We start from the raw sequence: 144,179 nt of genomic DNA, 5'->3' as shown, positions 1-144,179 counted from the left end.
GATTCAGGATATAAAATCAGCCTTGAACAGAATAAGCGAAATAAGATTCAAATCTAAACTTATTAAGGCAAAACTACTCTTACAAGCAACTGGGGGCAGGGCGTAGGGGTGGAATGGATGACCTTCAAGGGATGACAAGACAGACTGCAAACAGCCAAGCTATAAGGACCAAAACCAGAAAAGAATGGGATAACTTTTCAAATAATTGTCAACATAGAATTATTTTTAATTCAATAAAACTATTATTTAAATGTCAGGGAAAAATAAATATGCCTTCATTTTAAAGGACAACAGTAGTAGTAACTACTACCTTCACTGTCATATTTTCCTAGAGATATAATTCAGATAGGGGACATTCATTTCAAAAGGAAAGAACGAGATGCAGGAAGCCACAGTGAACAAACAAACTTAAAAATATGATGTTCAAGAACTGATGTTCAAAACCAAAATTATAACAATTAACTTGGGACTTACAAAAGCAAGATGGTTCCAAAATCCTGAATAGCAGTAACATGTAGGAGTGACTGGCATTCTAAGGCATTATACATATTCAGAAAGGTGACGAAGTTGATAAATTTCAGATATATTAAGTATGCATGTGAGAAATGTAAGGCTTATCATTAAAGGATAGAAGTAATATGTAAAACTTCAAAATCAGCAGATAAAAGGAAAACGAAAACTTAATTGATTCTGTTTTTAGAAGGTAAAAAGGAAGAAATATACAAACATAAATCAAGGTGAATAGAAAGCATTAAATCAGACACATTTTGAAATATGTGGTTACCAGATTAGATTTTTTAAAAATCTATTGATAAATTATTTACAAAAAACACATTCAAAACTAAAAACACCTAAAGACTTAAAGTAAATGGATGCTAAAACATATACACAGCAAAGAAGAGTTGAAACCAAGCCAGGAAAATCATTATTAGGGATAAAATAAACTACAGTTAATAAAAGGACCTATTCCTCAAGAAGGATAACAGTTCTGTACTTCGTATGTGCCTAATATGATTATCTTAATTTACATTCAATCCACATACATAAAAGCTGATTTCTACCCAGCTTACTCAGACACTGAAAAAAATCAAACAACAAAATGATCAACTTGGAGAGAAAAGACTAAACCACTAATCACAAGCTTGGCCCAATAAAGATAAGCAAATACAAATTTTCCCAAAGATACATGGAATGTTTATGAAAGCTGACTCTATTGTAATACGCTAGAAGCAAATTCTCAACGAATATCTAGAAGTCTATATCATATAAATAACAATGCAAATAAATGAGAAATCAATAACATAACTTTCCCAATACATACATGACTTAAAAATCTACTTCCAAATAATTCATGGATCAGCGAAAAAATAACTGAAATTTTAAAATACTTTATACTGGGGGCGCCTGGGTGGCTCAGTGGGTTAAGCCGCTGCCTTTGGCTCAGGTCATGATCTCAGAGTCCTGGGATCGAGTCCCGCATTGGGCTCTCTGCTCAGCAGGGAGCCTGCTTCCCCCCTCTCTCTCTGCCTGCCTCTCTGCCTACTTGTGATTTCTCTCTGTCAAATAAATAAATAAAATCTTTAAAAAAAATACTTTATACTGAACAATTATGGAAATAGTATATCACAAATTTGTGGGATACACCTGCATTGAGAAAGTCATGCACTTAATGCCATAAAAGTAAAGAATAATCACTGAAAAAACACGAGCTAAGAATTCAACTCAAGAACTTAGGAAAAGAAAAAAAAACCAGATAATCCAAAAGAAAACGAAAGAAAGAACTAAAAGCTGAACTGAAGTTTGGAACTAGGGTTTTCTTCCCACTTCTATGTGGAAACAGAAGCTATTCTTCTCCCTAACAAAAACTCTGTCACTTGGGTTAGAAGGACCTGGGTTTCTGGCAAAGTGTTTATTAGAGAACATCTTCTGGGAAACAGAACAAACATTCATCTGTTGAGTTTGGCCAACAATGGCAGCCGGACTCCAGTGTGAGTGAGGGGCTGGGACAGAAAGATCAACACAACAAGCCACAGTTCCTTTACTCAAGCGTTCACAGCCTACCATGCTTCTTGTTTTTTTCTTCCTATTTAAAGCATTCTTGCTTCCCCGCCTTTGCGTTTTGCTCATTTCTGCTCAGAAGGTATCAAGGGGCTACGTAGATAATCCGTCCCATAGTTCATGGAGTAACCTATGTTCCTGCATATTGCTTGGGAATGGGAAAGTAGAGAGGGAGTAATGCCTTCTGGACTACTACGCCAGATCCACATCAAGAGAAATTGTCTGTTTGCTTTACAGAAATAATCCAACTCTAAGTACAAAGTGGAAGGATCAAAGACAACATGCAAAGGGAAATTCAAAACTGAAGGAACCACTGAAATGTGTGCTGACGTGTGCCTATTAGCCAGTCTGCAAAGGCATTCATCACCCAAATAAGATTAAAATGCCTTAAAAATATGTTTGTGGGCCTAAAATCTGAAGTCAATTTCACGTTTACTGTAAAGAATCAAAGAAGGCATCATTTGGGGAAAGTATACATATAATAAAATTCCACTGCTGGGCTGCACTGGTCCCTGAGGCTCTGGGTAAACTTCAGATCTCTGGCAAGCTTTGCAAAGTCTCTTTATTTTACTCTTTTAGTACAGTTTTTTAATCCTTTCTCAACTATATTAACAGTCAAAGAAAACAAATTAATAGGCACAGGCTTTCCATGGGACTCTTAAGCCTGGAGATGGAAAAATAAAACAGGTGGTTGCTTCTCTTCCTGGGGTCTGAAGGCTAACTGTGGATCCAGTGATCATGGCCTCCAGCCAAACCTCTACTGATTCTGTTGTATAGATGGGGGCCAAAAATCACAGCATTGAGACAGTGGCATATTGAACGGCTCATGGACTTTCAGTAGAAAATCCCATGATCGATGCTCATGATGATTTCATATTTGCTGCTTTCCATTCAATGACAGGACACATTCACCCAGCAGCTTTTATTTAGCAAGTCCCAGATGCTTTCAGAAATGATGTCATACCCTTCACAGGGTTTTGAGTACGTTGCCAGCATTAGAACGCTCTGACTGAGCAATCTAAAGACAGGTTTTGGAACGTCTAAAGCCTTGTATAATTTCAGACTGTGGATATGAAATGTGTTGGTTGTTACAGTGCTTCAAACTGATAGGCGGCATTTACATTTTATAGTGACTCAACTCATCTACTGGGCTAATGGCCTCAGACTCAGTTAATGAAACAAATACATTTATTTCAAACATGTGAAGTCTCCATTACATGATTGAACACCCTGGGTAAAAAGCAGTAAGACATGGGTACCTAGTCTATAAAAAGCTGAAACCTAGTAGGAGCATTGAGACACATAGAGCATATATCTAAATATCCAGTGAAATGGGATGGCGGCTATGGTAAAAACACAAAAACCCAACCCTACAGAAGACCAGACATTTATAGACTCATAATCCAAGCACTGTAGAAGGCTCATACAAAGAACTGATGTGTGAATCCTTTCTGGAGCACACCTGGTGTCACACTGTTTGCCACACAAGAGAAACCCATGTGCTTAGGAGGCAACCCTTAGCTCTAATTTCCAGAACATTTTTTCCCCTTAATTCTTAGCTAGAATCTGCCCTGTAGTAGACAGAATAATGGCCTCCTGAAGATGTCCATGTCCTAATCTCCAAAAGCTGTGAGCATGTAATCCTATACAGCAAAAAGGATTTTCTAGATGTTAGTTAGGATGGTAGCCCTCCAGGCACCTGCAAAGACCCCTGGAATGCTGGGATTGTCCCTTCATGAGCACTGGACTTGCCATCAGAGCCCTGGTTCTGTCCCTTTGACAGGCCACCTGTGAACAAGACATTTTTTTTAATCTCTGGAAAATTCAGTTCTCTAATGTATAAGGTAGAAACAAATAGCTACCACACAGAGAGATTTTGAAGGTCAAATAAGCTCATGGTCATGCAAACCCTGAATTTATAAGGCACTCCATTCATCTAAGGTTGTGCATAAAGTACTCCTCTAGATGGGAGGTCGGCAACAAGGAGAGAGGAGGAAGGAAGGACAGAAAATTACAGAACAAAATGCTCTATAGAAGCTAAGAACCTAATTGGTGAGATGAAACTATCTAAGCTGTTCAGTAGTAGAGAGGTCACACAGAATAAGATTAAGGCACAAAGAAGAGTGCTTGAGCACACGTCATATCCATTAGAATGACTACTGTTGAAAAAATCCTGAAAATCACCAGTGTTAGTGAAGATGCGGAGAAACTGGGCCCTCGTGTGCTGCCAGTGGGAATCTAAACTCATGCAGCCACTACGGAAAACAGCATAAAGACTCCTCAAAAAAATTAAAAATGCAATTACCATGTGATCCAGCAACTCCACTTCCAGAATACATATTCAAAAGGATTCAAATCAGGATTTCAAAGAGATATTTGCACACCCATGTTCACAGCAGCACTATACACAATAGCCAAGAGGTGAGAGCAGCTCAGGGGTCCCTTGACAAATGAATGAATGAACAAACCATGGTATATACATAGAATAAAATACTATTTAGCCTTAAAGAGGGAGGGAATCCTGAGACGTGCTCCAAGATGAAAGAACCTTGAGAACATTATGCTCTCGGAAATAACCCAGACACAAAAAGATAAATACCGTATGATTCCACTTACATGCAATACTTAGAGTCGTCAAACTCACACAGAAACAGAGAGAAGAATGGTGGCTGCCAGAGGTGAGGGGAAGTGTAATGGGGATTTGTTGCTTAATATGTACAGAGTTTCAGATTTACAAGATGAAAAAATTATGGAGATTGGTTGCACAATAATCTGAATGTTCTTGATACTGCTAAACTATACATAAAAATAGTCAAATTTGGGTTATGCCCTTTTTTTAACCACAATTAAAAAAAAAAAATAAGTGGTCAAGAGCATCAGAATGCTGTCGGCCTTTGCAGAAGGGGATGGAGGTTAGGATGAGGCATCCAGGAAAGCTGTACAGACGTTCCAAGACAGCTGGTGCTGGGGAATGCAGTCTTTGCCTCTCAGGGAAGAGATGGCCCTCACAGTTAGAACGATAACACAGCAAAGACCTGAAGTCAAGTAGGGGCTGGGACTGGAAAAAGGCCAGACTAAAAAGAATAGAGCTTTGTGCTGGGAACCAGCACACAAACTAATGTGGGAGCCTTGAATGCCATAATGAAGTCCCTGGGCACTTCCAAACATGGAGAGCACATGGCAAGCCAGCATTTTAAAAAACACTGGTCTGGCCCAACCTGCTACATGCAGGATCCAAGGCCAGGCTTCTGATCTACCTAGGGTCACTCAAGATTCACAACCATCCATGAATGACTGATGAAGAAATCTGATGACTGAGAGAGATGAATCAACATACCGAAGTCACACAGCAAATGAGGGGTACCTTTTTTTTAAAATTTATTTATTTATTTATTTATTTATTTATTTATTTATTATTTTTCTAAAATAAAGAAAAAATTGCTCTTTTCCCCCTAAACTAAAAGGCAACCTTCAGAATGGGAGAAGATATTTGCAAATGGCTTATCTGATAAAGAGTTAATATCCAAAATCTATAAAGAATTTATCAAACTCAACACCCCAAAACCAAAAAATCCAGATAAGAAATGGGCAGAAGGCATGAAGAGACATACAGATGGCTAACATACACATGAAAAATGCTCAACATCATTTGGCATCGGGGAAATGCAAATCAAAACTACAATGAGATATCACCTGATGCCTCTCATTACGGCTAAAAGTAACAACAACAGGAAACAAGAGATGTTAACAAGATAGAAAGGGTTGGGAATGCAAGCTGGTACTGCCACTCTGGAAAACAGTATGGATTTTCCTCAAAAAGTTAAAAATAGTGCTACCCTATAACCCAGCAAGGGTGCTAGTGAATCCTAAAGAATCCTCTCTTCCCAAACTCAAATGTTCATCAAGACCCACCCCGAATTAGAAACCGGGCTGGGTACTATGATGATGTGGAGAGCAGAGCCTGCTACCCATGGTGGGAGACAGACTAGGGAACTGAAATTACAGAGCCTCAGATGTCCTCATGGGATGAGCAGGGATACCATGCAGGCGAGCAGGGAGGCACCAAACTAGCTTTGAGATGGAACAAAAATGTCTACAAACGAATGTTTCTTTTTTGGACCTATATTCACACTATTTTTCTTAAGGTTAACTGAGTGTTAACAAAGCTCCAGTTGGCATTGGTCACATCCAAATTGAGATTGGTCTGTTGGCCCATCCCACTTCGCTACAACATAATTGAGAGGGTTTGGCTGTCTGGAAGATATTCAAGGCATGGAAACTTCTACCTCCCATGTCAAGCCAACTCCTAGCTAATCAGCGACCACCCTAGCTGGAGCTCTCTCTTCCTCCACTCTGTTCTCTCCTGCCCAGCATATGGGAGGTCTCTTAGAAAAACTGCCACACTTGCACTTTTCTGCATTATGCTTTGTGTTTATTAGGAATGCACACATCTGGAATCCTTGAGCAACTGCAAATGCACCTGCAAAGTCCAAAAGGGAAGAAAAGCTAAGGCTTTTTTTAGCTTTGTACTGAAAATAAACACTCCCATCAAAACTGAAGTCTTGAAGGCAAAAAGAATCTGGCTTCGACAGTCAGTTTCAAAGCCTATTTTCTGAAACCAACACCAGCGGATAATAAAGTCAAAAATACAATATGACTTTATGGGCTCTACAATGCAGATAACTTTTAAAGAATCCACAAAGAAGAGTTTTTTTCTTTCCTCATCACCTTCAAAATCACTTCTCCATCTATATAAACTATAAATCAGCTCATATCCCCTTCACCACTGGCTTTAAAGTAAGTTGGTTCTTTCCAAGACAGTTACATCTCAAGCTATAGTCTCTTGCAATGGCTTCCACAAACTTGTTTCTTCTCACATTTTCCTTTCTAGTTTGCCCTGAATGCCCAATGTCCCCTATGGAGAGCACTGAAGAAAGATCTTTCCGCAGCTTTTGTGGTGGGGGCCTCCTGACCTTAATAAACTTCAGCAGACCACTCTCCACTAAAGGTGCCAAGTGCTGGGACATACGAAGGAGAGCAGATCCCTTCCCCAGACCCATCACCCACCCCCATACTGGATATGTCCATAAAATTGGAAAGCCATTTCTCTATTTAGAGGGATGGTGTGAAAACCATGCTAGCAGAAATAGCATACTACACAAATTGTCCCCTTGGTTCATCAGCATCTGGCTTTGAACTACAAATTCATGGGGCCCAGAGGAGCCCCCAGTGGCCTGAACCCACAGTCAATCTCAAATAGATATGTAACTGTGTGTTAATAAAACACTCAATGAAGAACCAAAGTATCTGCCAGTCACCATAAAAAGTCTATCGTCCACAGGAAATTAAACATTTTTACTTGTGGTGTACCCAGTGCAAACGCTCACAAATAAGAACTAAGATTCCTTATGCATTTGCTTTGGGTATGGAACCATTTTCATTAGAAAAGTCCAGTTAAAAGAACTTTGTGATGGATACAAGCTCTTGATTCAGGTATGCACACAAGGCAAACTCCAAAATTATAGAACAAAGCACGGCAGCATTTCCATCAAGATGTTAAACATAGCAGGTTTGTTTTAGGGCCTTCCTGAGATATCTTTCCCAAAATTCTCATTTTGGCAATTGTAAATGTCCTGATTTTCCTATCACTCACGTTATGAGCAAGGACAAAGCTGTAATGAAGCTATTAAAAGAGTAGTCACTGGACCTTTTTGTCCCAGAACACCACGATTTTATCCCAAATAAAGAGCAATTCCCTGGCTATGCCATAATCATGTAACTCTGAGCCTTTATTCCTTCAATAGTTTGTAAGTAATTTTTAAAGACACAATTCCCAAATTTGCAGAAACTGGCTCCACACTCACGTTAATGGGGAAAAAAAGCACTCATCACCAACGTCTTCCTCTGAGTGACCCAATGTTCACACTTGCAATTTGCAAAGAGCATTAGCAGTGACCATGAAGCCAAAGCCAGTGATTTTATAACCACCACGCTTGGTATGTAGAATGAAAAAACCAGCAAGGACCACGGAACGTGATAGAATAACTGGCACCAGATCAGCTAATTGAAATGGGTGAACTCACAGGCAAGTTTAATCTATAATAGCAGAAAAGTTCTCCTGCCTCTGAAAGCTGGCATCAGCCATAGTTTCCATGAAACTTGCACCAGAGCAGAACTCTTGGAAACTATAAATGTTTTTGACTCTCAAAGGAAGACAGAAAAAATCAGAGTGACTTCATAATTGGCTTGGTTAATGGTGTCTGTGTGAGTTGGTCATTTTCAGCAGTTCTTAAAATCCTGGACTGGCTTCTATCTGGTCCTCTGCATGTTTCTATGCCCCCTTTGAGTGGTGAGTACCTAAGGCATTCTTGATAGTTATTACTAGTTGGATAATGATTTCCTACATTCACCTGGTGCTTTGGGTCACTACGTAAAGTGGCCCTCATATAAAGAGACACACAAATCACCCATATGATGGATTAAATTGTGTCCCCCCACCCCCACAAAAAAAATATGTGTGTTGAAACATAACCCAGTGTGACTGTATTGGAAAAAGGACCTTTAGGGAGGTAATTTAGGTTGTATGAGGTCATAAGGGTGGGGCCCTACTCCAGTAGGATTGGTGTCCTTGTAAGAAGAGAGAGATATATCCAACATCTCTCCCTCTCTCTAACCAGGTAGAGGAAAAAGCCATTCAAGACATAGTGGGAAGGCGGCAGTCTGCGATCCAGGAAGAGAGACCTTATCAGAAACCAACTTTTTGATCTTCAGCTTTCCAGCCTTCAGAACAATGAGAAAATAAATGTTTGTGGCTTAAGCCTCCTGGTCTATGGCATGCTGTCATAGCAGCCCAAGCTGACCAAGATATCCAGTCTACAAGGTGATTCTTGCACCCCAAGCAGTGTGCAGTGCACAGCATATCCAACCCACTGTACACACTCATGGATTTTATTTCTGCATGATGTTCATCTCACCTCTCTAATCCAGCACTGTGATATGACAGAAAAAAAAATAGACAAAACCATGTTTGAGCCATGGGCCATCACTTCCCAGCTGTGAGATCTTTAGTAAAATCCTAAATTCCTCTGAGTCTCAGTCTCCTTCTATAATAAATGTTTGTCTAGCTGGTTAACTCTAGCCTTTCCAACAAATTTAACAAGACTCAGGATTATGAAGTATTTTTTTATCCACTATAAAAAAGCTCACTTCATGCATGTTTTGCATGTATGATAATCTCTAAATATTCAAAAAGAATATTAAGTGTTGGCTTCTTCAAAAAAGAGTAAAATACTATAAAAATGTCCATCAGTATTGTGCTGAGAGTTTCTCTGCCTCCATGCCTGAAAATTTCACTTCCTTAAGCCTCAGTGGCTTGATCAGCAAGTCATTCAGTGGCAGCATCTCTAAGTCAGTCATCAGGTAGGGCTAAAGCTGACCTCTGGATAGTGGAGACTTCTTGGAAATCTCCTTGGGTCATCCTAACTCTGCCTTTGTCAACAGACTCAGAAAAGTAAATAGAGTCCGTGGGCTAGATCCATCAATATCAAGACTGGAACTCACAATAATAATAGTCAATGAGAACATGAGACATAAACTTGTTAATAATTATAATAATAATAATGATAAATTTCAAAGGTATTGAGAGTTTGTATGGGCAGCCACTAGCTAAGTCTTCATGTGCATTATCCTAATAACCCTATAAGGTTAGATACCTCTATCTGCACTTTAAGGAAAGGAGACTGAGGCACAGGAAGGCTGAATAATTTGCCCAAGGGCCTACAGCAGAAAGTGGCATAGTAGGTTTGAAAGGCTTCACAGGACCAGATCACTGAGCTGTCCTGCGCTGTCTCTACTTTGGGTCCCTAATGCCTTTCATCTGGGCCGAGGGCTTTAGTTCAAGTGAGTCCCCCTCCACTCTGTGGCAACTAACACTGTGGGAGGGAGCTGATGTTAGAGGGATGTTTCCACACACTTCCAAGTGATACACAGGTGTTATTTCCATTAGCACAACTCCTCCCAAAATCCTTCTGTGTATAAAATCAATCCACATGTTCTTAATTTAAAAATAAAGAAAACAAGAAAAATATTGGAGAAGACACATATAAATGGCAAAATAAATGACAAATCCATGTTTTTGGATTGAAAGAATTAATATATATTTTTAATATTGTTGAAATATCCACACTACTCAAAGCAATCTATAGGTTCTGTGCAATACCTATCAAAATTCCAATGGCATACTTCAAAGAAGTAGAACAGTCATTCTAAAATGTGTGTGGAACTACAAAGGACCCCAAATAGCCAAAGCAACATTGAAAAGAACAAAATTGAAGGTACGATGCTCCCTGCTTTCAAGATATACTACAAAGCTACAGTAACCCAAGCAGGATGATACTGATACAAAAACAGACACACAAACCAGATTGGAACAGAATTAAGAGCCCAAAAGTAAATTTACACAGATATAGACAATTAATCTATGACAAAGGAGCCAAGGATATACAATGGAGAAAGGACAGTCTCTTCAATAAACGGTAATGAGAATACTTATCAGCCACAGGCAAAAGAATGAAACTGGACCACTATCTTACACTACACATAAAAATTAACTCAAATTGTATTAAGGACTTGAATATAAGACCTAAAACCATAAAATTCCTAGGGGGAAAAAGAACATAGGCAGTAAATTCCTCAACATCAGTCTTAGGAACATCTTTGCAGATCTGACTCTAAAGGCAATGGAAAGAAAAGCAAAATAAACAAACATGACTACATCAAACTGATGAGATTCTGCAGGGCACAGGAAACCATCACCAGAATGAATCAGCAACCTATTGAATGGGAAAAGATATTTGCAACTGAATATCTGACAAGGGGTTAATATCCAAATACATAAAAAGAACTCCTACAACTCAAAGACATAAAAAATAAACTACTGGTTAAAAAATGTGCAGAACATCTGAACAGACATTTCTTCAAAGAAAACATACAGATGGCCAACAGGCACTTGAAAAGATGCTCAACATCACTAATTACTAGAGAAATGCAAGTCAAAACCACAATGAGACCCCTCCTAACGCCTGTTATAACTGCTGCTATCAAAGAGAAAAGAAAGAACAAGTGTTGGTCAGAGTGTGGAGAAAAGGAACACTTGGGCACTGTGAATGGGATTGTAAATCAGTGCAGACACTATGGAAAACAGTATGGGATTCCTCAAAAAATTAAGAACAGAACTACTGCATGACTTAGCTATTCCACTTCTGCGTATTTATCCAAAAAATATGAAAACACTAATTTGAAAAGATATATGCACCCCTGTGTTTATTGAAACATTATGTACAATAGCCAAGACATGGAAGCAACCTAAATGTCCAGCGATAGATAAAGGGAAAAAGAGGTAAGATAGATAGATAGATAGATAGATAGATACACACACACACAATGGAATATTACTTAGCCATAAATAAAGAATAAATTCTTGCCATTTGCAACAGCATGGATGGACCTTAAGAGTACTATGCTAAGTGACGTCAGTTAGACAGAGGAGGGCAAACACTAAATGATTTCACTCATACGTGAAATCTAAAAGATGAAACAAATGAACAAATAAAATAAAACAAAGACAAAGTCATAGATATGGAGAACAGACTAGTGGTTACCAGAGGAGAAAGGCGTTGAGGCATGGCTGAAATGGGTGAAGGTAATCAACGGTATGCTGATGGATGGCAACTAGACTTGTGGTGGTGATCACTTTGTAGCATATGCAAAAGTCAATTTAACACTAGTAATAATGAAGCCAGGTCAGCATAACCAGCCCCCTGGAAAGACAGATGACTGTGTCCTTAAGTCTAAGTTCTTTGTAATCACTACTTTACAACCAAAGATACTACTTTTTCTCCAAACTAAAAACCAAGCAAAATTCTGAGATGTTGGCCAGGAGGCAAATCATCCAAAGAAACCTCTCCCTTCTGAAAACACGGGCTGTTCTCAGGAGCCCTCAGAACCCATTACTCCTCTGCAGGTGACCAGCAGACTCCAATAGGACGGCTACTTTGGGTTGGGGGTTGAGGGGACCAAATAGCATTTCTCTATTAGAGACAAGAAAGAAGATGAGTAGAAGTGAGATTTTTTTAGGTAGAGAGGAAGATATTTGTGTCTGATGGCCTCTATTTTCTCAGAAGAGGAATGAGCCGGTTGAGGTTTGGATAAAGAAAGCTTGAGAAGGGTGGAAAATGTTGAGGACAAAAAGTCAAGTAGGAAGCATCAGAAGAATGACCAAGTAGAAGGGACAGTGGCATGAAGCTCGAGTGGCATGGTTTATAGGCCATAGCAGAGAGCCCAGTGCATTTGAGCTGGGCTGGGCCCTCGGACAGTGGTCTCCAAGCTGACCCCCAGACTGCGTCCTCACCTGCTGTGACTTATCTAGGGTCATGTCCACGCCTCAGTCATTTCAAGGGTTACCTTTGCCTGCAAGAAAATTCAAGGCCCTCCGCATGACACACAGACCTTTCTTGCCATCAGACCCCACTTACCTGTCCATCATCCTGTTAAAGTTTCTGCCATAATGAACTAATTTTAGTTCCCCCAAAGCCCAAGTCTTTTCATTTCTTCTGGGCCTTAGATCACACAGCTCCCCTGAAGTCATTTTTCCCTTTTATGCCTGTGGGGCAAATATTCATATTTTTTTAAGATTACTTCCTCCAAGAAGCCTACCGAGATCACCTAAGGTAAAGCCGATCACTCAGTCTCTCTTTCTGCCAACCTACATGTGCCCTGTATATGCCCCTAACATCACACAACCCTTCCTATTTCAGCAATTCTAAGATGCACACTATTTCACGTTTCCAAAATCTCTGATGTGATCTTACAACAGATGGTGCATCATAGTTCATTTGGTAGGATTTTTTTATTTCTTCATGGTACAAAAAAAGGTCATTCTACACACAAGCATTAGTGAAATGCAGCTTCATTTTTTAACTTCCTAATGTAAGTGGGGAAGTGCTTCGCATTTGGAGGCAATCTTATTTCCCCTCCCCCCAACACACATTTGGGAATATTGGGTTGTATCAGTTTGTTGGGGGGGGGGGGTAAGGTTTCTGGCATCTCCCCGGGTTGAGGCCAAGGATGTTGCTAAACATCCTATAACACACAGGACAGCCCCACAATTATCCAGCCCAAAATGTCAGTATCAGGTGATTGAGAAGCCATTGTGTTAGAGTAACAATACATATTTGGCTGTATCATATGCTTGATCATATTTAATTTCAGATCAACCTTTTACAGTGACTAGTAACCTAAAAACACAGCAGTTTTTTCCAAACCTTGGCTTAAAGAGCAAGAATAGCAACTCTGAGGAACCCCCCTAAGTTTTCTTCATCCCTCCCACCCATTTCCTTCTGCTGGCCTCCCAAGGGGAAGGAAGGAAGCAAAATTGGAAAGCCAGAAGATCTCAAAGACATTGTGACCTTAAACCAATTTGGTTAGTTAATGACAAGGCAGATACTGGATCCCAAGATCTGCAGATTTCCCCAGTCCCACCTGGCCCGGGAGGCAGCTGTTCTGCTCCCTGGCTAGGCTGAGGAACATACTTTGGTACCACAAGAGGAAACGTGCCCTACAAACACAAGCTGCGGGACTTAGCAGGAGTTTAGTATTAGTATTCACGCTTCAACACCCGGGCCGCACCCGGCTCTCACCCCACTTTTATGACAATTTAAGTTAACTCCGTAAAGGCCTCTGAACTCTGTGGGGAATTGGGTTTCTGCAAAAAAAAAAAGTTTGATTCTTAAGTGTGAAGGAACTTTAAATAAATTTAGGTGATTTTTTCACACAAAAGGCAGAGGGGACTTAATACGTGCATTTAAGGCTCTGGAGTAAGGTTTATTAACTCGGAAGGGGAAAGCAGGGGCAGCTGTCTTCCACCCCTAGAATCTGCACATGTGGAAAGGGCCTTCGGCTGGAGCAGGAGGCTGATTAATGTGAGAGAGAGGGAGAGAGAAAAGGAGTTCCGAAGGAAGGTTTTTGGCAAGGCCTCCTTGCGTTTCAGTTCCACAGTCAGGTGGGCCCCAGGTGGGCCCCTCAGTTCCTAGACTCAAGTCCCAGGGGTGTCACCTCCCCCCTTCCCTCTCACAGAGGCGGAGCCCCTGTGGATGGCCCCGCTTTGCAACGGGTGGCCCCTCCCAGCTTCATCCCTTCATTCCGGCCCCGCAGCCCCGCCCTGTGGCGGGATCCTGCGCTGGAGCGGGGTGCTGGAGGCCAGACTCACCTTCAGATGAATGAGGAAGGACCGCTCCTGCTGGAGGGGGCCCAGCAGCGTCTGCTCCACGCTGACCAGCTCCGAGGTCGAGTCCACCACGCGGGCCAGCGCACTGCGCATCGCCATCTGGGCCAGGGTGCAGGGCCCCCGACCCCTGGGGAAGGGCAGCAGCTCCGCGGCCCCCTCGGCGCCTCGCACCACTTCCACTTCTGGGGAGCTTGGCCGAGCCCCAGACCCGCCATTCCTGACCCCCCGCGCCCCGCCCCCGTCTTGGCGCCCAGGCCCCGGCCCGGCCCGCCGCGGGCCTGTGCGATGCCCTGGGGCAGCGGACACGTGGTCTGGATCGTGCGGGTTCCCCGGGTCGCCCGGACCGTCCCCCCAGCCCCACTCCTGCTGCAGCAGCTGCAGAGTCTGCAGAGCCACCATTTGGTGGCTGATGGAGGCCACTAAGGGCGCCGGGCTAGCCATCGCCTCTGCCGGCGGTTCGGCGCGCCCGGCGGGCAGGTGCAGCAGTGAGTAAGAGAGGCGGGGGCTTTTGGAGTCGCCAAGGTCACATTTCTCGGCATTCTTGCCTCTCGAGGGTGGGGCTGGCCCCGCCCCAGGCCCGCAGGAGATGGCCTGCGCTGGCCCCTGAATTCTTAGTACGAAAGGGCGTGTCGGGACCCAAGGCTGCCTGAGGCTGGGCTCCTTGTGCGCTCGAAAATCCCCCAGATGCCGAGCGCGGGTTCTTTCTCTTCTCCAGGACTTCGATGGGAAAACGTGCGGCTTGGTGCAGATGCATCCGTCCGCAGGGATATCCCGCCCCCACCTGCTTTGAAGGATGCCTGTCAGTGACCATTCATGCCCTGGGTACTGAGGGTGGCAGGTAAGAGATCCACCCTGAGCAAGGATGCCAAGAGCCAGAGAAAGCTCACAAAAGGTAGACCGTGTCCCCATCCTCCCCCCACCCCTTTCCCAATCCCGGGAGAATTTTCAGGAACTTCTTGGAGTAACCTTCAAGGCTCCCTGTCCCCCAAACTTGTGTAACTTGTGTATATGGACGTTCTACTCATCTCTGCTTTGCTCATGCCACAGACACTCGGGGACTCTGATGGCTAAGGGGGCATCAGGGCACAGCTGGGGTAGGACACACTTCGGCTCCCTGCCAAGGTGACTCGGGAAGTGAGGGTTTGGCATTGCCCAGAGGAGGAGCCCAAATGGCTTTGTGTGAAACTCCCCAAGGACGTGGGCAGCGGGAGTTTGAAGCTAAATCCTTTTCGGAGCCATGAACCCAGAGACAGCTGTACAAATAGTTGCTGCTTTTAATTAAACCTAACTTCGCTGCTTCCTTGACTCAGCAGAAAAGACTGGGAAATTTACGCTTTGATAGACTGGAAACTATTGGTGTGTGATTACATTTTATATATATTTTTAAAAAGCAGCACACAGTTGAGAAGAATGGTATGGAGGAGTGTTACAGAGTAGCCTGGTGGCGGCTTTCTTCCTTCATGGGAAACCATTGAACATAACTCCATCACACAAATGAGGCAGGTAACAAGGGTGCAGGAACATGACAGACACTGGACCCTCCCCACCTGGAGGGTGGGATTTCCTCCTTCCTTTAGAAGAGAGTGTCCCGCACCCCAGCCCCGCTCAGCGTGGTAGAGTGAGAACTGGAGAGGGCTTTGTGTGGGAAAGCTGCCCCAGTGAGTCTATTAGTCTAAAGGGCGGTCATCAGAGATATGGGGTGGAATTCGGGGTCCTTTAAGGTTTCTTCAACTCTAGGATAACATGACCCCATATAATCCTCCCAACTCTCCAGTGAAGGTTCCTTCTAGTTCCCAGTGTTTTCTTCGCCTATGAAAACAAATCTGAATGCCAAGGTAAAGAAAACCTTTCTTAAATAAAAATGAGTATGTTCACACTAATTATAACTAAGTAAAAATGCATGTCTGTGCATTGACAGGAAATTACTTTGGAGGGAAGTAAATAGTTTGAAGTTGATTAGATTCTCTAGATGAAGTTACTTAAGTTCATGAGAAAAAAAATAGAAAAATCCTTCTTTGAGTGAGTGTGTGTGTGTGTGTGTGTGTGTTTTAATCCTCGAATATTGAAATACACTAGGTTTAGCAGAGACTAACCAGCAAAAACTAACCACTAATTTTCACAGAGCATGTCAGATCTCCTGGGGTGCTCCTCTTTCCAGATAAGCAGGAAATCCAGTTTCGTGGGCTAACTCTTCCACTATCAAATGGCTGACTGCAAAACCTTCTTGACAGATGGAATTCCAGCCAACAGCAGAATTGAAATCACTAGACTCAGCCTGACCTGAGGCCCCACTGTTCTACATCCCAGGCTGACTTTGAGACCTTTGAGACCAACTGAACTTTAGGGAATATGAGAGAAGGGGCCAGAGAACCATGGGGCTTCTGGGATGGTACATGTTGCTTCAATCATTGTCTGAGTTTCCTCCTATCTTTTAGAGAGCCCTGGACTATGTAGCTTCTCAAAGGTTGTCTGTCCCAGCCATGGACAACATTTTACTTTGCCATGACCTTGGAATGGCTGATGTTCCAAAGCTGGAGATATGAGTGAGGCTCTAAGTGAGGAAAAGCACTCATAAGCTATTGAGACAGGTCAATAGCACAGTAGATCTGCCCTTGATCTGAACATCTCCAAAGTTAATCATGCTGGGCTACCAGATCAAGTACTGAATTACACACTCCCTACTCACTATACTGACAGGTCAAGGCCATAGTGTAATAGAGGGCACACTCGAAAGGATGAAGTCTTGGACACCTGATATTTTTGCTTCACAGTATCTATTTCATTATTTTATGGAAACACACCCTCATTTACCAGTAGATACTCCTCCTCCTCCTCCATGTTTGGTCCATATAGTCAGGGGGAAGGAAGCTGTCCCGCTGCAGAAGTGGACTGGGGCATCTGAGCCCGGGGCCAATCACACATCACATTCTCATTGTGAATGGTCAGGAAGAGACACATGACCCACGAGGAGCCAATACGACAATAATATTTAGGATGCTTTGAGCTGAATGTACTGTATAAAATAAAATAATGGAACTAGAAGAAAGTGTGGGCCAAACAATGAATTCCTTTCTAACAAGAAAACTTAATACAAAGTCATTTAATTGAGAAGAATGTTGTCTCCAATCACAAGACTTAATGGTAGGAAGGCTCCAGGGCTGATTAAGCTCTAGGAGTGTCAGATCTCTAGGCATGCTCCTCTTTCCACAGACCCTGGAAATCCAATCTCATGCAGCAAAGCCACTATCAGGTGGCTGACTGCAATGACCACTTCTGGTGGTGAAACTAAGACATTTTAAGCTCCAGAGCTTCTGTAGCCCTCCTGTGAGTCCGAGGGTCAAGAGGGCCAACAGTGAAGAGAGAAAAGGAAGAGATTTATAGAGAGAAGCCAGTGGTCTTACAACACCATCCAAGACCTATGTTTAGCAGCACAAAAAAATAGCTCCACCTCTGAGCTTTTCAGTTATACACACCACCAAAAACTCTTTTTGCTTGAGCCACTTTGGGTTGAGTGTATGGCTTCTTGCAACAGAAAGCTACAACTAAAGCAAACTGCTTGACTATACCGAGTGCAGAAATGTTGTTAATGGAGTGATCTGTGACCTAGTGCCTCTCGGGCAAGACAGCCCTAAAAGGTCCCTCTGGCCATTTCCAGCAACACTTCTGCAATTCACCTAAACTTTCACCTAAAGTTTAGGTGAATTGCAGAATTCAACAACTGTGGAAAAACCTCTCTAAGCAACTCTGGTCTTTCCTGACAATTGATGGGAGCATTATTAAGTGGGCAACAGAAGTACTCATGACCTTGGGTAATGTGGGATGAAAACTCCAGAAAGTGAGAAGCAGTGTTAGTAAACTGATAGAGTGTGGTTAGAGAAACAAGTATTCTGGCCCTTCTGTGAATCTAGAGGTTCTTTTCCTCTGGATTCTTTCCTTTTTCCTCCTTTTATTATCTCTTTTGTTTGAGTGTAGTTGACCCACAACATGACATTAGTTTCAAGTGTACAATGTAGCGATTCAGCATCTCTTCACTTTGTGCTGAGCTCACCCCAAGTGTAGCAAGATATGAACTTGTGCTGGAATCCTGAGGAAGCCTGGCCCAGCGGGAACAGAAGGGGGAAATGGGAAAGGGTGCCGCCCTGTGAAGCCTTCCTCAAAGGACTCGGCAGAGCCTAGATACATTTGAGCCCTCCTTATATACTTTGGCGCTTTTCTCCAAAAGGGATCCAAGAGAATTCCAGCAATGGAGCTGTTAACCTTCAGCACACCCTGGCAAAGTTCATAGGCGGGAGCAAAACAAAACATGTCCAAAGAGACCAAAGAGTTATTATTTTTGAATGAAAATTATGGTTGAGGAGAAACAGATGCTAAAGAGATAGACCAAGATCTGAAAATGTTCTGTGAAAAAGAAAACAACGGCACTGAAAAGATGGAAGCCCAAAGAAGAAAGAGCAAAAAAGATCAAATTGCCTTTTTAAACATACAATTGTGACGTTCAAATATGCCAGGTCATAAAAATGCACATGCAATTCCAGCTTTGGCCTAAACATTTGATTTTCAGAAGAAAAAAAAAAAATGCAGTCCTGCCACGAAACCTCTGAATTGCCAAAAACAATTGTTTACATAGGGCAATGTGTTTTAGGGACATCATATACGCACCGCTTGCCCAGACCCTATTAAACTGGTGAAGCTAAGTGAGGCTCAGTACAACTAAGCGTAGAAAAATAGACCAGTGAAGTAAAGGGAGGGAAAAGAGAAGTTTGAAATGTTGGAGCTCACCTGCCTGTTCCAACATAATTTAATGTGCAATTCACCTCAACACAAAATGCAGTTCTTTCTGGACGTGTGAATCATTTCACTTGGTTTAATTTATTTTCAGGAGGAATCCTTGATGTTGGCAGAAAAAAGTCAAGAAAGGGACTTTAAAAGAACTAATAGGATTTTTCCTAATTTCTTGTAGCTTTGGTGGATGATTTCATGTTGAAGAATGAGGGGGTAGCAGGGATTTTCCTGCTGCCTACGCATAATCTCAACAAGACAACCTTGCTGGGTTTTCCCCTCAATTTCTGATTACAAAATGTAACCCCTGAAGATTATCCTTCCCCTTGGAGGGAAGAATTTAAAAGCTGCTTAATTTCCTGAACTTTTGCGGGTTTTTTCATCTCAGTAGGGAAAAAAAAATTTGATTACCTCATCACTTCCCATGACTGCCCTCATATTTTCAAGTTCTAGAAGGTACTCTCTTAATATGATTGAAAGAAATTCTTGACTTGGGTTAATACATTTAAAATAAAAACAAACAATTCCTTTCCTTATATTTATCTTCATTCCCTTTTGCACTTTTTTCCTTTAAGAAATTTTCTGCTCTTCTTCCCCGTTTTCTCTTCTGTCAGGCTTTATGGTGGAACAGACCTTGGGGTTTTATCCATCCTCTCATTTCCTCCTCTCTCTCTTCTATTTTTCCAGAATTTTTTTCCTAAGAAAAATGAGAAAAGGGGGCAGGGACAAGGGATTTTGGAGGCACATGGTTCTTCTGTGTAGCAAGATTACTATGCTTATGTTTCCGTGAAGTCAAAACTTCTTACTGGGACTTTTGGTCTAGTTTCCAACTCTTAAACCCTGCGTGCGGCAAGGGGGAGCTTATGCAGTTTTGGGAACTGGCTTAGTGCCTTCCCACATTGGCTCTCTGCGTTAGGAAAACAAGAGAGCCGACAGATCTACTTGTTTTATTTGTTTGGTCATTTCAGTCCTTTTGTTTCAAAATATTATTGAGAATAGTCAGAAGAGTTGAAATAAGGTAAAAGACATTTTAAAAATAAAGATTTGTTGAGCATGATTGAAGTGATCTATTTTTCCTCCTTGGAGGAAAAGGATACAAACTATTTTAAAACTTAAGTTTACATAAAAATACGACTGCATATTTCAGCACAAAGAATTTTATATCTTAATTCTCATCATCTGGGTTTTTTTGTTCTTTTTTTTTTTTTACTATTCACTGTTCGTTATCAAGTGGGGTCTTATAGATGGGAATCTGACCATAAAACGCAAATGGTCCATAGAAATGATCAAATTTCAAGCATTTGTTCAAAAAACATCATACGTAAATTTTATTTCATCTGTACTTCCCATTTGAAAATTGAAACCACTTTCAATGGGATCTTTAATGCCTCTGTTCAAATATCTAAGCTTATTCAGGCCTAAATTATAGACTTTGATAGATCATTCATAGAAAATGGTAGATAATCTGTTAAAGCAGTGAAGGATTTTTTTTTTTTTAAGATTTTACTTATTTATTTGACAGAGAGAGAGACAGTAAGAGAGGGAACACAAGCAGGGGGAGTGGGAGAAGGAGAAGCAGGCTTTCCGCCAAGCAGGGAGCCTGATGTGGGGCTTGATCCCAGGCACCTGGGGTCATGACCTGAGCCAAAGGCAGATGCTCAGTGACTTGAGCCATCCACGTGTCCCCAGTGAAGCATTTCTTAATGTCCTATTCATTTCAGCTAAGAATAAAATCTTATGCTTTCCAGGTAAATGTTAATTTTAATACATGATTCCATTTTACAAAGACTTAGATTTAAAGTCAGCATCAAATATAAAATGCATGTGAGGGGTTGCCTGGCTGGTTCAGTTGGGAGAGCATGTGACTCTTGATCTCAGGGTCGTGAGTTCAAGGCCCATGGGCACAGAGCTTATTTAAAATGCATATCAGGGGCGCCTGGGTGGCTTGGTGGGTTGGGCCACTGCCTTCGGCTCGGGTCATGATCTCAGGGTCCTGGGATCGAGTTCCGCATCGGGCTCTCTGCTCGGCAGGGAGCCTGCTTCCTCCTCTCTCTCTGCCTGACTCTCTGCCTACTTGTAATCTCTCTCTGTCAAATAAATAAATAAAATCTTTAAAATGCATATCATGGACAAAAAGTATACCTTAAAGTATCTTATTTTATTTATCACAATTTACACTACACTTCAAAGTAAAACTTTTGTTAGCTTTCTTAAATTTCCATGCTAATATTTAAATTACCAAATTTCACAGGGAAGCAATATAGCATGGAAGCTAACAGATTGGGCTCTGGTGGATGATAGAAACATCTGCCTGGGGAATTCAAGAAATCAACTTAAAAACTGTAAGAACAGAGAAAAGTTTACTTCAGGTGTTTGTAGTCAACATGCAAAAACTGATTAGCTTTCCATATACCACAATAACTGACTAGAAATGTCAGGGGCAAGTTGGTCCAATCTATAATAACTACAAACCTACAAAATAGCTGGGAATACAGTAAATATGAACATGTTCAAGACTTATGTAAAAACTATAGATAAAAAAATTATTAAAAACTGTAAAAGGAGGGATATCTGGGTAGCTCACCTGCTCAAGCCTCTTACTCTTGATTTCAGCTCAGGTCATGCTCTAGGGGTCATGGGATCCAGCCCCGCATCCAGCCCCATGCTCAGCAGGGAATCTGCTTGAGGATTCTTCCTCTCCCCCGGCCCCTCCCCCCTTTCTCTCTAAAGTAAAATAAATAAATCTTTTTAAATAACTGTAAAAGAAGATCTAAATAAATGGAGACAAATACTCCCTTTCTGATTGAATAGTTCAAATTTATAAAGCTATTGATTTTCTCTAAATTATTCAATACAATCCCAGTAAAACCTCAATAGGATTTTGATGAAAGTAAACAAGCTCATTCTCAAGCTCATCTAGAAGAGAAAGTGTCAAAATAGCTAAGAAAATTTTGAAATAAGAACAATTAGGGGATGTCTGGATGGCTCAGTCTGTTAAGTGTCTGCCTTCAGCTCAGGTCATGATCTTGGGAACCTGGGATTGAGTCCTGAATTGGGTTCCTTGCTCAGTGGGGAGTCTGCGTCTCCCTCTTCCTCTACCCCTCCCCCAATCATGCGCAGCCCTGCACCCACTCTCCCACTCTCCTTCTCTCTCAAATAAATAAATAAAATCTTTAAAAAAAAAAAAAAAAGAACAAATAGGAAGGACTTTATCATGTATCAAAGTGTGCTCTAAGCTATACTCATTTTAAAAGTGTGATAATGTAAGAAACAAAATGGAGGATCATAGGGGAAGAGAGAAAGGAAAAAATAAAACAAAACTAAAAAAGGGAGACAAAGCTTTATGACTCTTGATCATAGGAAACAAACAGAGGGTTGTTGAAGGGGGGGTGTGGAGGGATGGGGTTAACTGTGGGATAGACATTAAGGAGGGCATGTGATATAAGAAACTCTGAATACATTATATGTTAATTAATTGAATTTAAATTTAAAAAGGTTTTTGAAAAAGTGTGATAATGGTACTAAAATGGACAAATAGTCAAGAGTCAGAACCAGGGCTACACATATGGAAAGGGCCTTCAGCAGAAGCAGGAAACTGATTTATGTGAGAGAGGAAGGACTTCCAGAGGAAGGACTTCCAGAGGAAGATTTTGGCACAGCCTTCCTGGAGCTCTGTTCTCAGCTCCAAGATCCTTACCGCTAGTGCTGAGTGCTCATAAATATATACAAGATACAGGATATACACATCACAAAGGAAAAATAGATTTTATTATATAAAATTATGAAACTTTTATTTGATGAAAGACCATAAATAACATTTAAAACTAGTGCAGTCTGAGAAAATATACTCGCAGCATAAAAAAAAAGCACAAAGGATCAATTACGAACTTATAGAAAACAATTCTACAAGTTTTAATGATACGGATTTTGATCAAATATAGGCAAAAGGTACAGAGAAAATCAATGGTCTAATAAACATAGGAAAAGATAGTCAACCTCACTAGCTCTCAGGAAAATGTAGGTGAATTAACATTTGAGATAGGGCTTCCTACTCCTCAACCCCTGGACTGGCAGAAATAAAAACGAATTCATATACACGTGGCCAACAATGTCAGACAACGGCTTGTTTCATATGCTATTAGCAGGATATATAAATCAGTCCTTTTGGAGAATAATTTCTATCCTGCAGAAATAGTCACATGTGAGCACAGTTGTACATAGAGGAAAAACGCAAATAACTGAAATGCCTGTCTCTAGGGTAATGGATAAATAAAGTCATGGGACACCAAGATAGTACATACCCCTGTTACAAAGAAAGCTCATACAAAAAATAGGCACAGCTGTAGTCATTAACATGGAAAGGAGCAAGCCACCATACATTCACCTGACAAATAGTAACACTGATTGAGTATCTCAGCTGGTCAGGTACTGTTGTAGATTTGGGGATATAGACATGAGTAAAACAGACCACATTCCTCCCTCGAGCAGTTTATATTCTAATGCCAGTTTGACAATAAAATCAACAAGTAAATTGAATTGATGATGCTCAGTAAGTGTTGTGAAGAAAAATAAAGCATGGTGTGTCATTTTTTAACTTCATTTAGCTGTAGAAGAAAACCCAGTTAGCTGAGGCTTAAACAAATAAGGATTTACTGATCACGTAAAACAGAAATTCGTCTGAGGGAGAGGGAAGCTGGGGGTAGCTTACCAAAGAATGAAGCTCTTTTTAGCTTTCTGCTCTAACATCTTCCATCTGTGGTTTCTGTCCTCTTGGTTAAAAAAGGCTACAAAAAGGCTACTGGTCACTCTAGGTCAGCATTCCAGGCTGGGGACTATTTTTCTTTTTTTAGTAAGCTCTACACCCAACATGGAACTTGAATCTCTTAACCTGAGATCAAGAGTCATTCCCGTGAGAATGAATATGAGTGAAATTAGATAGTATTTGTTTTTCTCTGACCAACTTACTTTACTTAGCATTCTACTCTCTAGCTCCATCCATTTGTTGCAAACGGCAAGATTTCATTCTCTTTATGACTGAATTATATTCCATTATATATATATAATACATTATATGTATTTATATTATATATATCATTATATACATATATATTATTTATAATAACCAAATTATAGAAGGAGCTATTGTAAATAACTGCTGCTATAAAATAAGGGTGCATGTATCTCTTTGAATTCGTGTTTTTTTGCATTTTGGGGGGGTAAATCCCGATAGCATGATTACTGGATCATAGGGTAGTTCTACTTTTAATTTTTTGAGGAACCTCCATACTGTTTTCAACAGTGGCTGCACCAGTTTGCATTCCCAACAGTGCAAGAGGGTTCCTTTTTTACCACATCCTCACCAACACTCATTCTTTTTTTTTTTTTTTCTTAAAGATTTTATTTATTTGACAGAGAGAGAAAGCACACAAGCAGGAGGAGTGGCAGACAGAGGGAGAGGGAGAAGGAGAAGCAGGCTTCCCACTAGCAGGGAGCCTGATGTGGGGCTCAGTCCCAGGACCAGGGATCATGACCTGAGTGGAAGGCAGATGCTTAGCAGTCTGAGTCACCCAGGAGCTCCACCAACCCTCATTCTTTTTTGTGTTTTTGATTTTAGCCATTCTGACGCCTGTGAGGTGATATCCCATTGTAGTTTTGACTTTCGTTTCCCTGATGATGAGTGATGTTGAGCATCTTTTCATGTGTCTGTTGGCCATCTGTGTGTCTTCTTTGGAGAAATGTCTGTTCATTTCTTCTGCCGATTTTTAAATTAGATTATTAGTTTTTTGTGGTGGTGAGTTGTATAACTTCTTTATATATTTTGAATACTAAACCTTTATCAGATATGTCATTTACATATATCTTCTCCCATTCTATAGGTTGCCTTTTAGTTTTGTTGATTGTTTCCTTTGCCTTGCAAAAGTTTTTTTTTTTTTTTGATGTAGTACCAATAGTTTATTTTTGCTTCTATAATTCCGTTGCCCCAGGAGACCTATCTAGAAAAGTGTTACTATAGTCAATGTCAGAGAAATTATTGTTGGAATTTTTATGATTTCAGGCCTCACATTTAGGTCTTTAATCCATTTTGAGGTTTTTTTTGTTTTTGTTTTTTGTTTTTTTTAATGTACAGTATAAGGAAGTAGTCCAGTTTCATTCTTTTGCATGTGGCTGCTCAGTTTTCCCAAGACCATTTGTGGAACAGATTACCTTGTTCCCATTCCATATTCTTTCTTGCTTTGTCAAAGATAAATTGACATATAATTGTGGGTTTGTTTCTGGGTTTTCTATTTTGTTCTACTGATCTATGTGTCTGTTTTTGTGCCAGTACCATACTGTTTTGATTACCATAGCTTTGTAATATAACCTGAAATCTGGAATTGTGATGTCTCCAACTTTGCTTTTCTTTTTTCAAAATTGCCTTGGCTATTCAGGGCTTTTGTGGTTCTATATACATTTTAGAATTCTTTCTTCTAGTTCCATTGAAAAATGCTATTATTATTTTGATAGGGATTGTGTTAAATATATAGATTGCTTTGGGTACTGTGGACATTTTAGCAATATTTGTTCTTCCAATCCATGATTATGGAGTGTCTTTCTATTTGTTTGTGTCATCTTCAATTTCTTTCATCAGTATTTATAGTTTTCAGAATACAGATGTTTCTCCTCTTTGGTTAGGTTTATTCTTAGGCATCTGATTATTTTTGGTGCTATTGTAAATGGGATTGTTTTCTTAATTTCCCCTTCTGCTGTTTCATTATTACTATATAAAATGCAACAGATTTCTGTATGTTGATTTTATATCCTGTGACTTTACTGAATTCATTAATCAGTTCTAGTAGTTTTTTGGGAGGGTCATTAGGGTTTTCTATACATAGTATCCTGTCATCTACAAATTGTGAAATTGTTTTACTTCTTCCTTACTGATTTGGATATGTTGGTGTTCCCATTTTAAAATTTTTGAGGGAACTCCATACCATAAAAACAATTTTTAAAAAATATAAACAAAGTCTGAAGTGAGACACATATTAATTTAGGCCCAAAACATCCATTACCAGCTGTGTAGATTGAAGAATTTATTTATACTCTGTGATCTAAGTTCCTCATCTGCAAACTGGGAATAATATTAGTATTGTATGAATTAAATAAGAAAAAAAATACATAAAACACTTAGTACACAAAGCAATCTCTGAATTCTTTCTTATTTTGTTGTCTCTTTTTTCCTCTCATAACTTTTTTTTAATATTTTATTTATTTACTTGACAGAGAGAGAGAAGTCACAAGCAGGCAGAGAGGCAGGCAGAGAGAGGGGGAAGCAGGCTTCCTGCTGAGCAGAAAGCCCATTTCAGGGCTCTATCCCAGGACCCTGAGATCACGACCTGAGCTGAAGGCAGAGGCTTAACCCATTGAGCCACCCAGGTGCCCCCCCACCCATAACTTTATTACTGCACTCTTTATAGTGGCTTCTTTCCATCAGATATGCTTATTATTTTTCACTGCTCAAAAATTCCATCTTCCCTCAGTCCAGCTTCCTTCCTTCCTCCACTTCTTGAAAGCCCTGCCTATCCTTCCTGTGCTTCCCCCCTCACACCTAACTCCATCCCCATGCTTCAGTGATCTGCCTGCCAGCCTTTCTCCACTCCAGAAATGGGCCCTTCCCAAGGTCCTGTCATCTTCCCTTTGTCAATTCAGTGGCCACTTTTTGGTCTCTTAACCTTTCTGTTCTTGGAAAGCTTTCTTCTCATGGCTTCTGCTGCCTTGTCTATGGATGCTCTCCCAAGTCTCAGGCCAGGCCTTCCCAGACTTCCTTGTGGGATCCTTTGTCTCTTTGGCCCTTAAATGTCAGTCTTCTTCTGGCTTCAGTCTTTGGCCCCCTTGTCTCTTGGCTCCAATAGTACAACATCTCCTCAAAGAGTTCCTTCCCTGAACACTGGGTCTAAAACACAGAGAATGACTCTGTGTTTTATTGTTGTGTTTACCTATATATTTTCTACCCCCAGAATATCCCCCTCTGGATTATAGCTCAGTGAGCAAAAAACCTGCATTTTTGGTGCTTTTCCCCCAGTGCTGATAGTGAATGACCAGTTTGATGAATGAGTGAACTCTGCATATTCTTCCTGAGCCATTGCTTTATTTCAAGCATTACCTACCACTTTCATGAAAATGACATCCCCCAATAAGATGGACTTCGTTCTCTCTAAAGCTCTGTGGACACATGACAATTTGCTATGAGACATGGGATATATCCCTTGGGTATATCATAATCACTTAAAACTCGTCTTATTCAGGACTGGCCTAATTTTCTTCACTCTTTCTCCTATGTTCCCAGCTCCTCTTCCAGTGTCCCAGACAAAAAACTAGGTGTTATCCTTGACTCCTCCCTGTCCTTCACCTTCTCCATGATATCAAGGACTGTGATTGGTCCATCTACCTCTGAAATATCTCTATAGCCAACCCACTTCTCTCCACCCACTACCTACAGCCTACTCTAAACCATCATCACCTTCTGACATCTGGATGGCTACTATTTTCTCCTGTTTTCTCAGCTTCTGTTGTTACTACCAGTTAACTCATCTGCAGTAGGGCACCAGTATTCTGGATCATTCTAAAATACAAATCCAATAAAGACAAATTCCTACTTTAAAAAAAAAATGTTCACTAGCTTCTCATTACCCTGAAAGTGAAGTATGAACACCGTGAATAGCTTGTAAGATCTTCATGAACTTGTCCCTATTCAATTTCCAGCATTGTATCTCTTTCTGCCTCTCTTACCTATTACACCGTGGCCACTTAGTGTCACATCCACACTCAGTTCCTCGGACGCAATATACTTTTTCTTGTCACTGGAGCTCTTCCCATGCTGTTCTTTCCCCCATTCATATCCTGTGCTGTTCTTTTTGTCAGGTTCAGGGAGCCATTCCCTTCCTAGTTTAACTTCTTTTTCATCAATGCTTACCTTAAGTATTATTACTTCCAGGACACATTCTCTCACCTTCTAAGGATGGCTTATTGTCTCTTCCATATGGTCTCAAAAACCCTTACCATAACATTATGCTAGTTAAACACTGAAACAAGTAAATTTCAAATATTCAATCATTTAACAAAATTGCATTTTATTTCTTGCATGAATGACAGACCAATGAAGATGCTCCTGGTCCGTGGGGACAAGGAAGAAGGGCACTCACTATGCACTCTGTGTGCTGGTGAAAGTAACAACTGTGGGGACTTTAACACTCCCAGTCACTTTGAAAGCTTCACAGGGATATGGTGCAGATTTCAATCTCAGGGACATTGGCGTTGCATTTTAGTCCTCTAGAGGTAGGAAGTGCTTTCAATTATGAAATTCTAGCTCTAACCTAAAATTTTAGTCTATGTTGTGGTTTCAAAGACATGGCTAAATATTTTGCCTCAGATAAGATATTGGGTATTATGTGGCTTGAGGAGGTATCAATCAGAGAAAAGTAATAGTCAAAAAGTCAACATCACTTCTGACTTTTCCAGTGCCCTGAGTTCTTATAAGGCCTTTAGTCCAGTTATATCTCTGCAACTCATCACATGTGACACCTTTAACAGCTAATTAGCTCTTTGGTCTTCATTTTCCCCATTTGCAGCAGTTACATTTATAATTTCCAATACCTCTGCAAGTTCTGATTCTCAATTTTTTTTTATTTATTCATTCTTTTTTTCATTTACTTAACAACTATCATTGAATGTCTACTATGTATAAGGCACTGTTCTGGATATAGCAGTGAACAAAAAAAAAAATCCATACTTCTTGGAACTTATATTCTATGAATTTCCTTCTTCATCATTAACAAAATATAAATTATGACTCAACATTATGCAATTTTATGATGCCTTAGTTGACTGTGACTTGTATTTCTTGATTTTTCTGTATCTAAAATGAATCCTCAATTGATAATATCCTGGGTTAGTAGGGTATGGAAAGAGGAATGAGTAGTATCAGCCTATAGGTAGGATGTAAATTGAGTTAGCCATTTTTGAGGATGGTTTGGAGATTATCTACCAGAATTTTAAATGCACATGTATTTTGACCCAGCAATTCCCTCTGTGAGGGACTTCTTTTGGAAATAATCACACAATGTTTATAAAAATGTATCACTAGTAATATGTTTTACTTATAATATCAGAGTATGTTGTCAAAAACACACATTTGGAGATCCACTAAATATCTGTATTTAGATAAATAGATAAATATATTATAGCATACTATACTAAGAAATACACTAAAATCATTAAAAAGAATGATACAGTGCTAACATGGAAGAATAACCAAGGCATATTTTGTTTGATAAAAACTCACAGAACTTATATACAATGATCCCAATTATAATTTTTAAATTCTACAAGAAGATATGTATCGATTGCTACTTCTGCTAATAGCAAAAGAGTAAACTGGTTATATGAACCCTCTCTTCAAATAAAAATTACACAAATAGGATAAAAATAAAAAATTAAGACAGTCAGACATCCAAAAGTGGACCGAAGTTGCAGGCAAGTTCAAATTTAAAATTTCAATTAGGAAGGGTAAGAATTATGAGGTTGTGGTTTTCTAGTCCAAGGGTACTGCCCAATCCCGGTGTCTATGGCTGCAGAAAATTATGGGAAAAAAACCCCACATCTTTATAGGTAAATATGCCAGAGATAAGACTGAGGGATGGAAAAGCAGATGGAAAATTAAAGGGGAAATCTTAGCAGTAAGAGAGGAAAAGAAAAAATGAAATTCAAAGTGTGAATATAAACTCTTCCTAAACCCATTATGGCTGAAATCTACAGATATTGGAGGAGATCTTGGGGATCTAATAAATAAGCATGCAGAATTATACCTACTCCTGACAGATAAAATTACATTAAAAGACTATCTAATAACCAAAATATGGATGTCAGAGGGCTTTGAAATGCTGAGGGGGGAAAATGTCAACTTAAGAATTCTGTATCTGGGCACCTGGGTGGCTCAGCTGTTTAAGTGGCTGACTCTTGGTTTTGGTTCAAGTCATGGTCTCAGAATCCTGAGCACACCCCACGTCAGTTTCCACACTCATTGGGGAGTCTGCCTGTGGGTTCTCTCTTTCCCTCTGCTACTGCAGACACCCCCACTCCTGTTCATTCTTTCTCTCTCTCTCTCTCAAATGAATAAATAAAATGTAAAAAGGAAAAAAAAAAGAGGGATGGCAAGTGAAAATATACTGTTGTTAAGATTCCTATACTGTACCTGAGTCCGGTCAATATTAATTCTAAGTAGCCAAGATTATGTTAAATATTATAATATATAGGTAAAAAAAATAAAAATAAAACAAAGGGTTATGGCTAGGAAACAATAAAAGTGGAATACTACAAAATATCTGATCTTAAAATAAAAATGAAGAAAGAATAGAGAAACAAAAACATAGATGAGGCAAAAGAACAAATTCAAAATTCAAAAGAACGAATTCAAAATACAAGCACTATACCATTATACCACTGCAGATTCTACAAATATTTAAAATATATTAAGAAATGATTATGAACAACTTTAGGCCAACAATTTCAACAACTTAGATAAAATGGATGAATTCCTTGAAAGACACAAACTACCAAGTGCGTAGGAAGAAACAGATAACCTGATTAAAGTATTTAAAAAATTAACATATATTTCCTACAGAAAATTTATCCATAAACAAAACTCCTTGTTCCAGTAGTATAGTCCATGTAATGATTAAGGAAGCTATAGTACCAATTCTACACAAATTCTTCCAGAAAATAAAAAAGTACAGAATACTTTCTAATACATTCTATGAGGCAAGTATTATCCTGATAACAAAACCTGGCAAAGATATTACAGGAAAACTGCAGACCATGTCTTTCATAAATAAACCTCAAAATTCTAATAAAAATTTTAGCAATATAAAATTACATAAAAATTATAACACATCATAGTCAATTGATATTTATTCAGAAATGCAAGGTTGATTGAATATTTAAAAATCATTGAGTGAAACATACCAGGTTACCAGACTAAAAAAAGAAAACTATATGACTGTATCAATAGATACAGAAAAGGCATTTGACAATATCTGGCATCCATTCTTGATAAAATTTGCAGCAAACTAAGAGTGGAAAGGAATTTCCTCAATCTGAAAAAGTGCATCCTTGAAAAAATTACAGCTACACCATACTAACCATAAAAGACTGAATGTGTTCTCACTAAGATTTGAGATAAGGAAAGGATATCCACAATTGCCACTTCTATTCTATATTGTTCTAAAAGATCCTGGCCAGTGTCAACATGGCAAGAAACCTAAATTATGCATCTAGATTGGAAAGGAAAAAAGTAAAACTATCATTCTTTTTACAATCAACATGATCAACTATGTAGAAAATCCAATGGGAACCTATAAAAAAAAATCACTAGAACATGAATATAGCATGTTGACAGGAAAGAAGTCAATATTCAATAATCAATTGTATTTCTATACATTAGCCATAAATAATTAGAAATTGAAACTTTAAAAGAAGTGTCATTTCTAATACAACAAAAAGCAAGAAATAATTAGGGATAATTAACAAAATGCACATTAACAAAATAATTGCATCACTTGTATGCTGAAAATGATAAAACATTGGTCAAGGAAATTAAAGAAGATTCAAATAAATGGAGAGACATACCATGTTCATTGACTGAAAGCATTAAATGTTATTAATTTATCAACTCATCCTAAATGGATATACAGATTCAACACAATCTCATTCAGAATTTCAGCAGGCTTTTTTTGTATAAATTGAAAAACTGACACTGAAATCTATATGGAAATGCAAAGGCCTAAAATAGTCAAAACAACTTAGAAGAAGAGTAAATTTGATTTCAAGACTTTTTGTAAATCACAGTAGTCAAGAAGGTGTGATGTTAGAATAAGTTAGGCAAATAGATCAATGAAGCAATAGAGTACAAAAGTAGAATGACCCATATAATCAATTGATTTTGGACAAAATTGTTGAAGTAATTAAGTGGGGAAAGAAAATCATTTTAACAAATGGTGCTGAAATACCTGCAAAGGATTTAACATAGTGAGAATTAATTCTGAAAAAGAAGAATGAAACTAGAGAACTTCTATGTAAATATATTTCAGGTAGTTTTTTTGACAAAAATCTATCAACGGGGAAAAGAAAGTCTTTTCTTAAAAAAAAAAAAAGATATATTTATTTATTTTAGGGAGAGAGCACGCTCTCATACTCCTTTAAGGAGGGGAAGGGGCAAAGGGGGCAGGAGAGGGAAAGAGAATCCAACAGACTCCCAGATGAGCACAGAGTCCAAAGCAGGGCTAAGTCTCATGACTCTGAGATCATGACCTGAGCTGATACCAAGAGGCAGACACTCAACCACCTGAGCCACCCAGGCGCCCCAAAGAAAGTCTTTTTTAATAAAGGAAAGTGCTAGAAAAAAAAAAACTAATATCTATATTTTAAAAATAAACTTCAACCCCCATCTCACTCTGTAGAAGAAAATTAATTTAAGATGGATCATAGCCTTAAATATAAGCAATATGTAATTATACAGCTTCTAGAAAAAGATATTCTTAGAGAGGGCTCCAAAAACCCTAACAATAATAGTAAAAATATTGCTAAGTTGGACTTCGTAGAAATTAAATATTCTGCTATTCAAGAGCCATTACTGAGAAAATGAATAGGTAAGTCACAGACTGGAGAAAATTTTTACAATTAACATTAATATATTAATATGTAAATATATATTAATATATAAATAAATATATATATACACATATTAATAATTGAGAAAATCCCATTTTTAAAATAGACACAAAATTTGAACAGACAGTTCACAAAAAAATTAATAGCCGACAAGCACAAGAAAAGTAGCTGAACATCGTCAGTCATCTGGAAAAGGCAAATTAAAACCACAATGTGCTACAATTTCACACTCACTAGAATGGCTTAAAAAAAAAAAAGGAAGATTGGCAATAACAAATGTAGGGAGCATATGGAGCAGTTGAAACTCTCATACATTGCTCGTGGAAACGTAAAAAACGTACAAGCAACTTGGAGAACTATTTGGCAGCTTCTTATAAAATTAAACATACATGTCCCCTATGACTCAGCAGTTACATTCCTAGGTACTTACCAAGAGAAATGCAAACACATTTTAACTAAAGGACTTGTAAAAGAATATTCATAGCATTCTTATTCACGATAGCCAAAAGCTGAAAAAACACACATGTCAATCAACTGGGAGAGTAGATAAACAAACTGTGATATATTCAGGGAATAAAATACTTCTCAAGAAAAAAAAAAGTTTAAAACTATTGATAATTGCAAAATATGCCTAAGTCTTACAGATATTAATCTGATTGCAGCAAATGAACAAAAAAGAACACTTACTGTTGGTGAGAAAATTTTGGCTCCATGACCTTGATCGTGTTGTTATGCTTGTGAATACATTACATTACTTGGCAAAGGGACTTTGCAGGTGCAATTGAGGTCACTCATCAGTTGACTGTAAAATAGGGAGATTATTCAGGAGGCCCAGTTAATCATATGAGCCCTTAAAAGCGGAGGCTGAAGGGGAAGTCAAAGAGATTCAAGGCTTGAGAGGAACTCAGATTGGTTTGAAGCTGGAGGGTTCCATGTGAAAAGTGTGAGAAGGAAATTGATTCTACCAACAACCAGTGTTTGGAAGAGGATCCTGAGCCCCATACGAGAATTCCCCCAGGCCAACACCTTTATTTTGGCCTTGTGAGACTCTGAGCAGAGAATTGAGCCATGCAGTGACAGATTTTTTTAACCTATAAGAACTGTGAGATGATAAATGTCTGCTGTTTTAAGCTGCTAAATTTGTGGCAAAGTTTTACACAAAAATAGGTAGAACTAACACCCTGGATAATTTCATTTACTTTAATTACTAGAACAGCAAAACTAATCTACGATAATAAAAGTCACAAAATAGTTGCATTTAAAAGGAGAGGAACAACTCAAAGGGGCACAAGGAAAATCTCTGGGGTAATAGAAATGTTCTATATGTTGTTTTACATGGTAATTATATGGTTTATGAAATCATCAAAACTCATTAAACTTTATATCTTCATCAACAACAAAGAAATACAATGCCCACTAGAATGGCAAAAAACAAAAACAAAAAAACAAAAAAAAAACCCACAAAAACAAAAAAAAAACAAAAACACGAAACCAAACATACAAAGAACTGACTATAAGTGTTGGCAAGTATGTGGAGCATTGCTGTTGAGAGTATAAAATGGTACAACCAATTTGGAGAATGTTTGGCAAATTCTCATAAAGTTAAAGATACATTCTCCCCATAACCTAGCAATTCCACTCACAGGAATTTATCTAAGAAAACTGAAAGCTATGCCCACACAAAGATTTGCCCAACAGTGTTCAAAGCAGTCTAATCCATGATAGCCCAAAATTGAAAAAAATAACCTAATGTCCACCAGTGGGAGAATGGCAAAACAATTTGTAAAATTTGTAGTATATCCATACCATGAGTTCAATATCTACTCAGCGGCAAAAAGGGAGTGGTATGACAACATGGATGAATCTTTAAAATGGTATATGGGAGCAAAATAATTTCTGCACAGAAGAATGAATACTGTTGATTCAATTTTTGTGAAGTCTATGAGCAGTAAAAACTAGCTATGGTGATAAAAATCAGATAATGGTTGCCTCTGGGTTTGGGAGATGGGTAATGTATTGGGAAGGACCAGGAAGAAACTTCTGGGTGATGGAAGTATTCTCTATTTTATTTTGGATAATGATGACACAGGAGGAAGTAATGAACAATTGTTAGACTAATAGCATAATGTATACGCTTGTCAAACCACTAAATTGTACACGTGAAATAATGTAACATTGTGTGTTATCTATACTCAAATTAACACCACCACCAAAATTATTAGACTGAATATTTAAATTCTGTGCACTATGTATATACACACATATATGTATATATATATATATAATTGTATCTCATTAAAAATAATATTGTATCTCATTAAAACTTTAAAAAATCCCAAGGAGGCAAGGAAATTATTTATTTCATTAGAATTTACTCTCAGTGTAGTTCATTGAGTGCCTACTATTTGCCAGCCCTATGCTAAGCCTTCACACTGGAAGGCCATTTTGTTGTGAGATTCTTTGTCCTGTTGTCTGACAAATGTGCTTCAAACCAGACATATTGCCTTCCTTAAGGACAAATTTTATACTCTCAAACAGGTCATTCTTATATCACTAGTGGAAAGCTACATATTATAATTATACTACCAACCTGAAGCATTTGTATTCCCCAGCCACTACAGTATGAAACAAAATGTAGCTTATTTTCATAGGAATAGAAATTGTATATCTGAGAAATGATTTAATTTAATGTTCTGAGTCGGACCAAACTGTATGGATGTGTAAGCTTTGAGATTAAAGTGAAGAAAGATAACGAGATTTATATTCCTTTTGCCATTTTTACTCTGGCAAGTTGTCTGCCATGGATTACGTACTAACCACTCCCACCCTTGCTGATACCATCCAAGCGGTTTTTAATATTATATTGTGGTGATTGTTGTAAAGATTTGAAAGTTTGATGGAGATGAGGGGGATTATTATAGAAACATAAAGTTTACCTAAAAATTCCATTTTGCAGCATGTAGAGGATTTTGCTTCAAAATCTAAAGCAGATCCCTAAAGGAGGAATACAAATGAGTAATAAACATATGACAGAAGTTAAGGTATTCTAATAATAAAAGGAAAATAAATTGTAAATTCGATGCCATGTTTTTACCTCTCAAATTATCACCTTTTTAAAAGTGACATTATCTGGATTTGGCTGGGATGTACTGGGGTTGCTAGTGGAAATATAAAGTGGTACAGTTTTTGAGGGGCAATGGGGCCTATGTATCCAACCGTACAAAGGCAGGTGGCCCTCCCTTGTTCATGCTGTTGTGCTTAACTGAAACTTAATCACATGAGAACCATATAAAGAGTGTCTGTATTGCTTTAGATACAAAAATCCCAACTCCCAAGAACCTATTTTTAGAGATAAGGAGGGATACATGGAAAGATTAACTATATTTATTGGGACATTATTTATAATAAAAAATGGGAAATAATTCACAATAATTCAACAATAGGGAATTGGTTGGACAAATTATGCTGTTCCCATATAGTGGAATGCTACACTTCTGTAAAAATCATGTTTTCAAACAACAGCCAAAGACATTTGGAAATGCTTAGGATATAATATTCAATAAAAAAGCAGGATGCAAAAATTATATACAGAGTGATCTCAATTTTATGTTCATCTTTGCAATCGTGCTCCCAAGGAATATACACACATGATACTATTTTAAATTGAACCAAAATGTTAAGAAGGCTTTTTCTGAGTCATGAGATTATGGGTAATCTGTAATTTTTCTTATAAATTTCTATGCTTCACCAATCTTTGTAATGAAGCTATACACTTTATGATACATTTTAAAAATCTGGGACTATATAGAGTAAAATTTAAAGTTTCTACCCTACGTCCCTATAGAGAGGTGACTATCCAACCATTTTCTGGGTTCTTGCGTATGCATAAAGTGTCTATCCATATTTTAAAAGTGACTTCATTGGGGTATAAGTCACACACAATAAACTGCATCTATTTAAATCATACAGTTTAGTGAATTTGACAGTTGTGTCTCCCTATTAAACTGGCACTGTAATCGAAACATAAAACATTCCTATCACACCCAAATTTTTTTCATGTCCCATTGCAACCCAATGGTCCCTCCACTAATTATATTTTTTACCATAGATTTTCTTTTTCTTAAACTTTATATACATGAAATTATATAGTATGTATTCCTTTGCATTTAGTTTATTTTACTCATCATTTTGGTTTTGAGATTTGTCTGTGTGGTTGTAAATATAAGCAGTCCTCTTTTCTTTGTGGAGTGGTATCTAATTGCATAGATACACTACATTCTGTTTATGGATTCACCTGCTGAAACATTGGGGTTATTTCTTGGTTTTGACTAATACAGAAAGCTCTGCTATTACCATTTGTGTCTAATATTTGTGTGGACATATGTTTTTATTTTCCTGGGTACACACCTAGGAGTATGTATTAGTCTGAGTTCTCCAGAGTAAAAAGAAACAATTAAATAGCTAGATAGCTCAATAGACAAATCTATAGATAAATTTATAGATCTGTATATGTATATATCATACAGACATATATGTATACACATACATTATACATATATGTATATGCATAATACAAATGTGTATATGTGTAACATATATGCATAATATGTATATGTATAATACATAACAAAGTGATCTGTGACACTGAGATCTGAGACAAAGATATACTTCATCTATCTTCATGCCAGAACTACTGTTTTGATTAATGCAGCTTCATCCTCAGCTTTGAAATAAAGAAGTGCCAATTCTCCAACTCTGTTCTTCTTTTTCAAAGTTATTTTGGCTATTTTAGCCTCTTTGCAATCCTATACACACTTATTATTTTTTTTTCCTATATGCATTTTAGAATTAGCTTGTGATTTCTGACAAAAGAGCCTTTGGGATTTCAGTTGGGATTGTGATGAATCCATAGATCGGTTGGAGACTATGGCATCTTAATATTAAATCTTTCATCCATGAACCTGGTTTCAGTATTTATCTATCTTAAAGTATCAAATGCTGCTTATATATATGATATATAATATATATACATAAAATATAGATAAATTTTATATGATTTATTAGTAAACACAAATATTACATATCTGTGATATATAATAGATATAGATATATAGATATAGATATAATATATAGATACCTAATATGTAGATAATATATTAATAAATTTATATTTAGATATCAGCAGTGGGTACACACATTGTTAAAACTACTAGACACTGTTGAAATATAGAGCAAATTTTATGTTGATGTTTTTTCTTTTCTCTTCACTACTTAAAAATGTTACTCTACTATCTTCTGGCCTCCAATTTTCTTTCTAAAGAAAAGCAGTCATCATTCTTACGGATATTCTGAATGTAACATGTATTTTTTTCCTTGGGACATTTTTAGGGTTTTCTTTCCACTTTTGGTTTTCAACAGTTTGACTGTGATGTGCCTGCATGTGTGTTTTCTTGTATTAGGGAAGACTTGATGTACCCCTGGGGGATATTCTTCAGTTCTCCTGCCCTGCCCCCAACTCTCCCTGTGCTACTCCCACACACTCAGAGCAGGCTGAGAGGGTGCAGACTGTTCTGGGAACCCTGTGAATCTCATCCATGATCACCAACCACATATAATCACTGACGGTGTGTTTAAAAGTAGCCTGGTCTCTTCCTTCCTTTTCTATGACGCTTCTAAACTGTCCTAGAGATGAAAGCAGTTGTAGGACTCCTCTTCCAGAAAGTACTTGATTCTTTCTAAAATTTAGTCAATTGAGTTGTCTTTGCCTCATGATTTCTCTGATAGGTATAAAAACAGTAAACAAAAACAGCAACAAATCCAGCTGTGATTTTGTAGCATTCCTCGCTATTCTCCTTTTCAAGATAAGAATGACAGACTTGTAACTTACGGTGTCTTATATAGAAATTAACTCTTACCCTCCCAGTAGATATGCATTGTCCTCAGATTGTGTACTTGTCACAGGGTTACGTGAAACACACACACACACACACACACACACACACACATACACTCCTTTTAAATGTGGCTAAAGAATGCTTGAAAACCTCAAAGTTCAAAATCCATATTAAATGTGAAGGAGCTTAAACTTTCCTTAGTCTTCAAAAATGCCCTCTAGGATCTCCCATATTTGTGATGGACTTCGTATAACATAAATGCTTATTGAGTGCCTACTATGTGTTAGGGACCATCTCAGGGCCTGGAGTTGTGGGATAAAAGTCCCATGGAGCTTATATTATAGTGGACTTCTAGAAAAACAAAAGGATCATGATTTAGAGGAGAGAACTCCCATAACGTGCAAGTTCACCATGGTTTAACATTTGAAACAGCTATTTCAGGAGCCAAATTATTAAGGATAATTTGTTCCAGATCTCTGCTGAAATAAACAATGCTTCTGAGTTCTGTAGAGATGTGTTGCCAGCGGGGAGCCGCCTGATTCTATCAGTTTCTAGACATCTTTCAGCAAAGTCAGAGCTCCGCATGGAAAGCTGAGCATTCAGGGCCTCTGTGCTATTCAGCCATGCCCTGGGGTCACAGGCTAATAAGGGGATTACACTCTTCTCTGGGTGTAATTTTTTTCATTGGTGACAGATTTGATGTGGATAATAATGCTCACTTAATAAGCAATCCAGTGTAATTTAACAGAAGTTATGAATATAAGTTAAAATGAATCTTCATCTTCGTTGTGTCTATGCACAGAAGAACAGTGAGCAAAGAGCTAACCTAGAAATAGTTACACCCTGAATTATGTCATTGCATTCATTTATTCTACTTAAACTTCTGAGACTATGAAAAGTGGAAAAATGCATTTCATGATTTGGGTATGCGCTTTTTTTTTTTAAGATTTTATTTATTTATGTGACAGACAGAGATCACAGGGAGGCAGAGACGCAGGCAGAGAGAGAGGAAGGGAAGAAGGCTCCCTGCAGAGCAGAGAGCCCGATGTGGGACTCAATCCCAGGACCCTGAGGTCATGATCTGAGGCTTTAGCCCACTGAACCACCCAGGTGCCCCTTGGGTATGCTCTTAATAACTTAAGTCAAATGATGGTACTAGTCACCAAACATCAGAAGACATGAAATCATGTTTACCCTTTAGTTTATCGACTAAAGTGTGTTCAGCAAACTTTCTCTGATGTTACAGATTGTGAATAGTTTAGGTTTTGTACACTGTCCAGTCTCTGCCATAACTACTCAGCTCCGCTGTTGTAGTGCAAAAGCAGCTATAGACAATAGGTAAATAAACGAGCATGGTTGTGTTCTAATAAAACTTTATTTACAAAAACAGGCAATGGGCTGGATTTGGCCTGTGTCCCAACCGTTGAACAGAAGAGTTGACAGCATTGGAGTTAGAGTTAGAATCTCCAGAAGAAATTACAGGTAATGTGTAAAATGTGTTGATCCGTGGCTGGTTATAGGCAAAAATCAATGGCTGCTGGTGTGTTATACATAAAATATGACTCTATCATGCAGATGTTTCCAGACCTATATGATTGGATTTATGAGTGGTTATCATGTCAGTACATAATGATGCTGTGTCTGAGGGTAGCCATGGAGATGGATTCTCAATGGACTCTGTTTTAGTAGCTTTCCTCTGAATGGGGAATAATTAATTCAATTAAGATCACCTCAAAGTTATTTGAAGTTATAGATGTTTTCAACACCATTTCTTCATTCATCCAGCACTGATATTGTTCACATCATGATGGGATCTGGGGATTCAAAGATAAACAGAAAATAATATCTGCTCCCAAGGGCACACAGTCTAGTGACAGAAAGTGATGAAAAACTAATAATTAGTGGGGTTTAATAAGCTCCATAGTAAAAGAGTGAACAAGGTACTCTGATATGGGGAAATGAAAGCTCTCAACTTTCCTGAAAATGTTAAGGAAGACTATGAAAAATAGGTCATTTATCTGGTCTTTAAAGACTGAGTGTTTTCCAGACAGACAAATGGAATAGACAGTTTAAGACAAAGAGGCAATTTTATTTCACTTTCTTCACTTTTTCTTAACTCCTTGTCATCTGACTTCTGTCTCCACAACTTAAACTATTCTCTCCTGAAGGATTACAATCCATTAACTGTTTCTCAGACTGCATTTTCTCCTGGACTGGACTGTATCATTTCACATGATTACTCACTATCTCCCCGACTCTTTTTTAAACAGATTCCTGTTTTTGGAAGACCACTTAGCTTGAAGTGTGGAAAATACTTCAGGGAGTACTGTGTTGTGTTATTCAAAGTAGGAAATGAGAGGGCCTGACCCAAGACTTGGAGTGCTAATAGAGAGGGGGAATAAGGTTCTAGAGTTATTAGAAAAACTGACCTCAGGGAGTAGGGACTGGTTGGAAGTGGCCTTGTGGGAGGTGGATATGGTGTGGCCTCACCAGACTAAACTTAGTGTCTTCAAACCTTGCCTGAGCAATGGACTTCTCTCTCAGAGGTGCTTTCATCCCTGAACACATGATAAAACAGAAGCTAACATAATTTTACTCATTTCTTTAAATTATTTTATTTTATTTTGTTTGTTGTTGTTGTTGTTGTTTTTAATTTAATTTAATTTTATTTTATTTTATTTTATTTCCAAGATTCATTGTTTATGCACCACACCCAGTGCTCCATGCAATCCATGCCCTTCATAATACCACCACCAGGCTTACCCATTCCCCCAGCCCCTCCCTTCCAAAACCTCAGTTTGTTTCTCAGAGTCCACAGTCTCTCGTGTTTTCTCTCCCCCTCTAATTTCCCCCAACTCATTTCTCCTCTCCATTTCCCCATGTCCTCCATGTTATTCCTTAGGCTCCATAACTAAGTGAAACCATATGATAATTGACTTTCTCTGTTTGACTTATTTCACTCAGGATATTGTCTTAAGATACACATAACATAAAATCTACCATCTTACCTATTTTTAAGTGTACAGTTCAGTGACATTAAGTCTGTTCCATTATTGCGCCACCACCACCATCATCCACTTCCAGAACTTTCCTCATGTTTTGCAAAACAGAAACCCAACCCTGTCTTTTTTTTTTTTTTAAACCTTATTCGTTTATTTGACAGAGAGAGAGATCACAAGTAGGCAGAGAGGCAGGCAGAGAGAGGAAGGGAAGCAGGCTCCCTGCTGAGCAGATCATGACCTGAGCTGAAGGCAGAGGCTTTAACCTACTAAGCCACCCAGGTGCCCCAACCCTGTCTTAATCAAACAATAACTCCCCATTGTCTTCCCCCTGTATCCCTGATCACAACCTACATTCTATTGACATGATTTTGATTACTTGATTTACCTCCTGTAGATGGAATCATACAGTGTTTGTCTTTTGATGACTGACTTATTTCTCATAGCATAGCCAAACCTCAAGGTTCATCCATGTAGCAGTATATGTCAGAATTTCCTTTGAAAGCTAAATAATATTCCATTCTACCTATATAACATATTTTGTTTCCTGTTTATTCATTGATGGATAGTTGTGTTGTTTCCAGCTTTTGGCTTTTTACCTACTTTTTAAAGCCAAAAATAACATTTTAAAGATGCATATATTATTCCAAATTAAAAATACCTGCAAATTATCCATTTTTTAGGAAAAGCATAAATTTGTCATTTTTTTAACTGACTCACAAAATGGTAAAAAGAGAAAAAGCACCAAATATGTTTCTCAATATCTTCCACCTTTTATTTAGTCTTTCTGTTATTTTCTCCACTTTGCCCTTTCTTACCTTTCACAATATAGGTAAGAAGAGATTGGCCATTAAATAATGCTTAGAGGAGCTAACATACATTGTGATTACTATTTGATAGCTAATGCTGGTTTTGTTTCACTTTTAAATTTTTTTAATTTTAAATTCAGTTAATTAATATATAATGTATTATTAGTTTCAGAGGTAGAAGTCAGTGATTTATCAGTCTTATATAACACCCACTGCTCATTACATCACATGCCCTCCTTAATGTCCATCACCCTGATAACCCATTCCCACACCCTCTCCCTTCCAGCAACCCTCAGTTTGTTTCCTAGAGTTAAGAGTCTCTTATGGTTTGTTTCCCTCTCTGGTTTCATCTTGTTTTATTTTTTTCCTCTCTTCCTGTATGACCCTCTGTTTTGTTTCTTAAATTCCACATATAAGTAAGATCATATGATAATTGTCTTTCAGTGACTTATTTCATTTAACATAATATCTTCTAGTTCCATCCATGTCATTGCAAATGGCAAGATTTCATCTTTTTGATGGCTGACTAGTATTCCATTGTGTATATATACCATGTCTTCTTTATCTATTCATCTGCTGTTGGATATCTGGGCCTTTTTCCATAGTTTGGCTATTGTGAACATTGCTGCTATAAACACTGGGGTTCAGGCGCCCCTTCAGATCACTATGTTTGTATCTTTGGGGTAAATACACAGTAGTACAATTACTGGGTCATAGGGTAGCTCTATTTTCAACTTCTTGTTTTGTTTCAGTTGCATCTTTGCCAAACGAAGCAAAGATGCACTGCTTCTTACAACCTAATTCTCTCATCTGGTTTTAATTTTCTTCTTCCTGAGGTATATCTTTCAGTAGTTCTTTTAGCAAGGATCTAGTAAACGTATCAGGCTTTGTTTCTGTAAAAGTCTATTTTGCCCTCGCTCTTAGATGAAAATAATAAGACCATTGGTAGGCATATCACAATGAAACTTCAGAACACCAAAGACAAAGAAGTCTAGAAACTTAAGAGCTTACATATTTGACACTGACATTGACATTTTGAAACAATAATGTTGTTTCAAATTAGGAGTTACAACAATGTTGTTTCAAATTAGGAGTTGAATCAAGTTAGGACTCTTGAGGAAATTGGCTATCCAGACAGATGAAAAACCTAAGTATAAGAAAAGCAATATTATAAAAGTTTGGAAGAAAATAGAAAATAATTTCTTTATGGCTTTGGGATAGAGAAGTAATTATTATATAAAATTCAAGAACATAAACCATAGAAATATAATATATTCAAATATCTTAAACTTAAAAAAAACCCTCCACATAAAACTATATAAAAATAAAAAAGAAAATAAAACAAAAGTAAGATTTAAAAAACCCAAAACTAACAAGCAAAAGTAAAAAAGCAAGAGACACATGAGGATATTTGCATAGCATATAGCAATTATTAGTATGTGAAGAATTCTGACAAGTCAAGAAAAAGTGATAACTCAATAGAAAAAAATGGGCAGAGATGTGAACAGGCAGTTTACAGAAGACGAAATACAAATAAGCAATAAACAGGTGAAAAGACGGCTAATCTCACCAGTGCTCAGAGAAATTAAAACTAAAATAACATTGAAATTGTCCATGACACTTCCTGGCTTTACAAAGAAAATATTTTGACCCGATGACACAGAATGTTGCTGGGGATGTGGAAGAAAAAGAACTCATAAAAATCTTTGGTTATAGAGTAAATTGCTACATCACCTTGGAAAAAATTTAGTTCTGCCACAGGAAGTACTGTGTACTGGGAAGTGCCCTCAGGATCAACACCTGTAAAGGAACGAGGGGAGCTGAACTGGCAGAGGGACAAGGTGAACCACAAGTCAGCTGCAAAAGAAGCTGTGTTAATTTCTTGGGGAGCTCTGGAGCTGGTTTCCCTCTCAGAGTTGCCCCACATTGAGGCATGAAGCCAGGTTTTTTTTTTTTTTCCCCCAATTTATTTATTTTCAGAAAAACATTATTCATTATTTTTTCACCACACCCAGTGCTCCATGCAAGCTGTGCCCTCTATAATACCCACCACCTGGTACCCCAACCTCCCACCCCCCCCGCCACTTCAAACCCCTCAGATTGTTTTTCAGAGTCCATAGTCTCTCATGGTTCACCTCCCCTTCCAATTTACCCAAATTCCCTACTACTCTCTAACGCCCCTTGTCCTCCATGCTATTGGTTATGCTCCACTAATGAGTGAAACCATATGATAATTGACTCTCTCTGCTTGACTGATTTCACTCAGCATAATCTCTTCCAGTCCCGTCCATGTGAAGCCAGGTCTTTTGATTGGCTCTTCTTTCCCATCCAGATGCACCTAGGGACGGAGTGTGACTTTGGGCAAGGTATTTCTTTTTGGCCAATGGAAATTCTCCAAGAGGGAACCAACCATGACCAACACTCCCAAATGGGGGAAAAGTACCTTGTCCTGAAGGTCTGAGTGACCACATCACAGTGTCCACTACAAAGAATAAACTGAGTACTTAAAATATTCACAATACTGGTATAATTTGTAAGCACACAAAATGAATGTATGTTGTTTATCTTAAATACATGCTAAAATTACAAATGACCTTGTTCATACTCCAGTTAGATTAACTGAGTCACTCAATAAAGAGTGATAAGAGTGACTAAGAAGCTAAGAGGACTTAGCTTCTGCTAATTTCTATTTGGATTTCTGTCGCCTGCAACCAAAAGGGCCCTGCCTAATGTAGAGCACTTCATTGTGAGGCATCTCAAGGATTTTGTGAATTAGAGGAAGAATAATAAATAAAGTAAAAGTATTTATTTAAAAAATTACTTATTTATTCATGTCAGATAACTAGTCTACTTTCAAAGTAATTTCACAGTATCTTGAACACATGTTGTAAAGAATGGCACTGTTAGAAGATTTTACTCTTCTTTATAAATCCATTGAGGCAGTCCTTCAGTTTCTTTTGGGAGGCTGCAATAAGGCTTGAGACGAGGACCAAACGAGGTCCTGACTTGTGCCTCCTTTAAAGTCTGAATAACTTAACAAGAGGTTTAGGGTGGGAAAAGTCGAGTAGCACGGAGAAAGGGTCTGTGCTGTGTGTTGTGCGCTCGCCTACGTGACTTCCCACATGCCTGCTAAACAAATGAGAACAATTCGGTTTTGGTCAAAAGTTTGTTGCTGGTTCTTGCTGCCCTAATACTGCTCATAAATTACTTTCAGTTTTGCTGTATCAATACAGAACAATTGTACTAGCATCAGCTGTTTGGCGTCACGAGGTCTGCTTATAGTTAGATGTGAAACTTATTATGGGAACTCGTGGTTGTTTAACTAGACACAGGTGTACTGCTTCTCCTGTAACTATATATATGGCCTTAATGCTTTGAATAAACTTAGCACTGTTGGACATCCTCCTCAGTGCTCCTCCTGCCCCCATCTCTTTGTCTCTTAATTTCTTTTCACCATCCTTTTACCCTCACGTTCCTGGTCGATTTGTTGCGCCAGCCACGACAGTTTCTTTATAAAGAAAAACAGGTGTCGGTCATGCCTGAGGGGCTCTGCCATTTGAGAGCCCACTGTATGGATGTGTGTCTTAACAAAGGACCTCGGAGCAGAACCCTCAAAATGGCAGACAGTGAGGTGTGGGATAGAGCATTCTGGACCTGGGCCTATAGGAGCACAGGAAGGCTCTCAACTTCCCCTACTCTAAGTTTCCTTATTTATAAAGTGAAGATAATAATAATAATAATAATAACCTATTCTTTTCTACCTGTCTCCCAAGGTTTTAGTGACACTCCAAAGAAACATTCTGTATAAAAATGCTTGTATATGGGAAACAAATATTCTGTAATAGTACAAAAAGTTTTCCATTTGTGGTCATTGGAACAGTATTGGTGACTTGAAATCTGTTGTATTTTTCTAAGAATGTACCATGACTATTTCAGCCTTCAAGCCTTCCCTTGCCTGGAATGGCTTCTCCCCTTCTGACCACACAGTGAAATCTTCAGCATCTTTCAGGCACTTCTTCTCCACAAAGATGCCCTTCTTTTGAGCTTTTCTGAGTCACTTTGGGGGAGCTGGTGGATCACTGCTGCATACTGTCTTTCTCTGGCCATTGCTTTGGGTCTCCCTCTGCTTTGCCAGGGATGTTATTTTATACACTGTATCCTCCCATGGTACATAACAGAAGTAGTGGACTCACAGTAGGTAAATATTTGGTGAGTAGTGTTAAAAGATAAACTGAGGCATATTATAATTTTTAAGGGTTCAAGCAAAAAAAAAAAAAAAAACCAAAACGGTTTCAAATCAGGTAGTATCCAATGTAGCAGATAGAAAAGAACTGAGGAGTCATACAAAATTAAAGGCTTTTATAGCCAGAAGGGAGGAGGATAAAAGAACTGATACTAGGCAAAAAAGGATGTTGGTTATTGCAAGATTATTTTCCTTTGGGGGAGGACAGGGGTCTATCAGGCAGTCTATCTAACTAGTACTGGTCAGGCGATTCCTAATTGACAGTTTCTGGGAAAGCCAGAACTATAAGCCAAACTCAGTTTGGTGATGTGGAGCTTAGCACCAGGGACTCCATTTTGGATCTGTTGTCTTGTTTTTAACAGTAGTTTAATAATCTCTGAGGTGGCATGTACTTGCTCCCAAGAGCCCATTATGCATATTACTTCCAAATTTTGGACTTAGTGATGCCAAGGTGATAGCTTGAGAGTGGCCGTGCTGGGAGTACTTACACCACAGGAATTGGCAAATGCTACACATTGTACCCGCACCCTCAGCCCCAACCAACTGTTAACCTTTACCAGCACACCATGCACTGAGGCAGATACGAGGAAAGTCTGCAACAGGGAAGAAAACACAGCTCCTAAGATGGAGTCACAGCAGGTAAAGCTCCATGCGGGAGGGTGGCCTGAGCCTTCAAAGAGAGCCCACATTCAAAGTGGATCTCCATAGTCCAAGTACAGATGGAAAGGCTGCCAGATCTTTCTACCATAATTCCAGAGATGCCCTGTTTTCATCCTGTTTCCCCTGTTTTCAAGAGTGTCACAACTATGATAGACACGTAGGAATGGGAGAGGTAAGTTGTTTTTATCATTATTGTCAGAGGTGTAGAAACAAAAGGTTAGGTGTTTTTTGTTTTTTTTTTTATCTTTAAAAATATATTTGAACAAATGTTTAACCAAACGGTACAATCACCTAATCAGTTATGGAGGGAAATGTGATCACTGGGCCTTGTATTTGAGTCTTACCATTCATGACATTGAATATGTTAGTATAAAAGGGATTTTGTTTTGCATGAAAAGAAAGTGAGAGAGGTTATAATCTGCTGGATGGTGCAAATGACAGCCTAAGGAAGGAGAGCATGGTGACCAGCCTGGGCTGATCAGGAAGAGAGTAGGTTGGGGCAGCATGATCCATAACCTTTTCTATTAGTTTTTTAGTCTCTTAATGCCAATTAGCCATTACATAAAGCAAGATAAAATAGGGATTTTTCCCCCAAATTAAGGAATAAATTTAATCTAAATCTTATGTTCCCCTTCTATGAATTAGTACTTTTTTCCCAAAGATTTTATTTATTTATTTGGGAGAGAAAGAGAGTGCACGCACACATGAGCATGGGAGAGGGATAGAAGAAGGCGAAGAAAGAGACCCCGGTTCCCTGTTGAGCAGAGATCCTGCTGTGGGGTTCCATCCCTGGACCCTGGGATCGTGACCCAAGCTAAAGGCAGACATTCAACCAACTGAGTCACCCAAGGGCCCCAAATTAATACTTTTTAAAAGACTTTTTAAGAAGAGAGAACATTATGGCAAACCTCCAGTCAAATACCTATCAAGATAATGCTTTCCACATAAGTTTAATCTTCGGTCACCTGATTGATTATAATGTATTAATTGTAGTATCATAACCTATCACCATTAACAGCAAATCAAGAATCAATAAAGGCCAGCATTTTGGTCCTACCACTTCCCACTCAAAGAAGTGGACTGCTTATTTTCAAAGTATTTGCTACAATCTCAGATATCCATGCATTGTCCCTCCCTCACTGCCATCCAGGAAGCAAAGGATGTCCCTGGGCAGCCCAACATGGCGCAGAGAAGGTGCTCATGGCCTTCTCGCCCTTGCTCCGCTGTAGCAGCCGACTGCAGCTCACAGGACACTCATTTGCCCTGAGAAAGCTCTCTCTCTATTAAAGCAACATGAGTCAAAGAGGGGAAAGGAAACCAAGGAGATGGAAGAGAAAAGTGAGAAGGCGAAGATGAACTAGAGGGTCCGTGGTTTGGAAACGCAGAGCCTGGATAACAGAAAATTAAAACAGAACAAAGGAATAAAAAATCGAAAGCTTTGGAACAAAGTCATGAGACAAATAAATCTGGAAAAACAAACAAACAAACAAACCCACCTGTCTGCTTATAACAAGTAACAGGAGACCGGGTCTAGAGCATCCTGGAATCTCCTCTGTTATAGAGATGCAAGAACTGGACCAATTCCATGGTCATTTTATGTCTGTAAGGACATTATAAATTGTAAATGAGGAAACAGAACCTTGTAGAAGGACTCAGAGGGCTCACTGAGTTAAAACGCGCCTGTATGAGTTAAATACATTCATTTTCTCCGAGGGCTCTGCTTTAGTTTTCTGATTCTGTGAGACCATTACAATTCCAGCTATCCTTGGGATTCTTTCACTTTATAGTGAAAGCCTTACAAACACTATTCGTATAGAGAAATCAGCCGTGTTAAGAAAGCAATCATTCGTAAGAAAAATTCCAAAGGGAGCAGTAACATAAAATGATGAAAATGCCAAAGATATGAAAAATAAAGACAATTGTTACAAGACGCAATGGCTCTGAATGTTTGCTTTTATGTGACAGATGTTTTTAACCAAAGCTCAACGTTGGCAGTTTGAGTACACTTATGATTTTAATTTGTGTTCTATTCCCTTTTCATATCGATGTCTACTTACAACATCTGTGAAGGCTCTGTAACCTGAATTTGACAGGGGAAAGTGAACAGACTGCTTTTGGAGTATTTCCATTAAGTCCGCATAACAGACTGTTAACAAAAATCTTAAATAGCTATTCTAATCATCAACAGCAATCTTACACAAATTAAATTAGACCCAAAGGGCCCGATTAACTTTAAAATGCCTTACAGGCATGTAACATAAATTTAACTTTTTTTTTTTCCTTTGGAGTAGAAATAGGATTTTTCGGTGTGAGTCAGATACACAGTTTAAAAAAAAAAAAAGTTAGCATGCATGTTAGACTCATAATGACATGGAGACAGGATTTCATTTTCTTTATCAGGAAACCACACTTCTGTGCATAGAAATTCAGTTAGGCCACAACCAAGTTCCCTGTTTATATGCAAAGTAGAGGCACTGAATGAGGTAGGAAACATGGCTTTTCTAATAAGCTCAGGAGGTTTTATCCCTAAAACAAAGAGGCTGGTATCAATCAATCGGCATTAACATTAAAATGATGCCATGAGCCAAGGTAAAGCTGAACTAGAATTTCTGCAGTTCATCAACCCCACCTACCAAAAAGTGGGCTCGATTCATGATTGAAAGCATAATTATACCATTAATCAAGGGAAAACCATTTTTAAAAAATATCTCCTCTTCTCTGTTTTAGCCAAATCCACAGGGGTCTGTCCAAATGCATTTCTTGAATTTTCATGTATCCCAAATCCCAGCCAGGATCGTTCCCCATCTATACATTTAATCATCTCCATTCCTCACACACACTGGATAACTTCTCTTAGACAGCTTCCTTCCAGCTGTATGGAACATGTGATTTCTGCCCAAGTCGGTAGCAGTGAATGAGAAACTTCATATTAAAGAACATGAACCATCAGAATTACCAAAGCTGTATTTTGGACGACCTATTAGTTTGAGGAAACCGTGTCCTTTCAGCTTTTAGAAAACTATCACAGACACCTTCGTGGCAATAACCCCCGTGTTCTGGTGTCCTCAAAGTAAGTGTTTTCAATCACTAGGAGATGCTCTCTTCTCCCCACCTCTCCAGACGCTATCCAGATGCTAGTTAAGAGTCTTGAGAAAAGTTCATGGCTTGCAGAATATTCATTAACACCTTATAGAACCCAAGTGCTTTTCAGAACCCTACCCCTCTTCCACAAGTCTCAGGGTGCTTTGAGCACCACCTGGGTCACCAACAATAGAACCTGATTAGTTCAAGTCAGTGGTAGTCCCCTAGCCACGGTGCTGAGGAAAGGCACAGAATCTGGCATGATAAAGGCAACATAAAAAGGATTTGTATGTGATGCCTCAGATAGACCAAGAAGTAGGTAACTCCCATTGGCACTGGCGACCAAATTGTGAGCACAAAGAGAACGGATCTTTTTTTTTTTAAAAATTTTATTTATTTGTTTGACAGAGTGAGATCACAAGTAGGCAGAGAGGCAGGCAGAGAGAGAGGAAGAAGCAGGTTCCCCACTGAGCAGAGAGCCCGATGCGGGGCTGGATCCCAGGATCCTGGGATCATGACCTGAACCTAAGGCAGAGGCTTTAACCCACTGAGCCACCCAGGTGCCCCCAAACAGAACCAATCTTAAGAGGAAACTAATGTTTCTCTACCTTTGGAATCCAGTTATATAAATAAATATTCTTATTGTTTATGCCAGCTCGAGTCGGGGATTTTGATTCCTTGCAGTTGAAAATACTCGACTGATTTAAGTGGTCTTCTGAGCAATTTGTACACCAATATCTCTGAAGCTTTCCTAGAATTCCCCCGCCGGTCCACAAGGGCTGCGCCACAGCGGCTCTATATAGTAAACAACGTACTCCTTATTGTCTTCATTCTCCAGTGCTAGAGAACTGTTTTTGAACCAGTGGGTGTGCTTGACTCTCTAAGACTGGGTTATTTTCCCAAAAGACTTCTTCCTCATGCAACTGGGACTAGACTTCTTCTACCAACCCACCAGATATGCCCAGGGATGCCCTCAAATGTACCTGCTTGGGTTCAAGCGAGAACCCCAGATACATAAATAAATGTATCTTTATATAAAGTTTGAGCTGAAAATTGTTGGGGTTTTTTATTTCATTAAACTTAATTCCCCTCAGTTTTAGATAAAACCTGGAGTGGGGGAAGTGACTTGACCTGACTTGACTCCGGAAGTGCTGAGCAGACCCAGAGACAGAACAGAGGCCACATTTCCTGCTCTGTATTCCGTGCTCAGCCCCCTGCTCTACAATATTGAGTCTTCAAGCGGAACCCTAATGCCCTTTCCCAGTGGCAGATGAGCATTATGTAAGCATTACGTTGGGATCTGACATAAAACTGTTGAGAGTCTTTACTTAGGAAGTCTGAATTTTTCATAACTCTGCCATGTTAAACTCGCTACTGCTATTTTCTGAGAAATCACACCAAGATGCAGTGAAAATCTAAAGAAAAACTAAGGTTTTAGGCTCCAGATTAAAGCTCAGGCGAAGTCGTCCGACTGATGAGGGGGTATTCTTTTCTTCAGTGCATTCTAAAGCCATTAAGAGGAGTCATTTCACAACAAGAAGAATCCAAATTTTTAATATAAAAAAGAAGCAGAAAAACATGCAGACCTTTTATTTTATACCTAATCTATATGAAATATTTAATAGTGAAAACTGCTGCCAAAACCTGGAAACATGGTTCTCAGCATATCCCTGCCTGACTCAAGAACACACACAGGCTTCCATGCTTAGTTCTGGAATTCGCTGGCTGATCTCCAAAGCATTGGGTGACCGCACACAGCTAATCAACTATGTCACCTCATCACCTCCCGTGTTCTCGGAAACATCTGCACTGTAGCCACGACCCTCCACGAACAGCACTCTCTGATATTCATGAACATTCCTCCCTCAGGTCTCAGCCCACCTTTAGCGGACATCTGAAATGCCCTCAGCTCTTCTGTGACTGTCCAAGCTCATCATAAATCCCTCCTCAGTGACAGGGAGCCCGGCTCATAATCCTTCCTTGCCTTCAGGTGCACTCACCCTTGATTATCAACTGTTGTGTTATGTTTTTCTAATGCTTTCAAATGTGGGGGTCTCTTCTGATTTGATTGCACACTTTTTAAGCACAAGCAGTGATGTCATTCTTTCCTCTACTCATTCTGTGGAGCCCCTTGTGCAATATAGAATTCCAATGCTGCTCTACAAGTGCTTGTTGACAGGTGGTTAGAAATAACCTGGCGGACACAGAAAACTGCACCTGACCCTGCATCACACTCACCTGGAGCCTGGTCACCACTGGTCCTTTAGGGTATAATAGCTTCTCATTAGCATAGGTTCTTAGGAGGACTGAGGACCAAGCTTTCTTCTTCTCCTCCTCGGTTTCCTTCCTGCCTTGCAGTCAATTCTGAGATCCATTAAGATCTTCTTATCTGTAAAGTGCACAGATCAAAACTCAAATTTCCAAGGACATCGATGACATTGGTAATCCTTTCTAGCTCCAAGCAGGCCAGGATCATAGCTGTTTCAGCAGTTCTTTCTCCAAATCCCTAGGCAATCTTCAGTCTTGCAGAGATACGCAGTTATTTCTAGTGTCTAATCTAAATCTCTTTGGCTGAACCCAAGTCCATTCCCTTTATCACAACCCTAAGTGGAAACAGGGACCAGGACTTTCTTTGCTGAAAACCACGTCTACGCCACATAACTGATTTTTTTAAATGTTATTAACCAGCCTGTCTTCTTTACAAATTTAGGATGTGGTATTGGGTTTTATATCTGGTCTCAGTTTTAAGGTAAATAGCCATCTGTTCTATTGACTGTAATAAAGCAAGTCCTTTAAATTTTCAAGCATTCAGAAAGTGCAGAGAAATTTTGTCACATTTTATAAAATATAAAATACTTAAATATTTTATTTTAAAAATTAAGATATTAGGGATATAATTGATGCCCCCTTTATACTATGGCCTATTCTCTCCCTAGAAGGGTAAGGACTCCTGAAGCAAAGTGCATATTCTTCCTGTCCAGTTTTTAGGTCACACATATATATGTAGATCACATATACATATATCATAAACACATTTCATATACATATATGTATTATGGGATATAATAGTCTCCATGTTTGAGTGTTTGTATTCTTTATTTTTTTATTAAAGATTTTATTTATTTATTTGACAAACAGAGATCACAAGTAGGCAGAGAGGCAGGCAGAGAGAGAGGAGGAAGCAGGCTCCCTGCCGAGCAGAGAGCCCAATACGGGGCTCGATCCCAGGACCCTGAGATCATGCCCTGAACTGAAGGCAGAGGCTTAACCCATTGAGCCACCCAGTGCCCTGAGTGTTTGTATTCTTTAAATCAGAGTGTATGTATCACTCTGATATTTACTTACATGTAAGAATGTGTTTTTAAGATTTCTCCAAGTTGGCAATATGGTTTTCCTTTGTACAACAGTGATATAATTTATTTACTCATTCTTCTATTAAGGGACATTTAAAACATGTCCAATTTTCCTCTATTACAAACTATATATTGAACATATATGTACAGATCAGAATGAGCACATATTTGAGAGTTTCTCTAAGATATAATACTTACAAGTGGAAATGCTGAATTATAGAATATGTACATCTTAAATTCTATTAGATAATAAAATTTGCTCTCCAAATTGCCCATAAAAAGTCACACTTCCACTAAAAAGTTCTGAGTTTTTCACCACTTGATACTGAGGGTTTTAAAATTTTTCCAGTAAGGTTAAACTTGATGTCTTATTTGTCTTTTCTCTGATTGTTCATGAAGGGTAAGCATATTTTCTTGTCTGTTGATCATTCAGGTTTCCTCCTCTGTTAATTATTTGTTTGTAACATTTACCCATCTGTCTGTTTTGTCATTCTTATTGATAAGCAGGCTTTAAAAATATATACATTCTGTTTTTCTAATCTTTTGTCAGTTAAGACATGACAAATATATTTTCCCAGTCTGTGGATTGCCTTTTAACTTTGTCATATTTTACAGGTTTTTAAAAAAACTGTTTAATGTAGTCAAATTCGTCAATCTTTTTTTTTCCAGAGTTTTTTTTTATTTGTGCTTTTCATTTTATGTTCCTAAAAGTTTCTTCCTAGCCATGAGGAACAAGAACACTTATCCCACCTCAAAGTAAGGTGGGATGAGAGGGAAACTCTGGAGGGCTTCCAGGAAAACTCTCTCCTTGGGTGAACCAAGTTTGCTTTAGAGCAAGTAGGAGAAGGGAGTGTTCACAGAAGAGATTGTGATATAAAGGATTCAGGGGGTGACCACAGTGAGTTCCAGTGGACAGCCTGGAAAGTTCAGGAGTTAGAGAAAGGCAGGAGATGGGAGACACTTTCCTATCAGGACTCCAGTACCTCAACGATTCTTGAATATACTCAGCCATTATTTCTCCAAGTCTAGCTTCTCTCCCATTCCCTGTAATCTTTTCCAGAACTCTTGCAGGAGCCTCTTAATCTAGCTACCATGATTACCAGCCACCCTTTCCTATTTCCACCAACTTGCCTGTGTGATTTCTTGGTTATTTCCTCATTACCGCCTTCTCATCTATCACTTGTCTGTTTGACTGTATCCGGCCTAGAATTTATTCTACTTTGTGTATTTATTTCAATGCCTGTGTTGTTGTTTTTTTAATTTTGAGGAATCTTAATGGATTTTATATATATGTATCTATATTCTCAATTTCCATCAGTTTTTATTTTATGATCTCTTGTCTTTTCTTGTGAGGGTGTTCTTTTATCTCTTTGGGCTCTGAAACATTTATTTCAATATCAGTTTCAGATTGCTCTGCTATTTTTGTATCATCTTGAGAGAATCCATGTTCCTCTTGTAGGTTCTGTGTGCCATGCTTTGAGTAATAACTGTCCTCTTCCTCTTGTGCTTTGGAATTCTCGATTGCAGGCTCATCTTGAAGGGTTGTTTTTTGTTTGTCCTGCTCATCCCTACCTCCAGCTCTACTTGTGCCCTTTAATCTAGCAAATTTGTAATGGCCTCCACCTAGCTCCCAACTCAGAGCCAAGTCTAGTATCTGTAGCTCATGCGTTCCACCTTTGGTCATGTTGGAGAGCTCCCAGATCCAGTCACCTAATCACAGAGGGCCTTGCAATGTTCCTGGCCTGCAGGAACATTGTCTGTGTCTTCCCTCATCCCAATATCCCTCTTTCCATCCCTACCTCACTTGCTGATTTGAAGTAATGGGACTACCCTGACCCCATCTCACATAGGGCACCTTTAATTCTGGTACCCAACACAGTGGAACTCCCAGCTGCCTCTGTCTGCTTCTCAGCTCAGAAGCTGTAAGCCTGCAAAGCTAGCTCCAAGTTATTATTCTGAGCTTCCTCTCTAAAGGTAATCCATAGGGATGCCTACATTTATCTCTAAAGGTAATCCATAGGGATGCCTTACAACATGAGGTATGCCTTTTCAATTTTTATCTCACACCTACAGTGTTATTTGTTTGGACTAGTGTAGGTGGGGACTTGAAGTATGAACTGTGCAATCTTTTTTTTTTAAAGATTTTATTTATTTATTTGAGAGAGAGACAGTGAGAGAGAGCATGAGTGAGGAGAAGGTCAGAGGGAGAAGCAGACTCCCCATGGAGCTGGGAGCCCAATGAGGGGCTTGATCCTGGGACTCCAGGATCATGAACTGAGCTGAAGGCAGTTGTCCAACCAACTGAGCCACCCAGGTGACCCTGAACTGTGCATTCTTAAGCTGACATGTTTCTGATCTGAATAGCCAGGAGGGGATCTGAAGCACAAATGGAAAGAATGGCCTTGCTTAGGCCTAATTTAATAATTAATTTAATAACAGTAAGAACTTGGGCATGAAGATGAGACTCAAGGAAAAGTGGCTTCATTAAGACATTCTGAGAATTCGTGGAGTATCAACAAATTCTTGATTCCTGAGAAATTATTTTGTACTTTAAAGTTTCCAAGATTGGATAAAGTTATCTTTATAAACCAAACTGAATCATAATTAGTAATCAATAACGATTTTTCCTTTTATAATTATTCTAAAATAATGGCTCTGTTTTAGACTTCAGAAAACGTACTTATCTATCCATTAGCAAACATTTACTGAGCATCAGTTTTATGCCAGCCTCTTGCTATGAGTAAATAGGACAAGATCGAGTCCTTGCCCTCACAGAGCTTACAAACTTAAATAAATACGTGATCACAGGGGGGAAGCTCTAACTACCCCTGTGATAAGTGCTCTCCAAGGCCCTTCTTCCGGTTCTCACATAATGTAGCTCCTTTCCCTTCAGGGTTCCACTGAAAATGTCCTATCCATTGACAATCCTCTCCCTCCCTGCTATTATTCTCTGGTTTGGTTCAGACCCCAGATATAAGAAGCTTATCACAAATTACTATCATTTTGATTATTTATTTTTAAAAAGCCTGTCATACTAACTAGACTATAAACTCCAGGAGGACAGAGGACCTCTTTTATCTTGTTCTATTACCTTAGTGTCACTCACTAGCACGATGTCTGGCTCATAGTTGGACTTCAACAAATATTTCTGAGTGAGTGAGTCCGTGAATCAATAATCCATGTGAGAGAGTATTGGGTGGGCGGTGGAGGGAACTTTCCTGGCAAAGAGAGCAACCTGTATCAACACCTTGAGGGTGGAAGGACCGTAGTAGGTCACAGGAATGTAAAGATGACTAAGGACGCTGGGGTTACAGTGAGCAAGTAATAGGTAGGGGCCAGCTCGTCTTGGCTTTAAATATCAAACTGAGGACTTTAAATTTTTATTTGAAAGGTCATTGGAAACTCGGTGGCGTTTAAGTGGGAAAGTGGCTTGCTCAGCTTTTCTTTCTAAAACTGTTCTATCCAATATGGCAGCCATTAGCCTCACATGACTATTTAGATTTGGATAAATTAGGAATAAACAAGATTAAGATTTCATCTTCTCAGTCATATAGGCCACAGAGCAAGTGCTCAACAGTCACAAGCAGTTCGTGGCTATCTTAACAGAAAGCACGGATATAGAACATTTCCATCACTGCAGAGTGATTCATTGGATAACACTGTTGAAAAAATTGGGCACTGCTGTGTAGTAAGTGGTTCAGAAGGGATGATTCTAGTGTACTGTAAAACTTGAACCTAAAGACCTCAATGTGAGATGTGAAACCATAAAACTTCTAAACGAAAACATAGGCGGTAATCTTTTGGACATTGGTCTCAGCAACATATTTATGTGTACGTCTCCTTGAGCAAGGGAAACAAAAGCAAAAATAAACTGTTGGGACCACACCAAAATAAAGGCTTTTTTTTTTTTTTTTGTATAGCAAAAGAAAGCAACAAAGCAAAAAGACAACCTACTGGATGAGAGAAGATATGTGCAAATGTCCAATTGCAAGAATCCAATAAGGGGTTAATATGCAAAATATATAAAGAACCAACACAACTCAACCCCCCCAAAAGATAATAATACAATTAAAATGGAAGCAGAGAACCTGAATAGACATTCTTCCAAAGAAGACATACAGATGGCCACAGACCCATGAAAAGATGCTCAACATCACTCATCATCAGGAAAATGCAAAACAAAAAAATAGTGAGATATCACCTCACTTCAGTCAGGATAGCTTGTATCAAAAAGACAAGAAATAAGTATTAGCAAAGACATGGCGGAAAGGGAACACTTGCGCACTGTTGGTAGAAATGTAAATTGGTAAACTGGTAAATGTAAATTGGAAAATGATATGGATTTCTCAAAAAAATTAAAAATGGGGGCGCCTGGGTGGCTCAGTGGGTTAAAGCCTCTGCCTTCTGCTCGTGTCATGATCCCAGGGTCCTGGGATAGAGCCCCGCACCCGGCTGTTTGCTCGGCAGGGAGCCTGCTTCCTCCTCTCTCTGCCTGCCTCTCTGCCTATTTGGGATCTCTGTCTCTCTGTCTGTCAAATAAGTAAATAAAATCTTTAAAAAAATTTTTTTTCAATTTTTTTAAAGATTTTTTTTTTTTTTTTTAATTTGACAGACAGAGATCACAAGCTGGCAGAGAGATAGGCAGAGAGAGAGGAGGAAGCAGGTTCCCCACTGGGCAGAGAGCCCGACACGGAACTTGATCCCAAGACCCTGTGATCAGGACCTGAGCTGAAGGCAGAGGCTTTAACCCACTGAGCCACCCAGGTGCCCCTAAAAAAAAAAAAAACTTTTTTTAAATAAAAATACCATATGGTTCAGTAATTCCACTACTGGATATCTACCCAAAGAAAACAACACTAATTTGCAAGGGTATATGCACCCCTGTGTTTATTACAACATCATTTACAATAACTAAGATATGGTGGCACCCAAGTGTCCACTGATAGATGAATGGATAAAGAAGAAGAGGTGTGCGTGTATATGTATACAAAATGGAATATTACTCAGCCATAAGAAAATAAAATCCTGTCATTTGTGACAACATGAATGGCTCTAGATGGCATTATGCTTAGTGAAATAAGTCAGACAGAGAAAGACAAATATCATATGATTTCATTTATATGTAGAATCTGATAAACAAAACAAATGAACAAACAAAAAACAAACAGACTCTTAAATACACAGGAGAAACTGGTGGTTGCCTGAAAGGAAGTGGCTGGGCGGATGTATGAAATAGGTGAAGGGGATTAAGAGTTACAGACTTCTGGACACCCAGGATCAACACTCCCCCCGCCCCGTTGGTCTCCCTGCTTAGCAGGAAGCCTGCTTCTCCTTTTCCCACTCCCCCTGCTGTGTTCCCATTCTCTCTCTCTCTCTCTTTCTGTATGCAATAAATAAATAAAACCTTAAAAAAAAAGGACAAACTTCCACTTGTAAAGTAAATAGGTCACAGATAGACTTAAACCTATCCTGTGGCAAATCTAAGAACTTTTTGCAGGGGAAAAAAAAATATCTAAAACTATTATCTCATTGAAAATAAATTTTTTATTTTAAAAGAGCAATTTAACAGACCAGAAAAGTACCAGTGCTTATATGTTCATAAAACAAGCTGCCCTTAAACATTTTGAGAAACTGTCAAAACATTTTGAGATGCAGTTCTAAAATTTGTATTATCTAAGACAGATGATAGATAGTTAGTTAGACAGATGTAACTAAAGATTGGTCTGGAGATAATGAACAAATATCTATTAGCAAATTTACTAATTAGGGTTATGTCTATGCTTTTTTGGAAACATTAAACATTTGTTTATTTGAAGAAAAATCTCTTTAGCCAACTACCATAAATATTGGCTGCCTGTCAGAAATGATGTACCCAAATCTTACATGTTTTACATTTCCTAATAGCGATCCAGCCCACACAGTATTTTTATATAATGACAGCTGTCATGAAAGCAGAAAATCTTATAAATACATTGGATTTTGATTAATGAGCTAATGGTGGTGGTTCCATGTTTAAAGTCATTAGGCCCTGTGTGGTGTTTAGCCAAAGCAGGATCAGAGTCAATGCTGTTGATTACATCATCCCCGTGTTAGAGTGGAGCCAAAATGATCACATTACTAATAGCAATGCTCTTGCAACTACAGATAAGTATTGCCTATAAGTCTTGGTTTGTGAAAACCTGTATTTGTGTGTGTCTTTTGTATGAATGATGGGTCATGCTATAAAATGTATTTCTTCCTGTGGATTACAGGAAAATATTCTGAACAACACTGGAAATATTCTGAACGACACCAGCCCTCTTTCAGATTTATAGCTGCAAGTGCCCTCAGTTGTTCTACCATTTTCCCTTGGCCACCTGTTGATCAAAGTCCTTTTCTGATGCATTTCTGCACCCTCTAAGCCCTCGCTGGTTAGCCCTCTGAGGGGTCCGATTCGTCCCCCTTCAGTGGTGTGCAAGATCCTTTCTCTAACCTCACCTCCTACTACCTCTTCCCCTGCTCACTCCTCTTAAGGTACAGTCTCTTCTGCTATAGAATGTGCCATGAGAGCTGAAGCATGGGCCTTCGCATTAGCTGTTGCCTGTGCCTGGAACACCCTTCCTTCCCATGGGTATGTACCTGCCTAATTGCCTTTCTTCCTTCAAGTCTTTGCTCAAATGTTACCTTCTCAATGAGACCCGCTCTGAGTTCTTGATTTACAATTGCAACCCTCCTCATACTCACAACCCCCCTTTCCCACTGTATTTCCTTTCTCCGTAGAGCTAGCCCATCTCAGTTTTACTATAGAATTTATTTGTTATGTGTATTACTTGTCTGTCTCCCTCAACTCAACGTAAACTCCAGAAAGGCGGGTATTTCTGTCTGTTTTATTTACTGATACAGCCCAAACAGGACAGTGTCTGGCATAGAGTAGGTGTCCATAAATCCTGTAGATTAATTTAGATGGGGCCCACATCAAGAGGGAGAGAGACCAAGCCTCAAATTCAAAATTACCAGGAGATTGTTATTGCATTCATAGGTTATTTTCTGCCTTTTATCAGAAGCTTCTAACTTTTTTTTTTAGAAAGCAGGCATTCTAACTTAACATTTTCTCCTTATAAGGCCCAATCCTCATCTGGCTTGAAAAGCCATTAGACCAAGGGCCTCCAACTAACTTCTAGGAATGCAACCCCAAGGAGTGTAGCACAAGTTAAGAAGTGAGCCTCTGGTTACAATTTGTAGATATAATAGAGCTAATCTAGGTAGAATCATCAAAACCTGTACCTCTGCTGAGCTTGCCTATTTTTCCAATGTGGAAAATGAAGTTGTAAAGTAGGTCAGAAAATAAATTGCAGGATCACTTGGTTTACAACATAAAACTTCAGGAGAAAAATAACAGGATCAGTGTGATGGGCCCTGAAATTTTATTTTTGGAGCCTCCCAGGTTAGGGAATGAAAGTCCTGGGGGAATTAGCTCTGCCACCCAGGCAGGAGGGTTAGGTCTTTGGTACAGTTCATTTATTTCTCACTTCAAACTTTCCAACATAGAAGCAGGGACTTCTTGTCCTGGCACCTAAGGAAATCAATGATGTCTTTCTGTAATTATTAAAAAAAAAAAGGTACTTGGATCTAGTTTGTGTTATGAGGATCATATATGAAGAGTGTAAGTTTTTTAAAAGCTAGACGACTGTGAAATAAATAATTTGGAGAAGAAACCATAGAAATATCACTTTTGGGTTGTACATAATTGCACTAGGGATGCCGTTTATGAGATGACTCACAGAAAATATATTTGATGTTAGACATCACAAAAGCGAGGGACTGCAAATAGATTGACATCATATAAATAGCACAAAACCCAAAACAAAATATAACAAAAATCTTCACAAAAGGGATGACTAAAAATTTGGCCACTTCTTTCAATCATGATCTTAAACTGTGCCTCTTTATTTAGCATAGTTACAATTCTGTGAGAAGCTGAAAGCATTATCATTTTTTTTCTTTTGTCCCCCAACTTACACTTCCTTCATCCCAATCTGTACTGATCTTTGAGCAATTTAAACATGAACTCAGCTGTAAAGCTTTCTTCTGTCTTGGTGTTTATCTCTGAAACTGGAAGCACGGCACCATACCTTGCTCATACTTTTTTTAAAAAAAGATTTTATTTATTTATTTGAGTGAGGGAGAGAGGAGGGGCACAGGAAGAGGGAGAAGGAAAAGCACACTGTGCCCACTGCACAGGGAGCCCAGTTCAGGCTCAGACTCCATTCCAGGACCCTGAGCCACCCAGGCACCCCCTTGTTCATACTTCTTAATATTGTTTTTATTTTAAGCTACATTTTAAATAAATGGAAACATGTCTGGATGGTTCCCATCTACAAGAAAGATGACAAAATCTGTTTCATTATAGGCTTGTCACATTTTAGTCAATTTAGTCACAGTTTAGTCAATACTGCCAAAGCCGTGGAATATAAAACTGCAGTCTTTAAGTTTAGGGAAATTCTTTCACAATTGAAGTCAATGTTAATTTTTTTTCAAATCTCTTTGTTTTTTTTTCCCAACTGTAGAACAAAGGGTACTTATTTGGTTACACATTCTTTACCTCTGGGGGGTGATCTTGATAAGAAATACATGGGATTCATTTGTTCTATCTAGAAGTTTTGATGTGGGTTTTTTAATATTTATGCTAAAAAATTTAAAAAGTATAAGCACTTTTAAAAGATAATTATTTTATTAATTTCATTAAATACTTAAAGAATTAGGGGTATTCATGAACTAACCACATTCATTTGTTCTGTCTAGACACTTTGATGAATTTTTTTTTAAGAGCGCTTCATGTTTATGCTAAAAATAGAGAAATGATAATGTATGATACAATGTATAACATAATAAAAATTGTAACAGAGTTCAGCAGCCAAATCATTTATAGCTATCACTATAAAACTTGAAATTAAAGGTTTTAAAGGACTTTTAAAGGACAGTCCTTTTATTAGTTTCTTAAAGAATGAAGGATTTTTCATGGTCTTACAAAGAAGATTCTAAGATCTCAGAAAAGTTACATAGTCAATGTAAGTAGAAGATTACTGTAAAATTAAATGTTCTGTACAGAATGCACAAGTTCCTTTTTAAATAATCAATATTACTAATTTTTGCTGTTGAGCAAAATGTTGGGTGGAAGTCACACTACCAGGAAAAACTGTTAGTCTTTTGCAATACATTAGCTATATTTAATAGTTGTGGGTCCTACTTTCAGATGGTTTGACAGAGTGAGTTAATAGAGTATCTCATTACTATTTGAAGAGTATTTTACTTGTAGGCAGAAAACCACAGAAATGTTCTGTTTTGATGTTATCAGTGGATGTGTATCTTTAAGCCTCTTAATTGTGAGAACAGTGGTGAAAGGAAGCAGGACAAAAAGGGAACCAGAATATTATTGTTTAAACAGATAGGAGGAATTATGGAGTAAAGTGAAACTAGAAATTAATATTTCTATTATCAAATTGAAATATTAACTGAAATAATTAAAGAACAACTATGTTTAGATTTTAATCAGCACTCTTTATTTTTCTTCTTAGTTGTGGCCATACTTTGTATAGGAGTGTGTATTCTGCTTTTGAAAATACATATTTTCATGAAAAGTAGCCAACATTTTAGCATTTCTCAATTAATTGACTTGCTAGGTAATTCATGGCTTAAAAACACATCTCAAAAGCACTGCACTCTAGAAAATATTAACGGCATATATAAAAGTAAATGAAGTGAATAACTAGGGCACCGAGTTATTAAAATTTTCTGAAGTGTATGGTGATTGTTCAGGCTTTCATGCAGCAAAAGATGTAATGGTCTGATTATCTGACTCATTTGCTCAGTATCTCTACAGATATTTCAGAAGATATCTCTAGGGAGCTTGAGTTGCCTGAATTTTCTTGCTACCTTGATTTTATGTAAATACATGTAATGTTTATAACTGTACACACACACACACACACACAGACTGAAATGTATAAACATGGTGTCAGTAGGCTTCAGTCAAAAACTACGAGGAACACACGGATAGTTGAACAAATTCAGTTTGTTATTTGCTGCAGGGAGGGTGAATTTGTGCCATGGAAAATCATGAGTCTTACTAAGAGGGTGTTAGAAGGAAGGTTTGGAGGGTTTGGGATTTGGTTGGGTGACTTGGGGGGGGGGAGTCAAAGGAAGCAAGAACTACTTCCAGACTGGGTGCTGTTGGAAAGTGGGGCAATTCATGATGGGATATCTCAGGGAACCTTATCTACAGGGAGGGGAAGCCAGAAGGAGGAGAAGGCCGTACGCAGTAAAGAAGTAGCAGTCACTCATTTGGGCTAAGCCAGGAGGTGTGTGGCATTTTGTGGGTGCCACAATGACCCGTTTTTGTCTGCGCTTTGCCAAAATCATGAGGCAGCCTGGCTTTCTCTCACTTTATTCTGGTCTCAGGGCAGCCTTCTGTGAGGCTGGTATTCTGGGAAATTTTTTCTGGCTCCTGGTACAGTCACATGGTCTAGCTGTGAGCCCCAGGGCCAGCTTCTCGATATCAGGGGTTGCTTTTCTTCCTTTCCTAACAGCTTCAGTCATTCTTATTCTTGAACCGGCAGATCTCACTAGTTTATGTGAGCCCCACTGCCTCTCTGCAACAAGCACAGTCCAATTTTAGTTTGGGTAGGTTAAGAGAGTGAACGTAAAGGAAATATTCTCCCTAGAAATGATGGCTCACTAGTACTCAGTGGCCCCCTTTCTAAACAATTGGCTCTTTTGAGAGCTGATCCTTTTCTCCTCCCCAGCTTATGCTTGCTGATGCCTTCTTTACTGTCACTAGATGAATATTTGGCAATAAGGCAAACACAAAGCAACAATCTTTTCTCATGCTAAAAGTGATGATAAATGTGACTTTTCATTTGCATTTTGTTTTGAAAGAAGCATTCTCATAAGTTTTTAATAATCTCTGAGAGAGAGAAATCCTTTCTCTACCCTTAGAATTTTTTCTGCTTTGGTCATCACTAAGCATCACTAAAATTCTGACTCTGAACTTATTTTTTTCCCCCCAGTTCATTTTTTTTTTTCCCTAACTAGAAAATGAACGTCTCTGCTTCCGGCATGTAGAAGAGCTTCTGTGATTCTCCACACAGTTTTCTACTTGCTGTTTCTTATTCTTTGAGAAATAACCTACTTGTCTCTTTGCATGTTAGTGTAACTGGTATAAAAATTAATTTATGGAAAATTTTATGGTATACTCCATATAATCAGTTTCTTCTTATTTATCAAACGTAAGAATGCCACAAGCCACACTGGGCCATAACTGCCTATCTATCCACACATGTGTTTATTCAAAAGATCCATGCTAAGCTCATGCGGTGCTGGTAAGCTCTGCCCTAGGCTTGGACACTATTGAAGGAGGGAGGGAAGGTGAAAAGCTGTTTCTGGGTTGGTATTCATGCTCTGCCCTTGTTGGCTGGGCATTCTTGGGTGATTAGTAGATCTCTCTAAACTGTGGGGATCACACTAATACTTCCCCTTTAGGCTGTTGGGAGGATGAAAAGGGATCTTCTGAGTTAAGTGTTGAGCACAGTGTTGTCACAGTTACTGCTGAGAGAGAGCCACTGTTATTTTTTGAGGATAAAGTGGTGAGTTACTAGATACTGTCCTTCCTCAAGAAACTGAAGGATTGGACTCCACTACTTAGTAACATAACTGGGAAGACTGGAGGCATCTCTCTCATTCTTAGAAAAGTGTGGGGCAGCAGGAGAAGTGCTGTAGAGAAGGAATTGTCTAAGACCCGGTTGATGAGTAGAAGCTGGCTAAGTGATGGAGGGTGAGAGAGAAGGTGAAGGAATGAGTTTAGTTGGGGGCAGGGGCATCCCAGCATTGGGAACAGTGTCAAGCACTATATGTGGCAAGGGCAGGTCCTCGTGGCCACACTGTGGACAGGGAGGGGAGGCAATGGGAAGTGTGGCTGGAGGGGCAAGTGCGGACCAGATCTCAGGGTCCCCGAGTAAGCTTCCTACCTTGGACTTTATTTACCCCGAGGGCAACAGGAATCTGGAGTCGGTTTCCTCTATCACCACTGGTAACCTTCTGAGAAGGTACTTAAATAATTTTTTTTTTTAAAGTGGATAAAGGAAATTTTTTAGAAATGTTTGTTGTAACACATTTAAAAAAAAGTTTTTGTCCCTGGACCTAAATAAATGTCAGAGGATTAATTATACTCTCCAGTTCATAAGACATAGTGACAGTTGCTCATGTGTGTCCTGGCCCCTCTCTTATTTGATTTTTCTTGCCCCCTCATTCCTTATCTGTCCCTTATCCCATTCTCCTCCATTTTGAAGACCTTTCCTTATGTGTCTGATACATGCTCCTAAAGGTACATGTATCCTTATAAAAGATATAGTGTTGGTTTATGTGTGTTTTTAATTTATGTACTTGGTATTCTGCTGTGAATCTAGTCCTCTTTTTTTTTCTCTTGATATGAAGCACCCATGTTGCTATGTGTACATCTAGTTCATTGCTATTTATAATAACAGTTTAAAATCATCTAAATATTGCTCACTAAGGAATGGTTAAGTAACCTTGGTAGATTAACAGTGTGAAATAATGTCTCCATTAACAATATTCTGGATGCCGTGGAAAACCCATTTATACAACGTTAAGGGAGACGTTAAGGGAGACAAGCAGACAAAATTGTCTTTACTCTGTGAAACAACCACATAACAAATACATATTCATACAGCCAAGGGCTGGAAAGGATCAGAGAAGAATGAAAACAACCCTGCATGTCAGAGAGGGAACTGTGGGTAACGTTTCTTTCGTAGCTGTTAGTAATGATTACGGTGTGCCTAGGGATTTAGCTTACACACCATAACTTTTCCCATAGTATAATTTGGGGGAGGCAAGAGATCAGAGCAATACTAATCTTCTGCCTGTTCCAGCGCTGGCATTGCGATGTCCCTCCTCAGCCAGAGAGGGGTGTTCTGCAGTCAATTTCAACTGCATTTGTCACCCCCCGTGGGAAATGGAATTGAAGTTAAAACCCCTTTCGGAAGACTGAGATCTAGTACTGCCAGATTTAACTATCTTCCAGAAAAGTGAAGTGCATTAAAAGTTATATAATATTCTTCCACTTGTGCATAAATAAATAAATAAATAAATAAGACATGGACTTGTATGGTGCAAGGAAAATTTTTGGAAGAACAGAGGATGAACTGTTAACAGTAATTGCCCCCGGGGAGGGGGACTGGAAATGGAGGGGAGAGGGAGACCTATCTTTATTTAAAGCTATGAAGGAAGGATTTATTATCCTCTTTTTAAAGACCACGTACCAGGCACTGCTGTTTCAAACAAAATTTTATTTTTCAAAGTTTAAATCTCCAAATTTCACGATTTTTAAACATCACTTTTTAAATGCAATTTTTAACTCGTTACCAAGAATCTTCCAAAATAACAAATTCGTATTTTGAGCCTCAAATCGTACACTAACTTCTTTTTAGTGGTAAGGGCTAAGCCCAGTTTGAAGATTGCTTACATTGCGTTATGAATCACAAAACAAAATATTCTGACATTAAGTCCCACGCAGAACGCGACTGCTGAACAAGATACACTGACAAGAGCGACCTCAGGATTAGGATCGGATAGGGATCGCCCTCAACAGGGAACCTGCTGCAGGCTCTTCCTCCCCGCCGGGTGGGCGCGAATGCTCCAGCCCCTCCGGGGGTGTTGGTTCCTCTATCCTGGGGCTCCGCTTCCCGGGGACCCGGTTCTCACCCCGGGACTCTCCCCGCCGGCCGCGCCACCCCTCGGCGGGCCCATGCGACCCCTCCCGCCGCCGCGTCTCAGGGCAGCCGCCCTGCGCGCCGCGTCACTCGGCGCCTTCGGCGAGCACCTACCACTGGCCGCGCCGCGGAGGGGAGAGGCCGCGACCCTTCCCCGGCCGGCGGGCGACGCGCCACCCCTCGGGTCACCTCGGCCTGGCGCTAAATTTAAAAATTTAACCGGCGCAGCTGGCTGGCTCCGGAAACGAAAGTAGTTTCGTCCCGCGGGCCGCCTCCCGGGCTCTGGCGGCGCCTCGGCGCGCCGCGCTCCCCCGAATAGACCCTTCTCCCGCCATTTTCCGCCGGCTCGTGGCAGGCCCCGCGCCCCGTGGGTGAGGCCTGCTGCCGCCGGGCCTGCAGGCGTCGGGCTCGCGCCCCCGGAGAAGGCGGCCGGCATGGACTGCGGGAACGGGGCTCGCGCCCGGCAACACGTGTTCCTGCTGCCAGGTAAACACGGCCGCCGGCGACGGCGGCGCGCCTCGCCCGGCCTCTTGCTCGCCCGGCCCGGCCCGGCCCGAGAGCGCGGAGCGGCGGACGGGGATGGCGCACCGCCGGACTTCCACTTGCAGCGGCGCTGCACGCCCCTCGTCGGCCCTCGGCCCCCGCGGCCTGACGCGCGCTCCCCAGCGGGTTGCGCCGCCCTGCGTGGTGCGTAGTGGTGCCGCGCGCCCCTCGGACCCCGGTTCGGGACGGGATTCCTTCCCAGATTGTTGCTCATCATCTTGGTCGCTCGTTGCAGCTAGCAGCGGTTTTCACAACCCAAATGCGAAAGCGCAGAAACGGACCAAGCGTCTTGCCTCTGCTAGGGTGGGCCGCAGGAGGGGCCCAGGCCTACGCGCAGCGGCATGGGCTCACGGTCTCGGGGCACTTAGTGGGGCCCTGGAGTGTCTGCTTTGGGGTGCAGTTAGCTGTCCCGCACTCTTGCACTGGGCAGCTGGTCCAGCCTCTGGGTTCCCACTGGAGCGGATCCTGCACTTTTTTATAGGGCCTGAGCCCTGGGCCAGGCCGTAGGCGGAGGGAAGGAGGCAGGAGGGAAGCCAGGTGGTGGTAGGGGTTAGGACAAAGGTGGTTCAAAGACATTCGTGTGGGTAGATCATGACAGGAATTCTGGAGCCAAGCCTCTTCAGCCACCCCCTGGGTGATGAGGAACCATTCGGAGTCTGCAGGGGCTTGGGATAATGGATAGTCAGTCAGTTTCCAGACATGATGGATTCCAGTAAATGTCAGAATGAAAGGGGTTTGGGACTAGGGAGAGCAAGTTGGAGAAGTTTGACCCTATTATAGTAGATACATTGCGATGATGGCATAACATTGGAAATAAGGAATTAATTTTAGATTTAGGTCAGTAAATGCATTATTTTTACAGGAGATAATACTCTGATGATGTGATAGTTACTCAGGAACCTAGACTTTTATGATGAATATTGGAAATTATTATGTAACAGTCTGTCAAGTATAATTTGTGTGTTTGTTTAACTTTTTCTCCCTTTATAAAGAGGTATAAACTGTATACAAATTTAAGTGTGCATTTCAGTGAATACACCCCTGTATTTTCATCATGTATACATATGTATATACCCCTGTAATGATCTCCCAAGTCAAGATATGGAACTTTTCCAGCAAGCTCATGCCTGCTGTTTGCCTTAGTAGCCTTTATACTGACCTCTGTCACTAGAGATTTATTTTGCCTGTTTGGATAAGTGTGTACTCCTTTAGGTCTGGCTTCTTTTACTTAGCCTTATATCTCTAAAATTCATCCATATTGTGTCTAGCAGTGGTTTGATTTTTCGGGTGGTTTGTGTTTTCATTGCTGTGTGTGTCTTATCGTGTGAACTTCCATGTTTATTTCCTCTCCGGTGGGTGGGCATTTGGAATGTTTCCAGTTTGTAACTATTGTGAGTTATACTTCTAAGAACATGCTTTTATGAGGCTTTTGGTAGAAGGAGACACTCATTTCCCTCGGGGTGTATATACCCAGGAGTGGAATTGCTGCTTCTAGGTATCTGTGTTCAGCTTTAGCAGATGCTGCTAAACGGTTTTCCGAAGTGGTTGTACCGATTTATACTCCCACCAGCGGTGTATGAGAGTTCCCATTGGTCCACGTCCTCACTATAGCTGTCTGTATATTAAAGCCATCTAAGGAAAATTCGGGGTTTTGGCAGAATCTAGCAAAGGCTTACCTGTAAACATGCTTTATGTTAGATAAATCCTCTTGCTTTTGTCACATCAATTCAGTGAGATATTAAGGGCAGGAACTCTAATCATTCTTGCAGAATGAAGGGCATTCTTATGATTCAGATACACACAAGGGCCCATGATACTTTGCGTTTCTTATTTTCTGTTTGATCTTTGTTCTTTTGATCAGTATTGACATTTTCATTCTTGAGGTGTGTTTGTAGCCTCACTGTATTAAATACAAAAACTTTCAAAAATAGTTAAATATTGATTGCATCCTTGACAATCCTAGGTTTGATGTGTTTACTGCTGCGCTGTGAGAATGTGAGTCAGCTTCCTGTTCCAAGCTGAGATGTCCTATGACCTTTGAGCTTACTGGAGTGGCTGAGCAGGCGGCTGGGGCCGGGTGTTATCAGGCAGGCAGGTTCTGAAACTCAACTTGTTTTCTGCTCCTGTCCTTCCAGCCGGCCTTTACTGCCACCTGCAGGCTTTGAGTGTACAAACATTGGTGTATTGATCATTCCTGCCAGGCAACAATGCTTCTCAAACTTGAGGGCCTTGGTCACCTGGGCAACTGGGCCCCACCCCCAGAGTATTTGATAATGTGGCTCTGGGAGGGGGCTCGGGAATGTGCATTTCAAACAAGTTCCCAGGTGAGGCTGATGCTGCTGGTGTGCGGACACCACCAGGAAGCCCTGCACAGGGACAGCCCTTGCCAGTGGGCCGGGAGGCAGGATTGCAGAATGAAGGGCATCTCTTTGTGGGGGCCAGAATTAGTATCATCAGGGGTGCACATGGAAGCACAGGCTGTGAGGCCTGTCTTCACAAATACACATTTGTTGTCATCATTGTTGTTTTTAGCAGATGAGAAATCAGCCCCAGTAAGTTGTACGATTGAGAGAAGGAGACTACATCTTGGGTGGAGTGAGCACCATAGCTATAGTGAAGCTGGGCCCTAAAGAAAGAAAACAAAAATTTGTATAAGAACTTTTCAAAAGCATTTGGTGGAAGCAGTTTGTATTCAGTTTTAGAAAATTTCTGGGATCCGAAGAGCTTACTCTGTGTACTGGAACATAAGCTCATTAGCCAAGAGGCAAACAGAACTTCAGAGATTTATCCGTGAGACAAATGCACAGCCACTGGACCTCGGAATGATACTTCTTTCCCGCCATTTAATTCCCGTTGTTTATCAAGTTGCCTACAATAACATTGTGTTATATGTTGAAGAATATATTAAAAAGCACTATGGAGGCCTCTTATTTTCAATTTCTTTAGAGAAGTTGGATGTCCCAGAAAAACAAAAGCTGGAACTTGGAAGGGATACTTGTGAAGTAGTCCGACTTAGGGACTTGATTTTCATAGGCCAGTGGGGACAGAACTGCCTCCCGTTTAAGCAAGGTAGGCATTTCTTGTAGTTTGGAATGGTCTTAAGTGTTTCTCCAAAATGGTCTGTGGGTAGTACCCTATTTGCAGTTTTAGTTACTGTAAGAGACCATCAACATCTCTATTTTTTAGAATTTGGTGTAAGTTTCTATCCCTCTTTGCTGCCCCAAAGGTAAAATTTTTTAAGTCATATTTTTTAACATTTTTCTCTACTCCATGTTTTCTACACTGGTCAGTTCTGCTAAGTTGAAATCTGCCCTCACGTGAGAGGTGGGCTGGGAACAGGTCCACTGAGCCTAGTAGGATACAAGATTGTGTGGATTGCTGGCATGGCTGAACCTTGTCACTGCATCAGCTCCAAGGAGATGTCAAAACATTGGGAAACCCTAATGTTGTGTGAAGGATAAAAGGAAGGAACGAAATGATCTCAGGACCACTAAATTCATCTGGGTTAGCTTGATCTGAAAGCATGTCTCAGTCAGCCCCCTGATTAAACAGCCCCTCAGATCAAAGTAGACCACATCACATCTTCAACTGTAGGCAAATTTTGCAATGACGTTATTCCCCTTTATCTCAAAAAATACACGTTGAAAAGTATTTTGAGGGAGAATCATATTTGTTATTTATTTCCCCACAGCATGAAGAGTGCCTGCTTTTGTGAGGTTAGAGGATGGATTGCTTTTTGGGAAATAAGAATTACAGGTGGTCTGCCTCCCTTAGTCATCCAAGATGACTTAAGGAGCCTTTTATGAGCAAGAGCATATATTCACAAATAATAATATCAGATTTGTCTCTCCAAATAGAATACAAAAATAGATTTGAAAGCATTGTATGAATGCAGGCTTTAGAACTATGTTCTAATTAAATGATTGAAAAAGAAATCAAATTGAAAAGGCAAAACTGATTTTCCTGTTTAATGGTAGAGACAATTTATATTAATGTTATTTCTGATTAGAGTCCTATAGCTTTTTTGTAAGCCCACAAGAAGCACCTCTTATTTGGAAAAAAATAACAGTTGAAAGTATGTGGTAAAGGAAGAAGTGATATAGATCTAAATGACTTTTCAGTGACCCTAAAGACAGTACATATAACTGTATGTACAAGGCAAAAGGTTAATCTCAGAAGAAAAATGTCAGTGGGTTTTTTTGTTCTTTGGCAGCATTGTTTGCGTGCGTGCATGTTTGTGTTTGGAAATGCAGCCTGTGAGCTGAAAGTTTCCTTACTTTCAGAAGAGCTTATTCACAGGGGAGGAAACTGTACTTAGCTTGGTGAGGGATGGGGAACAATTCAAACGCTGATTGTAGACAACCTCTGAGTAGTGAGCTCAGCTTCTTGGAAGATGTGTCTTTTGCTGAGTAGTCTTCTGCAGGCCTTCTGCGGGGTGGGAGTCTCTAAACTCTCCCTCATGGAGCATGTGTAGTATTTCCCACACAAATCCTGAGGCTGGTTTTGTCTTTACAAAGTTGTTTTTGGTGGGAGCCCCACTGACCTTTCTCAGATGGTCATTAGATCTGCTCCCTTTGCTTGCGGAGCACATTCTGGAGGGGATGGGCTTAGTCAGTTGTCAGTTGGTGTGATTAAACTGAGCCTGATGCTGTCCGGCTAGTAATTGTTCTAAAAGATTTAGGACACTTACAAGAACTTATAACTCTCATGTATTTATCCTCCGAGGCAGAAATAAATTTTCATAAAACAAGAGTAAGAAATATTTTATTTTTTTTTCAATTTGAGTATAGTTGACACATGATGTTACCTTAGTTTCACGTACACAACATAATAACTCAACAACTCTGTACCTTATGTCATGCTCACCACAACTGTAGCTACCATCTGTCATCATGCAAGGCTATTACAATACCACTGACTCTGTACTTTCTAGCTGTACCTTTTATCCCCATGACTTACTCACACTGTAACTGAAAGCCTGTATCTCCCTCTCCCCTTCACGCATTTTGCCCTTCTCCCCTCTTGTGGTGACCATCAGTTTGTTCTCTGTATTTATAGGTCTGTTTCTGCTTTTTGTTTATTTTGTTTTGTTTTTATATTCCACATATAAGTGAAACCATAGTATTTTTCTCTGTCTGACTTATTTCATTTAGTATAAAACACTCTAAGTCCATCCATAGCAAAATCTTCTCCTTTTTATGGCTGAGTAATATTCAGTTGTGTGTGTGTGTGTGTGTGTGTGTGTGTTGAGATACCAGCTTCCTCTTTATACATTCATCTACTGATAGACACTTGGATTCCATATCTTGGCTATTGTACATAATGCTGCAATAAACATAGGGATAGTCATAACAACATTTTTCTAGATATGTCTCCTATGGTAAGGAAAACAAAAGCAAATCAAAATAAAAAGCTTTTTTAAAAAATTTTGACTGCCTCAAAGTAAAAAGCTTCTGCATAGTGAAGGAAGCCCATCAAACAAAAAAGCAACCTACTGAATAGGAGAATATATTTACAAACATTATATCCAATAAGGGGTTAATTTCCAAAATATATAAAGAACTTATATAACTCAACATAAAATAAACCTCAAATAATTTGATCAAAAAATGGGCAGAAGACCTGAATAGACACTTTTCCAGAGAAGACATCCAGGTGGCCAAAAGATACATGAAAAGGTGCTCAACATCACTCATCATCAGGGAAATGCAAAGCAAAACCACCATGAGATATCCCCTTACCTTTTCAGAATGGCTAGAATCAAAAAGAGGAAATAATAAGTGTTGGTGAGGAGGTGGAGAAAAAGGAACCCCCGTGTACTGTTGGTGGGAATGCCTTTAAGGTGATGCAGCCCCTGTGGAAAACAGGATGGGGGGTTCCTCCAAAAATTTAAAGTAGGACTACCATAGGACTACCAGTAATTCTAGTACTGGGTATTTACCTAAATAAAACACAATGTTTAATTTGAATAGCAGAAAAGGAGCTGCATGGATTTCCCCCATATCCTCTAAGCTTTTACCATGATAACAAACAACTCATCAGTATTTTCTAACATGTTATATTAAAACACAGCTAAAACTGGGCTTGTGCTTTTTCTTGGCTCCATGTCCTCCGACAAATTGTATCCTATTTGTAAAGTCTCCATTTCTTCTTCTTTACAGTGGGGAGCACAGTCCCAGCCTCCAAAGCTCTCCCTTGCACCCCAAGCTCTTAGCCCCAGACTTGGGACAGAGTAAGCATTGAATAAACATTCACTGAAAGGAAAAATGTCTCACATTCCATTTTTTTCCTCTAGTCTTTGTTACACTGCCCTTTGTCCTCCTTTTCCACTTCTATCCAAATTCTAGCCTTTCTTCAAGGCTCAGTTCGACTTTAGTTTCCACAAAGCTAAGCTATTGTATGGATCACAAAATGAATTCCAGTATTCTTAAATTTTTCTCATTTTTCTGTTTCTGCCTTTTATTTCACTATGTACTCATACTACTAATCACTGTAGCACTCACTAAAATACTGAGGGATATTGGGATTATACAATGTCTCTTTCTTTGAATGCCCAGTGACTTTGGGTCTGCCTAGACTTCTGGCTGCTCCTCTCCACATTCTCTGCCTGGCAAATGCCTCCTTATCCTTTAAAGTCAGCCCATGGCTCTTCTAAGACATCTTCCCTCTGAGCCTCCCCGCTGTTAGTGTGCAAGCTAGTGGTACCTCCTTGACCTATCTATGCATTTCATCATGATTATTCAATTCACTATCTTTTGGGGGGTGTGTGGAGCAGGCTTAAACCCATGACCCTGAGATCATGACCTAAGCTGAAATCAAGAGTTGGACACTTAATCAACTGAGCCACCCAGATGCCCCAGTTCACTATCATTTTCATATAAAGATGTATTGAACCCCCAGTACATGCCAGCGGCTGGAGAGAATCCAGGTGTATACGTCCTGCATCACCACCATGGGCTTCTGAGTGCTGGGTGCCTTGGCCTTAAGCTTCAGAGCCCACCCTTGCCCAGTGTCTCTGGAAGCAGAGCATGCCACTTAGGACTTCCAGCCTTTTTTTTCAGAAGTCCTTTGTATGTGCCTTTTAAATACCTTTAAAAGATAACTTTACTTTCCAGGTATGACTGTTGCTAAAGTGGAATGGGCTGTGTACCGAAAGAGTCAGATCTATATGTTCTGAGGACTGTTTTATTATCTGCCCCTAGAACAGTTAGGATCCGAGTTGGCCAAAGTCTGTAGCCAGAGCTGATTTCCTGCAGGAGCCCAAGACATTTGTTGAGGCTCTGCAGTATCCATTGCTCAATTTCGAGCACTTAAAATCTTCATTTAGAGGGGCACCTGGGTCAGCTTGGGTTGTGATCCCGGGGTCCTGGGATCGAGCCCCGCATCGGGCTCCCTGCTCGGCGGGGAGCCTGCTTCGCCCTCTCTCTCTCTGCCTACTTGTGACACCTCTCTCTCTCTCTTTTGTCAAATAAATAAATAAATAAAATCTTAAATCTTTATTTAGACATTTTTCTCCCAATATTTTTTAGTAACTTCTTATTTTCTTAATTTTTAAAGATTTTATTTATTTATCTATTTGCAAGAGAGAGAATGAGAGGGGGGAGGGTGAGAGGGAGAAGCAGACTGCCCGCTGAGTAGGAAGCTCGAAGCAGGACTCGATCCTGCGTCTCCAGGATCATGACCCAAACCGAAAGCAGTTGCTTAACCAAATGAGCCACCCAGGCGCCCAGTAACTTCTTTTATTAGAATACTAATATATACCTTTTAGTAAGACACAAAAACATAAAGAAGAAAATTATCTGTCATCTTGCCACTGGGAAATACCAATTTTGGAAATATTTATTTCCACTCTTTTTATCCCGTGAGTATCCCAGTATGAAGTTAGTGTTCTTAATTTTTTTCTCATTTTTCTATTTTTACCCGTATTTCACTATTTACTCTTTCTACATTTATTTCTATTGTAACAAATATACCAAATAAGTACTACTTCACAGCGTACATATTTTGGATGGATTATCTTTAAGAATGGGTAAAGACTGAAAATACAAATGGATGCCAGAAGGTGAGCATAAATTCAAAGAACCCTAGCGGACACAATGGCATGTTGGGATTTCTTAACAGCCATTCGAGGTTGATTTTTTAGGACAGCCATGACCTCCTGCAAACATCCATTGGGGCGCTTGCCATAAATAGGATGACAGTTTGAATGGACCACGAGTCAGTCTGCCTTGGTATGGAAATTACTGTTTGCTTCACGTCGAGTCAGTCTATCTGACTTGTGTTACAAAACCTGGCCTGTATTCCTTTAGGAGTTTCCTAGCTGGGTCATCTCTTCCTAGGAAGGGCCAGCTGGGTGTCAGGGGCAGGGGCAGGGCGGAGAGTCTGAGAACACTGGAAACACGGCTCGCAGCACCAGGAGGTCCAGAGTGTCTGCCTCTCTTGAGAGTTCACTTCCTCTTCTCAAACCAGCTTCCTCCACTTCGTGGAAAACAGGCTGCACATTGCACCAGCCTCAGATCTCCTGGTGTCTGCTGGGAGAAGCTGCCCCTCTTCTCTTGTTTCTATTTTCAAGACAACCTTCTGACTGGCCCCTCTGAGCTCTCATGCAAGCACAGCCTCACCCCCTATTAGGTGTAGCCTTGAGGGCCAGCTCTACTACAGCACCAGGTGGGACTGGGAGGACGGAGGATACCTGAGGGTAAGGAGCACTTCTCCAGAAGAAGGAAAGGCGAGGCTCAGTAGCACAAAGCCAGCTGTGGCCCGTACCCACCAGCGGGCAGGGCTTGTCTCAGCCGAGCATGCGCAGCTTCTCAGGTACTAGTGGTCTCTTTGACTGGGTGGCAGGGAGGTGGGGCAGCTCCTTCTTTAACCCAGGGTTTATATAATTTTAAGGAAGCCCATCTTCTAGGGTCTGTATCTTCTAGCCCCTATCCCTTCGCACTATACTTCGATGTATGTTACTGAAGCTGACCATCTCCATGGCCTTGGGAAGTAGTCAAAGCAAGCTTTATTACCACCATTTTACAAGACTTCGAGAAGTCAGATCATCTGACCAACACTCAACAGGAATGAAATGGCTGAGATTCCAGGTGCTCCCTGGTCCTCTGGGACCCCTGCCGTGTGCCAGAGGCCACTCTGCTGACTGAATGGCGCTACCTCACCAGGGTAGGAGAGCTGGGAGGATCAGAAAGGGCTGGGGTTCCCTCTCTTGTCAGGTTGATGACCAAGGACCAAGCACAACTCCTATTCTGGAGCCAGCCTGGTTATGGTTGGACATCCCAGTCAGGTCTGTCCTTTCAACCCCTCCAGAATTTTCCTGCTTCCTAGATATTTTGAGAGCTCCGTCTTGATGTATTGTTGGTCTCTGTGGCTCTGAATTGACTGCACACCTAAATTTTTTTCATCAGTTTCTTTTTTAGCACAGAGACCAATCCCAAAAACATGGCTATGGGTAGAGGCAGCCCCGAGAAAATGGAGATTTTATCTTCTCTGGTTTTGGTGAAGGCCAGTTTTCATTTTTTATTTTTTTCTTCTTTCTTCAAAGCTTCAAAATTAAAAAGATACTCTTAGAGGAACCCATAACTTGAAAATTATTTCTCTGGTGCATGCCTCTCTCTATCTTTCTTGGTTTGCCTCCTGTGGTGTTCAAGGAAGCTGAAAGCTTCAAAGCCAGGAACGTGACCCAGATCTCTTTGATGACAGTGGTAACATCTTGGGAAGGGAAGCATAGAGTTAATGCTGAAATTAGCATTCCTGGAAGTAGCAAGTGACTTGAAAATTATGCTGACTTGTCTTGCATGCATTGTATTTGTGTCCTAACCAAATGTTTCCAAGGAGCTATCCCTGGCAATGGAACAGACGGAACCAAGGGGCTTGAATGTGTTCTAATGGCCGATGACTACAGAAAATGAACTGGAACCTATTTAGATCACTGCATTGCATGAGCATGAGAGTGATGTTCTCATCTTTTTTTTTCCCCTATTGGACCTTCTTAAGAAAATGGAATACCCTTGATATGGTATCTAAAAATAAAGTAAGTGATGCTTTGATGTCTGTTCTTTCTTTTCCATGTAACAGTGGGTGTGTGTTTCTCAGAGCTTATCTGCTGTGTGCCAGAAATCAGACAGGGCCATGAACAAATGTCCATTGCTTCCAAGTCATAAGAACACTTGGCAAAAAGGGGACTTTCCCTCCTGTCTCCTGTCTTTGAACTTTAAACGATACGGAGAAACTTGTCTTAACCAAGAGAGGGATAAGAAAGACCTGCCAAGTTTAAGCACTGGTTGATAACTAACTTCATATCAGCTGTACAACCCATACCATGTAGTCTGAAGATGAAAAATAATGTTCTCTTTTGCCTTCTACAAGAGCTCCTGACTAACTTGCCGGTGTCACAGAATGGTTAAGTCCATGCCTTGATCCACGCAGTGTACTCAGGTTATCACAGAAATCTCGGGGGTGTATGTGGCAATGTATGGGATATTGCATTCTCTAACAGGAAGATCAGTTTCCCTTTCTCGCATTTGGCCAAGCTTGACTCTATCTGGTTATCACTTGAGGTTTCTTGTGTCCCTCAACACATTTCTCTCCTTTATTTATGTCTCTTTTGATCCAACCCTTTTCTCTTTCTCCCTTTCCCATTTTCCTTCTGCTGCATGCATCTCTGGCAGTGTGGGATTCTGGCCGCACTAAAGTGGGGGCAGCTGACTGGATGACTTTTTGGTCCTCAAGGCCGGGCAGGACACAAAAAGAGACGGAGGAGTCTGGGACATCTGTGTTGTGAGAGAACAGTTGTATGAGCTAGTCCTTGTGCTTCAGAGCTGCAGCTTCTGTTTTTTGAGTTGAGACGGATGAGGTGGGAGATTAAGAGTTTCTCTGAAGTATCATAGTTTAAACTGTTGGTTGCCTGAGTTTATTCTTGGCTCTACATATGGTTAAATAGCTCTGCGACCTGGTTCCTTAACTTTGGAAAACTTTCTCATGCAAGAAAGTGGGAATCCCAAATAGTACCTACTTCATAGAGCTGTTATAAGGATAATATTATGTAACTTATATCAAGGACATTGCCCAGTGTGTAGTAAATGCCCAATACATATTAGCCACTATTCGTTGTTTTACATTCATTGGACACAGTTGTCTCTTTATCACTGGTATGTTTTCTTTAAAGTTCAAATGTCAGGAAAGAAGCAATCAGACTTTCCTTTCTGTTGAGGTACTTAGATCAGGATGGTAAACAGATGGAAGATTTGCTGCTAGAGTTAATGGTGACCAGTGGGATGTAAAATTGGACTTTTATAGAAAACACAAAGACCACAAGAAAACTGCTATGGATTGGTTAGGTGTAAGAAGCTAGACCGGCAGGGCTAGAGACTATTGGGAAGTTTAAGATATTTCTGAGTCCGAAATGACTGAAAAGACTGAGTACCCGCTTCTGATTGGTCTGAATTCTTTTATTTTTGTGAAAACACTCTTTTGGCCAGCATGGCTTATATCTTCTCTTCTGTAAGAGAAAACAGTTAAAGAAAAAAAAAAAAGAAGAAGAAGAAAGAAAGAAAATGTAAAGCCTACTCTTTAAAAAAAATATAATTTGAAGTCTTTATTCAGCATAGTTTTAGAAGAAGGTGTTTCATATAAGTCAATTTTCTAGATAAATGAAGTTTAGCTTGTTAAGTATCAAAACTTGTTTTACCCTTTCTTACTGAGCTTTTTCTAAAATCAAAGAACACATTCATGTAACATTTGTTGAGCATGTCACATGTGCCAAAAACTGGGTATTTTACTATATACAATCTTAATTTTCACATGTAAAATGCATTATATTTGGGGTTCTTAAAAAAAAAAAAATATCCCGGTCCTAATGTAATCTCTTCTTGGAAAGCTAATTGTTAGGCCCTTAGATAATTTTGTGCTTAGAATTTCTTCAGCTTTTATACTTTGATCTTATTATTCCCTACATATATATATATTTTTAAGATTTTTATTATGTATTTGACAGCCAGAGATTACAAGTAGGCAGAGAATGAGAGAGAGAGAGAGAGAGCTGAGCAGAGAGCCCGATGCGGGGCTCCATCCCAGGATCTGGGATCATGACCTGAACCGAAAGCCGAGGCTTTAACCCACTGAGCCACCCAGGTGCCCCTCCCTACATATTCTTAATGTTTCCATATTATTGAGAGAAAGAAAACTGGTTTTCAACTGAGTGCTTATTACGTATTCTAAGCACTTTCACATATATTTAAGCTTAAGAAAAACCTATAAAATAATAATTATTATGCACATTTTATAAATGAGGCAACAGAGTCTGAGTATCACGCCCAAGCTCATACTGCTGAGAAGAAGGGGAGCTGTGATTCGATTGTGGACTTCTCTGTCTCCAGATCTTGTGCTTTTTCTATGCAGACATTATCAAAGAAATAGGCCTCAATTAAAACTAGGTTAATAGATTATGCTTCAGATTCCTTCCCATTATTCTAAAAACAGATTTTTTTTCTTCCTTAATTAATTTAGCTATCCTTTAGCTATGCTAGATGTAGGTAAAAGTTAGAAAAAAGATGGAGCTTCTAAGCCTTTGGATGAGAAATTGGTCCATGGGATGATACAGGATTTTCCAGATTTAAATGAAAATTAAAAAAAATAAAAACACAACAACAACAACAGCAAAAACCCTTAACTTTCATAGAGCCTTTAATTTATAGTCACAAGTAATTTTGTGTGCCTAAGGCCAGGTATAGATTAAAGAATTTATCCGAAGTCTTACAGCAATATAAGTTCTTTACTTATGCTAAGCCATCAAAATCCAGTGGGGGTAAATCCTCCATAAAAGCAATGAAAACATTGGCAAGATGGCCAAAGTCAACTTTTTCAAAACTCTTGAAATTAGCCAAAGTCTTCCAACAGTCTGAGAAGTGTTTATTCAGGAAAAACTGCTGAACCTCATTAAGCAGTCTTTGTGGCATTGTAACTTGAACTGCTCACATATCCCTCTCTTCAGGTCTACAGTAACCTTGAAAAATAGCAGTCTTGAAAACATGGTGCTTGTAAAAATCAGCAGCATTGCAACCATTGGGCTGGACAGGCCTCATTTGGAGCTTCTTAAGAAGTCCCATTCCCAGAGCATTGTCCCTGTTTGACCTGTCTTGCATTTCCCTGGAAAAGCTTGATTGGAGCTTAGAACTTGCTCTGCAGGAAATATCTTGTCCTCAGGGCATTTGTCAAAAATGATCAGTGGCAATTGTTTAATAGATCAACTGCTGAGGGGGCAATAGCAGTTGGGCAAATAAGGACCTCGTCAAAAACTTAAAAGTGAGACATGAGGATAAGGTATCTCCCTAAGGGACTTTTAGAAGCTCTGACATAGTCCTAAGAAATTAAAAGACTGAGCACATATTCAGGACTGTGTGCATGCCCAGGAAAGACCTGACAAGGCCCTAATCTCTCACCTCTGACTGACGTTGAGGTCCTAGGCAAGCAGTTAATAAAAGCTAAGACAGAAGTTTAAATTAGTTGAGTGTTGCAGGCGTATCCCAAAACACATGCAGAATTTCTCAGCAAATATTGGGAGGCTGATTTGTTCAAAACATTTAACAAACCTCAGACTAATCGTTAGCTATTCAGTAAACTAACTGAGGCATCAGTGGTTACAGAGAATACAGACATTATAGGATTAGTCCAGGAAGGTCACTAAACAAATAGCAACAACTGCAATGATGACAAAAAAACAGCAACAACAGTAAATCTTGGAAAGTTGGGGTAGAGGAGTCTGATTTCCAGAACTGTCACATTAATTATTACATTTCTAATATGTCTAGTGTTTTTTTGTTTGTTTGTTTGTTTGTTTTTAAGGTGTGGGACACCTGAAGAAAAAGGAAGGTAGGTTTATACACAGGAGAAAAAAAAGTAGTAAATAAAACCTGTCCCTGAGGGGGCCAAGTTGTTGGACTTACTCTGCAAAGATTTTAATCAGCTATTATAAATATAGTTAAAGAACTAAGCAAAATATGTCTTAAAAATTAATGGGAAGTATGATAATGAAACCTTACAAAATAAAGTATATCAATAAAGAGAAATAGAAATTTATAAACTATATATAAATTCTGGAGTTGAAAAGTACAATAAAAATTCATTAGCAGGCTCAATAGCATATTTGGACTGGCAGAGAAGAGAAACAGCAAACTTGAAGACAGGTCAATTAAGATTAGCTGGCCTGAGGAACAGAAAGAAAAAAGCAGTAAGAAAATAGAACATAATGTCATATACCTGTGGTACACCACCAGGCACACCAACATATGTATGGGGGAGGTCCAGAAGGAGAAGAGAGAGGAAAAGGAGCAAAAAGAATATTTGAAGATTGGACAAACACCTCCCAAATTTGATGAAAAACATTACATATTCAAGAACCTCAATAAACTCCAAGTAGGATAAACTGAAAGAGATCCATACCTACACACACATAGTCAAACTGTCAAATGATAAAGACAAAGAGAGAATCTTGAAAGTAGCAAGATAATATGACTTATCAAGTACAGAGATCCTCAATAAAATAAACTGCTGACTTCTCATTAGAAATCATAGAGGCCAGAAGTTAATTGGAGGGCATATTCAAGATACTGAAAGAAAAAGATACTGAACCAAGAACTCTATATCTGGCAAAACTGTCTTTCAAAACTGAGGGAGAGGGCCACTTGGGTGGCTTGGTCGGTTAAGCATCTGCCTTTGGTTCAGGTCATGATCCTGGAGTCCCAGGATTGAGCCCAGCATTGGGCTCCCTGCTCAGGGGGAGTCTGCTTCTCCCTTTCCCTCTGTCTCTCCCCTGACTCGTGCTTGCTCTTCTCTCTCTCTCCCTCAGTCTCGCTCAAATAAATAAATAAAATCTTAAAAAAAAAAAAAAAAAAAACCACTGAGGGAGAAACTAAGGCATTCTCAGATACAGAAGAACGGAGGGAATTCATCACTAGCAAACTTGACTCTCAAAAATCATGAAGGGAGTCCTTCATACTGAAAGGAAAAGAAACTAGATGGTAACTTGAATCCACACGAGATATTCAGAGCACTGGTAAAGATAATACATAGTGAACTATAAAAGACAGTACAATGGTATTTTTGTTTGTGATTCTTTTCTATCTAATTTAAAATACAACTTCAGGGGCACCTGGGTGACAGTCATTTGAGCGTCAGACTCTTGGTTTTGGCTCAGGTCACAATCTCATTGTTGTGAGATCAAGTTCTGTGTCAAATTCTGGGCTCAGTCTGGAGTCGGCTTGAGATTCTCTCCCCTCCCTTCTGTCCCTCCCATTCATGTTCTCGCTCTCTCTCTCTCTAAAATAAATAAATGTCTTTTAAAATTTTTTAAAAAATACAACTTCATAAGACAAAAGATATAAAATGGTTAATGGGCTTATATAAAGATATAATTTGTGTGTGTATTTATATGCCTGTGTATATATGTATGTTTATGGCACAGAATACTAGTGCAAAGGAGGGGGAGGAAAAGGAATGTATTGCAGGAAAGTTTCTGGTTTACTATTGAAGTTTTCAAGTTAATATTAATCTGAATTACATTATTGTAAGTTAAGTTACTAAGTATAATTCTCAAGACAATGACTGAGAAAATAACTCCCCCAAAATACAGTAAAAGAAATGAAAAGAGAATTAAAACAATGCACTAGAAAAAATCTGTAAAGCATGATAGAAGGCAGTAATAGAGGAACAAACCATATGGCATATAGAAAATAAAGTTAGTGGCAGATGTAAATCCTACCTATCTGTAATCATATTAAAGGTAAATGCATTAAACTTTCCTATTAAAAGGCAGAGATTGGCACAATGTGTGTGTGTGTGTGTGTGTGTGTAGGGGCATGACCCTCCTGTATGTTATTTAAAAGATGCACACTTTAAATTAAAAGACACAAATAGGTTGAAAATAAACAGATGGAAAAGATACACCATGCAAACAGTAACCAAGTAACCAAAGGAGAGTTGGAATGGCTATACTAATATCTTATAAAATAGACTTTAAGACAAAAATTGTTGGCTGGACACAAAAAGGGTTATTTTTTAATGATAACAGTGTTAGTGTATTAGGAAGATCTAATAATCATATATACACCTAAAGACAGAGCCCCAAAACATATGAACCAAAACCTGACAGAATTGAAGGTAAATATACGCAATTTAATAATAGTAGGAGGAGATTTACATAACCCTTTTCCAATTGGCTAAAACAACTCAGAGGAAGATCATCAAGGAAACAGAAGACTTGAGCAACACTATACAATGACTAGACTTAAGAGACATCTGTAGAACACTCCACTCAACAATGGGATACATACTCTCCCTAAGTGAACATGAAACATTCTCTAGAAAAAAAAAATCAGAGGCCATAACAAACCTCACTACATTTAAAAGGATTGAAATTATACAATATATGCTCTCCAAAAACACTGAAATGAAAATAGAAAGCAATAACAGAAGGAAATTTGGGGAATTCACAAATGTGGAAATTAAATGACACATTCTTAAAATAACCAGTGGATCAAAGTGAATGCAATGAGTGAAAATGACACAAAATCTATAAAAAACATAAAGGATGCAAGTAAGTCAGTGTTCAGAGCAAAATATGTAGTTGCAGATGCCTAAAGGAGAAAGGTCTCAAATAACCCAAATTTCCAGTTTAAGAAACTAGAAAAAGGAAAACAAATCAAACCCAAAGCAAATAGAAAGGAAGGGAATGAAGATTAGAGTAGAAATAAAGAAAGTAGAGAATAGAAAAACAACAGAGAGAAAAATCAATGAAACCAAAGTTGGTCCTTTTGAAAACATCAACAAAATTACCAAATCTTTCATTAAAATGACTAAGGAAAAAAAGAAGTTTCGAATTACTAAAATCAGGAATGAAAGAGGGGGCATCACTACTGACCTTACAGAAATTAAAAAGCATCATCGGGGACACTACAAACAACTGTATGCCAAAGAAATAGATAGCTTAGATGAAATGGACAAAGCTCTAGTATGGCATAAATTACCAAAACCAACTCAGGAGGAAATAGACAATCTGAATGGACCTATAGCAAGTAAAGAAATTAAGTTAAATTAAAAGTTTCCCACAGGGGCAAAAAAAAGCCCAATCTTTACATAGTTTCACTGGTATGTTCCACTAAACATTGAGCATATTAATATGAATCCTTTACAAAGTTTTCCCCAAAAAAGTAAAGAGAGAGAACATTTCCCAACTAATTCTACAAGGCCAATATTGCTTTCATACCAACCCTAGACAAAGGCATAGGAAAAATACAGATCAATATCCCTTATGAGCATAGATGCAAAAGACCTCAACAACTAACAAACCAAATCCAGAAGTATGTAAAAAGCATTATACACTATGACCAAGTGAGATTTATCCTAGGAATGCAATGTTGATTCAACATACTAAAATCAATCAATATAATACACCGTTGTAATAAAATAAAAGCCCCAAACCACATAACCATCTTAACAGCCACAGAAGTAACGTTTGAGAAATTATGGCACTATTTCATCCTAAAACACAGTCCAAAAATTAGGAATAGGGAACTTTCTCAATCTGATAGAGGGAATCTATAAAAACTCCACAGGTACCATCATGCTAACACATTTCATATGAAATTTTCTTTACATGTTGAAATGAAAATGCCTATTGGGTTAAGTAAAATATATTATTGATACTTATTTTACCTATTTTTAATGTGGCTCCTAGCAAATTTTAAATTTTATAATTTAAATTATAAATTTAAATTTATAAAATAAAATAAATACAAATAAATATAAATAAAATATAAATTTAAATTATAAATATAAATATAAATCACATTTGTGGAATGAATTTTATGTTCTGCACCCTGGGCCTCCAGGGTCTGGTAGATCTGGGCCCTATTCCCTGTCCTGTAAGTCTGGTTGATAGAGAGGGGAGGGTGGAGCATGGAGACTGACTAAGTGGACTGGAGAAGAAGATGGGGGTGAGGGGTGGGGGTGGGGCAGATAAAGAGCCCTTATGAATGCAGTCTTGCTGTGAGAGCAGGGGGCTTTGTTTTATTCACAGCTGTATCCTTAGTGCTTAGGATAGTACTGGGAACAGAAAATTGGTAATAAAATAATATAAAATAAAGATTGGTAACTAAAAAAAAAGATTCAGTAAGAGAGTGGTGTTTATTAGTGAATGGTTCTTTATTCAGCACCATACTTGGTGCCATGGGTTCATAGATTCTAGCAGACAAAAACGTGGTTTCGTGAGATCATACATGGCACCTGATAATCCCCCAACCGTGCGATGGGTATACGAGATGGGACAGAGGACTAAGGGGTACTAGAAAGTGGTAGCTGGAGTTTGACAAAGTTAGTTTGTTGTTGCCTGTTTGATTGTACAAGGCAAAATCTTTGCCTAGTGATTTTTTTTTTTTTCATATCTAGGGAGCACGTATTTGAAGGGCGCCCTTTATGTAAAAATCACCCAATTTCCAAATATTGGCACCTAAATTCAAATTTTTTCAAATGTGCAAATCAAACAAAACCCTTCTGTGGCTTGAGTTTGGCCCAGGAGCCTCCTGAATATTTCCCTGGTGAAGTGAAAGCATAATTCCCTTGACTTCTTAGCCATCACAGCAAAGAACTTAATGTGAGGTACAGGAAGCCTTCTCAGACCTGCTCTTCTTTGTTGTGTCCCCTATCTTAAGGTCTCAAATTCCATGTATTTCTTCTTCTTAGTAGCTGTTACATTTGGAGTCTACCTTTGTATGATTGTTGACTCAGTATCTGTTTCTTCCAGGGAACATCCAAAAGTTCCTCATGGGAACAGGCCGGGTCCGCTTTGCTAATCAATAGTTAAAAACTGAAGGAGTGAAGTAGGCAGGAGAGATTAATTTTAAGATCCATTCTGTTGTTAAAGAGGTAAAACAACCTGAGAATAGCATCTCGCTTGGAATTCTGTGTTGAAATATTCAATACAACTGCAGGTTATTGTATTGGCACAACTGAGAAAAGATGTTTTTTTCCCCATACTACGTAGACATTTCAGCATTATCTACACTATTACATCTCAAAGTGTATTTCAGAGAACCCTGGCATTTGCAGCAGAACACATTAATGTCAGTATTTATTTGTACTTAGTAATTCCAAAGTTTACAGTTTGACATTTTAGGCTATAGTTAATCCTCTGGATTTAGTGCTCTTCCTGAGAAAAATGGAAACACTGCTTCCCTTTGTATTGTTAAGAATATATATTTTAGACTTTTAGTATTTATAAATTTTAATCATTTTAACCGCTGGAAGAATGAGAAAGCTGAAGGAGAGCTGGCGAGAATCGCTAGAACTAGAACTTTCTATTGAAAAAAAGGAAACAAAAAAATCAATAATGATTCACCAAGTTCAAGCTGAAAGGTTTACTAGAGTACTGAAGTAAAACCACAGGTGTATTGCTGAAGGAGAGAGGTCGCTTTTTCCATGCCTTGACATAATAGAGACAGTGAAGCTGAAATAGTGAGAAACAGCAGGGCGAAGGAGGGAAAACCACAACCTGTTTTAGTTTTGTGGAAAAGTTTTAACAGTGCTAAACTTTATCCTTCACATTTTTATACGTTGCAGAAAGGAAAGTCTTAAAAGACTCCTAAAATTTAATCTGTATATGTCCATTTCTATAACATTCTCAAAATCACGAAACTGTAGAGATGGAGAACAGATTAGCAGTTGCCAGGGTTGGAGTTGGGGCACAGGGTTCTATGAGCTTTCATCTAGTGCATCCTGAAGCTCTGTGTCTGTGAGCTTAAACATTTAGAATGATTTCCTCTTTAGCAAAAGAGGAAATCACATCCTTTAAAAAAAAAAAATTACTTATTTAATTCCTGTCTAACTAACATTCATATATTAGTTTCAGGTGTATGATCCAGTGATTCCACAGTCCACCACTCAGTGCTCATCACGACGAGGGCACTCTTGATGGCTTTCACCTGTTTCACCCATCCCCCTCCACCAACCACCTTCCCCTCTGGGAACGACCAGTCCTCTACAGTCAAGAGTCTGTTTTACTGTTTGTTTCTTTTTTTCTTTTTTTTGTATGTTTTGTTTCTTAAATTCCAAATAGGAGTGAAATTCTATGGAACAGTATGGAGCTCCTCAAAAAAATTAAAACCAGAATTGCCATATGATCCAGTAATTCCACTACTGGGTATTTACTGAAAGAAATGAAAACACTAACTTGAAGAGATATGTGCACTCCTATGTTTACTGCAGCATCATTTACAATAGCCAAGATAGGGAAGCACCCCATGTGTCCGTCAATAGCTGAATGGATATAGAAGAGGTGGTGTGTGAATACACCATGGACTATTACTCAGCCATAAAAAAGAAATGAAATCGCCATTTGCATCAACATGGATGGAGCTAGAAGCATTGATGCTAAGTACATTCAGTCAGTGGGATGACCTTCTTTATTACTATAATGTTCTAAGTCTGTTATTAACAGAGCCATTCCATCTTTCTTTTAATTAGTTTAGCATGAAAAGCATGCTAGTGTTAGCATGAAAAGCATATCTTCTTCCTTTTAATCTACTTGCACCTTTCAAGTGTTTCTGTATGCAGGCATAGAGAATTACCTTACTTTTTTAACCAGTCTGAAAATTTCTGCCTTTGAATTAAGGTGTACAGACATTTACGTTGTGTGTGCTTATTAATAGGGTTAGGTTTGAGTCCGTCATTTTGCTGTTTGTTTTCTGTTTGTCTCTTCTGTCCTTTTTAACTTCTTTCATTCCCCTTCTGCCTTTTTCTTTTAGGATTGAAATTTTTTTATGGTTCTATTTCATTTCCTATATTGTCGTATTAGTGACAGCATTTTTTCTTAATTTTGTGGCCACTTTGGGGTTTATTGCACACGTATATCAATCCCATCTACCTTCAGGTGATGTCACGCCATTCCACAGATGGCAGAAGAAACTCACACAGTAAGATGAAACATACAGTAGTATGCTTTCCTTTCCCCTGTCCTGGCCTTCATGATATCTTCTCATGTATTTTATTTATATGTATGTTGTAAACCCCACACTAACTTGCTATTTTTTTTTTTAAAGATTTTATTTGTTTATTTGACAGACAGAGATCACCAGTAGACAGAGAGGCAGGCAGAGAGAGAGAGAGAGGGAAGCAGGCTCCCTGCTGAGCAGAGAGCCCGATGCGGGACTCGATCCCAGGACGCTGAGATCATGACCTGAGCCGAAGGCAGTGGCTTAACCCACTGAGCCACCCAGGCGCCTTTTTGTTTATAGTCAGTGATCTTTTTTTAAAAAAATGTTTTATTTATTTATTTGACAGAGAGATCACAAGTAGTCAGAAAGGCAGGCAGAGAGAGAGAGAGAGGGAAGCAGGCTCCCTGCTGAGCAGAGAGCCCGATGCGGGACTTGATCCCATGACCCTGAGATCAAGACCTGAGCCGAAGGCAGCGGCTTAACCCACTGAGTCACCCTGGTGCCCTAGTCAGTGATCTTTAAAGAGATTTAAGTAATAGAAAAAAATTGTTATTGATTTACCCCTGTAGTCACCATTACCAGTGCTTCTCGTTTCTTTGTTTAAATTCTTATTTTCATCTGGTAGCCTATTCCTTCTGCCAGGACTTCCTTTAGCATTCCTGGCAGTGTGGGTCTGTTGGTGGTTATTGCTTTCAGCTCCTGCATGTCTGAAAAAGTCTATTTATCACCTTTATTTTTTCAAGGGTAATTTCTCTGGGATCATCATGTTTTCTTTCAGTACTTTACAGATGTCTTCTGGCTTGCATTGTTTCCAATGAAGAAACTTGCTGTGATTCTTAGTTTTGTTCCTCTGTACATAGTATATCTTCTTTAACTCTGTCTGCTTTTAAGATCTGTCTCTTTATTACTGGCTTTGAAGTATTGATCGTGATATATAGTTTATTCCTATTTCCTGTGTTTTGGCTTTATTGAACTTCTTGGATGTGTAGGTTTATTGTTTTCATCAGATTTGAAAATATTTGGCTATAATTTCTTCAAATATTTTTTCCGTTCCCACATCCTCTCTTTCAGACACATGTATTAGGATGCTTGAAGTTGTCCCACAGTTCACTAATGTCTATTTATTTTTCATTCTTTTTTCTCTGTGTTTTCATTTCACATAGTTTCTATTGCTATGTCTTCAGTTCATTAATCTTTTCTTCTGCCATTAATCCCATCTAGTGTATTTTTCATTTCAACTTGGGTCTTTTGAGAAAACTTGTGTGTCTCTACTTAATTTTTTGTGCATGAGGAATACTGTCCTTATGCTCCTGCCTGTTCATTTGAACATCTGTGTCTAATATCAGGACCCCTCTCTCAATAATTAGGTTCTTCATTTTTCTCATTTCGGGCCATATTTTTCTGCTTCTTTGAATGCCCAGTAATATTTGCTTAGATGCCAGACATTGTGAATTTTATCTTTTCGGCCAAGGAATATTTTTGTATTCCTTGTATATAATCTTGAGCTTCATTCTGAGGCCCAGTGAAGGTACTCAGAAAGAGTTTGATCCTTTTAGGTCTTGCTTTTTTTTTTTTTTTTTAAGATTGTATTTATATATTTGACAGGCAGAGATTACAGGTAGGCAGAGAGGCAGGCAAGAGACAGGAAGAAGCAGGCTCCCAGCCAGGCAGAGAGCCCGATGTGGGACTCCATCCCAGGACTCTGGGATCATGACCTCAGCCAAAGACAGAGCCTTTAACCCACCCAGGTGGGTTAAAGGTGAGCCACCCAGGTGCCCCTAGGTCTTGCTTTTTAAATAAAATTAATTTCTTGGTACCACAGCTGCATTCAGGCTAGGGTTCTTTGTTCCCTGCTGCTGAGGCAAGACCCTTTTATGTCCTTGGAATCAAGAGGCTTCCCCGTCTGTCTGGAGTTCCAAGCCCTGCATGAACGTGAGGTACTCTCCCCTCTCATCTCCTAGCCTTTGGGTAGTTTCATCACCTGCATGTACTGCAGTTCTCGGTTCGATACTCAGGCAGTGTCCTTTGCACAGCTCTAGGGTTTTCTTTCTCTGTACCTCTCTCCTTGCACTGCGCCCAGTGAACCTGCAGCCCCACCTTGTCAATGCAGGGTGTCTGCCAGCCTCCCCCTGGGGCAGGTGGAAACTCCTCACGGCAATACGCGGGGGCATTCGTAGGGGTCACCTTAATTGTCGCCTATCTCTCAGGGATCACTATGCTGTACGACTCAATGCCCCGTGTCGTGAATATAATAGTTTCCTATGTTTTGTTGTTGTTGTTGTTGTCATTGATGGTTTTAAGTGGGAGGATAAATAAAGTTCTTGGTATTCCATTTAGTTGCGATTGGAAATCTCAAAATTGGGGTTTATATTTTCTTTTGCTTATTTAATATTCCTCTTATTTGAAGAAGAAAGTTGTATTTTAACCATTTATGTGTAAGCCGATTTCTAATCATGCTTGCTGTATTCAAGTTTATGAAGATCTGAAGTGGGGTGAAGGGGCGGCACAGAAAATAAACACAATGAAGTGCCACTGCTTATCCCAAAGCTCTCTGATTTACTCTTTGGTAGGTTGTTGATCTGCTGGATTATGAGATCCCTTTGTTCCTTTTGGAGAGAGTCACCAAATGCGTTCTATGAATGTGCATTCAAAATGTATGGAAGATGTTATAAATCAAATGGTCATGGTCTTTGTGTTTTGATCTACACCATTAAAACTTCGACAGTAAAATATTATAGAGGAAACATAATGAGAGAACTTACTTCAGTAGATATTAAAATGTATTTTAAAGCTATAATAATCAAAATATTAAAGTAGTAATGCTAATATTGACAAAGACTAGTAGACCAAAATAGAATTTCCATAGGCAGACTTATAAATGTAGTTTAAACATTTAGCATAAAGGAGCTATTTCAGGCATGCGTTATTCAGAAGATAATGTTGGTACAACCGGACAATTCACTGAAAAAAAGAAAAGTTGGATCTCCTCTCCATACCTTAAACCCAGCTATATTTCAGATAGATTAAAAAGATAACAACGGGGGTGCCTGGGTGGCTCAGTGGGTTAGGTCTCTGCCTTCGGTTCGGGTCATGATCCCAGCGTCCTGGGATCGAGCCCCATATCGGGCTCTCTGCTCAGCAGGGAGCCTGCTTCCTCCTCTCTCTCTGCCTGCCTCTCTGCCTGCTTGTGATCTCTGTCTGTCAAATAAATAAATAAAATCTTAAAAAAAAAAAAAAGATAACAACGTTGTTGGGAGAAAATGTAAGTGATTCATATAGGCTTGAGGGAGAGAGGGCCTTTTTAAGTATGACACAGAGGATACAACCAAATTGGAGTTAGAGAGTTTACAAAGAAAAATCATTCAAACAGAAGGAAAAAAGAGAGAGAGAGAGAATAAGGTAAATAAGGTGAGCAAGAAAGCAAATGTCTTTTAATTTAACAAATTCATTATTTCTTTTCAGAATATTTAAAAGATGCTTCAAAGAAGATGAAAAGTGGACTTATATTTGTAAAATTGGTGAACCCGTGTTCAGGTAAGCTTTCCTCCCCCCTTCTCTTCCGATTACAGTAACTCTAGTATTTTTTAAACATTGCGCATAAAAAGTGTATATACTTATTTACCTTTGTATGTTTGTTCTTCCTTAATAGGTTTTAAAAGTAAGTTGGCATTGCTGGGTGACAACAGCGAGCTTGGCCTAAATTTTGTTTATTTCTTCTTTTAATTTAAATCCATAGAACTATTCACTCATCAGAAATGCATACAAGATAGAAAGTGGTGTGTTTGGCTTCTCTCTGAAAACAGACTGTTTTTCTTTAGCTTTCTTAAGCCAATTCTTCTTAAATAGTTGTCCAATATTAATGTCCACTTATATTCATTTTATGCTGTGAAATAAACAGCCAGAGTAAAAAAGAAAAAATAGAGTTTTTAGTTGACATGCCAAGATTTTGAGTGTTTTCATTTTTAGTGGTACTTTCCTTATTTTGTTCTAACCAAAAGGTGGTATATTTGTTCCAATTCAAACAATTTTTTATATTTTTTATATTAAAAGCATTGTATACAGATACATATTTTATTGCAACTAACTTCATTTTAACTTTATATTCAATGCATTTTGTTTCCTAATTTTTAGGCAAAAATATTAAAACATACTATAAAATATAGTAATTCTGATATTTATCTCTATGTGGGGGTTTTTTGTTAATTTATTTCACAAGGTTTATGTCATAGGGTTGTTATTAATTTTGTAAGATTATGTGTAGACATCTGATACTTAGCAAATTAGAACATTGTGCTGGCAGGTACAATATTGAAATAGCAAAAGCAAGAGAAATTTATTGGGTAGAGCCTTGTTACTGTTGTTGATGGAAAGACATAAATAGAAGCCACAAAAAAGGCAAAAAGTCCTGGCTTCTTCCAGTTTCCTTTTCTTCAAAGTGGAATTGAATTTGAATTGAAAATTCCTATTATCTTTAACTTCTAATTTTTTTTCTAATTTTTTTTCACATTTTTTCTAGAGAAGTCTTAGGTAGCAATAAAGGTTGTAAAGCATTTAATGAAAGTAAAGGTATACAAAAAAGTCAGGCTTCTTGTAAAATTTGTGTTTTATCTACATGTCCGTAAACAACAGAGGAACAAATGTTTGCATTTACTACCTTGACGGTGGAAAAATAAAGGCTAACATGTGCTGAGCATTTACTATTTTAGGAACTTTACATGTGTTCTGCCTTTCTAATCCTTACAAAACCCTGTGAGGTACGTTCCCTATTGCTTCCATTTTACAGATATGGAAACAGAGGCACAAAAAGGTTTGTACAACTTCCTCAAAGGCACACCCCCAACATGTGGTCCACATAGATTCAAACTCAGGGTCCTTGATAGTGCTGTGTTTAGAAAAAAATGTCATGCATCAAAGGGCCCTTGCCTTTCTCACTTAGTGCTGGCCCTTGGGGTCTATCTTGGGCGCTCTGGTGACAGGACCCACATGCCAGCTCAGTTCATCTGGCGGAAGCGTCAGACTTGGGTAGTGTAAGAACTGGTTTCCCCTTGCAATCTAATGGAGGAGTCAATGAGAGGCTTTGTAGCAGTTAAGATGAATGATTGCGTTTTTGTTTTTTTGTTTTTTTTTTTTAATTTACTTGTTTAAGTTCAGTGAGAATTATAGAGCTGAGAAACAAGCATCTGTATATAATAGCTATAAACTTTCCTTGGAATCCGTTTGTATAGAATATATCTATGTATGTTTATGTCCATATTAGGAACATTCCTCAGAACTATTGGACAGTCTTTTGATTTTGTGTGTGTGTGAAAACTTACAAATAAAAAACAGATCTGTCTTAACAGGGGAAGGAACCATTTACTTGTTCAATATGTGTCAACAGCAGCTGTTTGAAATAAAAGTTTTCAAGGAAAAACACCATTCTTGGTTTATAAATCAATCAGTCCAGTCAGGTAAGTGACGAGTGTATATATTTCTGTTAACTAAACACATACTCTAGCTTTTCCATCCTTCATGCATTGGAGTGCAGGCCTGTCTGCCCAGTTTGGAGTCTGGTCCATGTTTTGGCCTTCCTTGGCATCAGAGCAGGATTTAATCAGGGGGAAAGGAAAGATAGTTTGAACAAGTTTAAATCAGTATCTATGTATCTTAGATAGTAGGCAAATTTAAACTAGTAACTCCACTTTGTCTCCTAAAACACAGATGCCTCCCTGGTCGGGAATTAGGTCATTTTTCTAACACGGGAGCGTACATTGTGTGGACTGGGAACTCTTTGTTCTTCTTTTAGACACTTTTGAGGATCTTCAGGTGTTAACGTCTTACTTCTGTGCACTTCTAAAATGAAATAGAATATAACAAAGATTTTTTTTAACGTGTTGTCATAAAATTACTACTGTCCCCACCCTTCACCCCCCCAATACACATACCCAACACCAAAGTTCTGATTCTTTTAATGTTCCTCTAATTTGGGGGCAGTGTTGACTCAGAAGGAGAAAGGATTCCGCATGTTCTGATGGTTCAAGGAGTCAGGGGAAGGTCGAGTCAGCGATAGTTGAGGCCATTGTACATTCCCTCTACCTGTGTTCTCATTGTTTCCTGAGAGTATTTTCTATTTCTTTGTCAGCCCTCTGCTTTCTGTTGACTATGTATGTCTCCACTTAGAGCCAATGTAAAAAGGCCACTTTATCTTTCTTCTAGGACGTTCCAGAACAAGAGTTTATTGCTGGTGATAAATTTCATATACCTATGTGCATGAAAATATTTGAAATGGCTTTCAGTTGCCAAAATACAATGGCAGACTGTGATATAGTCTGGCAGGTAGAAAGTATATATTCCCTTTTATTGTCGCTGCTATGCTTATTTTTTGGCAAAGTATGAGAGTTCTAACTTCTAACGTAATACACTTGCAGTTGGGTTTAGCTAGGTAGACGCAATAATATCCTGATGAAACTGGGAAATATTGGGAGTCAGTGATTGATCACCTCTCCTGGACTGTCTGAGTTGGTATCTGCTTTTTATGCTTTTTAATAGACCTTATTTATTTGAGTGGTTTTATGTTCATAGCAAAGGTGCCTGCTTTTTTCATCATTGTCTTCTTTTTAAACTTAGCCTTGAAGAAAGAGCTGCTTTTAAGAATAGCCACCAGGATATTGTTTTCAGACCTAAAAACCTGTTCCTAATTTCTATCACGGATGCCTCATATAAAATGAGCTTAGAACTTCTGATAGGTTGTTTTCATAAGTTTCTCTTCTACTTTAAAAAAATAATCAAGTAATATCATAATATGAAATTACTTTCTTAACTTTTTTTACTTTCTATGAATTGGAATCATATATATAATTTAGGGTTAGAATTTCTTGGTTGTATAGGTAGGTTGCTCTGTTAGGGAATCAAAGAAAGTACATATGTTTCCTGAAACCAAAATAAGTATAAAGATAAAGGAATTATTTATCGTTCCATGTGATGAAATATCTCTTCTCGTTCACCTCCATAGAAGAAGGAGTGTGTAAGAAGGAACTTAGCGAGGCTGTGATAAAGGAAGGAAGAGTGGGGACTAGGTAGGTAGTTTTCTTGTTATGCTTCTTTTCCTTCTAGCCTGAATAGTAATCTTACTACAGAGTCCCCTGTTCCTTATGTTCAGTCTTGTTAGACTTGTTTCCTCTTGCCTTTTCCTTAAGGAGGAGGACGTTAGGGTAAGGTCTGAATAGGGTGGGGTCTCAGGTGGGGAACCACCTTCTCAGCTTTGAATTATTGGCAATTCCAAGCTGTGAACCCACAGACCATAGAAGGAGCTATTCATGGAGAGAATAATATTGCTTGCCCATGGCTTCAAACGCATAGGAAATGACATTTTACTGCAGCTTTATAGATAAACTTACACATACAGGTCTCCTAATGTTTGCCTGGTTCACATTTTGTCAGTATTTCCCCCAACTTTGCCTTTTTTTTGGAGTGGTAGGAGGACCTCTGTTAAAAATGATTTTTATGGACTCTGGGAAACGAACTGAGGGTTTCAGAGGGGAGGGGGATTAGCCCGGTGGTGGGTATTAAGGAGTGCATGTATTGCAATGAGCACTGGGTGTTACATGCAAACAGTGAATCACAAAACACTACATCAAAAACTCATGATGACTAACATAACACAATAAAAACACAATAAAAAATGATTTCTAAATATTTCATATCTTCTTTATTCATTCATCCTTCAGTGGACACTTAGATTGTCCATCCCTTGGCTATTGTAAATAATGCTGCAATAAACATCAGGGCACATGTATCTTTTTGAACTAGTGTTTTTATTTTCTTTGGGTAAATACCCAGTAGTGGAATTACTGGATCATATGATATTTCTATTTTTACTTTTTTGAGGAACCTCCATACTGTTTTCCACAGTGGCTGAACCAGTTTGCATTCCTGCCAATAGTGCACAAGGGTTCCTTTTTCTCTACATCCTTGTCAACACTTGTTATTTATTATATTTTTTATTATTTTTATTTATTATTATTATTTCTTGTATTTGATTTTAGCCATTCTAACAGGTGGGAGTTGATATCTCATTGTGGTTTTGATTTTTGCATTTCCCTGATGATGAGTAATGTTGGGCACCTTTTCATGGGTCTGTTGGTCATGTATGTCTTCTCTGGAAAAATGTCTATTCAAGTCTTTGGCCCATTTTTAATCAAATTACTTGTTTTTCTGGCATTGAGTTATATAAGTTCTTTATGTATTTTGGGTATTAACCCTTTATGGGATATATCATCTGCAAATATCTTTCTCCATTCGGTAGTTGCCTTTTCTTTTGGTTGATGGCTTCCTTCACTGCAGATCTTTTTTTTTTTTTTTTTGTATAGTTGTAGTGGTTCATTTTTGCTTTTGTTTCCCTTGCCTGAGGAGATATATACCTATATCTATCTATATGTACATATAGATACAGATATGTACATATAGTATATGTACATGCAGATATAGATATCTATGTATATCTATATATATGTACATATCTATATCTATATGTACAGATAGATAGATACACACAGACACACTTACACTTAAAATAGATTATTACTCAGCCATAAAAAGGAATGGGATCTGGCCATTTGTGACAACATGGATGGACCTAGAGGGTATAATGCTACATGAAATAGGCCAGACAGAAAAACAAATACCATATGATTTCACTCATAAATGGAATTTAAGAAACCAAACAATAAAAAAAGAAACAAATTTTTTTTAATTTTTTTTTTTTTAAGATTTTCTTTATTTGAAAGAGAGCACAAGTTGGGGAGAGAGACACACAGACTCCCCACTGATCAGGGAGCCCAACACGGAGCTTAATCCCAGGCACCCACCTCCATCATGACCTGAGCCAAAGGCAGATGCCTAACTGACTGAGCCACGCAGGCACTCCCCAAAAAACAGACTCTTAAATACAAAGGGCAAACTGGTGATTGCCAGAGGGAAGGTGGGTTGTGGGGTGGCTGAAATAAATAAAGGAGATGAAAAGGTACAGACTTCCGGTTGTAAGATAAATAAGTCACAGAAGTGAAAAGTACAGCATAGAGTCTATCAGTAAGACTGTAATAACGTTATGTGCTGACAGATGGTAACTACACTTACCGTAGCACATTCTGCCTTTCAAGAGTCATGTAGAATCATGCGCCTATGTAAGAAGAGCTTCTGAATTTAGAATTTCACATATATTTTTCAAGGAATGGTTTCCATATTGGGATTAAGATGAAATAACTAAGTTGTCTTTCTTTTTTTTTTTTTAAGATTTTTATTTATTGATTTGACAGACCGAGATCACAAGTAGGCAGGCAGAGAGAGAGGAGGAAGCAGGCTCCCTGCTGAGCAGAGAGCCCAGTGCAGTGCTCGATCCTAGAACCCTGGGATTATGACCTGAATGGAAGGCAGAGGCTTCAACCCACTGAGCCACCCAGGTGCCCCACTAAGTTTTCTTTCTAAGACATTTAATTCCTTTTGTTCTCTTTTTAATCTGTAGGAGGTCTTCTCCACTTTGCCACACCCATGGACCCTCTATTTCTGCTTCTCCACTACCTCAGAAAGACTGGTAAAGAGGTGAGTTTCTCTGTTTAGGACTTAACAGTGAGACAACAGAATAGATCGTTTTTTGCTTGATCTTCTCTCTTCTCTCTCTCCTTTTAATGATGCAAATGTAGAGTCCCAACAATTCAGATATAATTTAGTTAGATTCAGGTTGGTAGATTTGGTCTAGAACTCCTGTATCACGTGTGCTGGCATGGGTTAGAGCACTGACACAAACCCGAGTACCTGCACTAATCTCTGACTGGTTTACCAGTGACTTTTAAGACTGGCCTAGTCCTCTATGCCCCGTGACTTACTTGTTTGACAAAAAGCCTAAGGATGAGGAGGATTTTATCGTTAAGTACTCATTCGTTTTGAAATACAATACAAATGTTAAGAAACTGACCCTGGCCCTTAGGAGAGGAAAGAATACATTTTCTTTCTGTGAGATGTTAAATAGGTCAGCTGGGGTGTGCCTAGTAACCTGGAAGCTGTACTTGCAACTTAAGGAATCCTATGTAGATGAAATATACCCTTCCAATAAAAGAGGTCATTAACAGTAATCATTTCAGTCAGAGGTTCTAAAACATTTTGGTTTTAGGATACCATTATACTTCTAAAAATGTTTTAGGATCCCCAAAAGCTTTTTATTCCTGTGGGTTTTATCTATCAATATTTACTGCATTAGAAATTAAAACTGAGGGCGCCTGGGTGGCTCAGTGGGTTAAGCCGCGGCCTTCTGCTCAGGTCATGATCTCAGGGTCCTGGGATCGAGTCCCGCATCTGGCTCCCTGCTCAGCAGGGAGCCTGCTTCCTCCTCTCTCTCTCTGCCTGCCTCTCTGCCTATTTGTGATCTCTCTCTCTCTGTCAAATAAATAAATAAATAATATTTTAAAAAAAAGAAATTAAAACTGAGAAACTTAAAATAGTTATTAATTTATTTTGAAATAATGAGCCCATTACATGTTAACATAAATAACATGTTTTTAATGAAACAAATAACAAAATTCAATGAAGAGTGTGGCATGTATTCCATTTTTTCAAATCTTGTTGATATCTGGCTGAATAGAGGACATCGAGATTCTCCTATCTGGTTCTGCATTCGGTCCATGTCCATGTATTGTTTCCGTAGAGGTATATGAAGAATTCGCAGCCTCACACAGACTTGGAGTCAGAAGAGGGAGGTCTGGTACAATAGCACTTTCAGACAACTGTATTCTTTGATACTAATCTAAAAACCAACAAGGGGGAAGTGGTTTCTTTTTTTTTTTTTTTTTAAAGATTTTATTCATTTATTTGACAGACAGAGATCACAAGTAGGCAGAGAGGCAGGCAGAGAGAGAGAGAGAGGAGGAAGCAGGCTCCCTGCCAAGCAGGGAGCCCGATGCGGGACTCGATCCCAGGACCCCGAGATCATGACCTGAGCCGAAGGCAGCAGCCTAACCCACTGAGCCACCCAGGTGCCCCGGGGGAAGTGGTTTCTTAAAAATCCGTTGCAGTGTAGAATCTGAAACCCTGTCAGTGAATTTCCTGTGTTCTGTTTACATGAGAATCCATTGGTCTGCCTTGCACTGAGAATGGATTTTTTACCTATGTAGGACTTTATAATGTCATGTCTTGGTCATTTGGAAAATATTGCTCCACTGATTTCTGCAGATCTTCCAAATGTTAACACACCTCATTTCTCTCTCTCCCTCCTCTGTTAATATCACCACTGATCTCATCAGAAAACTATATATTGGGAAGCTGTCATAGCAGATACAACTTTTCTACAATTCTAATTTTTGCTTGGAAGTTAAAATTATATCACCGGCTGCAAGTTCTTTCAGTCTTTTCCTTGAAGTCACAGGCTCACTTCTTTTATGTTCTGCCAAATACCCAGGTCTGAACAGCAGTAGTCCGTAATGGTTTTTTCAGTTAAAAATGGTATCCCACAAAAAGTAGTTATTTCTGCCTTTGACTCAGTGATGCAAGCACTTTTCCTTGAGGTGATTACTGCACCTGGGTAGCAGCAGAAGGGGCTTCAGCATCACTTTTAACACACAGAATATTTAAAAGATTTGTACTCAGGGTCAAGATTTAACTAAAAGTAATTGCTTTTACTCCTTGATCAAGGGTATGCTGAAGTGACACTGGCTTTCTTTCTTTCTTTCTTTCTTTTTTTTTTTTTTTTTTTAAACCTGCCCTGCCTGGCAGTGAAGAGCACAGGAGCTGCAGGACAGGTTGGTGCCGTGGCCATGACCGGTGCTAAGAAGCCTACAGTTCTTCCTCCCTTGGCCATGCCCATGTCAGCACAGTGACGATGCAGATAGCATCCTAGCATTATTGTGAAAATAGTCTTGAGCTGTGGACCCCCTGAAAGGGTCTGAGAGACCCCCCAGCATCTACCAACCACAGTCTGAAAATCTGTGAATTAACAATTTTAAGGAATAAGTGTTATTTTAAACTGCTTAGAAGAATCTGGGTCTTTGTACTCTGATATTTGCTTATAGTTTAAATGCTTATGGGCTCATCTTATTTAGTCCTTACACCAAATTTCCAAAACTTCCATACGGTGGGTGTATCAGTTTAATTTGCTATAAAAACCGAAAGCAATAAAATGGACTTCAAACTTTAAGTCATTCTGTCTCTGGAAGCAGCTTAGCTTCTTTTCTTCCCCTCCTTTCCTATATCCTCTGTCCGTTACCCTGGACTGGCGACGTTTTATTCCTTACTTCATTCATGGTGCTTATTCTCTGGAAGCTACCATGGAGCCAGCATATTTAGGGTATATGAGCGGCGAGGACAGTAAATCTTCATCTCTAAATGAACAGAAATGGTCTGGTCACCACCAGAAGCAAGGATCTGATAATACTCAGTTGAATACTTCAGTTGGCTCCCATTTGTTTTCTAGGTTACATTAACAGAGGGAAAGTCACCAGCCGACCTTAGCACCTGTACTGATGCACATTTAAAGCCCCTCCCCCCATGTTGTAGGGCTGTTTCCCTGTGTCCCACTGAGACCATGACCATGGTGAATTACCCTCACCCTGGGCCTCTTGGGAGTCCTGAGGGCTGTTTCAAGTCGAAAGACACAGAATGAAGTAGAGGGGTGGTTGGCTTTCACTGTAAACCATCTTAATTTTTCTTCTCAAATACTTGAAGTACACTATAAAATAACTCATGAAACATTGAGGTATTTCCTTCCCTGCGTGTGAGACACAATATTTTCTTATTGAGTTAAAAGAATATTGATATGCACTTTTGAAATGTTGACCTAGTCTTTTTTAATCATAAGATTTAACATCAGAAAAGTTCTTCTAGAATTTCTAGCTATACCAACTGTTACTAACTTTATATTCAAAACTAGTTGCTTCTTGTATTTCCTTTTTGAGTATATATGGTAAAGAAAGTGAGAATGAAATATTAATTACTTATGAAATTAACATACTGTGTGGCAGTTCATTGTATATGATTATTGTTTTAAATTGCTAAATACTTAAAATATATGTTGACCATGAAAGAATATAGATTAAGGTAGATATCTAAAGACAGGCAGAGTTGGAAAATGTGTGGATATTGTTTCTATCTGAAGGAAGAAGACAGCATTGGAACTGAGGCATTTCTTGCCACTCTTTGACTTAACAGAAAGTATGACAAGCTTTGACATATGCTACTGAGTGAATGAGATTTCACCCTTCAAACCAAAGAAAGCTTCATTTGTAGAAAGAAAACTGATCAGACGGTTTCTTTGTCTCCAAATGGAGTTGTCACCAAAACAGAAAAGCAGAGTGAGCTAAAAGTGGGACATGGGCAGAACCATACATTTTTTTATAAAGTCCACTATCCCCAAGTCAGGGGAGTAATGATTTAGACAGACTTCATGCTTCTGCACAGTTAAGTAAATATAACCTGACTGAGAAGAAGAATATTTTGAACTCCTATGTTCTGAATTCTGGCCCATTGGCTACCAGGCCTTGCACAACTCTGGAGATGGGCCTGATTTAATATGTGTATAGCTTCCTTGTACTTATCCCTCTGGCTATCTTTTCTTTTATCATGGTCTATACTTGGAAACACTATCAGACAGTTCTGGCAGGAGCAGATTCATTTTGGTAATTTTCTCCTTGCTCTAGCGTTTCTTTCTTCAGCCCTGGGGTAAGGATAGGGAGGGAAGCTATTTGATCTGTGTGTGATCTGGTCTTTTTCCTGAGTGATGATTAGCTCTGTGACCTCAGTTGGTTCTTCCTCACAGTGAATGGGTAGGACCAGACCAGTGCAATCTCTACCATTTCCATAAGCTTCCATGGCTTCTAGTGCTCTTCTAGAACTTTTCCCTTCTGTGACTGTACTTTTGATATGGGTGGTATGCTGGTTGGAACCCCAGGGCTTTCAAGAGCTTCTTAGAGGGACCCAAGAGTCCGTTCTGGAGCCTATCCCAGTGGAGGGGTTCTTTAGGTGAGACAAATGACTTTGAACTCAGTTTAAAGGTCCAGTTACGAGATGATGTAACTTTTTCTTTTTTTTATAATGTGTGAGTTTGCTGACTGGAGTGCTTGCCTTCTGACTGAATGAAGTCTTTTTTCAGGGAAAATTCCAGCCCCTAAATCAAGTTGTGGTGGATGACATGTTTCCAAATTGCATCCTGTTGCTGAAACTTCCTGATCTTGAGAAGTTACTTCGACATGTGACAGAGGAGAAAGGTAGAGTATGTGGCCTTTGAAATCAGGCTTATGGCTGCTGGAAAGGCTGGGCACCTGTCCCTCTGAATATAAGGCTTGTTCTATGTCAGTCGGAGGGGAAGCTGTCATTCAGACTTGCTTCCGCTCGTCAGTGCTAGTCCTCTGTTGTTCTGGACTGTTCAGTGTTGGAAATTCTAACCAGTGGAGTACAGTGGCCTGTCTCCCACAGGGCCAGAAATCACCAGGCTTGGGCTTTGGTCTCAGTTCTTCTTTGAACTAGTCTGTGACTTCAGTTAAGTTCCTTGACTGCTTTCTGCCTCAGATTTCTCTCTTGTAAAATTACATAAAGCCTGTACCTTCATTAAATCAAGAAGTGTTTATTGAATGCCTGCTAAGAAGCATATGTTGAGCACTAGAGTTAAACTAGTTATAAATAAGACATTATCCTTTCCCTTACTAGGCTTTGAGTCTATTGGGGACAAATGCAAATAGGGCAATGACAGCAGAAAGTAATCAAAGTGAACTCCTGGCTTTCTGGGGATGCACAGGACAGATTTATAACCTGGCGAATGGGGAGTGCGGGGAGTTGGCTATGGTGTTACTGTCCTGGGGGAGAGGGCCTCTAAGTGGAGCCTTGAAGGGTGAGTCAGAGTAGCAGCATTACAGAGGCATGGATGTACGGGAAAGTTCGTCATGTGTAAGAACCTCTAAGGAGTTCAGGTTTGCCAGAGTATAGAATGCCAAGGGTACATGAAGGTCAGGAAGGAAGGAAAGGGGTTCCCACCCTTGCCTATGCAGGGTAAGGTTCAGATGATAAAGGCGCTGATGTGTGTCTGATTTTGTGTGATGGTAGCGGAGCATCAGCAGAGTTTGAGCAGGGCAGGGCTATGATGTGGAAAACCTACAGGAGAATCGAAGGTCAGGTCCATGGAGACTGCTGTAGTAGAATAATGGTAGCCTGAACTCAGCACTGGAACTAGCAGACTGTAGCCCCAAGAGGTAGACCCAGTGTCATTCAGTATTGGGTGGTAGTCAAGACAGCAGAGGAGTCAGGGATGACTGTTGAGCTGTGCCCTGATCTGCGGTGAGGGTGGCCTTCTGGAGACACAGGTGGGAGGAGGCTGAGGCTACTGAAGAGAGGAGTTGTAGATACTTTTCATTTGAATTTTGAGAGAAGGAAGTGAAGCATATGTGAGCATATGTGTGTATGTCTTGTTAAGTTGGAAACACTATACAAACTTAGCATCCCTGTCTCCAAAAAGTCATCCAAGTAGCTTCAGGGTTAACATGGACATAGAGTGTGGGAACCAAACCAACAGGCTGATGAGCTGTGGTTGTTCATGGTTGGTTTGGCAACCGTGACAGTTCTGAGCCCAACAAAGTGGTGGTTCCAAGAAGTGTAAGCTTACAGTGGGAAAGGGGAGAACCTCGCTGATTACATTTTACATTTTAGGTTCAGCTAAATCACCCTTGACCAAGCTTAGGGCTCCATTTTGGATTTGGAATGTGGCACCAAGGTTTTATCAAAACAGTCCCATTAAAGACATTTCCCGATGCTGAGCCTGGAGGAGATAACCATCTTTTTGTGGGTGAACAAATGAAGTGGCTTATAGCCATTTCTGAAAGCTTAAATAATGACGGATAAGTATAAGTCATTTTAATTTTGCCAAGCTAACGTAAATTGAAAATGCAATTAATTCATTATCCCAAATGCTTGCATGAGCTATATAAAGAACAGTTATCTTAAACCAAAACCCAGAAACCCAGATTCAGAAACAGTGTTAATGCACTGGCTTTGTTATTTGTTATAACCTGCATTTCAAAACAAGAGCTTTCCTCTCTCTCATTCCTTCCTTCTTTCACTCGGAACCCCTGACCATTGATTAAATCATCATCTGAACTCCTTTCCTAACCTCTTTCACTCCTCAACATTGCCTGACAGAGTTCGGCTGCTGGAGAAAGTGCATGTCCTATGCTTATCTTGTTTGACCAGCTTTAAGTAAACTTCAAAATACTATGAATTACCCTTTGGCTCTTCATGGGAAAAGATTTCCATCTCAGTATGCTGACCTTGTATACAGAACTGACACAAAATATTTCACATATTTGTGTTCTGGGTTAAGGGGTAAGGCAAGTAATGTGAGATTGTTTATGTGTATTTTGATGAAGAGGACTTTTTCAGGATGATGCATTTTTAAGAGATGTAAGAGATCCTACTATTTCTATATCATTTTTTTCTCATTTTTAAAATTTTTGATTTTGTTTTTAAACCTTCCATTATTTTAGGATATACAGATGTCATTTATTAGGAAAAGAATTTGATTATGAAGAAACTGTCAAGACTTATAGAAAGAATGGCGTACATCTTTTACTATATGAAATTTAAGCTGAATTATCACTTTATGTTTTGCCTTACTATCACTAAAAAAGAAAGAAAGAAAAATTTGAGGCCTAGCGTGTTAGAAACCTGAAAAATATATAGGCTGATAATATATCTGCTTTGAAAATGAAAGTACATGGACTGGTAAAACAATTATTTTAACTTGAGAAAATTAAAGATACAAAAAATTCAAATAAAAAAACTGCAAATATTATTTAGTACTCAATCCAATAATCAACCTATGTTGATATTTTATTATATTTGCTTCGTTTCTTTTGGGGAAAGAATTTCTTTAAAAACAGTCTGGTAATCTGATTGCAGGATCTGATGGCCTGCAGGGAAAATTAAAAGTATATTTGCTATACAGTTTTGAAGAAATCGTTCAAACTTTTCAGCATCCTTGATCTGTCAGATGAAGAGTTTGAAGGGTTGAGAGTATCCCCCATACGTTATAATTAGTACTTTGCAAAGTTGTTCTGGATCACAAAATAAAGCAATGATTTTATTTTTAGCTTTATAGTGTTGAAATTATTGAGTAACCAGGATGTGAACATTATTTAAGTATTGCAATTAATAGTATCTGGTGTCTACCATAAAGAGATGCTTCTGGAATTAAATTATGTAATAGAGGTAAATCAATGCCCAGAGAGTACTGGATAGACAGTAAAAGCTCAGTAAATATAAGTACTACTAAGACTTCTATAGAAATTATTAATTCTTTGCTGATGTGTAAATACTGGGCACACCCATACACATCTGTTTGATGGGCCATTGCTAAATACGTATTGAAATGGTTTAAGTAGAATGGGGATAAGTGGTAATAATAAAAATATCTACTATCTACTGCGAAGTTATGTATCATCGTATCTTTCAGTAATTGCCTCTTGTTATTGTTACAACCTGCATTTTTACAAATGAGGAGACCAAATCTCAAAGAGGTGAAGTTACTAGACTAGCGTCACAGACGCAGAAGCCGGGGAGCCAGAACTGAAGCCTGTGTCTGACAGCCACTCTTTCCTCTCCTTCTTGCAAGTGTGCCACACCTTCCAGAACACTCGGGTAGAGTTGTTAGGTGGTATCTCATGTAAAGATAGAAACTTATTTAAAAAAAAAAAAAATCTTATATATCCCGTCTTCATAATTTCCCTTTGTGAGGCAAAAAGAGAGAGAGGCAGGAAAGACGGAGAACTATGATAACATAAGGAAAAGACGATTCTCATCCCAGCAGTGAGCTTTCTATTCTCAGGCACCCATTTCCCTCCTTTCAGCGATAGTCCCAGCTGCCTACTTGAATTTAGTCCATTTATAAATTACTGTTTGGTTCCGTTCCATATTTTATTGCTAGGGTTTTCAAAATAAACAAAGAGGACTGCTAAGGAGTGGTCAGGTGATATCCAGGAGAGGGAGCAAAGACAAAGGACGGAGCTGACGGTCTCTAACATCCATTCTCTCCATAGGCACTCTGCAGATAGAGCAAAGCCTGAAACACTCAGATTCCCCAGCCAGCTGTTTCAATATTAGACTTCAGATGCTGTCTCAGAAATCTGTGGCATTAAAGATCTGGTTAAGCCTGTAGGTTTATGAGCACCTCCCCCTACCCACCTCATCCCTGCCCAGGAAACCCAGCCCCAGTTGTTTGAATCCTAAGTGATGATGGCGATGACCTTAATTAGCACTGCCTGCTCTATTAGTGAAGGAGATGATGTGTCTGTATTTGCTAGCTCTGGGGCTCAGTCACTTCTTGCCGAAGAAGCTCACATTCAGTGGAGGGATGACAGGGAAGGGCCTAATAAAGGGTTATGAACTTCATCTTGAGTGTCACACTGTTTCATATTGCAAGCCAGAGTTGCACTGGGCTGTCTGATGTGATTAACAAGAAGAGCCAAGAAAACTTACCTGATTAAATACCCCAAGTACAGTTGCCAAGTTTCTGTCCCCAGGAGGCAGGAAAAAAAAAAAAGAGACTATATGAGTTTCTGTTATGGAAAACATTGGGAAAGTAGATGTGAAAATGTGCTCTAGGCAGTTTGTTCAATAATACATCAGGGAAATTCAGGATTGTGAGCCGATTACCCAATTGCTGAACATGTTATTTAATTGTGGACTCACTTTTATTCCATCCTTATTTTGTAAACCCAATCTTTCCAGATGTTTGAGACCAGTTTTATAGGCACCAGACACATTAAGGAAAGAAACCTTTTCAGCATATGCACATATTATCTAACTCACTAACTCTTACGAATATTAAATTTAAGACGTGAACAAACATGGTATTTTTCATAATTTTGGGTAACCCGTGGCCTTCATGAATATTTTGAACCCCCTTATCGAAATTTGCGAATTTCAAAATTAAGCAGTTTTTGCACTTGGTCCTTTCGTAGCATCCTGGGATATCCAAGTTGGATATTTCTTAGTGCTTGTTCTTCTCCAAGAAGTATTCAGTTAGAAATAAACTGACAGTTTAAAACTTCCTAGGAAAAAACCTCCAGGCCCAATTAGCATCACTGATGAATTCTGCCATACCTTAAGATAGAACTAATACTCAAGTAATGATACTTACACAAACCCTTTTAGAAATTACATGAGAAAAGAGTATTTCCCAACTAATTTTATGAAGCCAGAATTATCCTAATACCAAATTACTTTTGAAAGAAAACCAGGCTGGGGCGCCTGGGTGGCTGAGTGGTTAAAGCCTCTGCCTTCGGCTCAGGTCATGATTCCGGGTCCTGGGATCCAGCCCTGCATCGGACTCTCTGCTTGGCAGGGAGCCCGCTTCCCCCTCTCTCTGCCTGCCTCTCTGCCTACTTGTGATCTCTGTCTGACTTGTGATCTCAGTCTGTGAAATAAATAAATAAAATCTTAAAAAAAAAAAAAGAGAGAGAGAGAGAGAAAGAAAACCAGGCCAATATTCATTATGATCATAGGCTGAAAAATTCCTAATAAAATATTAGCAAATCAAGTGTGTAGAAAGGATAACATATTATAACCAAGTGGGATTTATCGCAGGAATGCAGAGTTGGTTGAACATTAGAAAACCAATCTGCACTGGGTGTGTCAGAGCCCAGGCAGTATGGCCCAGAGCCTGTGGTCTCCACTTCTACCAGCAGAGCATTTTCAAGAGGATTAAGGAAGGGCCTACAAGGGGCTCAGGGAGTGCGAGAGAGGAAGGAAATGTTGTAGAACTTTCTTTCAAGAAATGTGGACATCAGAGGCAAGCGAGAAGTGAGTAGAAGAGCCTAGGTGGGATTTCTTAGGAGAGACCTCTACACTGAACTTCTTTGGAGATTTATCTCAGGCAATGAAGGGAGCTTCTTTAGAAGTTTTAACCCACATGACAGTGTACATTTATTGAGTGATTGCTGTGTGCTCTTAGATTTCCCCTTATTTTTGTATGTGGGTGGGACACTGTCTCCAGGGAAGTTGAGTCCAGTCTTACCTGCCTTGGTTCCACAGTAGGCTCTTTGCCCAGGTTTGCCCTCCCACACAGCAGCTATTGCCCCTTGGAATCCTCAAACTCTGACAACGCCATTTGCAACTGTCTCTCTTCCATGATTCCAGTTAACACATCCCAAGGAGATGGGTGCAGAGGCCCAGCCCTCCCTCCATCTTGCCTCCTATCGCCCACAGTGTTAACAACCATAGGCTGGAATGGGAAAGGACACATACAGGAGCCAAGGCCAGCCCCTCTCCCATATATATAAACCATTTCATGGAAGGCAAGCAACGTAACAGACTGCCGAAAATGATCCCTGAATAAGCATTTCCATCTCCCGTGACGAATATGGAGGAAAAAGAAAACGCCATTCTACATGGCTAGCCAAGTCACATGGGGGGAGTTTGCATCTGGCCCTACAATTTCCAGGGGTCCCAAAGATCACTCCTGCATGAAGCAGGAGGCTGGGAGCGCAGGCCTCAGCCTCTGCCAATTGCACAGAAAGCAAGAAACTCCATGAATGAAGTGTTACCGAGGAAATAACATGTCACCGTATGTAAAGCTAGGAGGATTGTGAAGGGCAGAAGTGTAACTTAGAAGAGGTGGCACTTTTATCCCCAAAATGGGCCAGGTCAAGCCTATCATAAGTCCAAATTCTCCTGAAACATAGTCATGGTTATACTGGTAATGCATTCAAAGAAAGGCATAATCTTTTCTTCTTTCTCGCTAATCCCACCAGGAGAGTACCAAGTGGTTAACAAGATTTTTTCCCTCAGTGTCTGCAGCGCATCTACATTTACTTTCAATTTCCTTTCTTGGGATTTCCATTCTTATTTTAGAAAAGAAGTCTCATTGAAAATACTGAGCTAAGCTTCAACTCAGTTCCAAAAATGAACGTTCCTTAGCATGTTAATTTGCTGAGTTGTAAAAATTAGAAATTTTCTACAGATTTGTTTTCATACTTTTTTCCAGTTTTATTAAGAAGTGATTGATACACATCATTGTCTAAGGTGTAAGGCATAATAGTTTGATTCACAGGTTTGATGAATTGATCACCACAATAAGTTGAGTTAACATCTGTCATCTCATAAAGATATAATAAAAAGAAAAGAGAAAAATTTCTCATTGGGATGAGAACTGTAGTGTCGCTCTCGATCCGCAAGAATGACACGTAGCCTGGTCTCTTGTTAATGTTGCTTTTTTTTATTATTCTCATACCACACTTGCTTATATGCAGTAGGGCACCCTATCAGAAGACAGATATTCTCAAGACATCCAATCACAGACCTGCTGCTAGGCTTCCCCAGTTAGTCTATCCAGGGTCTGCTTTTCCTCCTCCACATGGGCTGCCGCCGATATTGACTTGTTTACGTGGAGGTCTGTTTTGGCACCTGGCCAGGCACCATCTTGCAATGGTGGGAACTTCCTTGGCCACAGGCGGTCCCCAACATCTCCCCCTTTTTTGTTTTATGGCAGGGATCGTGCCTGTCTTAGGTTGTTAGTAGCAGAAAACATCCTTACCCGTCATCAGACACAAGATATCGATGATCTCTGTTCTGTCTTAGGTTGGTATGTTTCTCTACTGATCTTACCCATCTTTGACTACTGATCCAGCATGCTTAACTATATTTGGGGGGATGTTCCAGCTTCGATCGCCAGCAGAGCTTGTACTAGGGCTCGCTTTTGCTCCTGATGTTGTCATCTCCATTGCTATATTTTCTTAGTGAGAAGTAGCATGCCAATGAGGAGAAGGACAAGCAGACCAATCGTTCCAGCCCATTGTTTAGTAAAGTTAGAAACATTGCCGAGTGCATTTAGTATGTCTGGAAATGATGCGGGCCATACACAAGTACTATTAACCTTAGTGATCTCAGCAAGAAGGCTCTGTGTAAAATTTTGAAAGTCTTCAGACCAGGTGCCTTGTAAATATCGGGAGAGCAGTCGGGAGGAATTGGTAATCTGACTAAGGCTAGAGAATTTTACAGGGGTAACACAGAGCGCAGAAAAAAGAACAATACAACCAACACTCAGTATTTCAGCTAAACCTAGGGTTTGATTGGTGGTAAAGAACGGGGGGAAAATAAAGGAAGAATTAGTTAAAGGTAAAGGATAGGGCCAAGCTTTCAGAATAGCCCATAATTCACGTGTCGCCGTCGGGGGAATTAGGAATATCAGAGTCCCCCACGACAGTAGGAGGATCACGGCTTCCTCTGTCCTCATCTTCGTTCTCAGGGGCTTTCCGGACCAATCTCTCTGGAATCCAAATCGGCACTTCTTTGTCCTGTGGGAAAACACAAACGGAGCCTCTGCTCCAGATTAATACAGGATCCGGGCCTTGAGTAAGGGCTGAAGCAAGTACTTGTCCTTGAATAACGCTGTCATTAATATCCCTGCATACCTTGATGTATGTGCTTAAATCTTTAGCTTTCCATGGCCTAATGGCCTCTTTACACCATTTATTGGCTTGCTCATAGGCCAGTTGTTTAATTAAAGGCATGGCTGTGTCAACATCCCCAAATATTCTCCCAGCTGTTTGCATCGATCTTGCAACAAAATCAGCATATGCTTCATTTGGTCCTTGTATCACCTTAGATAGTTGACCCTGCAAGTCCCCACTGCCCTGGAGGGTCTTCCATGCTTTAGTAGCGGCAGCTGCAATCTGCATGTATACAGCAGGGTTGTATTGCAGTTGGTTATGTTTACCAGCGTATGGCCCCATGCCCATAAGTATATCCAGATTCCATTGTGGATTGCCTGCCGTGGCATTATGCTGTGCAACATCCTGGGAATACTCTTGCCATGCTGTCTTCCAGACCAAATATTGCCATCCAGAGAGGGCTGCCCTTGCTAAATTCCCCCAATCTTCGGGGATTAAATTCATGCCTGCTATGGACTCCACTAGAGAAATAGTAAATGCTGCCTGAGGGCCATACTGCATGACCGCTTCCTTTAATTGTTTAACTAATTTAAAGTCCAAGGGCTGGTGATATCGTTGATGATTTTGGTCCTCTAGAACTGGGAACATTGAACTGCTATTGGCTCCCCTCCATGCGGTCTTCCAATCCTCATTGGCAGAGGGATGACATTTATATGTCATCTCCTCCGCCAGGGGATTGTAGGCAGGCGGAGCATTAGGGGTCAATGCTGAACAGGGAGGGCCTAGTTTTAATTTGAACTTCCGCTCTAGCTCCTCCCCTGACATTTCTTCTTCCCCTTTGCTAGAACTGCTCCTTTCCGAAGCACGAAATGAGCGTTCTTCTTTCACTTTCTCGAGTGCCTCAGCGCCCTCCTGAATAGCTGAGTCACATCTTGGCTTACGTCCTCCCAGGCACCCTCTGACTAGAGTCCATATAACTAACGTTCCCGGCGGCAATGGTTTGTTCTTATCCCTCTTCTTAAAATCCTCGCCTAAATGGTCCCATTGGGGGATATTTAGCAAGCCCTCGTCCAGAAACCAAGGTGCCACGGTCTCAACTGTATTCAAGAATATCCTAGCAGTTCTAATTTTTAACGGCATGCCATTGGCCTTTAGAAGGTGCTTTAGGGCACCCTCCAACCTCGACTTTGACAGTTCAGATCCCATAATTAGAATCCCAACCTAATGGTTGTTCAGCGTATACTCCCTGCTAAATCCTGGCTCTAAGGCCACCCCTGCTTCTTATTGCGGTCTTGTAAAATCCCGGCTCTATGGCCGCCCCGCTTCTTATTGTGGACTTGTGAAATCCCGGCTCTAAGGCCGCCCCGCTTCTTATTGCGGTCTTGTAAAATCCCGGCTCTATGGCCGCCCCGCTTCTTATTGCGGACTTGTGAAATCCCGGGTCTATGGCCACCCCGCTTCTTATTGCGAACTTGTGAAATCCCGGCTCTATGGCTGCCCCGCTTCTTATTGCGGACTTGTACAAGTTTCCCACCACCTTTGTCGTGGTTTTACCCCGCTTACCTGTGGACTTCTCCCTTGCAAGGTTTTTCTATTTTTCTTAATATCTCCCCGGTTTCGGCACCATTTGTCGCTCTAGACCCGCAAGAACGACACGTAGCCTGGTCTCTTGTCAATGTTGCTTTTTTTTATTCTCATACCACACTTGCTTATATGCAGTAGGGCACCCTATCAGAAGATAGATATTCTCAAGACATCCAATCACAGACCTGCTGCTAGGCATCCCCAGTTAGTCTATCCAGGGTCTGCTTTTCCTCCTCCACATGGGCTGCCGCCGATATTGACTTGTTTACGTGGAGGTCTGTTTTGGCACCTGGCCAGGCACCATCTTGCAATGGTGGGAACTTCCTTGGCCACAGGCGGTCCCCAACACTGTAGTATTATTTGATGATTTGCTTAAATTCCCATTCATTTGATGGTTGAATGAAACCTGAGGCATCTGGGTTCTGTTTAGGGATTTCTTTTAACCTCTCAAGTATGCTCTTAGGCTTATAAATTGAGTTTTTCAAGAGTATAAACTGTTGCGAAACATTTTTAAATTGTTGATATTATGTGTCTGTGTGTATATATATATATATATATATATATATGTCTTATATATAGCTTTATTAATTTATTTTTTGTTTAATACACTTTTCTGATTTTTTCTCTTTAATCCAGAAATAGACAAAAAGAAATATTACAAGTACAGCAAAGAGAAGACAATAAAGTGGCTGGAAAAAAAGGTATAGTACATCTCTAATAATACCTTATGGCAGAAAAAGTTTAATGCTCTTTTTTAAAAAACTCTTTAGAGAAGGCACTAAGTGTGAATCAAATGGCCATCTTATATATCCAACTAAAAGAGAAAACCTGTATAAAGATATCCAAATATGAGGGGCGCCTGGGTGGCTCAGTGGGTTAAAGCCTCTGCCTTCTGCTCAGGTCATGACCCCAGGGTTCTGGAATGGAGCCCCGAATCGGGCTCTCTATTCCTCAGAGAGCCTGCTTCCTCCGCGCTCTCTCTCTCTCTGCCTGCCCCTCTGCCTACTTGTGATCTCTGTCTGTCAAATAAATAAATAAGATCTTTAAAAAGAGAAAAAAAAAGATATCCAAATATGAAAAGAAATCTTTTACTTTTCATCCTCCCTAATTCATCTCTGGAGTTAGCTTGACATTTTCCTTTGACCTGCATCCCCACTGCCCGTGATCCTCACCACTGGACGAAAGAAGTTCTCACTACTTGGTGATGTAGACTTGCGTCTTCCACACCAGGTAATGTGAGGCAGGATGCACATTTGCTGCTCTTTGTCCTGCTGTTGTCTCAGAGGTTTCGTTGTTCACACAGTAAGGCAGGGGTCTGAGGCAGACACAATTCAGGATCAGAGGAAGTGTGCCTCACTCTCAGCGTCTGGTTGCTCAAGGGATTTTAGTGATCCTAAAATGCTAGAACTAATATAAGGTCTAGGGCACTGCTTTTCAAATTGATTTAGTGGGTCACAACCAGTATTTCTCTTGGGAAGGGATGGGATGGGATGGGATGTATTAAAATATAGCACAGAGTAAGGAGAAGTATTAAGTATGATTCTTTGAAACATATATTTTTATTGGGTTGCTGTGTATTTTCTTCCTGTGCTTATAGTACAAACAAACCACTGTGAAAGCCATTGGTCTAAGAAAATTGTGTACTTTGACACTCATTAAGAATTTCACCAGACCAAGTCTATTGATAACAAAGTTTTTCAAGTTCAGTGAATATAGTATAGTATGGATTCCTAAGATTCTCTTCTATCTTGTATGTAAAAACATGCTTGTCATATCATGTTATGGGGAACATGGAGAACTTGGAAACATGGAAATGAACCTTGCAGAGTTGGGTCACTCCTATCCGAAGTAGTGGAAGGATTTCCAAAGTGCCCCCACCATTCACCCTTATCTGCATTAGTAGTAAGTGAAGAATCAGATTAAGTCCTGAGAAGGATCTTGGCATTTAGTTTTTGTCCTTAGCAAATATAATGACATGAATAGCAAAGTTATGTTTATATTTATTGATTGTGTCTCTTTTCTTAAATTCCTAGGAAGCAGGAAATTTATGATTTATTCTATTTAGAAAAATGATTGCATATTAACTTTGTGTTGGATTCTTTTCTAAGGTTTTACATGAACTCATTTAATGCTCACCGCTGTACTGTGCATTAGGTACTCCTCATGTCCCCATTAGGTAGAGGCACAGAAAGGTTAAATAAGTAGTCCATGTCATGACATCATGCCGAAATGCTGTGGCCATCTCTCTTTGTCTGATACCAGTGAAGACATTTCTAGATCCTCAGATATTCTTCCTGCATTCTTAAACGGATTGAGAACCATCTGGAAGGTGGTGGATTTCTAACGTTAGTTGGAAATACCCTGATGTTTCCTTTTTGGTTACTTCACAGGTTCATCAGACCGTGTCAGCCTTAAAAACCAATAACATAAATGTCAGTGCCCGGGTACAGGCAAATGCATTTTTCTCTGGGGACCAGGTTTCCAGTGACAAGGAAGGTAAGTAAGTCATTTTGTCAGAAATCATTTTTGCTTGCAGTAAGTTGCTGCTGTATAAATGCCTGTCTTGTGATTTTAAAATCTTTTTTTCTTTTTAAGATTTTATTTATTTGAGAGAGAGAAATGGGGCACATACACGAGTATGGAGGAAGGGAGGGGAAGAGGAAGAAGGACAAGCAGACCCCCTGCTGAGCAGGAAGCCCGCCATGGGACTTGATCCCAGGACCCTGAGGTCATGACCTGAGCTGCAGGCAGACACTTAACTGGCTGAGCCACCTAGGCGTCCCTGATTTTACCGTCTTAGTGTTTCAGAAGCTTCACTGTCTTGCCCTTGTGCTCTCTTAGATCTTGTGGCATGTGTGCATTTCAGTTCAGAACCCAGGAATATTTCTACCATCGATCATTTCTGTCACTAATTGATACTTATATCATGCCTTCAGCACATATACTATTTTGCACTAATAGCAATAACCAGCCTAACAGCTCTGGCTGTCATTTATTGAGGGTGTTTTGTGTGCTAAGCCCTTTGCCTGAGTGGCCTGTGGACACACAGGATGCCAGCTGACCCTCCCTGTTAAGTCTCATCTGACAGTGTAAGTCTGGAAGCTGCACCAGGGTCCCACAGTGAGTGGTGAAGCTGAGTGACCCACGGAGATGCCTGACTCTGAAGCCCGCATGCTTCCTGTTTTTGTCCTACTGTTTGTGTGGCCCTGCGTTCCCAAGGGGCTGCGCCTCTCTGCTTCTTATTCTCAAGAAGTATATGTCCTGGGGTGCCTGGGTAGCTCAGTGGGTTAAAGCCTCTGCCTTTGGCTCAGGTCGTGATCCCGGGGTCCAGGGATTGAGCCCTGCATCTGGCTCTCTGCTCAGCAGGGAACCTGCTTCCCCCTCTCTTTCTGCCTGCCTCTCTGCCTACTGTGATCTCTGTCTCTCAAATAAATAAATAAAATCTTTCAAAAAAAAAAAAAAAAAAGTATGTGTTCTACTATTGGTCTTGTTTTGTCGATTTTAGGTGAAAATTGATGCCCTTGGCAATTTTTTTCTTTTAGGTTATTAACATACATTCTTCTGCTTTTTCTAGTATGTGTCCTCTTGTTTTTGTATGTATAGTTGAATAAAAACAGCTATACAGTGCAATTAACATTCCCGAATGGTAGGACAGAAACTTTTCTGACTTTAAGCTCCAATTGAGTGTTCCCCTGTTGTGGGCATACAACTCCAAAGCATCTGAGTGTCATCATTAAAACAAAACTAGGACCAGGGGCCTGTTTGTGATTGAAGGTAATGCAGGCAGTCCTTGATTTGCAGAAATATAGCTTAAAACACCTTGCACTTATAGATGGTAGAGGACTCCTGCTGTTCTGGAAATGATGGACAGCTTTGGCTATCCCGAGTTTACCAGCTCTCATGGTTTCTGATTGGCTTTAACAGAAGAGAAGGAGTTGAGTCAAGTGGATGGATGGACCCTAGTTTTTTGTTTGTTTGTTTGTTTTAAGAAGGTGAAGGGATGTTAGAGATTATTTAGGCAGATCTCATTTTAAAAATAAAGAACTGTGGTCTTAGAGAGTAGATGACTTGTCCAATGTCATCCCTCCTAGCTAGGAGATCACATCTTCTGCTCTGAATCCAGTGTTTGTGCCAATCTCTAAACATAATGGTCTGGGCAAAGCTGTATTGCCATTTAAGGCCTACTCATGAAGTAAGCTTTCCTTTTTTTATGTCCTTAGCTCAGTAAGCCACCAGAAGTGGCAAACAAATAACGTGTTCGCTTTCTTAATTCCCTTGTCTATTCATGACTTACTGGATAATTACTAACCTAGAACCAAGAACACATTTTAAGAAGGGCCCAGTGATAACTTTCAGTTATCAGTGAATAACTTTCAGTAAATAACTTTACTGTGTTGGTAGTCAGGGTCTCTCACTGGACTTTGAGATTATGTGCTCCAGAAAGCAGTCACTTTAATGCTCAGGCAAATTATTGTCTTAGTTTGAAGACAGAAGAGAAAGAAAAAAAGAAGCAAATGAATATCCCAGCAACAAGCGTGAGATGGTCCTTTTGGTAGCTTATATTCCCCATGTGATCATCCCATATATTAAGTTTGATTATCCTCTAGTACTCTACATAAAATACAAATTAAAAAACAAGGCTTTAAAACAGATTCTGACTTCCATAACTGCATCTCATCCATACCACGGCTTCATTTTAGTACTGAGCGTCCATGTGCTTTAGAATTAATGATCATACATTCTGCTGAGCTTAATTTTTTCCATTTTTGAAGACATTTTTATTGGTTTGAGAGTATATATAATGTTCAGGTACTTGACAGAGACATACAATCTATGACGTCTCTTAAATGAATGTATTCATTACTATTCACTAATTTGGTTCATTCTATATTGAGACAGACCTAAAAAAATTAGTGTTTATAAGCATGAATATGTCATACTGTTACAGCTGATTTTGAACTTTATTTGTATTCAATGGCCTCAACTAAGAAAAAGACCCTGAATTTTTGTTTTAACTATCATTTGGTGGGCATCTGCTATATTCTGTCATACCGCATCCATGAAATCGCTCACTGCTATAACCATGGATCTTAACATCACCATTTTTCAAATGGGAAAATGGAGGCTAACAGCTTAAGTGAGTCTCTAAGGCCAGAGAGAGCCAGAACTTTAACTCTGATCAATTTGACTAAAATTACCATAATTGCAACTGATTTTTTTTTTGCACTCTCCATTCTCTTTCTTTCAGAGGATTATATTCGTTATGCTCATGGCCTGATATCTGATTACATCCCTAAAGAATTAAGTGATGACTTAGCGAAATATTTAAAGTAAGTATCGTTCATCTTTAGCCATAATTAGGAAGTACCTTGGTGCTTCTTGGTTTCCCAACAATAGGTTCCTTAATGGCTCTATCACATCACTGCTTCTCATAAATTATTTTTGAGTTACCTCCTAGACTCTATGGTTGAAGGTGGTTTTTAATAGACACTGTATTGGAACAAAATGATTTGGTGGATACTGATTGCAGAAACTGGTGAGTATTAGGACTGGAATTATGGGCTGGTGTGATTTTAGAGTATAAACGGTATACAGTTTTATCACCAGTTAGACTTCACTAATGTGGTTTTTTGTGATCATTTTAGTATATGTGCTGCCGAAGTGAGCACTGTGATCATTTTAAGAGAAATAAAGATTAGAAGAAAATAAGAGATGGCATGTAGAATTTTTTTTTTTAAAGATTTTTGTTTTTAATTAGAGAGCAAGAGCGGGGGGTGGGGAAGGTGGAGGGGAGGGACAGAAGGAGTGGGAGAAGCAACTCCCTGCTGAGTAGGGAGCCCAGTGCAAGACTTGATACCAGGACTCTGAGATCATGACCAGAGCCAAAGGCAGATGCTTAACCAACTGAGCCACCAGGTGCCCCTAGAATATTTTTGAAAGTTACATTTAAAGGTTTTGTACCACTTTCACTATCATGAGATGTTTGCCAAGTACCTTTATTATGCCCAGCACTTGGAACTCAAAAGATGAAATACAATCTGTGTCTGAGGGCAGAAAATGGGTTTATGAATTATTTATTTGTGTTATGTCCTTCATGAAGATATTTAATATAACATAAAGACTTTACCTTAGACTGAAAAGAATGTGTTTCTTTTCTCGATTTTAGCAACTATTGTTAACATTTTATGGGTGTGATAATAGCTTTTCCTGATTCTTATAATAGCTTTCTCCTCTGATACATGAAAATAAAGTGGCTTCTTTTCTTTTCTTTTTTTTTAAAGTGGCTTCTTAATAGATATATAGTTGCTGTTTTTAGCAAATTTGCATAGGTCCTACTTTAAAAAACAATGAGTGGAAACTGGTTGAAGTGTTTGAAAGCCTGCTTTAAATTGATAACCCTGTCTTTCTGTTTAATATTTCCCTGGGTTCCTCTGTGCCTGTTTATCTCATTCGTGACCTATGTCTTTGTACTCCCGTTATTTTTCAGATTCTTTTCTTTCCTCTGAAGTGATTAGCTTTTGGTTAAAGATTCAGGTAGAAAGATATGTCAATTATACTTCTCTTTAATTGAAGAAAAGTCAAGTTTGTCTGACTTTTTGTCAACAGTTAAAATAATTTTTACTTTTAAATAGATGCTGGATTCCACTCTATGTTAACCAAATTGTATTTAAATAAAAAATATACATATGCTGGATTTGTCATTTATGAAGGAAAAAAAACTACAATGCCAAAATGTAAATTTATAGAGACTAAAGAAAAGCAGTTCCATTGCAACAAATGAGTTCTAATTTTATTTTTTTTTTTAGTTCAGACAATTCCAATGTGAAGAAAATAAAGATTTCTTCATTTACAGAAATGTCATTCTTGACACTGAGGTGATAGTCCGGGAGGACACATGGAGGTGAAGCTAGTCCATGAAAGTAGCCCTTGCTAAGTCCGTTGGCCCAGTCTCTCTGTTTGCTTGTCTATGAAAAACCATGACTGATTCTTATTTTTTACTCCATAGGCTTCCAGAAACTTCAGCATCGTTGCCAAACCCTCCATCAAAGGTAAGGAGCTGTGACTAAGATATCTTTGGGGGACTTGGAAAAATAGTACATTTTTACCACATAGGTTTAGTGTGCTCTAGTCCATTTTAAAGCATACTAAATCCTCCTTGGGTGGAGTGATGGTGTGTGGATTAAAGGTTGTAAGGAGCTCTCCATCAGTATTTTTTTATTTTTGTAGATTTGTAGATTTGAAGATTTTGTAGATTTTTTTTGTAGTGCTGAGAAAACCAGGCAAGAGTTGGTTGTACCAGATACCTACCTAAAGGTCTTATAGATACATAATTAAGATTCAGCCTTCTTGAGTTAGCCAGGTCCCGCAATTACCCTGATTAATCATCAGGAATACTCGACGGATAACTACAACTCATTTTGCCCGATCTAACTGTTATGGGCGCAGAGGCGAACAGAGCATGACTTTGCCACACAAAGAATCCTTTGAGCAAGGATAGCCAGACCTTTTCTTTCTGTGCTAGGAATGATCAGCGCAACTTGTGTCTTGCAAAAAACCCTTCCTCTTCCAGATGTTCTCAAACTGCCACCCACAGCTCCTTGGCCCCATGGACCGCAGCTTGTTTTTGTCTCCCAGATGCGGAGAGCAGAGAAGCCAGTGGTAAACCGCATCTGATGGCAAACTGCAGCGTCCCTCAGTCCAGGCCTGATCTCAGACAAGTGAGCGCTGCTCAGAGACAGGGAAATAAATACATGCACCAGCTCGTCCATGAGGCCATTCTCTTGCCAACAGAATAATGAATGCCTCGAGACAGGAAAGTGCATGTTGAAGAACTTTCCTCTGTCCTGGCCTTCAAGGTGGCCAACATGCTTGGATTTTTTTCTTCTTTTTTTTTGGTCTCATGTCCTGTTTGGAGGTTGTGGCGGCTCCAAAAGCACTCATTACTTTGACTTATGAGAAGGACAGAAAATTTCAAGTGCGTCAGCCTTAGCGGTGGCCATTTTCAGCAGGCTGTCAAAGGAACACCATCCTCTTCCTTTGGGAGGAATAGCGCTGGGCAGAGGTCAGCTGCTGTAGGGCCTAAGGTCCTTCTAGGTAAGACCCACATTTCTTCCAGTCTGGTAGTTCATCTCTGACAGTAGCTCTGGAGGACAGAGGCATGCTTGCCTTGCTGGAACTAAGAAGATGGGCATATTTGTTCCTCTTTTACTTCTCTCCTTCCAGAAACAAAGCATCTTTCTTTCTCCCAAATATCTGTCTTTCTTAGTAACTTAGAGATCATTCATGAAGGATCAAAGCCTGTTCTTGAAGGTTTGGCCTTTGATACCATCCAGGGTAATGCATTTCCTACATTTACTTTTAATCCGGTTTTCGGTTTGCCTATTTTAATTTCCAAACTTTAAATCGTTTGTGATGTCATAGTATATGATTCAGATCAGGGGTCGGCAGACTTATCCTATAAAGGCCACATAGTGACAGTTGGAGGCCTCACAAGGCAGATGGTCTGTATCACAGCTCCTCAGCTCCACTGTGGGAGCACAGAGACTGCCGCAGACGATTTCTGAACGGATGCGGGCGGTGGCGTTCTAGCCAAACTTCATTTATAAAAACAGGCGGCTGGCGGGGCTGGGCTGGCGGTTTGCCAAGCCCTGATCTAGATCTCACAGTCCTGCTTCTCCCAAACCTCAGCCTCATCTCCTGGGCTGCTTAGTTGCTATTCAAGGTCTCCCAGTCTGTGATGTCTGGCTGGGGCTCTAGTGTCTGGAGTGTAAACTGGACAGGTGATGTACCACGCTTTAAACAAGCTTAGGATAACATCTTCTGCCAGCCTTCTTGTCTGTGTCCGGGATTTGATCGATTCTTACAGTCATACAGTTGATGGTTTTCAGCAAATCCATTCCAGTGGCTATTAGGTGTCTTTGTATCTGTGTGTAAGATAGCATAAAGCCTGGCATCCTTAATATGTTTTGCATTACTTTCTTACTATCCCATGTTTGCCTGTGTCGACGCTCAGCCTCCAGCCCCTGCGCTCTTCCCTCATTTGCATTTATCGCTGGCAGAGCTGAGTGCAGTCAGTGGACTGGAGATACTCTGGAGTTCCTTCCTGCAGATCATTTGTAAGAATAAGACCCATCCTGGCATTCATTCCTGTGGTGCTCTGCTCTTGGCTCTTCTCTTGCCAGAACTGTGTCCATTCAAAGGAGCAGCCTTTGTTACTGTCTTTCTGAGCCATTTTCTGTTTCTTCTGAAATAGTCCCCCCAGACCTGTAGTGATTTGGTCTTTTTTTTTCCTTTGGAAGTAGGCTCTGTGCCCAGCATGAAACCCAACACAGAGCCCAACGCGGGCTTTAAACACACAACCCTGAGACAGAGACCTGTGCTGACATCAAGAGTCGGACTCTACACGCCCTATTTGGTCTTTTAAATAAGAACAGTTCAAATAAGTGTAACAATTGTGATTCTTTCAAACATATTCAGCATGTACTGTAACATTAGAAAATCTTTTTTGTGACCACTGTTTTGTGACCACTGATTACCGGTATCCTGTTTGATACTATTAAAACACCTGAACAAGTCATCATCTCTGTATATGTGACACCTCTGTATACTTAGAAAGAAGCACTTTTCGTCTTTAGCTCTTGTCTTGAACATTTTTCATTTGACTTACCAGCAAAAAGTGACTATGCCCAAGCATTTATAGTGACATCTATAGTAGAACATTTTGCTACAGCGGATCATAAACCATCTTATAACTTTAAGCTTTTTGCAGTTTGAGACAGTTATAGCCTTCGTCGTTATGACCTGTGAGTTCCACTCTCCTGGTTGAAGATACTTTTCTAGTAAAAATATGCATCACCTAAACACCCTTTATTGATCCTAATTTTTAAGTAGAAACATATTCTTAAGAAACTTGCTTATATACCTACTTTGCTGGTAGTAGTTCATTCATGAAAAGCTAGTCTTTTTCTTTTAAAGATTCATTTGCTGGAGATTACTGTGTGACCAAAAGAAAGGGTTGCCATATGATGTTCTATATTTCCAGGAGGTCCCCCCTGTTCCTTTACAGTGAAGAATTTCAAGACACGTTGTTTTATCCCTTTGGGTTTTTAGACATCTGCCATGGCATGTTTTAAAACTAACTCCACAGCTCTTTGTTTGGCAAACGCTGGGTTATGAAGAGGGAGGCCGGGAATAAATCTGCATTTCCTAGGGAAGATCCACATTGGGTCTTTCAACCCTGGTGTCTCCACAAGGAGCTTGAAGATCTGCAGAAATCCCAAGTTGTGGTCACATGCAGTCAATTCTCTATGTTAAACATCAAGACTTACCTGCCCTGCTATGGGCCTTTTACATAGTAAATGTGTCACAGTTCCTTCCATAATGTCAACATTAAAGCCACAGTCTAGCTTTTGACAAGGCTCTCACATTCATTGGTACAGAATGCCCACGTGAAAGGTGAAAACATGAAGTAAAGGTGGACTTAGTTGTACTGGGCCTCATGGAAAGAGCTCTTGTCCAGAAATGGAGATCTCACGCCTTATCCTCTGCTAAGTGGGCTTAAGTCATTTGTTTACTCTCTCTGTGCTTCCTTCTCCTGCTGGCTGCTTGCCTTGCAGGGTTGTCCCTATGTGAACAAAATGAGATAATTGAATTGAAAAGAGGTAAGAACATGAAGCTGTACAAAAATGGTAATAAGAGAATAATGTGCCTTATTCCTAAATGGACGTTACACCAGCCCAGAAGGTGAATGAAGTGGTGTTTCTGACTGGACTCCTGGCCCCCTTAGAGGGAATTTTTATCTTTGACTTATGTGCCTGCCTTCACCCCTTCAGACTGTCTGTAAGTCAGCAGTCTCCTAAATACCTCCCAGTCCCAGTACATACAAAATATGTGATCAGTACCACTAGACTGCCCAACGGGCTAGGTCACGGACTCACCCTAGCATATCCCCCCACCACTGACGCTGCTTCTCAGAAGGGATATGTGGCTTCTTTCCCCCAGACAATTGACAAAATGCAGAGTAAGCCCTTTGCAGGGTCTGCTGTTCCTTTTGGCCTTCCATTTGGTCCAAATGGACCCCACTGTTTTTTAAAAAATGGATTGACATGTCAAGGTGACATTTGACATCACTTCACTGCTCTAACATTGCAGAAAGTAAAGTTATCTGATGAGCCCGTAGAAGCAAAAGAAGATTACACTAAGTTTAACAGGAAAGATTTGAAGACTGAAAAGGTATGTGTGTCCAGCCGGAGTGGCATATTCCTGGATTCAGTAGGTGGCCCTGAGGACATCGGGGAGTGATTTCATGCTTGATTCTGATGTTACAATTTTAACCACAAAGGACTGTGAACTTGCCTTTCTATGACTCAGTAATTAATTCAAAATTATGAATGACAATGAATATGTCATGCCAGGAAGATTTTTTCTGAATCAAGGCACTATACTTAGCAAGAGCATGCCTATACTTTGCTGTGTATTCAGAGTTGGGGGAAACAGAGTGGGGGAGCTTCCACAGCTCATTTTCTGTCAACTCTACTGCCTGGAAGCTTCCCTGAACTTATAATGATGACAGTAATTATTAATAACCCTACCGTTCAGCAATCAGCCCAGCAAATATTTTTGTAACCTTTCTTACAAAGTTTTATCTAATACATATATTATAAAAATATATACAGCTTTTTAAATTGGCATTTTAATATATTTATAGTTTTAGGGTTCTGTCCTCTTCAGTTAGTAATATATTGTGAAAATGTTCTCATGTGATTAGGCATTCTCTGACAGATTATTAATGGTTTCATGATATTCAATTCTTTGTGTTATTTTATTTCACTATAGGGCACATAATCTATTTAGTCATTCCCCTGTTTTTGGACACTAGGTTATTTCTGCCTTTTTCATTCTTTGTTTTAATGAAGTGATAAACATTCTTATTTATAGTCTGTATCTCTGATTATTTCATTACACACAATTTAGAACTAAGAGTAAGGGCTTAGAAAACATGAGCTCTTTCCATGATTATTGAGAGAATATATATGTGTGTGTGTGTATGCTTATGATTTTATCTATATATTGTATTATATATAATAATATATATGATTTTATCATATATATTTTATCATATATAGTCACATAAATGACTATATATGATATATATCATATATATAATCATATATATGATTGATTGTTTGTGTGTATACAGAATATATACGTAAAATGCTTTCCAAAAATGTAGAAATTTGTATTTCCAACCATTATTGCTACAAGATTGCTCATCTTGCTTTCTTGACAACACTGAATATTATTTTTATTCTTGAAAATTTTGGGCTGTCTAATTAGGGTACATTTTTTCGATGAGAAAGGTTAGTTGTTTTTCCAAATGCTTATTTGCCCGTTTGCATTTTTAGAAGTTGTCAGTTCATGTCCCTTGCCCGTTTTTTGTATTGGGATAGTGGTTTTCTTGTTGATTTTTAAGAGCTCATTCTAGATTAGGAATTATTAACACTTGATGACATATAGGGTACAAATAACTCTGTAATTTGTGTTTAGCCTTTCATTCGATTTTTTAAAGTTTTAAGTTTTTATGAAGATGAAATGTAGGAATTGTTTTTCCTTCTGACTTTCTCATTATTTTTTTGCTTAGACTTTGTCCATCCCAAGATGAATTCACTTCCTCTTAGATTTTAACAACATTCTCTCTCCTTAGCATTTAATATTTTTTATAGATTTTATTCTTTGATCTATATGTAATTTATCTGGGCATGTGATATGAGGGGGATAATCCCAGCTGAGATTTGACAAGATAGCTAATTATCTCCATGGCTTCCTAAGCAGGGACATTGAGTTTCTCTGCAAGTACTAATTCTGCCCCACCCTTGTAACTGTGGCTTTTTGTTACATTTACTTGGGCACAGCCCCAGGGAAATAGGGCTGGGCCAGGATGTGTCCGTTAAATTCGGAGGATAACTGGTCGCAAAGAGCCATCAGTTCTCACCATTCAGCGAAAAAATAAGCCTCCTAAGATGTAAGTGACAGAATGTGAGAAGCAAGATTTCAGGGATCATATACTGTGCCTATAAAAGCTTCTTTGACAGTGACTTTGTCTCCCCGTTCTCAGGGAGACAGATGAGTTTTTCCCTTTGCTGAGTCCCATCAGGTTTGCTTCTGCTGCAGAAGGTGAGATGCACTGAAGCAGAGTCAGCGGCTGTTCACCTGCCGGCAGTGCTAGTTCAGGATATGGCACAAAACCAAACCAAAGCAAAACAAACAAACAAAACACAGGGACCAGGAATTTCAAAGGCAGAGTTACTTGAAGTCAGCTTTTTGGCAAGTATTTCTCTGTTGGAGGAAAACTGGGGCAGTCAACCTGCTGGTCCAGGATGCTCTTCGGTACGGGTTATTTTTTGAATATAATAGTGTCCTTGGTTTCCCGTAGAGCCTATGAGTAAAATACACCAGTCCATGGTGGTGAATTATTCATTGCGCAGAACCGCCAGGCTGGCATTCCTCTCTGACAGTCGCATCTGTGTCAGCTCCTTTGTTGGTGTTATTGTACTTCATACACCCTCCAGAATTATCCCCATAAAGTAAACCTTTAGCTGTAGCATTCCACTCCTTAGAAGGTGGCAGTTTGGTCTCCCACCTCTTTTACTGGATTTTGTGTCTTAGGTCTGAATTGTGAATGGAAATCAGATTAAAAATAAATTAATTAATTAATAATAATAATAATAACTCCCTTATGAAGCATGTTAGTAGCCAATAGTTCTCTTCATGAACCTTGAGACATGCATGCACAGTGTTGTTTGATTTGCATGTATAATTTATAAAAGTTAGTTACATTTGTAATAATTCTTCTCTTATTTTCCTTAACAGAAAAATAGCAAAATGACTGCAGCTCAGAAGGCTTTGGCTAAAGTTGACAAGAGTGGAATGAAAAGTATTGATTCCTTTTTCGCTACAAAAAATAAAAAAAAAATTGGAGAGATCTGAAACTTTGGAAAATGAAATCTAGCCAAAATATTTGCCTGTTACATGTTCCATTTTTGTCCTTCCTCCCATACCACTGTGCCTCCTGGCCCTTAATTACCACCTTTTGGGGAAAAAAAAAAAAAAAGAGGGCAATTTTCAGAGTCAAACATTTCTTGGTATTTGGTTTTTGTGTTTCTGAACAAAATATGGGAAAGTCATTGTGTAACTTCATGGCTTATAGCCTTCAGACTCTTGTTTGACATCATGAAAAGTAATCAAGTGAATAGAGTTAACCTCTCGCTACCATCACAGTTTCCTCAATAAACTGGTGTGTGACAATATTTGAGTGTATGCCTGTTCTTTTAAGCCACTCTGCCACATGAAAGTGACAACAATATGATTTTCAGCATACTGACAGAATCCGATAACCACGATCAGAGAAACCACTACTTTTTCAAAGCCTTGAGTTTTTAGTGAATCTTCTGTTGAGTATTTTCTGCCCTATGAATCTGTGTTTGTTGTAGAAAATAGAGAAATGCATAATATTAAAATTGTAATCGCCCAATGTGACATTACCTAAAGATCGTATGGCACGTGTTCTTGTAATAATTTTTTAAATTATTATTATTATTAATAATAATTTTATCATCTTCTTTCTTGGAAGCATCATTTTGTGAGCATTTTCCCAGGCTACTAAAGTATTCTTCATAAATATGCTTTGTTAGTGATGGTCCTTTTTTAAATTATTTGGGTATGTGATTATTTAATGACCATGACCCTATTTTGAACATTTAAATTGCTTTCAAGTGTTCACTCTTTGAAGAATCAGATTACAAGTCAATGTTTGGTTTACAATTTTTATTGATCCCTTAGAATGGATTTTAGATGTGGGCTTCCCAGTTTATAACAGAATTGTCCAAATACGTATTTGTGGGTAGATCTTTCGTAGAAAGCATACAGGATCTTACACTGTAACACATGGTCGTTTCAGTTGTTATCTTATTCACTGCCCCCTTGTTAACTTTGAATGTTAGCTTTGCAAATAAGTAGGGGGAAAGGCATTTTATTGTCATTTTAATTCACATGTCTCCATTAGTAGTAATGGTGAACATTTTTCACATTTACTTAACCATTCATCATCTTCTAAAGAATTATCTGTGTATGTCCTCTGTTAAATTGTGGCAGTGTCAGTGTTTTTCTTATGGACTCTTAGAGATACTCTATAACTTAAAGACATTAGTTTTTGTCCACTGTATTCACTGTAAATTTTTTCTTGGTCTGCAAATTGTCTTCAATTTTGTGTATTATTTTTTCTGTCATGCAGATGTTTTTGGTTTTTATGTAGATACACACGTGTGTGTGTGTGTGTGTGTGTGTGTGTGTGTGTATGGTAATGTACCACTATATAGAGAGAGATAGATAGATACTTATATCTATATCTATATCTATTATATATATATATATATAAACTTTTCCTTTACATTGATTTACATACATTTCCTTTGCAGGAAAGTTAACCAGTCACTTCTGATTTTTTAATAATTAATTTTTTGTCTTATATTTAATTACTTAAATCATCTACAAAATTTATATTTAAATATGCTGTGAGATAAGCTCTAATTTGATTGTTTTCTTACCTGTTGATTTTTCCATTAGATCTCTACAATTATTTTGTCAGGGTTCAAGAGTAAGTTCCAATGGGATTTTTTATTGCAATTTTTGTTAGACACATAAATTATTTGGGGGAAAAACAGACATGTTTATAAAATTCCTTTTTGCTGTTTAGGAATGTAGGATTTCTCTTTATTTGCTAAAATCCTAACCATACCTTCTGCTACTATTTTGCTCTTCATCTTCATATAGGTTCTAAATACTTCTTTTTAGGCATATATCTGGGTATTTTTGTCTAGTAATGAAATCTATTTTTTTGTTGCATCTTCTAACTGGGTATTTTGTGGTAAACTTCTATATTTTTATATATTTATCTTTCAAATAACCAGTTTACTAAACTATTAATTTAACTTTATTATATTCATATTGGGGTTTTGATACATAAGGTATGTAATCTTGGGAAAAAATGGGTGCAATTCTAATAGTTATACCTCTTTGATATCCTTTATATCCTTTTACATGGGTGACAATACCTGGAACAGTGTTGAAGAGTAGTAATAGTAGTCAATCGGTCTGATTTGTGATTTGATTAATGTAGGTTACCATTAATTCTGACACTAGCTATTGTTAATATGATAAAGAATATCTATTTTTGATATTTCCTTTCATACTTTGTTTCCTTAAAGTTTTAATTAGTAATTGGTGTTGGTTGTTATCAAATATGTTTCTAGCACCTCTTGAGGTGATGAGGGGGTTTTTATCACTGTTGAACTGTACTTGAGTTCCATGATAAACCCTCCCTGACCTTGAATAAAGAATACCACAGTGTATGCTTATGGGCTAGCTATGTCAAATCTAGCTGTTAATTCGTTTTTCTGGGCTTTTACTTAGAATTTTCTCTTCTGTATTCAAAAGCAATATTGCTGTTAGGTTTTAGTGTTAGAATCGTCCTAACCTTCCCATTTTGACCAGTGTTCTGGAAGGAATAATTTTGCATTGGAACACTCTATTATTGGGCCATATTTAAGAAAATGGTAAAACTGTTTAGCGTTGAGAGTTCTTTTTTGTTATTGTTACAGTCTTTAATCTGGAAAATTTCTCACCTGGTCTTTGTGTTACTTGACCTTGACATTACTGAAGAGTACAGGCTAGTTACTTGGCAGAATGTTCCGCACTTTGAGTTTGCCTGACGTTTCGTCTTGAGTAGATTCAAGCAATACCTTATGGGTACCTACAGAGGTAACGATGTGTCTTTCTCAGTGAACTGTCTCAGGAGCCCTAGTGTGACCCACTTCCAGTGACATTCACTTTCATTCACTTTGATACAGGTTTATCCACTGTAGAGTTACTACTTTTTTCTTTGTAATTAATAGGCAATTTGTGGGAAATACTCGGGGACTTTTAAGTATGCTATTCCTTATCAAACATTCACCGACAAGGTTTGGAATCGACTGGTGATTTTTCTAACTCCTTCATTTTGTCTTTATTTATTTCTTTCATATTTAGCTGACATTTTCTTTAAGAGGAATAGCTTTCTTTCTCTACTTATTTATTCATTTATGAACTTATATCAGTATAGAATTGTAGATTTTGTATTTTGTCCAGTGGGTTTCTTCTGTGCCAGGGTCTTCCAGGCGCTTGTACTTTTTCTGCTCAAGCTGTAAATCAGCTTTTCTCCTAAACAGCCAAGGTTCCTTTTCATGGAGAATGATATTTAGAAACCAAAATCTAGGCACAGGATGTGCTCATTCTTTCTATCCATCAATGTGTGTAGTCTTTGTAGATTACTCTCCTATTCCCAGTTCTCCAAGAGTTTTGATCAGGAATGGATATGAATTTTGTCACATATTTTTTCCTCATTTATTGAGATGCTCATGTAGCTTTCCTTTAATAACAGATTGTCTTTTAATATGTGAAGTACAATGATTATTTTTGAAAGTTAAAATACTATTATATTCCTGGGATAAACCCTACTTGGTCTGTAGTGGGTTATTCTTTTCATATACAGTATTGTGTTTTACTTCCTAATATTTTGTTAAGGGTTTTTATATCTCCATTCATGAAGAATGTTGGTCTGTGGTCTTCCTTACTTGTAATAATTCTGTCTAGTTTTGGTATCAGAGCAAAACTGACCTCGGAAAATGAATTGAGAAATATCCTCTCATCACCTATTTTCTGAGTTTATATGAGATTAGTAATTGTTTCTTCCTTTTATATTGGACAGAATTCTACAGTTGAAGCCATTTGGGCCTGGAATTTTCTTTCTAAGAATGTTTTTAATTAGTAATTCAATTTCTGTAATAGATATAGAGCTATTCTAATTTTCTTTTGCATGTGTATATGCCAGTTTTAGTAATTTCTGTCTTTTAAGAAATGTCTTTGTTTCATCTGTATTGTCAAATTAATTGGCATAACTTATTTCTCATATTTTTAGTTATCTTTTTTATATCTGTGCATCTGTAGTCATTTCTTTTTTCATACCTTGTTGGTCATGTGTATCTTTTTTGTTTTCTTAGTTAATCTAGCTGAATATTTTTTAACTTCTTTGATACTGTCAGAGAATCATTGTCTTGTGGCTCATGTTATTTCTAATGAGACATCTGTGATACTTTTTGTATTTCTTCTACTTTATATTAAAGGGTGTCCCCTTTCCTCCTGGGCTTCTTTTAAGATTTTTTTTCCTTATTACTAGTTTTCAGCAAGTTGATTATGACATGTTGATATGGTTTTCTTTGTGTTAACTTGTTTGTGGGTGTATTGAGCTTCTTGAATCTTTGAGTTTTTAATTTTCATCAAATTTGGAAAATTTCTGGCCAGTGTTTCTTTAAATATTTTTCTGCTTTTTTTCTTCTCACCCCCTTAGCTTCCAGGACTTCATTTACATGTATGTTAGACCACTTGATAATACTCCACCATCCTTTCACTGAGTTTCTGGATTTTGTTTTATTTTATGTTCATGTTAGACAGTTTTCTTGTATTTTCAAGTTTACTTTGTCTTGTATTGTTTCATCTTCCACTAGCCTTAGCTAGTGAATTTTTATTTCAAATATGGGAATTTTCAGTTCTAGATGCTCTATTTGGTTCTTTTTTATGTCTTTCCATTTCTCTCATTGTGTTTTCTTTAAATATTTCGTTATAGTTACAATAACTCCATAAATGTCTACTGGTTGCATCATTGCTGTCACTTCTGGGTCTTTTTCTCTCTTTTTTTTCTTTATTTTTTACTTCGAGATAATTTTAGACGTACAGGAAAGTTGCAAAAACAGTAGAGTTTCCATATACTTTTCACCCAGCTTCCTCTAATGTTAACACCTCATATAACCATAGTATAATTATCAAGCCCAGGAAATTTACAATAATGCAATACTATTAACCAATCTACCACATTCTTGGAGTAGTACTGTTCTGAGCTCTTTGCTCTACATGTAAGTCCTTTAACCCCCACAATAGCTAGACTCAGGGTGGGCACCATAGCAGCCAGGATAGTGACAGCCAACCCAAAGGGCTTGCTTAAATCCCTTGGCCCTTTGCTTCTCTTACTTACCTTTTTGATTTATGTGCTTAAATCTTTTTGATTTATGTGCTTATATGGGGTAGGTCTCTAAAACTTTCTTCAAACTAGAAAACCGCTATGTACACACACCTCCATCCTTTTCGTCAAACCATACATATTTCTGAAACGGATCTCAGATTACCAACATTCTTTTCTTTGTATGTCTGGTTTATCTTCAATTTAAATTTTCCCCATATTCTGGCTCTCGGACTCTCTCATCTTTTCTTCATTTTCCATAGATTACATTACCTTGTAGTAAAAAGAAATGTGAAGAGCACAATTATTGGGAAGTACTGTCAAAGGCTGAGCAAGTGCTTTGCAGGTTTTAAGCACTTTTCACATGAATTTATGTGATTACTCCTTCCAGAAACAGTATGGCACCATTGGTATTATTTCCCCATTTTACAGTTGAAAGCCCAAGGTCATACAGCTAATAAAGAGCTGAACCAGAAGGTCAGCCCAGTACCTCTGACTCCCAGACTCTCCACACCAAACTCCCTCTCCCCAGAGGAACTGACTTCCATTATACCTGGGAAGTCACGTCATCTGCTATTAAAGATGACCTAGCTTGACTAGACACCTGGTATCATATACGTCCTCCCAAATAGCCCTTTTTCCAGGACTAATCCAAGCTTTGGAGAGCACCAGAGTTAGATGCAGTCAGTCTCTTCGTGGAAGACAGAGAGCTCCTGGTCCAGGATGGGAAGGGCACTGGCATTTTCTTAATGTCCTTGGAAGATGGCCACTGGCTTTGACTCATCTGAATAATGGCAAGAAATGACAAGATTTATACACCTTTCCTATGCTGGGATTCATACACCCTTCAGGGTCATTAGACTGACAAAGAGGTTCCCTACTTTATGTTTAATAGTCCTTTACGGTGTCTGCAGCGACCACTTATCAGTAGCAACACTGATCTTCACAACAAACCCCTGAGGTAGACCGGAAAGGGGGTGTACCCCATTCCATGCTGGTGAAAATAGGTGGCACGGACTGAAAGTGGCAGGCTCCACTTTTACCCTCAAGCCCAGGATTCTTTCCTTTCTACTGACTGACCTAAGCTTCTTATTCATACCACTGTGTGTGTAGCTTTATGGCCATTTTTCCCTCACAAGTCTGTTTTAATTGTGAATTTTATTTTAAGGAAGGAAAAATCAGATTCACTTTGCTATACCGTCTTGCTCTATTCAAAATGAATTCTGCTGGTCAATTTATCCTCAACAGTGATGGGCCAGAATTGAAGTAAAGCTACTCAGCTGGTGTATTTGCATGTCAGATCTTTAATTCAGCTGTCAGCCTTTTTGCATTTACTGTACTTTTGTTAAGGTTATTTTGATAGTCTCACATTAATCAAGCCTATTTGAGAGGGAGGGATCACCAAATATGATTTATAGGGGAACTGACTTCATAGATGTTCAAAGAATTGTTAACCTTACACATGTGTTTTAATCAGAATGTGTATACAAGTAAAGTTAGTCTTGTGATTTGTTCTTTTCTAAAGAAAAAAAGCCCAGGGACAAGCTCAGATTCATGTATCCTTTTAAGACTTTATACTGAGCACCTGCTACATGCCAAATGTTCTAGGCACTAGAAATGCAACTGTCAGTGTGGCCCACAAAAGCACCTCCCTTCAAGAAGTTTCTGCTCTAGGAGTGTGGTGTGGCGAGGGGGGGGGCGGTCTATGGAAGGGGCTGAGCAGAGGATGACAGGGTTCTGCAGAGGCAGCTGGTTAAGGAAGGTCTGACCTCAACTCCTCCATATTATGGCATAGAAATATGATTTCCATCAACTTAAAAAAAATGTTTTTGAGAACATAATAGCTACAGAGTAAATTATGTTTAATCTTGTATACAGTCAGAAAACTGCATTCATCATTAAACGCATTAAAGGCATTCTTTTTTTTTCTTTATTTTTTCTTTTTTTTTTCCAATTTATTTATTTTCAGAAAAACATTATTCATTATTTTTTCACCACACCCAGTGCTCCATGCAAGCCGTGCCCTCTATAATACCCACCACCTGGTACCCCAACCTCCCACCCCCCCCGCCACTTCAAACCCCTCAGATTGTTTTTCAGAGTCCATAGTCTCTCATGGTTCACCTCCCCTTCCAATTTACCCAAATTCCCTACTCCTCTCTAACACCCCTTGTCCTCCATGCTGTTTGTTATGCTCCACAAATAAGTGAAACCATATGATAATTGACTCTCTCTGCTTGACTTATTTCACTCAGCATAATCTCTTCCAGTCCCGTCCATGTTGCTACAAAAGTTGGGTATTCATCATTTCTGATGGAGGCATAATACTCCATAGTGTATATGGACCACATCTTCCTTATCCATTCATCCGTTGAAGGGCATCTTGGTTCTTTCCATAGTTTGGCGACTGTGGCCATTGCTGCTATAAACATTGGGGTACAGATGGCCCTTCCTTTCACGACATCTGTGTCTTTGGGGTAAATACCCAGGAGTGCAATTGCAGGGTCATAGGGAAGCTCTATTTTTAATTTCTTGAGGAATCTCCACACTGTTCTCCAAAGAGGCTGCACCAACTTGCATTCCCACCAACAGTGTAAGAGGGTTCCCCTTTCTCCACATCCTCTCCAACACATGTTGTTTCCTGTTTTGTTAATTTTGGCCATTCTAACTGGTGTAAGGTGATATCTCAATGTGGTTTTAATTTGAATCTCCCTGAGGGCTAATGATGATGAGCATTTTTTCATGTGTCTGATAGCCATTTGTATTTCTTGATTGGAGAAGTGTCTGTTCATATCTTCTGCCCATTTTTTGATGTGTTTGTCTGTTTCGTGTGGGTTGAGTTTGAGGAGTTCATTATAGATTCTGGATATCAACCTTTTGTCTGTACTGTCATTTGCAAATATCTTCTCCCATTCCGTGGGTTGCCTCTTTGTTTTTTTGACTGTTTTCCTTTGCTGTGCAGAAGCTTTTGATTTTGATGAAGTCCCAGAAGTTTATTTTCGCTTTTGTTTCCTTTGCCTTTGGAGACGTATCTTGAAAGAAGTTGCTGTGGCTGATATCAAAGAGATTTCTGCCTATGTTCTCCTCTAAGATTCTGATGGATTCCTGTCTCACGTTGAGGTCTTTTATCCATTTTGAGTTGATCTTTGTGTACGGTGTAAGAGAATGGTCGAGTTTCATTCTTCTACATATAGCTGTCCAGTTTTCCCAGCACCATTTATTGAAGAGACTGTCTTTTTTCCACTGTATATTTTTTCCTGTTTTGTCAAAGATTAATTGACCATAGAGTTAAGGGTCCATATCTGGGCTCTCTACTCTGTTCCACTGGTCTATGTGTCATTAAAGGCATTCTTTAGAGCAACATTAGGGGCCACTAGTGGCGCTACTGCTCCCAGCAAATCTACATTTATCTATTTTTTATACATTGGCCTCCTACTTTTTAGAGGAAAAAAAAAAAAGCATCTGTCTTTCAAAATGAAAGAAAAAGGAAGTGAGTAGAAAGAGGGTTTAAGAATTATTCAACTTATAACCTTGTTTTCATATGTTTCTTATATATTTGGTTTTCTTCTGAAATGATGGTGTTCATTCCACAAATCTGGGTGAAGATTTTGTATTTCACTCCCTTTGCACAGTGGAAAGAAAATATGCTTCCTACCCATGCACGCTCCTCCAGGAGACTAATTGTAGCCCCAAAATGAGCTCAGGAAGGGAGGCTGGCCAGGACGGGGACCCCACCCCTTACCTGAAGTCTTCCCTCAGAAGCAAAAGTATAAGGCTGCTATTTCTCAGAACTAAAACAGCCCACCCTGCTTCTTTGTTCTAGAAGGCGCAGCTACTGCTTGGGGTTTAAGGTGACTACTTCAGCTTGCCAGAATACAACATGTTTTCCTTTTCTCTCTAGGTGGCAGCACAAAGACAGAAAAGGGGCAAGTGACAGAGTGACAGCAAGTCCAACGCAAAGCCGGGCTGCTTCTTCTATAACTTAAGACACTCAAGGGGCTAAGATTTTTTCTTCTGCACCTTCTAGAAATTCTGCTTATGCCAAAAGGTGTGCTTTAAGGAAGTAACCAGTAAAGATTTACTTCTTTGATTAACACCACTAGTGCATGTGGGTAATGAATGGCCTTTTGTCCTTGAGGCCACTCTGTCATGGAACTTGAATGCACCCCCAGAATGCCCAGAGTGTGAGAACTCAAGCCATGTCACCCCTCGGCCCTGGCCTATCTCCCATGGTACAGTATCATGGTTCTCATTTCAAAACAGTGGGAGAGGAAGGTACATGATGAAATGGGGGTCGTTTCTGAAACCTGACCCTGTTGGCTTGTGTCCCCTCCTGGGGCTAGATGAGCGTGGGGTAGGTCTGTGTGCTGACTATCAAAACTTGATTCCACAGTAAAAACTTTGACGAGCCAACTTCCTACCCTGACTTAAAAGAAAAAAAAGAAAGCCTGACTTTTCTTTACTCCTTATCAGTTTGGCAGCTACTAATTTAAAATGATACCTGGACATGTATGTTTTATAATCTGCTGGAGGTATAAACACTGATTCATTTTTTAAAGAAGTCTAGTGTGTGTGTGTGTGTGTGTGTGTGTGTGTGTGTGTGTTGTTGTTGTTGTTTTTAAGTAAGGGCATAAGACATGGGAAAGTTGAAAGTAGAGACCAAAAAGTAAGTTAGTGGGGAATTCTGATGCACAGTGTATACATTGGTGGGGAGAGGGGACGGTAGTAAAGAGATTTGTGCAAAAATACCCAGAGATTTGAACTGGCACATCCACATGACACACAAGAGGAGTAGGGTAGAACCCACTCAGTCACCTTCCTGCATTCGCTGGGGACCCAAACCTCTTCTTCCAGAAACGACTTTGTTCTGGTTCTCTAGTTCCAGCAGGTAAGTAGAACCTCATTCTGGAAAGTGCTCTGTCGTCTTTTCCACACCTCCTTTCACACAGAGAAATTTGCTTTAACATTGAAGACCTTTCAGTATTTCTGTAGTTGATACATGAACCCTCCTTTTCAAAAACACAACTCTGAGAGCCTGCTGTGGAAATCGGGTGTATGACAGGCTTCCAAGAGGGAGCGCTCAGCAGAAATCACCCGTTTGGACTCCAGGCCATTTGGGTAAGAACCAAGAGCCTGACACCGAGTGCAACATACAGTTGTGGAGTTAAGATCCTTTTCCATCCTCTCCTTGCATCATCCCAAGCCCAGTCATTGGAGGCCGGTGTGTATTTTTGCCCAAAACAACTGCCCATGCTAGAGATTTACTGTCAGGTGTGTTGTGCCTCCTTGTGCAAATTTGTTTGCCTCTCAGGACCTCATTTCAGGGCAGGAGAACCAGCTAACATGTTGGCTGTCCCTTATCTCTTTCTCCTCCAGAAAGACACTTCTGGGAAACCTCTGTGTGGGCACCATGTTCCCACAGGTATAAGGCTGCCCCAACTTCAGAAAGGCTTGTCGGAACAGTTCTGTCTTCCCCTGACTCCACTGTCCAATTGTGTCTTTGGCCTATTGCTTCCTTTCTCTCTCTCTCTCTCTCTCTCTCTCTCTCTCTCTCCCTCCCTCCCTCCCCACTCCACCCCTCTACACACACACACACACACACACACACACACACACACACTTGCTCACTCACTGCCTCAAATGTAACCCACTCCTTGGTGACCAAAGCCACCGAATACTGGTGACACCTGAGTTGTCACAGGAAGCCCCACTCTCTTACCTGTGCCCCAACCTCATACTCCATTGGCCTCTGAACTTTAAAGAACTACTAATACTTTAAATTCAACACACCTAAATTATAAAAAATTCATGACTCTTTAAATCTTTACATAGTAATTCATGATATAGTCCCCCCCCAAAAGTTAAAAAGACAAGCATAGACAAAAATGAGCCCTACCCCTATCTTTGCCCAGGCCCCTCTAGGTACTGTTTCCTTGAACCTAAATCTGCTTCTTTTCTTAGTCATCCAATTTCCAAAGTTCAGTTTCTATCCTTTTTCTAGCTGGCAGCCCCCCACTTTCCATAAACTACTTTATTGTTTAACCTATATTCTTTTATTAAATTGGTATATATTTATATATGCTATATGATATATGATTCTATTGATTCCTCCTTCAGAAATACTTCACAGGAAAACTAAAAGTAGATCAATAGCAATAAGACCCCAGTCCTTTCAAAAAAGCCCATTCCTCTGCATGCCTGCTGCCACAGCATAAGGCTCTTTCCCACCTGGCCTGTGAGCAGCCTGGAGGGCAGAGACCATATGGCCTGTGTCTCTAGTTTCCATGGAGCCACGGCCTCACGTGTTTCACCCTCAGCATGTGGGTCACTGATACCCCAATAAAATGAGATACTCCTTCCTTGTCAGATGGTCAAGGACTTCTAGAAAACAGTCCTGCTTAGAGCCAGAGAGGATGTGGGAAATGAGCCACTGCTAGGAAGGATATTAAAAAGAGGCAACTTCTGGAGGGCAAGTTGGGGAAAAATATATCAAAAGCCTTAAAATGCTGTAGTCTTTTTGCTTCAGCTATACCTACTGTTAGAAATACAGGAATGTGTGGAAAGATTTAGCTACAAAGATTTAGCTACACTCTGTGACTTCTCACAATAAGGAGGGAGGGAGAGAGAGCTTAAGGAGATGGTACATGATTGCTCCCAACTCCACCAGTGTCTCTGTCCCTTGTGCTCTGGCTGTGTACCCTTAGACACCACTGTTAGAAATCTAAGCTGTGAATCCAACTATTTGACAACTTTTCTGAGTCCTTACGGCAGATATTCAAACATGGGAGTTGTCTGCAGGACCCCTCAACCCACAATTGTGTCCCCACCACCATTGCATGGTACTTGACATTTATGAAGTGGTTTATTACCTATTTTTTAAGTGAAAGTGAAAACAACTTCAGAGAGCTGGAGTTAAATCTATCCTGTGAAAATTCTCCAAAGAACTAAGAAATATTACAATTGATTAACTAGATCCCCATGACACAAATAAAGAATGTACACTCTTCCTCAAAAAGCAGAATAAAAAATGATTCAGGAAATTTAATACAGTCAAAGCCAGTCAACCTTTTTTCTCAAGAAGAATTTTCTGCAGCTGAAGTTGGGGAGACACAGGGAGCAATGGCCTGGATGCAAGCTCCCTGGCTTTCCCCATCTTCCCTCTCCCCCACCCCAGGTTGGGTAATCCCATCACATAGGGTGACACACAGTATGGGCACCAGGGAAGGCTTCTCAACCTTGGCTGCACGTTGGGAGTCATCTGGAAGTTTTGAAAAAACACTCACGCTAGGGCCTCTCCCCTGCAAAGTCTGATAGAATTGGTCTGCAGTGTCTGGGCGCTGGGATTTCAAGGCGCAGCACCTCCCAACGCCCCCACAGCCCTGCCCTTCCATGCCAGACCCTGCCTTTGAAAACTGTATTTCACAAGATCCAGGCTTCCACTCAAGGCCAATTTATTCTTATTTTCAAAGACTTCCTAAAACTCATTTCTGGTTTCCTAGCTCACAGCCAGTGGGCAGGCACACTAAGAAAAAACACCACCTTTTTATCTCAACAGTATGAGAAGAGGGGACCAGTTAAGACAAGCAGAAGAACTCAAAACCATAAAAATCAGGGTGATTTCAGAGTGGGTCCCTCCTACGAATATCCTGGTGCCGTCATTCCTGAGAACGATGTGTTCAACCATGACCGCAGTCTGCACCAGCTCTCGGTATCACGCTCTGTTTTACGCGCGTCACTTGACATATATATGCTGAGGCCAATTAATTTTAATACGGATTTTGAATATTTGGCAAGAGCTCATTCTAGTAATGAGCTGCATATGGTACCTACTGTCTTGGGGAAGCCCCCTCTTCCTTCAAATGTAAGGCCATCCATTTGCCATCTCTAAACTTTTCTCCAGGGAAGACTGCAGGCTCAGAAGACCATCAGCTGTTAATTGGCAGAGCTGTGAGCTATCCTAACTTTTCAGCCCCTGGGCATGGCTGCTCAGGGAATCCAGGAGCAGCTGAGGTCAGCTGGGTGACGGAAGCTTGCCCAGAGCCTGAAATCCCGGGGGAGGTCTTGGAAGCGGATGGAAATGTAGTTTCACATGAGAAGAGCAGAGCCCCAGAAAGGGAGACATGGGGATTGCGGGGTGTCGAATGGCAGGAAATGTAGCTTCACAAAAATAAGAGAAGAGCCACAGAAGGAGAGAGTTGGGAATTGGGGGTGGGGGGGGTTGGCGGAGGAGAGACCCGCAGGTGCGCCTGAATTGGAATGATTAGGATCCAGGTGGGCGTGGCCTGAGGCGAGGCGCCAGGAGGCGGAAGGGCCCGCCCCTTCCTCAGAAGGAGAAGCAGGTGAGGTCGCAGGAGGACACAGTCTCAGTTCCTAAGGGGTGTGAAGAATCTCTTCGGGATATCATTTCCCTTCTCCCGGCCTGGTGTTGTGGCCGGAAGATGGCAGTGACAGGTTTCAAGATAATTTGTGGTTAGAGGGTGCGCTCCAAGGAGACACCCCAAAGACTAAGTGTCCTGCCAGGAGCAGCTGTGCAGAGGCCCTGGGGTGAGCAGGCCCAGACAAGGCCCCAGGAAGACCCCATCTACCCAGGTGCGGAGAGGAAGTCAGCTTTCAAAGCCCATCCTTCGGGTCTCAGTTGTCAACCAGCCCAAAGGTAAGAAATCATTAAATGGGCACTAATCATTTTACTACTCATTTATCTTCCCAGTGAATGCTTTTCAGCACAAGAGTTTACATTTCCAAAGAATAAAGACTCGTAAAAAGGGTGGTGGGGTTTATGGCTGCAGGAAACTGGCTCCCAGTTTGCTCTGCTGACAGGTTTATAAGGCCAAGAAAGTTCATAAGGTAAAAAGAATTTCTAAGCAAATATATTTTTGGAAAATGAATTTTTCACTTTTTTTTTCTTTTAACAAATATAAAGGTTATTTGCATTGATTTCATTAGTGAACAGTGAAAAACGGTTGAAATGCAGGGTTCAGTTTTTAAAACGTGATCAAAAGTACCAATGGGTTTTTTTGCTTGTTTGTTTTGTCTTGTTTTAAAAGATAAGCTCGGTAAAAGATGTGTTTTGTCCGTTTTAAAAATGGCTAATTCGCCTACAATTATTTGATTAAAGTTTGAGTAAGTGAATGCCCCTTTGTTTGGAGTATAGTTTCCAGAGCACTAGCCTGAACAGACAAAATGTAGTTACCGTAACACACCCTGGATTTGGTCATTGGGGGATTAATAGCAGAGTGGATCTAATTATCGTGGTTGTAGTCTTGATTATATCAATACGATATATATTAAAATGTCTGGTTTTTAAATAACTGCCATGGAGATAGGAAGGAAGGCAGGGGAGCCAAAGGGCTTGGGGACTGGAAATGTTACCATAGTCCATGCATTTCTGGCAGAACAGGCCAGCACATGGAAGAGAATTGTTTAGGGAAGAACACTGGGCTCCTAGACCAGGAAGGTCTTCTACCCCATCTAAGTATCCTTGAGCCTAATTTCCACCATCTGTGATTCATTTCTGAGAGTTAAAACTTGGGTTGTCCACTCTGCCATAAGGTTTTAGAAATCCTTCCCTTCGTTGGAGAAATGAGGTTCGGAGAAATGATTTGCCCCAGTGATAAACCAAGAAAATATCCTGAATACTTTAAATCCATCCTAGGCTTCAAAACATCTCCATGCTCTGGAAAGTAAGTCACATATTGTTTTCCTTTAGAAGATTTTCACCATATTCACGGCTTCAATCCTTTAGACTGTTCACATTGAATTTGAAATATGAATGTCCATGGCCTTTTCCCAGTTTGAGTATAAAAATGGGAGAGTTGTCTCTCCCCTTCTTTGAAGTTGTGGAAGGCAAAAGTAAAATAAAAAATTAAAATATCCATTTTCAGCAAAACTAAGAGGGAGCTAAAACTAAGAACAGCGAAATAGCAAAAACAAAAACAGCAGAAATAAACAAATAAATAAATAAATAGCTCCCACACAGCAGGGGAGCAGGCTGGGGTATGAAAAAGAGGAGAGAAGAGTATATGGCTTCAGAAATCAAGATGAGTCAGAAAAATACCTTCATAAAAAGAGAGATGAGGTGAGGAGCAGAATCTGAGTTTCATGTGTCACTACAGAGGAAACAATGCACAAATAAGGGCAGCAAGAACTTTCTGGACCCAATTTCGTTGTGAAAAGTAGAAATGATGAGATGAAAGCGCGTGCACGCACACACACACACACACACACTCTTTCTTGCCGGGCAAGCCCTATCTGCAAGCAGCAAAAAAGAAGAGAGGTGCTTTTTGAAAACCCCCATAGCTGCCTGTCTTTATTGGCTGGGGAGAATAGATTTAAAACTCATGCACAAAATCTTAGCTCATAATGAAAATCCCTACTAGGTTAGGATGTGATCCTGCAAATATTTGGTCCAAGAAAAACTCGTGGGCCTCCAAGGTGAGACATTAAAAATAACCTACCCCAATTATTTTAGAGATCCAAGAAATGAAACAAGAGAAGGATCAGGAAAAGCAAATGGCAGGTGAAGTGCTGCCAAAGAGTGGATGAAAATAGTAAAAGGTGTTTTACTACAGATGTGAAATATTTAATGGCACAGTCATAAATATTTGTGCCTATCTCTACAAAGCCAGGCACAAAGGAGAGGTGGGACTGTCCTACCCAACGGCAGTGACAATAAGACAAGAGACCAAGAGTGAGCTGGAGATATTCAGGGTAGAAATGGGAGAAAAAATAAACCGTCAAAGAAATAAAGATGAATTGAGAGAGAAAATAGACAATGATAAAACACAGTAAGGAGCTTAGAGGATAAAAAAATGAGAAAACCAAACAAAATGAAATGGATATGGGTGTAGGAAAGATTTATTAAACAGGACATGAGAACTGAGCTTAAGATTGATACAAAAACCTGGTAATAATTGTACAACTTTTAAAAACCAAAGCTATTTAAAAATACAAAGCAAAATTCTACAAAATAGACTCAAATGACACATTAAAAGAATAGTAATACGGGCACCTGGGTGGCTCAGTGGGTTTAAACCTCTGCCTTCGGCTCACGTCATGATCTCAGGGTTCTGGGATGGAGCCCCCACATAGGGCTCTCTGCTCAGCAGGGAGCCTGCTTCCTCCTCTCTCTCTCTCCCTGCCTCTCTGCCTACTTGTGATCTCTATCTGTCAAATAAATAAATAAAATCTTTAAAAAAAAAAAAAAAAAGAATAGTAATAATACGACAAAGTGGAATTTATTCCAGTCAAAGATGGTTCAATTTTAGGAAGTCTCCTTACATGAATTCCCGTATAAATGACCAAAGAAAAAACTATGTATTTATCTCTTTAGATGATTTGAAGATGTGTAGTAAAATTCAACTTCCACTATTGATCTAAAAAGAAAATCAGTGACATAGGAACAGATGTGTACTTGCTAACATAAACCAAGTTGAAAGTCAACATTATGTTTAAAGGAGAAATACCAACAGCATTCCTAGTAAAGTCAAGAATAAGCTAAAAATGTTATAAACAGGAAAGAATAGGCCCATAAGAATTAAAAAGATATAAAATTATCATTATTTACAAATTAAATAATCGTATGCTTTGATGACCCAATAAGATTGATCATCTGAAAAAGACTACCAAAAAAAAAAAATTTAATGAAATGGCTTAACATAAAATCAATAAATAGTTTTAAAAGCTTTCATACATTTAAATAACTGGTTAGGAGATGTAATGGAAGACCTTTTTACACTCAGAATAACAACAAAAAAGCTAAATAACCAGAATAATGTTCCAGATCTTTATGAAACAAAAACTTTAAACTGATCTTGAAAGATACAAAAGCAGTTTTAAACAAAAGCAGGCATACCATATGCTTGGATAAAAGGAGTGACCCTCCTAAAGATGGCAAGTCTCCCTAAATTAAATGTCCCTGTGTGTAATTCCAATTAGTATACTGCCAGA

The 144,179-nt window shown here is 39.4% G+C and overlaps 2 protein-coding genes and 1 long non-coding RNA gene across 4 annotated transcripts in view; 2 read left to right on the top strand and 1 right to left on the bottom strand.

Moving 5' to 3' along the window:
- The window catches only part of DLEU7 (deleted in lymphocytic leukemia 7), a 17,556-nt gene extending 2,765 nt beyond the window's left edge, over positions 1–14,791 (bottom strand). The window contains exon 1 of the mRNA XM_044250667.1: positions 14,324–14,791. Within this exon, the coding sequence (XP_044106602.1) occupies positions 14,324–14,782 (459 nt within the window). The 5' untranslated portion in view covers positions 14,783–14,791. The remainder of the gene's footprint in view (positions 1–14,323) is intronic.
- On the top strand, positions 14,312–40,191 carry LOC122907844. The gene is made up of 3 exons (XR_006384762.1): positions 14,312–14,399; positions 15,057–15,179; positions 40,106–40,191. It is a non-coding gene; the product is annotated as an uncharacterized LOC122907844 (long non-coding RNA).
- Positions 40,192–67,839: 27,648 nt separating this feature from the next.
- On the top strand, positions 67,840–136,787 carry RNASEH2B (ribonuclease H2 subunit B). Of its 2 annotated transcripts, XM_044249671.1 has the most exons (11): positions 67,846–68,109; positions 92,613–92,684; positions 94,493–94,600; positions 98,650–98,726; positions 103,261–103,375; positions 113,765–113,829; positions 115,519–115,624; positions 118,377–118,458; positions 120,135–120,177; positions 124,280–124,360; positions 126,998–127,434. In XM_044249671.1, the coding sequence occupies exons 1-11, from the start codon at positions 68,058–68,060 to the stop codon at positions 127,112–127,114; spliced, it is 918 nt and encodes a 305-aa protein (XP_044105606.1). In that variant the 5' UTR covers positions 67,846–68,057; the 3' UTR covers positions 127,115–127,434. The 2 variants fall into 2 exon arrangements, with proteins under 2 accessions (XP_044105607.1, XP_044105606.1); XM_044249672.1 differs by lacking the exons at positions 124,280–124,360; positions 126,998–127,434 and adding an exon at positions 136,135–136,787 and having other exon boundaries at positions 67,840–68,109.
- The last annotated feature ends 7,392 nt before the right edge of the window (positions 136,788–144,179 follow it).

The sequence above is a fragment of the Neovison vison genome, chromosome 5 (assembly GCF_020171115.1).
Source record: "Neovison vison isolate M4711 chromosome 5, ASM_NN_V1, whole genome shotgun sequence".
NCBI lineage: Eukaryota > Metazoa > Chordata > Mammalia > Carnivora > Mustelidae > Neogale > Neogale vison.
The sequence above is the reverse complement of the archived record's forward strand: the minus strand, read 5'-3'. Positions and strand labels throughout refer to the sequence as shown.

What these genes read in the sequence shown, in the direction of transcription:
- RNASEH2B (XM_044249671.1), top strand. Translation starts at nt 68,058, where the DNA reads ATGGACTGCGGGAACGGGGCTCGCGCCCGGCAACACGTGTTCCTGCTG. An exon ending in AAATCAATCAGTCCAGTCAG is followed by an intron (nt 94,601 to 98,649) that starts GTAAGTGACGAG and finishes TTTAATCTGTAG; the next exon opens with GAGGTCTTCTCCACTTTGCC. An exon ending in ACATGTGACAGAGGAGAAAG is followed by an intron (nt 103,376 to 113,764) that starts GTAGAGTATGTG and finishes TCTTTAATCCAG; the next exon opens with AAATAGACAAAAAGAAATAT.